Genomic DNA, 143,180 nt, shown 5'->3' on the forward strand with positions numbered 1-143,180 from the left:
TGAATATATATCATTAGTGTTGATGCAATCTTGACTGTTCTGGAACTGATTGCTGATACATGTTGAATCGTAAAACCGCGCTCTAAAGATATGCGAAATTACGCGGGATAAATCAATGATACATAGATGACATAGTTTGCTAAGTTGAAACAAAAGCAAGGGTGACACACCTTCTGAAATGGAGAACCCTTCCACTACCAAGATCCTATTACAGATACTCCTTGATGTTTGTCGTAAATTCTTATGATTTTCGTTTGGAGAATTGATTATTGGATCAACTCATAATTCCCTTATTGGTATTAGTATTTATTCGTATCATTTTCATATTGGAAAGAGAAATATTGTCTTAGTCACTCATGGGAGTTGAGAGTTAATTCTCACAGCGTTAAAAGAGGCTCTACCCACATATGCAAGAAAACGGCAGTAACACGAGTTCTCCATGACTTCATGATTTAGCCCGAAAAGATCAGTGGAATCACATGACATGTAGGACATAGAGAAGAACTGGAATGGGGAAAATTCATATTTTAAAAATGGTCAACATCTTACCATTATCAGTATCTGTTTTATCATTTGTTTAATTTATATCGTCAAGACCTGTTTCAGGTCTATGCAAATCAAGTCGAATTGGGTGACAAAACGATAAGACAAATTGATTTTTTTAATTGCCGAACGTGCTGAAATTTTTGCTATTCCTCTCCAGTCGGGCTAAATTTTCCAGGTGAACATATTAACGCAGTGGTATTAAAAAGCAAGGGCGTTTCCTGATAGTAGCAATGCATGGGAAAAAAGAAATAGAACGTTATGCATTTTGACCGTTGTATAATTCAAATAGATTAACACGCAACTAACGTAGTATTTTCGCTTTATTTTATTTTAAATTATGTTCTACAATCGTTTTTATAATCCACAGTGATAAATTATTATAAATTAAGACTTGCTTTGAGATTAAGTGAACTTAATGACTTACAGACGAACCTGGCCTCGATGGTGCAACAAAACATTAAAATTACCGAAAACTTAACTGATTGATCTAAATATCTGGCCTCGAAAACAAAAGTACCTCAACTCGTTTTCAGCGTTTTAATCATACTGCGTATAGTTCATATCGAGAACATTTGATGTTCCATTTTCTAGTTCTTTGACGCCGAAATCCAATGATTGCTTAATTTTGATAATGAGAGTCGAATTCATATAATCCTGGTCATGGCAGTATTTGTTTTATTTCACCTATGAAATAATTATAATTCACAAACGAATCAGTGCGTTAGCAATTATTTGCATTGAGATCGATTGTTTGAGGCAAATCCTTCATTTTGTTAATGAACATACAATCCTATTGGTCGATCTCAAATGAACAATATTGATTTTATTGCATAATATCTTTTGATCCGTTGACGTGTGAGATAATCTCGACTCAAAGTCACTTAGTTCCGACATTTTGTTCCATAGACTACCATATTTGAGGAAAACGCTGAAAACAGTATTGATTAAGCAAGAAATGAGGCAAAAATATTGAAAAGTAAAAACACACAATAATTGATTTCCCTCTTCTTCAAAATGGTTCATCCTTTCCCTTAGTTGACCACGTCTCTAATCATATTTGTTAACCACCTAAAACTGAATGACTCTTTGAGAAAAAAAATTAATCTCGATCAGATTTGAATGCTTATGAGAACATCTAATTTCAAAGAGAACATCACGTAGTTACAGTCAAAGCTTAGAGAAGAATCATGCCTTGGTAAGGCCAAAGTACATCATCCAAGATTCCTTGATTTTTTCCACTTCAGACCGGCCTTTTTCTTCGTTCTCCCAAGAATAATATTTCCTTATGTCTGTGCCTTTAGAAGGATCGAACTTTTCATCATTCATAGTTTTCTTCGTCAGCTCGTCAGGCGGGAAAAAGTCTGGAAGTATTTTGGAACCTTTGCGACGAAATACCTCCCGACGTTTCTGTGTGCGCTCAGAGCGACTTAATCTACGTTTACTGCGGCTGCTGTAAGACGAAACCAGAGGAACATAGGAGATCTTTTGTGTCACGGACGATTCCATGTCTTCTTTTCTCGATGTATGGCGTTGTGTTCTCTCTGGACTTCTACGCCACTCAAAAGATGTGTTTGAAAGAATTGCACTGAGGTGATGTGCAAAACTCTAGAGCCTTTGTGGCACGAACGAAGGCGATGCTCTTGAGACTCTTGAGCACAAACTTGTTATATCTGTTCTCTTATCTGATTGCTGTGAGTAGATTTACTGTGATTTGATCCCATTGGTTGAAACTGAGAAAACTCCGATGTAAATAAGCACAACTTTACATATTTCGTGCCGTTTTGACGATCAGCCAGACGGCTAGAGAAAATGAAATTGACAGAGGGTGCCACATTGACAGCTTTACCCTTTTAAAAAAAGGGCCAAATGCAGCGCTTAAAAACTGCTGCACATATTTTTTTAACAACTCTCTTCGAATTGGCGAGAAAACAAACCGTAGTTTTTCAACTAGAACAGCTATTTCTTAGACATTTTTTGGGAATTTTTCTTCGCAGCCTTTAAAAATGTTTTTTGACTTTGTCGTGATAATCTTCTGTCTGATTTTGGTGTTTTATAGTCATTCTGTTCTCTATCATTATCACTCACGGCATGTATAAAGTCTGAAGAATCATGTTAAGCTACAGAAAAGAACGAATGTGTTTTTCTGTTGCATTGACGCGCTTCTCAATCAACCCCAAAATATAGAACAGTGCCATCTGTGACTCGATAGTGCTGTGATGAAACTCCTGACGATCCTGTTTCTGTGGTGAAAATCCTTTTCACTCTGTTGATTAACAGGCAAGTGTTGAAGACAGGCCAAAGTAATTGATGAAATAACATTTAGTGAATAATTGACTAAGCCTCGATTGCGAGTTATTATAGTTACGCGTTAAAAACACATCAAAAAAACAGTCAAAAACACGTTTATCCTGCATTGCAAGCAAATTGGACAACTAAGACTTTTATTTCCCTTCCACTTTTTCTCATTTCCGCCATTTTTGGTGGTAGCAGCGCTACAAGTAAATTTTTTAACTGCCTTTCAATAGGGAGGAAATCTTGGGCTTTTCGGTCCTAACTTGTGTCGAGAAGCAGGTGGCTCACTTTGCCCAACAGAAACATGACTACAAGAAACAACCGAAGCGGCAAAAGTGATTTCTGTCGACACAATCTTGTTCTTTTATTTGAAAAGAACAACAGCATGAATCGTTTGTATTACGATTTAGTCGCTATCAGTTGTGTTGTGAAGTTATCCATTAAGGATGTCGAACAGATCGCCTGCTATACCATTGATATTCGCCAAGCGATGAGGTTGAGTGATTTACACGTTTCTGTTTAAGTGCCGTGATGGATCGCTGCAATTCGTGCGTTTTAGCACACTGCCATTAGTGCGTTTTAAAAGCACAACTGCCAGTTAGTAATAAAAGCGGATCTATGGGAGAAGGACATCAATTTTTTGACATAACAATAACGACTGAGTTTTGATTCTTCACTGCTTTTACGATAACAACTTCATATCATGAAACGATAGACGAGAAATTCATTAATCAGCATCTAAAACTTTAATCAATTTATCAAGTTATTTTTTTCCCTCACTGAAAATTTATGCGAGACTCTAACATCAAAGTTACCGAGTAATCCAGTCAACTTGGCCTATGTAGCCGGAAATAATGATCTTACAGACTTATTGGGATTCTAAAGGAAATGCATGCTGTAATTGATGTGCGTATTCAAACCCAGCTTTTGCGTATTTGAGGTTAGCGCTATCAAATATTTTGAGGTCGGGGAAAGGTTAGAAATCTCTGATACATTAAATCTCTTTGGCTTTAGAGCCACGCATCGCTTGAACCAGCGAACGACAGTTGTGATTTTGCAGTTGCCTCTCAGTCGTTTCTGCAATACTGTGAACATATTTGCATTTTTTTGAGTGGGAGATATTTTCCAATTTCGACAATCTATATAAGCGATTGGGAAGAAACTGCGAAAGTCAGAAGTAAGATTTGGCGATCACGTTTATTATATATTAAAATGGACTTAATCATGGTTTGACCATGATACGATAGGCCATTAGGTTTGGAAGACAATGTTATCAATCAAAGTTGTAGTCGATATTTTCAGATTCTATAATCGAAGCACGTATCTCTGATAAATTATAATAGGAAATAAGTACTGCTTTGCTTTTGAACATAGTTTACGCGGTAAAATCAAGGTATTGGTTCAGTCAGTCATCATTATGAATGGAAAAGCCTTCATGAAAAAATCCAAAGTATGGTAAATCAAAATCCTAAGTAACTTCATAAATTATTTGCATATATTCGTATTGATGCTGAATTATGGCGTTCAGTGACAACATACAACAACAGAGAAATCAGATTCATATCCGTTTTCTAGCTTACAAGAGTCAAACATAGAAATAGAATTGTATTAATGCATGTTTTTAACATCATAAACGGGCTGAAATTCTCACATCGAGGCCATCGAAACCATAATACATCAGCCACGATTCAGCAATGGTTTGGGCCTCAGAGAAACCGTTCTCTTCATTTTCCCACGAGTACTGCTTTATCACTGTAACTCTTTTGACAGCAGAAAGACTTGTTTGTTGTCTTAAACTTTTCTTTTGCGTGGTGTTTGGTGGGAAAAAATCTGGAAGTATTTTGGAACCCTTTTGCCAACTCATCTCGGCTAGACTTCTGCGTGGTGTCTTTTTATCAAATTGTAGTTTTTCTTTGGCGATGGTGGGTGATACCAAATGGGTTTGGAGAACGTTCTGCATTGCAGATATATCCATCACATCAAATTTTAACTTTTGACCTGAACTTTTCACTTTTCAGACCTATCAGGTTTTCGGCGATAAATCGATATTCGAAATAGTTTCTCCAAGCACGGGGACAACTGATGCTTTGCGAGTTACACTGTGATGGCTGTCGAGACTAGCTCTGCGGGCCAGTATCCTTAAAAACAAGCCAAGAGTGATAGAAGAATCGATGAGCGTACTCCAAAGAAGTGTGAACCAAACGGAGTTCTTTCCGTGTAAGTGTAGCCAAGGCGCTGCTTGTTTATAAGACAGCGCAGCACTGATAGCAGTAATTTAATTATGCTGTCAGGACCTCAAAGCGAGAACACGTCAAAGTGATATTTACATAATCATGTAATATGCTTGGCAGATATCAAACTTTTTTATTCGTAACAGTAGAACTTTTAGGAAAGCAAAAACAATTATAAACACTTTCCGTCTGAAATACGTCGACAAACTTTTCGCAAAAAATTATATGGTGATGGCTGAAGTTACGTGGTTTTAAGAGTAATTTTATCAAGATTTCATATTTGTTTCAATTTTTTTTAGCGATTGAAAGAACATAATTTTTTACGGTTGAAAACGTGACCAGAATTTTAATATCATAGTTTCTGATTAAACATCTGGACGTAAAAGGCAATGTCGACAAGCCGACAAAAAGCCGGTCCATGGATTGCTTTAATTGTCTTACCTAAGTAACAATAAAACTGGTGAAGAGCCTTTACCTTTTATGGTGATAAAATTCTCGGCGGCGGAGGCAGTGATTCTAATAGAATCTCAAGTGATTAAATGTGGAACAAATACTGATTACTCCACAAATAGAGCTTATCTCTGCTTTTTTTTTTTTTCTGAAAAATAAAGGTCACAACAGTTGAATAAATGTTCTAGAATCTGTTTGTGAAAAGTGTATTCTTTTCTAGACCATATTCCTTTCCTTTGTCGGCATTTCCTAACGTGAGGCCACCAGGAGTGTTAGCAGAGTCACTTTTATTACCTAAGCTTTGTGCGAACACTCCACCGCCGAAGTTTTTCATAAACATTGCAAGAGCATGAACTTAAAAAAGTGTTCGATCGTTTGAAAAAAAGTGAAGACCATTTTGAAATTGTTCAAATCCTTGAGTTTCTCTGGTAGCCACATTATAATGATAGCAAGGGCACTTGTATCATTGATAACGATCGCATTTAACTTAAGTTGAAATAAATGAAAATCTGACCTTGGGGAAAATAATTAGAGTCGTCTCTTATTATCATAATTCTAAAATTCAAATTTGAATTTCAATGCCCAATGTTTCATGCCTTGATAGAGTTTTACAAGCTCTGCTCCTCAGACGACATTGTAAAATAAGTGTAAGAGCACAAAATACTGAGTAGACCTTGAATCTTGACAATCTCAGGTATTTTGCGCCGCTCATGTTCCAGTAATAAAACTGATTGGGAAAGAAAATAGCTCAGGTAAAGTTTCGAAGCCGGTATTTCAAAATGTAAGGGTCTATGATCTTTTATTTTTCTTCATTACAGTCAGAGATGAAGAGAATCTCCCAAAATGGGAAAAAATAATTGAGCTCCAAACCCTCATCGAGTGAATTGGTCCAGATAAGTCACAAGAGACTAAGACTGAAATTACATCTACATGTAAAGCAAGCTACCTATTCATTTTCGTGCTCAAAGATTCTTATTACATCTGGCAATCACCACTCGTGCTATGATAGGTAACTTTAACGGACCTTAGTCTATTTCACGACTCGCGAAAACAGTACGGCGCTCGAACTCGGTTAGAAAGACGTATTTGTTCTTTGAATATTCATGTCTCGTAACTTGAGCCACCAATAAACACAGAATTCGGGAAGATTATTTTCCTATCTGTCATTTGATTCTTCAGGAGGAATGAGGTATTTTTCTATGTCCCGAGTTCTGATTGGCTACCAGAGCTGGCTGGATACACTCGCTGTACTCTTGCAAAAGGTGAAATGCAGTGCAACATTTTTCTCTTTGATATATCCTCCGTTGACTTAGCCTTATTTTGGTCAAAAGAGCTGGATAATAGCTCTGTTATTTCCCGTTTTCATAAAATAGTGACGTACAGATCTAGTACAATAAAATTTGTATAACGAGGAGATCCACTTTTCACCAGTCCCTGACTAGAATTTTGAATAGCTATGACACTTTTGCACGTCAAAGTCTTCATTTTTTGCGCGAACTTTTCAAATGGGGAGAAATCTGAAGTATCGCCCATCAAGATTTCTCACTGCTTTTCAATCTATACTCGAAAATTTTGGTGATATAACAGCATGCTAAGTGTCGGCAAATGATTTATTTTTAAACTTTCAGAAATTACGTAGGTTGAAACAGAGCAAAAAAGTCGTAAGATTGCTCTCCTCACGGCTGGAGATCTCGAACTGACTTAAAAACAAACTTGAGAAGACGTGTATTTGTTCACGACCTCTCTTGATTCTGCCACGTTAAAAAAACAAAAACAAATACAAGGTACTTACGTATTTGACACCTACTGAGAGAATTTTAATTTCCGATGCCGCAAATATTGTAGTTTTGAAGTAATCTCTACTTATGAACGTGGCAAACTGCACAATCGAATATCCCATCGTACAAAACATGCTCAAGGTTGAGAATTAAACTCTCAGAATTTTCCTCTCATTTTCTTATTAAAGGGAACAGCATTTTCAGCATTTGGCCTTTCCTGAAACTCCCTTGGGTTTTGCTTTTGCCGAGCTTGTTCTGATATTTTTTTTCGATTATCTGAAATTTTTCTGTTGTTTCCTCTTCATGTATATCTGGTTAATATTTCCTTTATCATGGAGGGAAATCACTTATTTACTCATATTAATTTACTCAATTTTTTTTCATTTCTCAAAAAAACAGCTTAATTTATTTTTTAAACCAGAACCCCTTTTAGCACAAATTGCTATCAGGTTTTTTTTTTTTATCGAGCTTCTTGGTGATCTCTGCTTTATATCGTAAGTGTCGTTCTATTTTTTCCTGCAGAATAAATAAAAGCGTGTAACATGTTACACCATCACAGAAAGACACTTAAAGAACAATTCTCAATTTTTAGAGATAAATTGATGACAAGACGCCCACAAATATATGACTCCCGCAAGGCTCTGTGAATAATTTGAATCACAAACCTACTTGACAACATGGGGGTTCACCTCATCTTAATAACAAAGAAGATCTCGACAGTAAACCACGCACCGCCAGTGCTACTAGAATTTATTCATCGGTTTTATCAGTTGAAAGTTCAGTACAATGGTCACTGTTTACAACCTGAATCTAGTTCCATCATTATATAGCAATATAAAGCATTCTAATATAAACATACATCATGCAGTTGTATAAAAAACTGTACGCTATAATCCTTTTGTGAAGAGGTTCTTTGTTATCAGAATAATACGTGGGAAATTGGCGACATTTTTAGATATGCGAAAAGAATTTACCAGAGGCCAAGATTTTGATACTTTGCGTTTTTATAGTGATTTGGTTTCATGCCATGATATTTCTAAGCTGCTGAAAGTTTGTGAAATGTGTTTCTTTTTCTAATCAAACTACTGAACAACAGAGCGATGAAAGTTGCTATTTCAAGAATAGTATTTTACAGTCGACAGAAAGGCATAAGAATATACAACCAGGACATGAAATACACAGCAGGAAAAAAGTATCGGTGGAACCTAAATCCGAATTCAAATCTGAAACCATTTGGACCGCCTCGATTATCAATGAATTATACCAACTGATACTTTTCTCAGGAAGAAGAGTTTAATGCGACTTCTGCCCTCATTGAATGATTTATTTCCACTGAAGCTCTGAAGGTATATTGCTGCCTTTGGCTCACCAGATTGAAAAAAATTTTTACATTTATGACTACTAGTAGATCTTTTGGCAGGGAGCGATCAAATATTTGAAAAATTTTAAATAAATACTTATTTCTCCTGTTTGTTAGCTGTTGTCTGTTTTTCCATCCTGCTAAATATATTACTAACCAAATCGTAACAACTTTACATTTCTTTTTTTTATCCAAACTGAAACTCAATCCAAGCAGCTATCTCGCTTAGCTTTGGTGCTTGAGTGTCTGTGCTTATCAGTTTTACTTGTGTCTTCTTGGTTGAAGGCAAAATTCGACTGTGTATAAAAGACGTGTTCGTGCTCTCTACTGGGCGAAAGTCGACATAGGGAGTTCTTAAAAAATTATTCCGTCCGTCTTGGATTTGCTGGTATGGAAGTGATGCCTGAGGTTTCATCAGCGACGGAATGATACCTCGCCCACGTCTTTCCGCCATCCTGAGCTTAGAAACTTTCATCGTAGTAAAAGAGGGTGATGAAACATTCTCTTCAGATCGGACTCCGTCGACCCCTTGCTGCTTTTCTTCACTTCAGTAAGACTTTTATTTGATTCCGTCTATTCAGTGACCTCGAGAACAATTGGAAGTCGACGCGAATGAGTGAAATTCACTGAACGAATCGGTGAATAACCTCTGTGTTTAGATCCCGTAAATCGGCACATTCTTACTTTAATAGCTACGTCAGATGATACCACAAAACCCAGTATCAGAATCTTTTTAAATCACTCTCTGTAGAAAGGGTTACAGACAACAGCCAAAGTTACTAACAACTCATATTAAAGTATCCGCTTATTTTTTCTTTAAAAAAATCCTAAAACATCCATGGCACACAACCAGCTAAATTGGAGCGATAGTAATAACAATTATTACGATGGTACGTGCGAATGAAACGGATAAATTAAACTTTTCTCGGTCAATTCAGTGATAAATATTGAATTTAAGATAAAGCTTTGTTATCTGCTGAAGACAAAAGATACAAATGAACTCAGTCTCTAAATGAACGACACCTTAGGAAGTCTTGACGAGTTGTTTCTCATTACGACGGTAAAAACATCTCTATAGACGTGCAATAAAACACAAAAAAATTAAAATTCCAAATAAACCTCAATTATACATGATGAGTTCCACACAGAGAAATGAACGCTCAAAAATGCTATTGTAATAGTCTTTTCATGATTTTTCTTCTTCCCATGTTTGCATTTATATGAACTTGTCAGTACCACAGACGGTATGGAGGGGCTTTTATCGGTGGCTAACCTACGTGCGTAATTGACAGATAGCTAAAACACAATTAACACAATTTTTAAAAAAAACGTGAATGAGGTGACGTAAACTAGTGAATCTCGCACTTAAAACTTAGCTTTCCTGATTTGTTGCACGAAAAAGAAATATTCCTCCAAATTAAGCGCTGGAATATATCTTTGATTTTTCTTTTTTTTCATTGTTCACTGTTCTTGTTGTTCTGTCTACACTCCTCAGTAAACGAGCAAAATGATAAGATGCTGACTTCAACAATAATAGCAAACAATGGAACATGAGCATTCATTATAATTCCTGTGAATATCTATATTCTTTTCCTAATTGAAACTAAGGTGAAACGTAAAGTAAATGTTTTAGACATGTAGCGGGAGAATTGTGACCTAACTCTAACGAAGCATCACGCAATGATTCACCAATATTTGTGCTCACCGTATTCTATATAGTTAAGTGTCTTTTTGCTACACGCACCAGTTGAAATTTTTATAGTTTTAACTCCTTCTCGGAGTGAGAGACGCCAATATTATTCATTGTTCCATCGTAAGAAAAAGGAAGTTAAAGAAACCATATCCACGATGGTTTTAAAGCCGCCTTCCACCACCCTAGAACAATGAATTCGCAATTCAACGACAAGTACCAATTTTAAAACTCCTTCGTTATACTGAATATTAATTGATTTTTATATATATACATATAATGATCCCACACTTGTGGTATCATCAAAGCCATGCTAAAGTACTCAAACTAGTAACCTTGTGAGCGTGCGCAAATAGATATATATATATATATGTATGTATATTTATAGTATATTTATATATATATATATATATATAGTGTTAATGAATATATATATATATAAATATATATATATATATATATATATATATATATATATATATTCTACATATCTTTAGGTGTATAACTTGTTTCTTTTGTAAGTCATTGCACTCAAGAAATAGTGCATGTTCCACTCCTAAGCTTCTAATTTCTGTCTTTATGACTAGTTCCGTAAATTTACTTTTGGACAAGTTTAAAAATTGTTATTACTTTGGACCTCGATATTCTTTACCCCCAAGAACAAAGAAATGTAATGAAAGAAATGGTTAGGTCAGAATGAAATTCTGGAAATTAGGCCAAAGGTCAGAGCTCACAAATATGTTGGTTCGGTGGATGAAAGTTGGAGAACCACGTGACTTAAAAAGCCTCATCTTCTGAGGCGTTAAAACTTCAGTTAATTGTTTCTAGTCTTTTTCACAATAAATTCTTACTAATTGTACATTGCACAACCTTATTGCGCTAAAACTTCAAGTGCGATTAGGGCGCACATTTGCATGTGCCGGTTTTAAGTCCGTTACTCAAGTTGAAATTCGTCCAGAAGGGAAATGGTCAATTCTTTGCACATTAGCGTGGTGCTCTTCGATAATTTTTTGTATTTGCTTTAAATTGAGAAAAAACTGAGTTCTCTCAGTTAAATAAATATAGACTAAGACCATTTAATGGTGCAAAGTAGAAATAATTGCCCCAAACGTGGTCAGACGCGTGGTAAATATGACCATGATGTTTCAATGATCTTTTGTAGACATTAGCTTAATTGTGCAACACTACTACTTCTAGATGAAAATGTGGACCTCTACTTTATTTTACAACGCTGAAATTCCCATGTGATTAAAAGTCAATGTTGAATAGCATAATGAAACATTTGTAGCTTCTTTTTTTCTATTTGATTTTTCGCAGATGCAATTTTTTGGTGTTTCCTGTGGGACAAGTAATGCTGCAGTTCGAGATGACTTTATTTTCTGATGGGAACCAAGACATTGTAGACTGTTTATAATCTCTTGTGGTAAATAAACTTAGCTTTTTTAAGCAGTAGAATTTAAACAGAAAAAAATTAATTTTCTGACTTGTCTCGCTATTTAGACGGGTACTGTATGGTAGAGCATTCGCAGATATATATTTGGAATGATTTCCAGCGTAAGGAATATGAATTTACATAAAATCCTCACGCAGAGAATTTCATTGGTTTGAAAGTTGTGGCGTTTTATTTCACAGATCTTTTTTATTTCTGCAGAAACTTTTTATGGTTCAGATCGAAGACCATCTACAGAATTTTCATGCTAGACAGCAAGCGACATGTAACAAAAACATCAGAGGGCTTTCTATATCTTTTTTTAGGTGAAAGAGGATTTCCCGTTCCACACTACCTAAAAATAGACATGAAGTTTTATTTCTTTACTAGAAATTTCTGATGACAGTTGTAAAAAGCCGTCTGCGACGGTAATGGACATATTGCTCAAAATGATGTACTATTAATAGCAGCAGTTTTAAGAGACACATTTACAAATTCATAACTAAAAATTGAAGAGCTTATGTAATGTTTTAACTCGTCATTTAAGAAAGCAATTCGAAACTACTTTTTTTCCACGTGAATTTGCTCATTGTAACAAAAAAAAATTGCAGATTTCGCAACTAAACAAGCCGGATTACTTGAATCTTCATAAGTATTGCGTTCCTCAAAAACATTGATATCTATATTTCATTCGTAGCCGAGATCAAAATTATATATATTCCTATGGTGACTGTTGAAATGCTAATCCTTCGAATATTTAGCAAGGCGCCGAATTATGTATGGACACTAAATTTTAAAAGCATTAGGGCGCATTAGCGTTCATACTCTGTGGGCTTTCTTAGAGTTTAAACGAAATATCACCTAACTAAGTTATCCTCTGGAATAGTCATAATTTGAAAGCTATTTGCGAACGAAAAGCAAATTTGTTAGTAAAAAGAATTCCCTAGAACGATCACTAAAAGATAACAATGTATTTTCCATAACATGACAACTGAGTTTATGAATAAAATTTCATTTTGTTTTCGAATAAACTTCGAAGTTATCATTGAGTCCTTGTTAAATTGTCTTTTCTTTGGGGAATTGTCCATAAAATGAAAGAAGCTTTTAAAAACAAACCAAACAGAATGATGTTTTTAATCAACATTAGAAAAGAACATTCAGCTGTCTGCACCCTGTTTCCTTAAAAGGGCAAACATGAATAACAGCTATTTTTGGACCAATTAGTCACCTTTAGTTGCTAAGCAATGAATAATATTTTAATTCCGCATGCAATTTGTACTTCGTGGAAGATATATATAGACATCAAAGAGTCTGCTTGGTTAGATAATCATTCAACAGTAGCCGCACAATTCGTGTACATTCTCCACATAGCTTGTTGTAAAGAGAATTGACAGAAATGAGGGAAATGCTGAAAAAATCAAACTATATTCGCTCCAGAAGGCTAAATACAATAATCGAAATAGCGGAGACACAGGACGAAAATGAGAATTCGTTAGCGGTCTCGATTCCAGTGAAAGAACAAATTTCAAGTGGTGCCTGTACTGCAGCAAGAACACTGAGTAAAATTCCTCTAGCAGAAAGATCTGTTGCACGTAGCCCCCGCGTAGAACAAGTCGTTTCCTCCCACGCAACGCCAGAAACACAGTTATCCACGACCTCACATTGGCGGGAAAAACCGAAAGTATCAACAAAACCCACGGGTATGGACAAAAACTCAAATACTGACGCTTTGACGCTGAAATCTCCGGCGGTCAGAAAAGATATTTCCGAAGTTGAGTTTTTTTTTCCTGAATTCTTTACAAACAGCGAGGCGCAATGCGTTCCCGAAAAGATTAAGAATGCTCACAAGGAAGCTAATCAATACATTAAGAGCCAGAGCGACGATCCGTTCGTCCAGTCCTGGCTGGATTTGTTTGGGCCGCAAGTTTATGGTTAGAGCCAGACCGGCGAGAGTTCTGCGAAAATACGAAAGGGAATTTCTATATTCTCGGAGCTGAGCAAGCTGAAACAACGTGAATAGGTCGGACTGGTGGATTTATTCCCACCTTAGCACTTATAATCACAAAAATAGATCGCATCCGAACAATTTCCGTGGAAAGTAGGTAGAGAGCAGTTTACGTCTGTGTATAAAGTTAGATTGGCAAGAGTTCTCTCAATGTGTCAGAGGTATTGTGAATTCTCGGAGTAGGTTGAAACAAAGAGAAATGGTCGACATGTTTTCTTTCGTACTCGTACACTATAATAACCAAAATAGATCTGAAACTAATCCAAACAATTAACGAGGAAAGAAAGCAAGGTACAGTTTTAGTTTTTGTGCAGCACAAGATTGGCGATAGTTCTATGAGTTTTTCAAATTCAAATTTGGAAAAATCCTCAAATTTGGCCGAGAGAAAGTTAATCTAAGTGGCGGAGTAGTTTCTTAAACGCCTCAGGCCACAAAAAAAAACATCAAAATATGAACCAATTCCCAAGGAAGCGAGAGAGAAACAGTTTCTGCGGCCTTCGCGGCATCGATGCTGTCATCTAACTATTTCACCTTGAGAGATGTAAATACTATTAAAGATTAAAACAATTCTGCCGGCTTCTTAGCAGGTCTTAGCGGGTGCAAAAACGATAGATACTAAAATATTGATTATCTAAGCGAGTTCTGCACGACTCCATCTGCACCGATTCAGCATGATGTGGTTTTTCTCTAAGTCGTGTATACAGCTTTCATTAAGTTATAACAGATCAAATAATTTATTTTTTGACAACCCATTTAGCCTCGGAAATAATTTTTTTCTACCATTTCGTTATTTCTTTATGTAATTTCACTCTGCAATTTGAGTGTATTTATAGCTTCCACGCACCTGATCAAATACAAATTTGCGTTTCAACAGTTTGTATTATCACACAAACTACGCTATTGAAGTTTTGATGAAGATCTAAAATAAATAGTCAAAGCAACTTGAATATGGGTTCTTTTTCCCTTAATTTTTCGTAAAGGCGCCCTATAAAGCTTGTGCCAGCTGAGCTAATGACACCGACTCAGAAAAAGCGGCCGCTGCGATATTCGCTTAATATCTTTCAGAAATGATTGCCTTATTGAATATTTGTTTTCAGGTGTAAAGTTTTTTTAGCGAAAGATAACACTTCTGCTGCAATACCAACCAATTATCTCCTGAATTTGCTCGGATATGAGACAGAGTCATTTTGCCCAGAAAGTCGTAACTCGAGATGGCATTTTCTAGAACCGTCGCAAATTAAAAATCCTACAATGCAACATTCTAGGAAAAAGGAGAACGATATGCTTTGAAATACTCGTTGCTATCGCGAGCTGTTTATTGTGATATTTATGGCAACGTTTTTTTTTTCTTTGAAAACAGCTTTATTTTTTATGGTTTTAACTTTTTTTAATTTAAAGGTTTATTGCATAGCTGTTTGATTCTTTTGTCTGCCATTTTTTTTTTTACATGCATTGATGTGTGCCGTCAAAAGTGTCGGACGACAAAACCCGACCAAACAACAAAAAAGACCCTCTACAAAGGAAATTATGATCCATGAAAAGATTTTATCCTGATGGATAACGAACAAAAATACAAAGATAAATAAATGAAAGGACATCTGAGTAAACAGAGAACGTGAATTCGAATACTTATTGATTTGTTTTATTTTCTGGCTTGTGTTCCGCTAAAAATGGACAAAAGTTTACGAGTCGGCTATAGTTACAGTGGAGGACAAAGATTATCAGATAATCACCATGACTTACAGCCAAGTATTTCAATTGCAATGGTGGTAGAGACTATCGGCTAACCCCATGACTTATAACCCATTATATTGTATATTTTCTGATTGGCTAATTTGTACCACGTGATTTTGGGCTGTGATAATATCGTGGTGAAATAGCCATGGTGTAAATTCAACACACCACTATCGTTACACCATGGCTTCGGTTGACTCAAAGTTTGACGATTTGTGAGATGTGGACATTGATTCTCTCACTTATTATTCAACTCATAAAAACACCAAGAAAACAACTGCTTGAGGAATATCTGTTTTAAAGGTTAGATTGCGAATTTTTAATTTTTAATTCAAGCTAGCTGAAGTGTTTTTGCATGTTGTCAACAGTTTAGCATTTGAATAATAAAAATGTTAACGCACTCATTGCTCGTGAATTATCGGGAATTTCCTGTGCTCGCTCACAAACAATAAACTCGAAAAGAATTTCCCATCATACAAATTGAATAAGAGGATGGAACATTCTTTCCAAATTCGATTGCTAGTAATAATTAAAATAATAAAAACAATACGAACAGACTCACTAATAACGTCGAGACTGTGAACTAAATAAATTGTCTACTTTTTTTAAGATACCAAAAAGTGGTCGGAAATCAAACTCTTATTGCGCGATTTTGTCTCATCGGCTGCTTGGAGGTGAATAGCACTTGCTCTTCACTCCCAAACTAGCCAATCAGCGTGCGCGAAAAGCATTATTCACTTCTTTGATATACACTAATGATTATAATGATAAAATCAATGATGATAATAATAAAAAGAGACGTAGCATCAAACAACAATGTAGTCAAATAAAGTTTTTTAAAAAGCGTGACCTGCTTCATGACCCTACATCTAACAATGTGACCTCGATCCCTACTAATGCGATTTAAATCCTCTTGTAATCAGGATTCTGATGTCAAGCAGTGAAAACAGTCAGTGAACCTGACCGTGGGAAGTAAGTAGGGAGTCATTATTCCCTTACTCTGTGCTAAACAACAGAGAACAAAAACGCATAACGTTTAATTTAATCGCATCAGAGAAAAACATCTCAGATAGACAATGAGAACTTACACCCTATTCACACCAAAGCATAAACATGTTTTGAAGAAGCTGGTTTTTTTTAACACGGTTCAAACTTGTTTTCTTCATAGAGGCTGTTTAGTCTGCTTCGGCCTTGATCTTGCAGAAGTTATCAAACAGGTTTCAAAGCACGAATTTTGATCGCTTTTTTCATCTCTTTTTCTTTTTCAAAGTTACGATTAGTTACCAACAGACTAAACAGATGATTTACTTGTAAAGAGGAAAAGTGTTGAAATTACGGTTGTTATCCCTCGTTTTTAAGCGAAATTTCTTGTTTAATGAAGATACATTAAAATTCAGCACTTTCTGAGTTTTTGCAGAACAGAAGATACCGGTAAAAGGAATATGTGAAAGATTATAGATCTTAATGGAAGTCCCTTTTCCATTCAAATCTTTTTGGCTGATTAAAAGAAACTCGATGCTAAATTTCTGTCGATTACAATTCAGTGTATTATATAGACTTAAACAAAACTTTTCAGAAATCCGTGTGTTTGGCCAATATCTTATTTACATCATTAAGAATATTAACTATTCTGTGTCAACAGTACACCTGTCAGGAGTTTTTTTTTCTTCTTCTTGGAAGCAACACGAATGTAGAGTCACTATTTACACTTTTTTATTTCTTTCAGTGGACTTTTTGGCACTTCAAAGAAACAAATTTAGACTTGAGAAGATAAGAAGTTTATTCTCCTTCAAGTGATAATCTGATTTACATGTAAAAGCGCAAATTCATTTCTTTATGTTCAAACTTTTAATTTTGAACGTATCGCAGGCCTTTCGTTGAAATGTTTACGACAATTGATATGTTGTTGACTTGTCATAACGGACTCATTTTATTATTTGATGCCCAAAAAGCTTCATCCAAGCGTTGAAAACCGGATCCGCTTGATATTTAAGCGGGAAGAAGCATTCTTGCTGATGATAATCCTTTATTTCTTCGTGAGGGAAGAAGTCGGGAAATAGACCTTTCGCGATAGAGAACGTTACAATTCTAACATCAGTTGGATCATGACAACTTTTTCGTCTCTCTCCGTAATCAGCTGATTTGGATTTTCCAGCCAAAGCTAATTTCCTTGGACGGCAAAGCTTCGTTAATTCTGTGGTTCCGTTAATTTTAAGCCTTGGGTGCCGCAATTGTGGTTTTTCGTATAACAGACCCAAACACTTTTCTTCGCAGACAATACACAATGTGTCGTCCTCGCAGGGCAATTTTGGGTGAAGGTAGCAAAATCTCCGGCGGGTAAGCGCTTGCATACTCAGTAACTTTCGTGCCAACAAACACTCCAAATAACATTCTCGAGTTTTTACAGAGGGTCTATATTATAGGGCGACACAACGACTCACGTTTTCCTTTGAAAAAATTAACTATCACTTTCGTCTGTCTATTGGTCTGTTTAGGCTGTGTAACCACACACATTTGCGCTGAAACGTGATTTCCACTCACGTGTACTGTTTACCGTGAATTGACTCATCGTATTAATCAACCCATGTCCAATGGTTTTATTTTTGACATACACCCAGGTATCGAGTTTATAAAATTTAAAATATCGTGATATCTTAATAGAGAGATAAATCCTTATGACAGAACAATTAACGCGGCCATTTCCTTAGATCTAAACATACCTCCTCGAGTACTTTCCTCCTGATGGTGACTGAATTGAATTGATAAAAATATGAGGAGCTACGTGATTTCTTCAAACTAGCGTATTACTCGCCTTAATTCATATATACATATATAGTTATATATAAATTAAGAAAACATGAATGTTGCAATTACAAATTACAGAGGATATTTACGGCTATCGTAACTCGCTAGACAACCTAAGTTTCCCCTATGAATACAATCATTTTCTCTAAAGTGACGACCATTTTTTAAAAAGTCTACACTATACCATTACGCTAATAAATGAAAATACAGGTGTCCTCATCTCTTAACTGATTTATAGGAAGACATTTTTTTTTACTTTTAGCTTGATCGAAATAGCCTGGCGTGAAGGAAATACCTGTGTTTTCCCGAAAGCTTGCGAGGAATAATCACAACAGATAAAGTTCGTTATCATTATTTAATCTCTCTGTGTTCTACGTACACCAAACGCATATTTTCAGACACTCGACAGTTTCGATAAGAAAATTCCAATTACGACTATTTATGGCAAATGTACTTAGCTCAGAAAGGCTTTTGCCGCTAGCAAATCAAAATGTTTATGGCCAAACTGGAATCGTATTTACAGGGGGCCCTCAAGACAGATGGTCTTCAACGTTGTCCTGTCGTTAGATCAATTTTCTTTTCCTTCTGCTTTTTTTAAAAAGAAATTCCCAAGCAAGAATATTATGAAATTCAGCGGTAAGATAAAAAGCATTTGAGGCAATCAACAACCATTCCAAGAACAGATTCAAAACCCCCAGAGTTCTCCCACGTCCTTTATTATGAGAATCGCGACTGATGACTAGTTAGGCATTACCTAAGGCATTACCTAAAATATTCAGGGCTATAAAAATCTACAAAACAACCCATTAACCCATTTATTGCATATAGAACAGAGCATTTATTCAGAAACTTTCTGGGGGGTCACTTGGGAAGAGTTTGCGGGAGGAAGGGAGAGGGAATGCCGTCGCGATCTTCAAACACAGCTCATCGGCTCAAAATACCGTTACCTCTTCATCTTCTACTTTCTCTATATATTCTGCATCTTTATAATGAATTTCCTTGACCGAGAACAGCTGTAATGTTTTGCTACTAACGCATTTCTTCGCTTCGGCAAACGACCCTTTCATAATAAGTCCCTTGATCTCGTACATGTCTTCGAAGTTCATGTTTCTTTCCGAAAAGTACTACTTTTCGTGCGCCTCACTTCCTGAGTTCCGCGCAGCATTCTATCATCAATTTTTTATTTGATTTATTTTTACCCGCGCGATGGACTTTGGTGAAAGTAACGACTGCCCGTGGTCTGCCGAAAGCAATGTCGTTTTGATGGCACGTACCCGAATAAGAGACTACCTTCTTCCTAAAAAGTGGACGTTTACTGAAACTAGTAGATATTTGATGTTTTTGAGGATCTTATTTGCCTCGTCAAACTTATCATTGCCACCTTCCTTCCTCCTCTGAAAAGGAGAAAAGGATGATTAACTGTCATTGTGAAATAAAATATACAAGATGGCTTGATGACACTGAAGTTTATGTACTGTAAATCTAAAAATAAATGCAAATTACATCCTCTGCACTGATGACAATCGTGGCGACTTTTTCACTTTTGCTTCCTTCTTCCCCATTTATGCGAAATAAAGTGCATATGCATGGGCATATGCATTTTATTTCGCAAGTGAGCTAGATAATCGATAAATATATTGACTCGAAACGAGAAAACTGTCAATAAAAACGGAATTCAAAGTCCAATATCATGAAGGAAATCACAGAAATCATGAAAATTTGATCAGTGCATCAAGTAAAGATAACGTCGTATCTTAGGTGTTGATAAGCTGTTAAGTAAATCTCCCTAAGAGTTTTCAAAGGGTTTGCGAGCGACGCGTGATTTGGAATAAAAATGAGTACGTAACGCGTGAAAGAAATGTAAAAGGAACGTGATTAAAGGCTCCACATGAAGCATGAAATCACCTCTCAGCGTGAAATCACCTCCCAGTGTGAGATCACCTATCAGATCTAGATTAGATCTAAATGAATGACTAGCCAGTAATCGGATCCTTGCGTTTGCGCAAAGATTTCTGGGATCACCGCAAAGCAAACAAAGTTGTTTCGACGTCCAAAAAAGATTGTAGAGAGAAATCAACGCTTTTCCGCTGCAGTTTATCATAGATGCATTAAATAAAGTTGAAACGAGGGAGGTGTGAGCTTTCGATAGAATTACCGCGAAATATATTATAAAATATACCGATAAACTTTCCTCCTTGCGTATGATACATTGTGAAATTTCAACAAATTACAAATTTAGCCAGAAATTGCTAGGAAATTACTCTTTTAAGTCTTGACAGTTGTATTTATGTAGGTACAACATGTTTCATACTTTTTCACGTATTGAAAGAACAAATTACGACGTCTGAAAATATTCCTCCTCAAAGGAGAGAAGTCGTTGTAAGCGGATATGGAAATTGTTTTTACCAAGCTGTTGCTCTTTGGAAGGATGAAATAAGCGATGAAAGACATGAGGAAATTCCTAGGTCAAGTGATAGTTTGTTTTGAATAGTTTTGTTTGAAGTATCCAGTGGCCTTGGCATGAGGTTTTTGAGCTACCGCTTTTCTCCTTGAAGGATCTTGTCAGGAAAGGCAAGATCACGGGAACTCCGACAGAAACTGTGGACATATCATCAGTTGTGCATCGCTCTTTAAGCGATCCATTTGTACCTACACTGTACTCATCGTCGCAGTATTGAGCCGATTACCAACGCCGGTTCGTTCTCACTGATCACAATGATATAGGAATGTAGGTGTTTAATCGCTTAAATGTATCACGATAATATTTAATGCTCGAACAAACCATTCTCCTGCTGTCCTGAGGTAGCTGTTGTAGCGCTCTCTTGTATTACCAAGCCAAGGAAAAAGCTAGAAGTAGACTTAACACTCGTCAAAAAAACTGAAAAGGCTCTAATGAGTTATTTATTTAGCGATTTATGGCCAATATTTCAAAATTTCAAAATAAAAGATCATTTCAAGATAAATCTTGCGCATGGATAAAAGATAATCGGCAGAGTTTACAAAAAAATGCATGGTTGTTCAAACAAAAACTTACGCTTCCCAAGTATCAACGTTACTCAAATCCATTTGTGATAAAAGAGCTGCGAAAAAGCGATAAGCTCTCTCCAAAATCGTTTTTATGGACGTCGAAACAACCTTTCGCCATACATTTTTTTCTAGCGAGTTGCAATGTTTGCCCCGTGGCGATCCCAGAAATCTCTGCGCAAACACAAGGATCCGATCACTGGCAACTCATTCATTCCGTGCCGGAAAACCCAAGGACCGCTGACATACAAAGAGTGAGGGTGAGCCGACTTTTATCTGAAACCCATCGTCAATACGTGACGGGTGAAACTTTCTAAAACAGGAACGTGATTCGTGAATTTAGAAATGCGTGTAAAGCGTGAATTGACTCCTGCGAGTTTCGTGACCTAGATCTAATTTTCTGTAGTTTCGTGAAAACCGCCAGATTCTCCAGTGATAACTGCTCACATTTATTACTCTGAATGATTTGCTCAGAAAAATCGCTTCTAAATACGGTTCTAAACAATTAAGAACGTGATTAGTAATGAGATGATCTTTTTTTTTGTGACCTTATCGTGGTCTTTTTTAGCTCGTGCAAACGAGTTTTTATCGGGGACTCCGATATGTAAATGAGTCACTCCCACCACTCACAAAGCCACTAAGATGTGGACACTGTGGTAATTGGTCGTCCCAAACTGAATTCACCCGTGCATGAAACCAAATTGGAGTAGTATTTGCGCTGAAAACGATACAGGCTTTGTTACAGTTTTTGCTTAGCATCGTTGCTTAAAATGTCACTTTCCAAATGAACAAAAATTTAATGAGTTCAGCCACAAACCTAGTACAGAGAATCGCTTCGATTGTTTATGATCTGATGTAAAACGAGAACCGTGATTAAGTTCAATTATCTTATGTGAACATAGGCGACTTGATCGCTCAGAAGCGGACAAAAATAATCATGTTCTTTTTCCTCATGCTTTTCGGCCTTTCTTGTGAAATTTATTGTCGCGTATCTTTAATTTCTATAAGTCAAAAAAACTTGCGGTCACAAAAAAATGCGTTCTGAGGTATTTTCGTTCCGAGACAGACAACTTAAGGTTTATTATCAGAAGCAAGCAGGAGAAAACCCTGTTTTTAAAGATCATTCAATGAGAAATTGTGAGGCAAAACGTGTCATTAGAATGGAAAATAGTGGAATTTGACATGTGCAGGCGAAGGAAGATTTGGATTGTAGCTTCTAAATTTTTATATGCGTTTACAATTATTGTGCAGAGTTGGATGATTACCATAATTGTGGAAATTTCCGTGATTTTCTGGAAGCTAGGATTTTGAGGCTGTAGCAACCTTGCATTGCTGCAAGACCAATCATGACAAGTTCACAACCAAACGTCATCTATAGATTAAGCACTTTATGTTCGAGTTGGCCATAGGAATTCTTTGAATTGATCTGGCTAGTAACAGCTGCTAAGACACTCGAAAACGTTTCGTGTTCTTTCCTCTGCTTGGTTTAGAGCAGATCAAGCACCAACAAGGCCTCTCTAATTGTTGATTCTTGCACAGGATAATTTTATTTCAATGGAATCTTATAAATTGGGGCTCAAGGACAATACGCACACTCCACGGCAGATAAAACGTGCAAATTTTTAAAGCTGAAATTAATGATAAATGAAACTTATCATATTTCCTTTTCACAGAGAAGCAATTACTGATGGAAACTGAAAAAACCTGACAAACCCAGGGAATAGTATACTTAGGGTACAGGGTAAATGTGTCCCAGGGTCAACTTGCTATCGGCCAGCATGGTTACGCCTTACCCTATAGGGCATATAGTATATTTAGGGTACAGGGTAAACGTTTCCCAGTGTCAACTTTCTAACGGCCAGCAATGAACAAACTATAACGTTCACATGGTTACGCCTTACCCTATAGGGTATATACAGTACATTTAGGGTACAGGGTAAACGTGTCCCAGCGTCAACTTGCTAACGGCCAGCAATGAACAAACTAGAACGTTCGCATGGTAACGCCTTACCCTATAGGGTATATAGTACTTTTAGGGTACCGGGTAAATCTCCCAGTTTCAACTTGCTATTGGCCAATAATGAACAAATAATAACGTTGGCATGGTTACGCTTTACCCTATAGGATATATGGTATATTTAGGGTACAAGGTAAATCTCCCAGTATCAACTTGCTAACGGCCAACAATGAACAAACTATAACGTTCGCATGGTTACGCCTTACCCTATAGAGTTATAGTATATTTAGGGTACAGGGTAAATCTCTCAGTGTCAACTTGCTATCGGCCGATAATGAAAAAAGTATAACGTTGGCATGGTTACGCCTTACCCTATAGAATATTTAGTATATTTAAGGTATAAGGTAAATCTCTCAGTGTCAACTTGCTAACGGCCAACAATAAACAAACTATATCGTTGGTATGGTTACATCTTGATTACAATCCCTGGTTTTATGCGGCACGTGATATCTGAATGTCGTTTAGGCCATCTCCTTTTTTTCCTCCGTTCAGTGTGGTCCGACAGACCCAAATTTTTGGCATTTTCAGAAAGAAAAGAAAAAAGGCAACCACGTTATTAAACCTTTTTTTACTTTAAATAATCCTTTTGATCTGAACAAAGAGCATAGTAACAGCATAGAGAAAAACAGGAGCAAAAACAGGAACATTTTTTTACAGTATATTGTGTATTTTGTTAATCCAAATACGTAAATATCAACTTTTAACGTCATCCTCGTTGTTAATCCACTGAGATATAAATATTAACTTTAAACGTCTTCTTCATCGCCAACTTAAATTAAAAGTTCCAGTGTGTGTCCTTTTAAAGAAAAGGAACCATTGACATATAACCTGTCGTAGCTTCTACATATTTGGCAGAAATCGCTATAAGCTTTTCTTTCCCCTGCCATTTGACTCTTTTTGTAGTTTGAAATGATAGCCTTCAAGACTTGGTTGTAGAGGGCATCAAATGAATTCTTTTCGTGGACTTCATATGTGGAGGGAGTTCTTTCACGAGAGCGGCGGCCATCATCGCCTGAAACGCACTTCGTTTTGGTGGTGGCTGTTCTTCATGTTGTTCCTGCTCTTGATACAATATTCGATGAAGTTGGATCCAGTAACGCGACGTTTACCAATCGAATCATTCAGTCTAACGTCTACGAAGTCTGTAGGTAATTGCTCACCAACCCGGCACGAAGTTGTAATGATTGATATATCCAAAACTTCCTTTTCAAGCAGGTGCTGAAAATTTAGGGATACTGGTATGTCGCATAGGAGTTTCGGTGGTTGATCCTTTTACCCACGTTGTCTTAATTTTACAATAACATCAACCAACGTTTCCGCCATATTGATTTTGGGTTCATGTCTTGTTTCCAGGCTCCACAGCAATGATGCTGGGGTAACAGGCCTCCTATCCAGAGACTTTTTTTCTTTTTAGGTTTTTTTTTTTCAATCCGACTGACCCAATATCAGGAAACGCATTCGACGCTAAACGAAGGAAAAAAAGGGATGGCATAAGAAGGGTTCAAGCGGCAAGAAACTTGTATGCCCATTTAAGTTATCTTACTGTAGAATTAAACTTTAATTGACTTTTATTCCCCTTGTTAAGAAAATTTTAGTCGAATTGTTTTTTTCACCCTTCTAAATAAAAGACAAGCGAAAAATTTGTGTTTTTTAACCCGTACGCCAAGATAAAGCTTTCATAAATTCTAAAGTACCAAAAACTTGTATAACACTTTGGTCTTACTTATCTTTTTGGCGACGTGTGTCACAGGAGCGTCTTGTGTTTCCTCACGTTTTAAAACATAAAAGAGCAAATTCATTTAGAAAAGAGCCAACCACCTGCTTTTAGCGACAGATTTTAAACATACTAGACATGAGAAACTGTCAGTCGTGTTTTCACACGTCTATTAAGGCAGACTACCGTAGCACATCGGCCGTTCGAAGCACATCATTGGACTTCTCAAGGTAACTCCAGCCACTTCATAAACACGAGTTACCTCGTTTTCTTATGCCTTGCTTTCGGCACTAACATTTTTTCTACGACTTTTACTACTCTTTTTATTTTAATTATAAGGGATTACAGTTCGCGTTATAAACAAGTAGCGCTTCGATTGACCAGGAGTCAGCAGCCCGAACCATCGGGCTTTTGTAACAATTAGGTCAGAAGTATAGATTTCGGTTACCGACCGAAAATGAAGCGCAATCAAGGGGGAGTTGAAATACATCGTTGGTAACAATTTTACAGAAACAACAAGGTTTGAAGTTAATATAAATTAGTAGATTATTTGCGAAATGAAAAGAAAAAAAGACAAACCTACGAAGCGATCTTTTTTTTAGCGTGTTTTTCTAGGTGATAGTTACATTTTCAGTCTGAAATAAAAGAATTAAGTGCGCCTTACGATCTTTCCGTGACAATATTTCACACATTGAAATTACGATCTGAAGACAAAATATTGGTTCCTTTTTGTGCGACCGAAGCGACCAAATTACATGAATTACGCAGCTGTTTACGTAGTAAACTGTGATCATCGAGGGAAGAGAGATAAATTAGAAAAGGGGAACCTATTGTAAAGCTGGGGATCCAAATCATGCATGTCTGCTGCATTAATAATACATCACGCGGTTCAATGCGCTGCTTTCCGAAGGTTGAAGGTGTGCGTCAGAAATGGACGAATTTCATTCGTAGATATCAAAAAGATTACATTCTTCCGAAGAAGTCGGCTCTGCACTTCATTCAATTTCAAGACGGCTGTTGGCTGCAATTTCCTCTCTCCGAGTATCAGGAGAAAATTGCCAAGAAACCCTTGTTGAAGAGCAAGCTGATTATGGATTATCGTTTTCCTACGGAACAAGATTGTTCCACAATCATCTCTGTGGATTTCTCGCTAGTGTAGAGGCGTGTGTGGTGTAGTTGTTCCTTTTATGTGCACTTGGAATGTCTTCCTAGTCGTTGTCTTTCTTTAAAATTGCCTTTTCGCTTTTCTTGCTTTATGAATTGAATCTTACTAAATCTATTAGGGATCGTGAATAAATTAGAGATATGCTCGTGAAGAGTCTGAGATTTAATACAAAGCTATGTAAACACGGATATCCTCACTCTACAGATATAGACTGCTTTTTGATGGAGTGTTGTAAAACCAACACCAAAAGAAGAAAGACAAACATGACAAGTAGCCAATGAGAAGTCAAATAGGGACAAAGAAACTGCAGCGCGGGAAAACGCGGGTAACTAATTGGCAGTTGGTTTTAGCTTTAAATCTCATTGGCTGAGAAAGTGGCTCGAGTTTTCTAAGCCAATCCCAGCGAAGTGAAACAAAACCAAAGAAACAGTGGACTTTCGACACTAAATTGAAAATTACCGAGTGATTCATAGGAAATTCTGTTTCCACCAGGTCAAAAAACCTCAGTAAGATCATACGTGTCTTAGAGTTTGTAATTCGAATTATTGTTTTGACATCTTCAGGTGTTTTTAGCAATAAAACCTCAAAAAGAAAGAATAGATTCGTGGTGTTGCTGTCAGAATCTGATTTCCAAGTTAATAAAAATGTCTGTTCTTCGTTGCCATATATTACTAGCATATCACGTTAAGGCACATCACAAGTCATATGATATTATTCTGCAAGCCTTAAAAACCTCTCTAGCCCGCACTATGTTAAATTTGTTCGCAAATGGAATTCGATTAAAATCTCCAGCGAACTTTTAATACCCTTTGAGCTCTTTGATTTAAGAGTAACTATGAACTTTTGTGAATTACGCATTGATTCATTATATAGGAATTAATATGACTTGGAGAAATCCTGTCACGGAAAGCTCGTTAATTTCTTTCATCTCAGAATGGACTCGAGCTTTCGAAATGCATTTTTTTCATTACGGCAAACACTCTACACATGTTTTTGGCTCACCTTGTATTCAATTGCCTTTAATATAAAGAGGTTCTGTGCCTCTACATGAAAATTATGTTTGAAATATCCTTATTGTACCGAGATAAATTATGATAACAAAAGTTCCATGCTATGGTTTAGGTTAAAGGTTTTCCATTCTGTTTCAGTGGTGCTTAGCATGAGGTAAATTATTTACGAATTTACCTTTTTCCCGACTCATTTGTAATAAAGAACGTAATTTGCATAGTTTGGATATTTAAGGAGTGTTCGTGTCTTCTTTTTCTATTCCGAATTTTGATTGTTAAATATCAGTTAACCATTTTGTTACGGAACACCAGAGACCTTTCAGAGTATGTTCAGTTCTCGCGCATCTAAACCATATATTTCAGGCTTCATTCAAGTTTGGCAATTGCACTTGTTTTGACTGAAAATATGCCGTCAGTATTTGCTTTCAACTAATGAGATCAATACATTTGGCTCGGTTTTTCGTTGACTTTATTGGAAATGGCTTGCTAAGACAGGTGTGCTGTTCCTCTCACGTTGTCGTTCGTGAGCTCCACTCTTGACCACGTGTCTACGAGGTCGTTTTTTCGGTGTCACTATAACTTCACTCACAAGGCGTCAGTCTTGAAACACTTTTCGCGTTTGATAAACTACCTTCGTATAAAATATCTAGCGATACCTTAACTTTTAAACACGATTAAAATTAAACTATTCCGCACGATTTCGATATATTATCGTGCAAAGAACTGATGAACTCATCAGCCGGAGGGCATGCTTTATCTTGATGTGAAACCAAATTGTTCGGTCTAATTTACTTGGAAATGTAAAGCAGTCAGAGGTCAGAATTACCTCTCTAGTATTGGAAATTAGTTCATACCAAGAGATTATAATCTTTTGAATATATTAAAACAGTGGAGAGTAGGATTTGTGTCTGAATATATTGTAATCGTTGCAAGAAAAATGTGTTGAAACCCGACATCTTTTTGTGTTATATCATCTCCCTTTTTGAATTACTATTTACTAAAACACTTCAATGTTAGAAGCTAGTGGTGGATATTTACCGAGCTGCGGAGCATCGAGGTAAATATCCATCGTGCTCGAAAACCTTGGCCGATATGATGTGGTGATGAAATATCGGCCAAGGTTTTCGAGCACGATGTACCTTGCATTTTGAAAGAAACAAAAATTCCTTGCCTGAGTAGGAATACTGCCGGGGAAGACTCGGTTAGTGGTCGTGTGCTAAGCCAGTGAATGGGTAAACTAAATTAGCGAAAAAACACAGCAACTGAAGTCTTCTTTATCTTGTTATATAATGAATTTACAAGTTGGCATTTCAGAATCCTGAGTGAAATCCGACTTCGAATCTTCTTCTCTTAGTACAAAGTCCGAAAAAAAAGTTTATCGCTAACAGGGAGTTTTTGTTTACCCTTTTAACCCTAAAGATCTTCTTGTTAATTCTTATGATCTGCTGGGTTATGTATGGATATTAAAGGGAGAAGTAACATGTTAATCTCTTCAGGGGATTAAAGAGTTTAAAGTCTTGCTCACTCCTCTCTTTCACGCACACGTAGTACGCCCGCTCAATGTACAATTCACGTTTTGAATAATATTTTGGTCAAAAGATGTCTTGCATTCCACGTTGCGATGCCACCTGTTCTAAGCAATAATTTCGATTAATGTCTAGACAGGTCTCGCCTCTCTCTTCAGTAGTAATAAAAACGAAGTAATTTTGCGACGATTATTCCAGTTTTATCAAGACTCCGTCCCACTAAGCCGTGTTCTCAGTTCTCAAGAGTAGCTTTAGCCATTTGCTGCGGTAAGTTTTCTATGTACTTTCCCCCTGTAGGTTTTAAAATGGTTTCTTAGAAATTCCTTATAGTTGTTTGGGGGTGAATCTTTTTCCTTTGGATAGACACGAGTGATTGGAGAAGTTATGCATTCTCAATGTTTAAATCGTACATGGGTTTAACTCGTAATATTTGTATTTCCGGTACCGCTCACCCCAACTTAAGGAAAAGATTTAATCTTGGAGGTTCAACTCAAAAAAAACTATATCTTTTCCTACATTTCAGCTTTAAGCAGAATTAAGGCCATTTTACAAGACATCAGCACCCTGCAAGGAAACACAGACATCAACACGTGAAATGGAAAGGGCGCCGGTAACTTGTCACGTGCAAGTGGGCTTTACAGAACAGCTATCACAAAAAACCGATCAGCTTAAAAGTCACCAAAAAGCGAATAGTCAGCAGAGTCAAGTCGAAAGGCTTTTTCCAGAATTTTTCTCCGGTTGCAACGAACCACGTTTCAAAGAAATGTGCAAAGACAAGGCTCACACACATTTGAAGGCGGAACAAGGGTTCGACCCGCTGATTCAATCGTGGTTAAGCTTATATGGAGGAAGCGCATGCGTCCATTAGACATCACCTTTACTCGTTCTCACGAAGGAACAATTCTTATACTGCTAGTCTTTACTGGGGATAACATAGAGAGTGATGATATTAATGACAAAAAAGGAATACTCCAAAACTTCTTAGCTGACAAGAGTATAAAATCTGAGATCTTTATACTTAGGTTTCTTGGTAAGAGTCTATTTCATCACTACTTTGACTAAAAGCCTCAAGGACACTTATTCACAAAACAGAAAACAAGATCTTTTCAAACCTTTTAATGCACGCTATTTGTCAAGAAATGACACTAGATCTGCGCACAGTTATCGTTTTCTTAGAAATATTTTACCTTGTGTCTTTACTTTCGATCAGTTCAGAGAAATAGGATGGCTGAAGCCAGATATTGAAAATGTCGCCTTAGAGTTTGTCGGAAAATGTTTCACATTTAACGTCAGTGGGCTGCTGGTTGCAAAGTATTCTGTGGTTGTTTTCTCCCCTCAGCTTGTAGAACGGTAGTACAAACTAGTTTTCGAGTGGCAATTTATTGTTTTTACCGCAATTCTTAAAAATAGAAGTTTAAAAGCTAGCACTAGACTACTGTTTGTTGTTTTCGTGCAGGTTGGAAAGGTTTTATGTTAAATGAATAGCTGGAGGTGGTTTGGATCCGCGTCAAAATCAAATTTGAAATAATCACATTACCTGCAGGCAAAACCTGTCTGTTTTGATAAATCTAAGTTTAAAACGGTCGAGCTTGTTGTTTATGAATTTCACTGCAATTACACGACAAATTATCCTTCACCATTCGATGCTTTTTCTCGCAAAGTTGATGAAATACACGCGAGAAAATATGTCAGGATGCAAGAATAGAAAAAGAAACGTGATATTAGTGCTACTGATTTTAAATCCGCGTGAAGTCTGAAACCATCAGAAATGATATACAAGCATCCGGTGCCTAATTTCGCTCATGGCTGAAAGGTTAGAGTTGAATCGCAGCTTCATGATGGTGTAAATGAGAAGCGAAAGGACGGTTATTTTGGTCAGATTTAGTTTAAAAACATATATGTATTTCTAAACCGTGCGGAACGGAATTATCAGAAGCGGCCTTTGAGTTTCCGGCGGCTTTAAAAACCGCGGTCAGAGCGCAAAGGTGAGAGGGTGAATCTGTTTGTTGCTCACAACCTAGTGTGGAGAAACGTACAAGGTAATCTTTCAGCCACTAGATAACTTATCTAGAATCTGAATGATGAGTTTTCCCGCCCAACACCTTAGCCGAACAGCGGCCGTAGAGATAAGAAGTTCCTATGGTAAACTCATTACAAAATAGGCGAGGTTAGGTGAATATTCTGTTCAACTTATCAGCTGTTGAATTAAATTCTCTCCGGCTTCAGTTTCTAAACAATACGAGATGATAATGGACTGTCAAGCCATTGCACACATTGATCAATAATTACTTTTGGAACAAACATATTTTTCCAGTTTAACAATATTTTGGCTTCCTCTCTCATTCTGTCTTATTCTATCAAAGCAGACATCATGAATGGTCTGCGCCTTTGCAATCAAATACCGCTCTTTCACTCTTGATGATGTTGTTTTGTTCGTATAACGTGACCCCCAGGCTAAGATTAACTGTAACAGGAAATGTTCTAAAAAGTGTTCTGAAAATAGAAAACAATACATTTTGTGTAGGTGGAAAGTTCATTGATCAGTGCACGGAAATCTTGCTGTATCATTGAATTTGCGGATGTAAATTCAATGATACAGCACCCGATTTCGGGTTTGGCGGACTATTCCGCGAAAAGAACTTTCAATTTTCCACGAGAGCAGTTTTCAAATATGAGTGTCAAACGTAAATCAGGGTTGCTTTGGTTTTTCTATACTTCGCATTGTGATTGATAGAAAAAAAAAACTCGCATCACCCTGTCAACAAGTCAGACGCAAAATAAACCACTCGTAACCTAGTCTCACGCGTTTTCCGGCGCTTAAGGCAGTTACTTTGAGCTCCTGTTAGTTAATGATGATGTAAGCCTCTGCTCTAATTAAAGTCTGTGATCACTTTGGTTTGGTTTGTAAACACTCAACTGAAAACTGCTCTTGGCTAGCATATGTTATTGGTTCAAAGTTGTTCGATGATCTCCTGGCTCTAAACCTTTCTTATTTTAAAGTTAAGGTTGTATTTTCTTAGGTCAAACCAAACCGAAAGATGAATCCGATACCGAATCTTTCTAAAAAAGATCGAAAGTATTATTTGGATATTCACATTTAACAGGATCGGTACATTCGTTAAAATTGTTTCCGCTGGGAACGACAGCTGCACTTATGACTCAAAGGGGTACCTGCTCTTTAAATGATTCTACAGCAGAAAGTCCAAAAAAACTTTCGTTATTTGCTTTGCTTTAAACAAGTGCCAACCATGATTCATTTCATTGTATTGTAGACTCCGGCTCACACTAAAGACGTTTTTGGATATATTACGAATATTTATGTTTTAGTTCAGTTGTGTCTGTGATTCAAAGTTCTTAATTTGGAAAAATCGAACCATTTCTGAAATAGTATCGTGATTGAGTAGCGACGTGGCTGCACTCAACTAAAATTAGCTCATATGCATATTTCTGAAGTTATCTTAGATAGTCAACATTTTAATTGGCCTAAATCATGGCAGCATGTGCATAGTTACGAAAAAAAACCTTCTTACAACAACACTTCTCGAGCTCGCATAAGTATTCTGGTACTGCTAGTAAGTAGTGATTATCTTTATCTTTATTGCCTGTCTTAATGCGTCTTGAGTTCTAAAGCTATTTCACATGTATTTTCATTACGAAAAATCACACTTCCCTCAAGGTGTTTGTTAAATGAGGCAAACACTTGTTACTTATTTAGCAGTTTCTCCTTATATTCATTTTTTTTCTGTTTCTGAAATCAGTGCTTTTGCCGTTCAATTTCGAGCCACAATATTTGCCGATTAGGATCTGAAATAGATCAAAAAATATCTAAGTTTTTTTGTGTAATTTGCCATAAAACTCTTTCTCTGAATTTAAAATTGAGGTTCTAAATTTCTATTTTTGAGGCTTTTGCAACTGTTTGCTCTTTTCAAAGAAGAATGTCATAGGGCACCCACGCATATTAGAGGTGAACGCGGTTATTTGTGTATAGTATAGAAACAAAACAGCCAGACACTGACTATGTGCTCCAATTTAAATTTTTAAGACCACTTTCCGCAGTGTCTGCTGAGTATGGCAGATATAGGCAATTTTTTTTTTCCTTTCTTACCATACTGCATTACACGGCAGATGCGTCTTTGTACGCACAAGTTCTCGTCGTCTGCCAGTCTATGCAGACTGGCGTAGACCTGAAGTGGGCCCACAACACGAAAAACAGCTTCCATACTGCTGATGAGACGTGATTAGGGCGTCAATAAGTTTAGTACATGTTATTAGAGTGGTTTTAAATAAAAAATGACTCCAGTTTGCGGCTTTCTTACACCTACCTGTTTACGTTTAAGATATTTACGACGAGTTTTCAAGTAAAACGCTTTCGCTTTCTACTTTTTTTCCTTTGGCAAGGCAGAAATATCTCGCCGGCTGGTATTAATCCTGGGCCGCTTAAATCGAATTTAAAGCACATACAATTTCTTCATTTTTAATGTGGTTCCAAGCCACTCATATTCCTTGCAACAGTCCACCTACCAAATCACGTAGACGTTTTCCAACTGAAATACGTAAACATACATGATTTATTTTGTACCGCACAGATGACAAATATCACAACGAAAATATGAAGTATCTCGAAATGTTGAAAACGTGTTGTTTACGTTCAAATTCATGCTAAAATGATATCGCAATCGATTCCGAACTGACCGGGTTTCTAAACGGCTCTTGAGAAGTTGTGAATTAAAAGAGAGATAAAAGATAGGTACAGACTTGCGTCATGAGAACATTTCAATAAATGTTACTTTTGATAAACTTTGTTTTGACGTTCAAAGATGTTTTTTAAATTTAAGACTCAAATCAAATCTGTGCGATACAAATATATATATTGATATTACCTCACGGTTGAACTGAAAGTTACTAATACTAATCAGACTGTTAATTTGTTTAATGGTAAGAAACCTTTTCCGTTCTCAGTGCAAAAGGAAAGAGGATTTTTTATTTATCATCATGGCTATTTACGATTTGCAATATTTTCTTTTCAACAGTACTACACGACTTTAATTGGTCATGGCTTACACCGCTGAGTAAATATTGATGAGGTTTGTGACGCTACATGCTACCGTAAACATTCAAGCTATTGTAACGACTCAACTGTGTCACATCTGCGACGTTGAATCAGAGGCTATTTCAGTTTCTTTCGCATGATTATCATTTCCAGTCAGTATTCTAAATTTAAGCTTGAACAGCGTGGCAAACAAAATTATCAGCCACTGGTGTCTGCATGGGCATAAAAGAAAGCAAGCATAATCTTATCTTGGCATTCTCAGTTGAGCTGTGACAATCGACATCTTAGCAGACCGTGAATTCTTCACAAGACGAGAAAACTTTTATTCAAGACATACGCAATTAAATGGAAAGGATAACCAAAAGAGCTCCTCTCGTCCGACTCGACACGATCGAGGAAACATCAGAACCAGAAGAGAGCAGCAATTATTGTTTGGATTCAGCGCTGCCACGAAAACAATTTGGAAGATCCCTTGATTTTTCAACTCTAAGGAGAAAAAGAATTGGCTCTCATCACACCAGACGAGTACGCAATAAAACTGACATGGAACATGATCATTCGATTTCTCATGAATGTACTGGTGAACCTACAAAAACAATTAAGACTGGAGAAGGGACAAGATCTCACAAAGGAAAAAACCGCAATGTTAAAAAGAGACAAACAGACAACATTAATTCACCGGACATGACACAAGTTAAAATGCTTTTCCCAGACTTTTTCCCAAAGAGTTCCATTACTCAAATGAGATGGCAAAGTGAATTGGCTGGCACTAATTATCAAAACTACAGAAACCTTCGAAAGAGAAAGGAAGATGATCCTCTGATTCATTCTTGGCTAAACTTATTTGGCGCTCGTGCTATATTTTAGAATTTATCACTTTTTGTTTCCATAACCTATTTAAGCCATGGAAAAATTTTACCATCCAAGCGGTACCTCGGGAAATGGAAAGCAATATCAACTCTTTTTAAACATCATAAAAAATCGAATGTTCTATCCTAACTTTTATTTTCAGCAAGAAATCGGAAACATGAATTGCTTTTAAAATACAACAGCAGAACATCACATTAGCGGTAGCGTGCAGGCTACCAGCTGTAACGTGATTATATACATAAATGAGTAAAGTTTAGATTAACAAGATCCTGCGTGGCCTACTGTTTAAGATATCTATATTGCCAGTGGACAAAACGAACTCGAGAAAACTTAGAATTGGAAAAGTTTTAAGTCTTTCTTCGTTAGTTGAATTCCAAACACATTCTCCCACAACAGAGTCAACAGAGGGCCGACCATGAAGATCTGATACCCGCTTCAACGGCCTGCCGTCAACAAGGTTTTTATGAACCCCAGTGCAATTGGAAATAATTTGAATTAGCAGCATAAATGAAGTTTTTATGCAGTCAGGTGTAAAAGCGGAAAATAAAGCTGGATTGGTTTTAAAGCTGTTCCATCACACGGGAACCTCTCCTCGACACGAAGTACGACTAGTTCCGAGCCAAATGCAGTTAGGAAGACAGATAACCCCGGAAAATAAACTTCAGAAAAGATACCCAGGAATAAAAGAAGGAAATTTCTTAGAAGTACCTCAAGCACTTTTTAATCGCCAAAAACCCAATTTTAGCTCAATCCTCGCCTGCTTTATTCTAAATCCGAATTCATAACTTGACTCTAACTCGCTAGCATCGCATTTTTTAGTGCAACACGATAGTCCTCAACCGCAGTAGTGAAATGCATTGTCTTGCAATTTATTGTAATACTTACCATCTCAAGCTAGAAACAAGTGATGCTTATCAAACATACAACTCCAAATGTAGGAAGTGAGATGGTAGATCATTCGTCTTGACTAAATATTGATTTCGAGGCCTTTCCAATTTAGGCCAGGGTTATTGCTTGCCCAAAGCGGTTTAGTAGTTGAATGGAATGTAGATTGACCTTACTGACGCGAATGAAGTAAAAATCTGAACAAAAATTAGGAAAATATGAAAATATTGAACACGGTGAAACTGACTAATTCCTTAATAGTCATTTTATGTATGGCCTACAATTATTACACTAATTTTTATTTCGCCGGGAAAAAATTCGTCAGATTTAAGAGATGCGCCCGATGATTTACATTTTATTAGTTTTTTAAGATCTTTGATAAAATATAAAATTATTTATCCAAACCAGAGATCAGGCATCAAACGTTTTGGGTGAAACTGTTACAGTAAGACTTTTCTAGATTTGTCATTGAGAGTGATTTTAAGATAATATGGAAAAAGCTGATGTTATTGAGATAATAGATTCTTGTCAGTCCTGTACAAATAAGTGGGAGACGAACAAGACAGAAGGACGAACTGTATGCATTCGGCCTCCAGGTGTGAGTTTATTTTATTTTGCCCTCCAGTTGTAATGTATTTTTACGGGCATGGAAAGGTTCAAAACAGTCGAACAAAATGACCCCTCAAGAGAAAACATCTGCGGCAGAATTGTTTGGTTGCGTGAGAAATAATAATATTAAGAGTGCGAGAACTGACAATGGTACTACCAGCGATAATTTGCATGGAGCCAAAATAGCATTTTATGCGTGAAATAAGAGAAACAGTCGACATATTCCAAACAGTTTAGGGAAGAAATCCGAAGTTCGTACGATAGCGGTGGACTGCAGAGGCAGGGCGTGTTACAAAAACGTCAACGGAAATAAAGTCATCAGAGACAATAGCTCACAATGAAAACGTGATGTCGGAAGTAACTCCAGTACTAGACACGTGCTCGTATTTCTCAAGAAAAGGCTGCTTAAAATCTTACGCGATTGCTAATAGTTATCTTTTTTTAAGAAAAACATTCTCTTGGGTAAAAGAAAAAACCTCACAGAAATATGATCCATTTTTTAAAGAATGATTCTCGTTGGAACATTTTGTTTTTTAATTTGCTACTGCTGTGAAGAATTTTAACATGATCTCCTCCAGACCTCAACCTGAGCCGAGAAAGAAAAAAAAATCAATTAGTGTGGATTAATGCAAGGATTTCAATAACTTTTCCATAAACGGTTGTTGGTGGTGGAGTATGTGTCTGTGCCCGGAAAAGGGCCTGTTAGGCGAAACCCAAATGCGGGAGCTTGCTCGCTGGCGAAATAGACGGCGGTAACTGAGACCTTACGGCGACGGTAAACCGCTGATAACCGGCCTCTATCGAAACTCCTGTGAATACTTGGCCTAAATTTGCAAGCAGCAGGAGCCGCAAATGAATAGAGTTTCAAATTACCGACTCTCTGCCTTTGAAATTAAGTGCGATAACTAAAATTCATAAAATGCTCTCATAACGACGGAGTAGTGTTTTTCTTAACTGACGTAAATAACTTGCCGAAATGTTTGTCTGAAGCTTGCCGACTATTCGCACATTTTGTATCGACTGTATTATTTTGAACGCGACAGCAAAACAATTTAAAATTTATTCATTTGCAACGACATCAGACCTTAAGTAAACGAATCACCTGCGTTGAATGACAAATTCAACCAATTAAAAGAAAAACAATATTATACTCTAACTCGCATCAATTTAGACCTCATCTAAATAGACAGGCGGGACTCCAACTAAGTAGATCTGCGGCGACACGAATCAACTAGACACGAATTTGGGACAAGGTAATTCTTTATCTTTTAGTAGCTTGCTTTTGCAGCGTTTCATCTCCCATTATTACCAGCATCTAAAAGTAACGTGTACCTTTTAAGTGGATTTTTTCTCCATTTATTTTCAGTTTCGTTAGCGTGTTCTTCCGTTTTAAATGTGCAAATTCATCGAGGCTCACGCGAGCAGATAAATTCCATTTCAAGTAGGATTTAGAACTCTAGAAAAGAGGAAAAATTAGATTTTATTACAAAACAATTTCACTTCAATTTCAGAATGGATGTAGCTTTAAAAAGCCCCGAAAAATGCCATTTTTTTGGATCATTCGACGAAACACGTGGTAGTGAAGAACTTCCAACAACCTTCCATGTGAGTGTGACGTCACACCCGTTCCACGACGCCGAGGAGAGAGGTCAATTTGACAGAAGTGAACAGAACTTAGTAACGCAGCTCTTTCCAGAATTTTTCATCCGACATAGCTCATCGGATGGTGCCCCTGAAAGTTGGAAGATCGTAATGTGTGGTAACCGGAGACTGGACTACAGACGTAACGACCCACTTATCCAGTCCTGGCTCAACATGTACGGCTGTAACCATTAAGGAGGGTTTGCGACCCAACTGGCTGTTCAGTAAGACAATCATGAACTATGATAAACAATGACACGAAAAACTGATGACAAAAAATTTTTTTTTAGCAAATAAATGAGAGGTAAGATAAAGAACAAATATACCGTCAGCGGAGTGCTTTTTTGCATGGTAAAATGGAATTTCCGAAGAAAATTTGTAAGGAGATCTCCATAGGAAAACGTAGATTGCGATGTACTCGAACTGTTTAACGACCGAAACTTTCACTTTCCAGAACTTTCGGTTTTTATAGCAAGGCTTTTTTTTATAAACACAGCAGTCTGAATAATTAGCTCAAATTAAACTTGAAAGAAATGGAAGATAAAGGAGATATGGTGCATCTTTGGAAGTTGTAATATCAAATAATGTTGTAAATAAAAGGATTTGTGTGCTGGAGAATCGATTGTGTTATTTTTTAGAAACAAATGACTGAATTATTTGTCGATTGGCTTCCTTAATCTAGTGCTTTGTTTTTTTCTTGTCTCTTGCGAAGCCCGTCAGCCGTCTCGTGGCCAAAGCTGTGTTTCTGTTTTTCCCTTCGGCAACGCTGGAGCCAAAAGGTATAAGCCGAAGAAAATATTTATAACCAGGGAGGGTAAACTTATTTCAAGCGCAGTGATGCTTCTTCGGAGCTGTTATTTCATTATTTTTGCTGATTCAGAATCAAACGACTAGTCGTTTAAAACTGAGCTGTTTGTTTTCTGGGTCTATTGAATTCACAAATTACTGATTCTTTCGGACAAAGCTTAAACCTCTTTCCAATGCTTTTAACAAGTTTAGCAATTTACCAAGAGCAATCGAGAAATATCTTATAAATATAAACCAAACACTTTATTTAGTATCAGGGAAAAAAAGTAATTCCCTCGGTATAATATCTTATCCTTCTGAGCAACGGTAACAATTGAACCATACTGACTATCATGATTACTTTCGAACTTGAGATTTTCTAGAAACTATACCTTTGAAAGTTTCACTTGCTCTGGGCCAGTCTTTCAATAAATGCTTGCTAGAATTTCAAAGTTACTACAAAAAGCGTGACCCGAAGGTGAATCCCTTCCTTCTCACGTGCACAGGGTCTTTACATAAAACATAAGGTTTTTACGATATTTTTGGAACAATTTTGCTATTATAAGATGGAAAATTTCCTATTTCTAGTAGAGAGGGCCTTCACAGGATGTCTTCATTCCGGCCAGAAATCGTACTTCCCAAAATCAAGTTATACACTGTTTTATTCTTGCACTCCGATATTCACCTTAAAAATATCCTCAACTAGTTTTTAAAAAAACCTCGATTATACTTCAGAGCCCATTGCCTAAATTTTTACCACAGCGGCGCAATTTCATCACTTGATCTCACTCAAAGGTGTCAGTTTTGAAGGCAATTTTGAAGCATTATTGGTGACGGCTAAGCAAGATCGTATATCAATTCTGCTCTTACATAACGCAGCGGAAAGGTGGTCATTTGCAAGGCAAAAATGATTCACCAAGATGTAATTACAAGGTTGAGGTCTGGTTATTAGACTTACTATTAGGTCATCCGTCTTAGGGCGTTAGCGTTATTCATTTCTAACCAAGAAAACAGATCGTAATTTATCTCAGTCATCTTAAGGCAAGTTTCAATTTACATCAGAAGTCGAAAAGGATTTTTAGATAGCTAAAAAAGAAATCCGTCAATCATATGGCATAACTAATCTTTCGTGACGCTTCACTTTAACCGCGAAGATCTTGCTTAACCCTTTAACTCCCAAGATCTGATTGTTAATTCTCCCCTCAAGCTGCTACACATTTCCTTGTAAATTAGTTATGAGAACTTGGTGCTAGATCAAGATAGCAGTTTCTACCTGATAAGTTTAAATATTCTCATTACCTGTTTGCTGAATGGATATTATTGAGAGAAGTTTCATGTTAATCACTAATGGAAGTTAAAGGATTCATAATCTAGCTGTAACAGAATCTGAATAACATGAGAGTTGTCGACCCGGTCACTTCCATGGCATCGTTCATCACTTATGAAAAATAATAGTTTTCGAATTCAGCACAGCTTTTTCCGGTTTCAGCGCACCATAGAAAATCAGTTTCTTAATCTGTCAGTCTATAAGTAACAATGTTTCCTTATATATATTTAAAACCGGCAACGAATTACAACTTACCTTATCAAACACTTGATATGTAAACTCAAAATCAGCCTCAGGCCTTGCTTTAGTTATTTAGTCCCCGAACTCTTGACAAAGCATTATCCTTATTCTTTCGGCGTCGCCGGCAAACGAACGCCAAAAAATGAAAGGACAACAGTGAACTCTGAATTTATCTCAATTTTCTTTTACTGAATCCTTAAATCAAAATCAGTACTGATGGAAAAATCATTCGTTCACAGCAATTTGACATCAGTTTCACACAAGCGCTTCAACTGGGCCGAAAGTGAATGGCATAAACGGCATTTTTAGGCGTTCGACGAAAATTACTCCTTTGTACGTGCTGTTTTTCTCTTGGAGTCATCGGGTGCCTCCCACGTTAAGAACCTTTCTCATAGAGAGCTTCCGTAAAAACAAAGACAAGACAGGAAATTGGATGGAATAACACGCACGAAAGTCACCAACAAAGGGCGACATCACAATTGTAAATCAAGCATCTTAAGCTATAAAATAAGTGGTGGTTGAATGCCATGTAAAGTGGTCAACTGATGAAAAAATTAGACCTAGGATAGACGTCTACAAGAGAACAATACTGGAAAAACCTTATGTCTAACATTGCCCAAGATTTATTTTATATGCGTACGTCGTGGAACGACTGGAAATATCGCTACAAGTCAAGGAGCTCAAATCAAACAAGAATCAAATCTACAGGCGAACAGGGAAAATGTTGAAAGATTCCGATGGTTATATGGGCCTTGTACCTCGTATATCTTATTCAAGGCATTTTGGCGTCGGCGACTTCGCCTCAAATGAGAAAATTCAACAAAAAACAGAAAGGTCAGTTCCAAGCAAAATTATTTGTGCAGGAGAGAGTGTTCAGGGTCGCCAAAAGGTCACTCTGATGGGGAAAAAAGCATCCTCAGTTGAGCTGACGAGCAGAGGGATTCATTACGGAGCAAGAAAAGACGACAAAAGAGGAAAGGAATATTTATTACCGCCTTCACAAAAATTTAAAACACCTTTGAGTGCGACGTACTCTCCCCAAATAAAATTAATAACTGACAGCTCACAGAGCCTTTTGTCCAGCACTTGTACAGCGGGCAATGACTTATCATGCGAATTATCCAGAAGAGAAGCCTCCAGGGTTAAAGAACAGGTTTCTTTGAAATTTTACAGCGATAGCCAAGGAAAAAAATGGAAGTCATCAAAGGTGGAAAATATTAAAATCGGATCTTTCTCAGAAAAACCGAAGGACCAAAATCAACGAGAAAAAATTATTAACTCGTGGATGCAATTTTTCGGTTAAGAATTATAGCTGCCAGCCCCTTTTTGTAAATGAGACCAAACGACCTAACTTGAATAGAAAGAGGAAGAAACTTTTCCAACACGACGGATGTTGTCGCGCGTAAAGAAAACTCAACTTGAAAAACTGCGCTTCCTGAAGAACACTTGGTAACGGATTTGTAACTGCCATAGACTCAACTGAGAAGGACGGAAGAAGCGTATGAAATGATAATTGATCCGAAGAGAAATTTTCTGGTTGCGTGTCTAAAGTCAATTCAAGATTACGTAATACAGTAGCAGATAAGTTTCTAATGAAACTGTGGTGCTGCGTCGGTGGAAGTATTAAGGATAACTTGGTTTTATTAACTTTATTGGTAATGTAAATTGGCCACCATAAAGAGTTTCTGAAGCTGACGTTTCGAGCTTTAGCCCTTCGTCGGAGCTAATTTAGAAATATTGTGGGTTGTGCGTGGTTTACGAACAGAAAGACTGAGCTACGCTATTGTTTGGACCATGGCAACGTGAAAACACAAGAATAAATAAATTATTTAAATGAAAAGCGTTTGTTGAGATTGTATTAGTTTCACTTTACTTCACCCCGACTGTGAATGATACAGAACACTCGCACCGCTTTACAATCAATGTGGTGCAAGACTAAAACCAATCGCGACTTACGTCGCCCGCGGTGTTTTCACGCGCTTGTATCTGTAACATATGCATCTAACTGAAGTTCTTATTGGATCTATCTGTGTTGGTAGTCTCTACACTTCTCTACTCGAGATAGAAATTTCATATCTAATGTGACAAGGTAAAACGTCAAAAGAGCTTGAGTAGTCAAGTAATAAATGGGAAAAACATATCATGTAATAGTTCTGATTGGCCCTCAGTTAGGGTCTACATTCATTAAATCTGCAAACCAGAGTAGCGTCAAACTATGTCTGATTGTCCACCTGGTTGCCGTGTGAACTTTAATATAAGTTATTTCATGGATTTACTTTACGACAGTAAAGCGATAAATTTTTTGTACAGTGTCTTCTAGTTAGATCTTAATTTTTTTTTCATATGTGTCCTACCATTTCAGTTTTCGTATTTTTATAAGAAGTTTTAAAGTCGTCATTTGACCCAATGGCCAACCATTTCAAGTTTAGTTCTTCACTTCTTTAATAATAAAGTCTCATCTTCTGCAAATGCTAAGAATCTTGTAATTAGCGAAAGATACCTTCGCTTGTAATGGGGATTGAAAATAAGCGTAGAGGTGTTAATGGACCATATAGCACCCCTACCCTCCACGCCCAAACTTAGTAAATATAAAAAGAGTGCATCTAAAGGCTCGAAATACCATGTTATTAGGGGGACTGAGCCCCCTGTGCTAGTGTAATAATACTAAACCGCACGGAGTCCCAACAGCATTGAGGCCGAGTGTAGCTATTTGATACGGTTATCGAACATTTGAAATGATTTGCAACACAGATGAAATGGGCTTGACTAAAGTGATCGAGAGAAATGTTCCTTAGATACTGCGGTGTATAACTTTTTATCCTTAGGTTCCGTTTTCCTGATCTGTCTTTTTCTTTCTGTGCAATACTGCGTGATTTGATGAGTTTTCGAAACAGTCGATTCCTTTTCTCCACTGACGCGTAACGCGCCTCCTCATTACCCCTTTCACTCCCATCAGTGATCAAGACAAAATTTCTTCTTACGATATCAATACAATATCCAGCAGTCAAGTGGCGAGTATTAACAAAAATGTTAATTGGGGGTTATTATTTGATCCAATACCAAAAGCTGAACTATCATCACACGAGTTGCTTGGCAGACAGTAAGGAGATCGGAGAATTAGTGATGAGATCTTAGGAGTGAATAGGTTAAATTGGTGGAGGTCATCGAAGAAAGGCCACCCCAAAAAACCCTTACATCACTATAAACAACACAGTCGACGAGAGAAGAGCGAATGTGATTCATCTGATTGCCAGTAGAGCTTTTATCAAGTTTCAAAACAAAAAACAAATGAAAATGTAAATCAGAAGACATTGGAAACGAAATGAAGAAACACCTCTAATCCAGACCTTCACTGTCAACTTGCCTGGTTACTAAGCCAAGAAACAAGAACATGACGCGAGATCCCTAATTATAGGCCTTACTAAGAACGGGTTGGTGGAGTGTTCCCTACTGGTTTTGAAAGAGATTTTGGCTTCATATCTCCGCTTAAAGACTGTTTTCTTACCTTTTTAAGTAGTGAGATAATCAGCAGATCAAAATGTGGAAGATTTTTGGAGGAAAAAGTAAAGAGCAACCGCCAACAACTCAAGAGGCAATTCAGAAGTTACGGTCCACAGAGGAAATGTTGACGAAAAAAAGTGAATTTTTAGAAAAGAAAATCGACGGAGAAGTACAAACAGCTAGGAAATTTGCTTCAAAAAATAAGAGAGGTGAGCACAGAGTGTGTATCAGTGGCAAAGATTTTGTTTGCTTTTCTTCTTAGCGACTCGTAAGGCGTCGTCGCGTTAAATTTAAGGTTACTGACATGTTTGTATGTTTGATGACAAATTGTAGCTGCTCTGATGGCATTAAAGAGGAAGAAACGACTCGAAAAACAACTTCAGCAAATCGATGGAACGTTGTCTACGATTGAGTTTCAAAGAGAGGCGCTGGAGAACGCTAACACTAACACTGAAGTGCTTAAAAATATGTCGTATGCTGCAAAAGCATTGAAATCTGCTCATCAACAACTGTGAGTTTATTGGAAATTTACTCTCTGGGTTAAGGATGTGTTCATACCTTTTCACGTTCCAGATCTAAACAACAACTCTTCTCACTGTCTACCAAAAGTTTCTTGTGACATTTACTCGTACAATTTGGTGTATAATTGTACAATATCCTCTGAATGTTAGATTTCTTTCTCACTTAGTCGGCCCACTGCTTAATAGTGTCCATCTATTGGTAGGAGGAAATCCATTTTGGTCACTCCTGCCTGCAAGTGAGAAAATGATTCCCAGTTTTGAATTGTAGAACTGATTTGTTACCTAATTCTACTGTAAAACAACGCACAGTAATATTGCAGCCAAAATAACAAACTTAACCAAGAAAGTAGAAAGTACACCTACAAAGAGGGTTATTGGGTAAGAGAACAATCACTTCACAGCAGTATCATTACAATATGATAAGCATAGGTTGGTTAGAATGGCAGGCAGGTAGTTTTGAAAGTGTAGAGAGCCCCTTGTACTAATGAAGTCACAGGGCTATTTGAAAATTTATACTCTTGCAATCACATTTTCCTACATTGTGACTTCAATTGCAATTTATATTGCATTGTTTTTCCCCTAAGTCAACCAATTTGGAAAAGGTTGAAGAGAATTGCATATATGTTGGGAGCACAATGGCATTTGTACAACGGCTACGATTAGGTAGCCAACACCTTACCAGCAGGTAGATCATCTACCCATTTCCCAGCTGCTATTGAAACCCTTGCTTCAAGTTGTATTTATGTCAAGGGTTTGTTTTTTTGCCATCATGAGGTTTCAATAACCTTGGGCTATAACTGGATGTGATGAGAGTTTTTCACTGCCGATCAAATTTCTTTTAATGAAGTTTACAAAACTTGTCTGACCTGTACACTACTACACAAGACTTTCTGTTGAGAAAAAATGGGTCAAGGATTGAGGTATTGCTTTAATAGTCTGTGAATAACTACTCCTTGTGTTTAGATAAGGTTCTTGGAGTGTTGTTTTATTAACTGTACTCTTTATAAACCTGCCCAAAAACTATATATATTTTTCAATTTTCAAACATTTTTCCCATGGATTTTTCAATTAGTAGTAAGAAGTCAATTGTCATCAGAGATACTCTGCCACACAGTGCTTCCATGTGTGACCCCATTTTCTTCACCTTCCTTTTTTTATCATTGATATTTTCTCCACCTTGGTAGTGATGTTGACGATGTGCATGAAATGATGGATGACATTCAAGAACAGACAGAACTGGCAGATGAAATATCTAGAGCCATATCAGAACCAGCAGGCTTTGGAATGGACGTTGACGAGGTAAGTACCAAACATTATGCAGGTTGTAAGATGTACATTTCTAGAAATTTTCTAATTTCTAACTCTAGTTCAAAGGTGAATTCAGGTATTCAAAATCACCATTATTGGTTTTTTTTGTTGTGTTCAAGTATCAGTGCAGATTGTCCAATGGGAAAAATTGGATTAAAAAGTGAAATAATGCAAGAATTTCAATCTATTGCAAATTGTTAAATACTTACAATGCACATGTTTAAAATTATGAGATACTTTTGCAAAGTTTCAATATAATTCATGCTGTACTTGTTTGAAATTGCACATATTATCAGATTTTTGCATCTACAGCATTTTTACAAATTCAACCCAATTAAACAGTCTAAATGCCTGTGTAAAAAACATTTACTACTCCGAGACAGATACTTACTACAACAGCGTTTAAATTGTACTTGCGTAGCAAGTTTTTCCTGATTTTATATAACAGGGTAATCAAATACCAAAATGAACTATTGAAGGCTTTGATTAAAGGCACTTGATCTACTACAAAGGCAAAAATTTCATGTAAAACAATGACAAGAAACTCTAATTGAAGTTGCGCTGTCTGTATTAACATGTACGATGAAAAGATTGATTTTTGTGTAAATGTCCACTTTGAACTTATCTACTACTAGTACAGAAACACCTTTCTGTTGAATTGCAATATGAGGTCATATAAAGGAGGCTATTAAAATTTGCAAGAGAGGGGTGGGAAGAGGTCTCAGAAATAGTAGGAAATCATCAGTTAATTTTTGGTACAAAATAAAATGTAACAACAGATTGAGTCAATTATTACTGGTACCAGGCAGTACTGAAGGAAGTATTTTCCTGGCTTTGTAGATGAGTTGTAATTTTGACTTTACTCTGAATGTTTGTTGATGTATTTTCTCATGTAGGATGAATTACTGAATGAACTTGAAGAACTTGAACAAGAGGGACTGGATGAACAGTTGCTAGAGGTTGCTGGAACAAGTAGTCTGCCAGCAGTTCCTGAGACAGAACTACCAGCTGCCCCAGGTAGGTTCATAGCCTATGTTTTCTGTGTTCTCCATAATTATCCTCTTTGGAGAAACAGACTCGATTTTAAAGATTTTGTAATAGATCAGAGGTACATGGATACTTGATCTTGCACTATTTTAAAATTGACTCGAAAAACACAGCCCTCTTTATGGCTATGTTTCATTTTGAGTGAGAGTGCCACTGACACTATCTTAATTGTGTAGAGGTCATTTTATTGTTATTATTATTATTATTATTATTATTATTGTATTGAATTTGTTACCCTAGAGTATATTCAGTGTTCTCCTTTTCAGGGGGTAAAATTTTTACACCTTTTGTACTTCCTAAAATTGCTTGGAATTCTTGAAAATTTAACAGATAGGAGGATTGCTCCACCAGTTTGAAAGTTTCTTTTCCCTGTCGTGCTTAAATAAGAGAGAACACTGCAGATTACCATGCCTGATAAAGCAGAACATGTTCTTAGCAGAAGAGGGTGAAAGATGCAACACAGTGGCCTTCAGAATAACCCCTTCAATCGATAAGAGAAATAGTCAGATTTTATTTCCAGCAACTAAGATTGTCTTCTTTTACTATCAATTTCAGCCAAAGCCAAGACTAAAGCAGCAGCAGAAGAAGATGATTTAAGAGACCTTGAGGCATGGGCCTCTTAGATTCAATTGATCATTTAAACTTTTTTCATGTTTAGTCTAGGACAGTCTTGTAATCAACCCCTGCCAAAAACAACATACTGTTTGAGTTGTGGCCTCTTAGGACAGTCAGTTATTTCCTTAATCTTTTTCAGTTTGAGCACTAATTATTTAAAGCTCTTGAAATACAATTCCTGGTATGGATATAGCATGGTCAAAGTCAATATTCAATAAAATCCTCAGTACAGTGAATACTCTGTAACAAGGAACAGGTCAAAACTTGGTGAGGTATACCGAGAAAGGTCACTGATGTTAAAATATTGTGGATCAATATATGAAATGTAAATTTTTGCCACCCATTAGTAAAAATGGGTTGATACCATTCTTCAAGTTGATGGGAGAACAAGCATGTTTCTGATTTTTTTATTTGATATCAATAATGATTTTGATGGTGAGACATTTGTGATCTGTTTAACTAAATGTGAGGTTTCTTCCTCTATAAATGTTAATTGTTATTCAGTACTATGTTCTTGACTCAACAACACTGATAAACAGAATAGAAACTGACCATTATTCAGTGCCCTTTAACTACACTGGCCTCCACACATGAATGTACTCTTTACCTTTATGTGATGAGAAGAAGAATGCAAGCTTAGAAGGAGATAAAGAGTGGCTAGAACAATGATTAGGAGTATCAGTCCATCCTTATCCACAAGTGCACTGGAATAAACTACTGCTAGTTATGTTTTAGTTATTCTTAATTCCTGTATCAACTATTACTTTAAGGCTGTCCACATACTCATACATGTGGTAATGTTACACCTGTGGGAATGGAGGTGTACATCAGTTTTAAAGAGAAACAATTGTGAGGTTTTTTAGTTAGGGTGAGAAGATGGTATGAACCCAAATTAAATCATAATTTTATTTTACTAGGCAGTCTCTTAAGTTGATTATTCCAAAGAAATTGTCCTGTGCAACATGTACAGGAAACTTTTAGGTTGGTATTTTCTTCCATAATTTCTTCAATAACAACATCTGATTTTGTTGACTTAAAATGACAGCTGCATCATTTGATGCAAGTTTGTCTTATTTTGAAAACTTCTCCCTGAGAAAGTGGCAGGAATCTGGATATTAAGTTTAATTACAACAAAGTAAAGTGCCAAGTGGGATGTTAAAGTTGTGGATAATTGACGTTGTGAGGGTGTGGAGTTTCTTTAAAGTTTGTATTCTGGCCAAAAATACTTACATGCTTGATGCCAAAACAAACAAACAATTTACCAGACAAATATTGGGGAAAGTTTACTGAAAATAAATAACATTTTATTCAACAAGCTCTGAGACTTAAATAACAAACATTACTTAATTTATCAAGTAGGCAGTAATTAATTCCTAGGCCTAAAGTGTGTACCATCATTCTATCAAATACCAAAATGCTAAAAAAAGATGTTAGGCACATAAAGCAAAGTCTGATTGCCTTACCCCTTAAACTTGTATGAGTGACTGACATTTAATTTTCCCATCATTATCACCCCTGATTTAAATTTTAAGGTCATTGTCATATGCCAGCTAATGAATATCTTTAGAATATATTCTTAAGAATTTACATATCGATGGTTAATAATTAATCATTTATTTTATGCAATGATCCACATGTGCAATTTTACAGCATAATACAGATGCATAGGACCTTACATGATGAATCAGAATGTCTTTATCCTAAGAGTTAATCACTGAACTCCTAAAGACTTCCAGTATCAAACCTTGCTACTCAGTTGGCTATAACTCTGTATCCTTGTCTTTCTACAAACACAATTTGATTGTACTGAAAAAAATTGATCTACCAAAGTGAGAGGATGGGTGAGCAATAGAGGTGGAACAGGACACATTTGGGATATGATGACTCAAAGATGGAACTCGAGCAACTACAGTGTGAGGGAAAAGACCATTTTGACACTGAAATTAAGAGTTGGAAACTACCATCAGTTTTATCTAACTATATTTAAGAGATTGTCCTTAGGATTGGTAAAGTGTCTGCATATCAGATATCTCAAATCCTTGAGCTAAGGATGAAGAGAGCTAAATGTTTTTCATAAAGTGTTCTCAACAACAAGCTTTTGTGTCTCAATTTAGCCTAGGAGAAATTTTTGAGCAGAACAGTTTGGCCTCCCTGTCACGTTCCCTCTAACTAACCCTCTCAGACCCCACCCACCCGGTTCAGTTGGCGCAAGAACGTACCCACAGATAGGCTATCAGCTAACTACGTTACATAGATAAGAATTATTTTATTACCTAAATTAACACTAGAAACATTAGAAAAAATTAAAGAACCGATCATTGTTCAGGTCTTTTTCAAAAGACTAGCTGCAGCATCATCAACAAACCAGTGCAGTTCACCACAAGCTGGCTTCACCCTTGCAGCTGGAAGCAGCTCTGCGGTGTCGCCCTCCAACACTTGCTGAAGAACACTGGCCTTGCTAGCTCCTGTACTCACAAACACTGCACACTTGGTCGCATTTATGATTGGATACGTAAGCGTGATCCGACAGGGAGGCGGCTTAGGTGAATCAGAAATCGGTGCTACAAGGCGAGATGTTTCTTCAAGCAAAGCATGGGCAGGGAAGAGAGAACAGGTGTGCCCATCTGGCCCCATTCCCAACAGCAGCATGTCGAGGGACGGGAGGTCATTGCCAGAGTACCAGCTCTTCAGACGAGATTCATAGTCTTTCGCGGCCTCATCCAATGCAATATCAGGATTGATGATTAACACCTCTCCTACAGAAGCTTTATCTAAAAAGTGTTGCTTTACTGCTTGATAATTGCTGTCAGGGTCTGATATTGGCACGTACCGCTCGTCGCAAAAGAACACTCGCCACTTCGAGAAGTCGATCTTTTGCGATAACAGACCGGGGGAAACGATCTTCGGTAGACTTCCACCTGAAAAACCGACCGTAAAAAATCCATGATCTTTGATAGCTTCTGATGACTTTTGGGCGATCAGGGAACAAACCTCACGCCTCAAATCCGCTTCGTTTGCAAAGCAATGTCTAGCTGCCATGTTTGAGAGGAACTAGTGCATCACGGTCAGGGGAGGGGTGGAGTCACGAGTTGCGCGTGAGTGCTTCGCGACGCGGACACTGGAAGAGGAAAAAAACAAAAGCGGCGAGTGTATTGAAACACAAAATTTTGCATCAAGAAAAGGAAGCCTTAAATGTAGCTGAAAAAGCGAAGAGATCTTTCTCAAATTAGGAAATTCAGTTGGGCTCTAACTTACAAGCTGAATCAACCCGACTAAGGCCTCGAATGTATCAAGGAAAGGTACTTTTTTTCTTGGGGAGGGGGGAGGGGGGCTGGGGAATTTTGGTATTTTTTTTCCTCAAAAAGTGTTGGCCCTCCTTTGCGTTTTAATAAAAAACCCCTGACCCTGAAGATTTTGACTTCTATTGTGCAGGACAGTAAAAACAACATTCAGCAAGCCTCTGACTCAAATTCAGAGTCCGACAGTGACAGGCTAGAGCGCATTGTTGGATCTAGTAGTAACCGGTAACTCTTCAGAACTAAATGACTCAGGAGATCAGGCAGTGGATAGTCAACGGGTCTAAAAAGCTGAAGAAACGATACCTGAGTCTAGTACGTCTCGATACGGACGGATAAGGACACAAGTCCTCCGAGAAAACTATGTGCCATGGCATAATATACATGTAGAAATGTAACCTAGGACTTATAATAACACTCGAAATTAAATCAAAGTGGGTGAAGAGAAAAACTTAATCTGTAAGAAAAAGGAAAGCAACATAAAAAAATCCTCATTAACATATTCTGGGAAAGGTGTGCAACCCTCCCCTTGAATAACTTACAAAGAGGTATGACCCTCCTCTTTTGGTGCTCACTTTCAATGACCCTCTATGTATGACCCTCTCCGCTGAGGCCCCAGCCCTCCCCCCCCCCCAAAAAAAAAAACGTACCTTCCCTAAAAGGAGAATTTATTAAATTGGTTTTAGTCTGCTTTGCTCTCGAGTAGGGAAAACAAGTGCTTTCTCGACATGGATCGAAAATTTTGGTCAAAGATGGATTGAGACGAGACGCGGAAGAGATAGGGTGTGTCTCGGGTGTGTCACGCCCTAGCCCCTTCTCGTCCTGATAAATTCATTCACCATCCCAGGGGCGAAGCCAAAGGGGTCCTGGGGAGCCCACCAATTCCCCCTCCCCTTCACCCTAAATGAGATTTTGTCCTTTTTAAAGTCAGTATCATACAAATCTTATGATTTAGGCGCGCGAAAACTTGCACATCTTCGTGGCATTAATATTTTCCGAAGTAAGACACTGCATTAATTTAGAGGTCCGTATTTCCGCAGGAATACAAACCCGCTGATACACATTGTAGAGGGGAAGTATGAGCAATTTCACCTGGGGTACGTAAAGCGTCGAAGGCGAGACCCCCCCCCTTCCCTCCTCCCCTCCACCCCCCTTCCCCCTTTTTGTGTTCTCGTCGACTACTGGCAGTGTGGGAATTTCTCACCCGAATTCGCGTATATGCGTGCCGTGTATGATACCCCTGAATGCCATCTGCTACCATGTCTCCCCTGCCTTCTGTGTATGCGTTATCCTTAATCTGGCAGACGCTTCAGCATTTTTTTCCAACATAATCATAATGGTTACCAATGAATTGTTTTCTCAAAATCCTGGCGGAGGTTCAATGAACATGGGTAGTTTTATTCGGAAGTGAACGAAAGATGCTTTTGAGACCTTTTTCAGGAGCCAGTATTACCTTTGCCAATATTACCTTAGCGAATAAAATGGACTGATGAAATTATCAAATCCGAATTACTAGTTGCTTTGACACCGTTTACTGTGACAGACTGAATCAAATTGGTGAGTAATCCACGGTTTTTCAGGTATTGGGAAGGTTACCCTAAGATATAAAGATTTGTTGAGTAACATCTCCCGCATTTTACCGACTCGGTGTGGAAATTTGTTAATGATAGCCTCCACGCATAGTGGTAAGGGATGTATAGGGAGATTACACTCGAAAATGTGTAAGATTTCCGTGATAGTAGGCGAACATTTTAAGCCTCTTAGCTTTCAATATCAGAACGTTCCTTGCAGTGATGGTAATGGTACTATGGTAACCTTAGTAGCGAAGACATTGAAAATTTTACACTAGTTCCGCAAAACTGTCGGCATATATTCTGAAGATTATACCAGAGTAAACATCCCGTTAGTTTTGGTAAGTGATGTTCAATGTCCTTAAAAGTACTTGTTTTTGATGGCATTGGTTGCGAAGGATAAATTTATGTGTCTTCGAAACCGAGTCTTATTCCTAAATTTCTCCCAATGGTACACGCCGGGCAAAAAAAGAGATCAAAACAGCACTAGTTTCACTGAATCTGGAATATACAATTATTCAATAAGAATATGACGTCGATTTGGAGTCGCAACTGAACTAATGTTCGTTCCTTACAAGCGACTAGTTATGGTGGTTTAAAGGGAAAGCTTACACCAGTTTGGCCTAATGCCCACTTCTTTGAGAAAAACATCTGATCCGCTTTACTGATATTTCAAAAACAATTTTTAATCTAGTTACGTTTAGAAAGACTAAATATACTTTGTTTTCTTATTTTTAAGCTAAAAATGAATAATGTTTTCCCGTTTCCTTTTAACTTTTCTTTTTCATTTTTTTTCCTGCGCTTAGATTTTTATTTCACCCAATTCACCTCACGAAAAATCGTTTAGCGAGACAATTTTACGTTCTCGTGGAGTGAAGCTGTGAACTTTTGGAAAAATATTTTATTCTCTGTCATACAACCATAGGTCCAGCCGAAAATAATCGTTCACTTGTCAAGGACAAGAAAAAAAAAACCTTATCGAACGTGTCAGGTGAGCCGGAAATACAACAGTGCTTGTTAAGTTTTAAAGTCTATTTTCACTTTCCTATTTGTTTAGCTAAGATAATAAGTTTTTAGACCAGGTTGTCATGAACGTTTACCAATCCTAACAACATTATAGACCGTCCAGTCCTTTCCAAAGCGTTGCTAACCAACGCGGCCGGGCAGGATGGGTGCGAGAAATGATAATAGCTTGGGATAAAGTCCCTTCTCCTCCGACTAGAGAAATGAGAGGGTCATTCAAAGTGTTGGTGGAAATCATGTGCAACCAAGTACACTTCGTTATTCACGTTCACGAGTGATGTTGGAAAGTTTTCATAATAACTCGAGCCTTTCAAAACATCATGAGCCAACCATGGATTAAAAACTGCCCGAGCATTACGTGCAATTTTTGGTTTACATATTTACTATGAACAAAATCACTTCGATCGCAAATTTGTAGGTAGTCGAGGTACATTACTCGAAACAATGACTTTTAAAAATTTGGAAAATCATTTCTATCCTGTTGCAATAAAATAAAGTTAGAAGCTAATAGGCGTTTTAGGTTCGGTCAGACCTAGAACCTATTGTTATCTTTGACGTCACCGGGAGTGGCCGCAATGCCGAGGTCGAGAACACTTGCTACTGAGCACCTACCATTTCCCAGTGATGCTTAAGGGAATGTGGCGGACGGAGTGTCTTCATGCACGGCATGAAATTATAGATTTACGAATACGTAAAGATGCCGTAAAGTAAGCGTTAAGATCCTCTTTACGCGTCTTTACGAACTTCTCTACACTTTCGTAAAGAATGTCTTTACGCATATGGTGTACTCTAAGGACAATAGCTATCTACAACAGGATTTTAAAGCTCCCTCGCCTCCGTTTCACCTTGGGGGGGGGGGAGAGGGTGTGGCTACACGTAGATTTCTGTAGAGACTGAGAATAAACTAACTAGGTCACAAACCTGAGTATGAGAATTTACCAACATTCAAGTGCCAACTGACTGGAAAAAAAGTAACACAAGGAACAGAGAACAATTTCCTTCCCCTTGAATAAGAAGTCATCACATTATTATGACTGTTTTGTTAAGAGAGGTCTTTGATATCTTAAGACACGTTGGACACAGGGATAGTTTGGCTGGTTCGATCAGAAGGCAAATACGAGGACAATCAGCTGCGTTTTCTATCGAGTTTAGTCCTCATCAAACCCATAAGGGCATAAGTTGAGTGACAGGTGAAATACATCTGAGACATTGAAGAGGCGTTAGACTCCTATCCCAGCTAGATGTTACTAACAAACGACACCAAATTTGAATGCTCGATTTAATAAATAATTCAGCCTGAGGTCGCACAGTTTTGCAAGTTGAATATATCAAACACAGCCCATTTAAATGTTGTTGTAAGGAAATGGGGGTAGTCGGTGTATTTCTTGGAATGCACACGCTGGAGTAGTCTTCGTATTTAAGGAAACATCTGTTAACTAAATGTTTTTCATTTCAAAGTCACTTGGTACTAAAAGATTCCCAGGAGCATCCAGCCCGTATTTAAGCCAGGCAGCTAAATCTTTGACGATTAGATTTTCATTCGAACTTCCAATTTAGTTTTCAAAATAATAAAAATATAGACATTTTCACTCATTCTTGATTTACTAGAATATCCATTAAGACACATTTGTGCAGTTGGGTTGAGGTACTGATATTCTCAGAGTTCCTATCGTAACATCCATGCAGCTTATATAACTTTTGCTGTCTAGGTCGTCCTTGTCAAATTCGCCGGGCAGATAATACTCAAACGTGCTAAACCATCTTTAAAATTTAGCCTGCCAGTGATATGGAGGATCAATCTTTATGAATTCGTTCACATCAAACAACTCATTTGCAAAGAGACATCAAAGTCTAAATGGTCTAGAATCGCGGCCTCGGATAGACTTCTTTTTAACAATCTTTCTCTGAAATGTTTAAGCTCTCAAGAAAAACAATTACATTTTTTTTCAGGTTTTTTTCTTTCTTTTTAATCTTAATTTTGCTTCTACTTAGAATCAAAAAGTGATTGCTCAATGTTGGTTTTTACGTATTCTGGCCTCATTTTGTCACGCGCTGTTTCATTTTCAGGCGTTTTAACTTTCGGTTTCCTCTGATTAAACAAGTTCGTGACTCGATGGTTATTATTTTACATGTAACCCAGGTAACTGCCGAGAGTCTGCCGAAATGCTAATTTTACATAGCAACATCTACCTCTTGAGAAAGTCGATTAGAGAGCAAACAGAGCAAATTGAAAGTAATTAGCACACAGCGTAGTTAGCGGTTTGTTTCGTTGTTTTGGCTTTGATCTCGCCTGGCAAAGAGAAGTAAGAGGATAACTGTTTTGAATAGAAAAACACGTATCGAAAGAGAAGTGTGCTACCGCTTCCGGTCTGTCGCTTATTTAGATTAGGGGGGTTCGCCCCTGACGTATATCACAGCGGAAGCATGTAAGAAAGTGCTTGCGAAGCTGAAAGCAGTCATGTTTGTTACTACAGTTTAATACAATTTTTGTCGTCTTGCCACAGGGAAACAGACGCTAAAGGCTCAAAATTGACATGGTAGTGATCATTAAGATGAAGGGTCTTCCTTGGGAGGCTACGGCCCGAGAAATTAGGCAATTTTACCGAGGGTTGGAAATAAGCGAGGATGATATTCATTTAGCTCCAAGTCAAGAAGGGAAGGCATCTGGATTTGCATTTGCATGCTTCAAAAAGGATGATGAGGCGAGGAAGGCTATGTACAGGAATGGAAATTACGTTGGAAAACGATACATAGAGCTCGTTCTAAGCAGCCAATCGGAAATGGATAAGATTTTGAGTGAGGGCGTACGATTTCGCCGATTTGAAGGAGAGCGACCGCCTATGAAAGACATCAAATCCCAGACCGAAATTAAATTGAGGTCGAATGGTGTGAAAGAGAGTTCAAGGAGTAGCCGAGATACTCCTCGGCGATCAAGGAGTCGAAGTCCAATTCGAAAAAACAGTAGTGTTGATGGTTCTAAAAGTCAGAGGGACCATGGTGCTTCGAACCATGTGAATGAGCGACGCGAAGCCAAGAAGTTCAGTGAACGTAGTAGTTTGCGAATCGTAAACGGGAGAGGTGTTAATGGACTGTCAACAAAACGAGACGAACAAGACCGGAGGGGACGGGATAAGGAAAAGAGGAGGGATCTTGTCAAAAATGTTAATCGACGACGTTCACGAAGTTACAGCAGAGATAGGGAGGGAAAGGGAACCCGACGTGAGACCTCTTTTGCCAATGGAACGCGTGAAGTAACGAATGGTTTTATAAGTATTCCCATGAGCAGATTAAATCGAGGTCGCCATGACTCAACCAGTCGGGATGGTTTAAAATCCACGTGGGTTCATATTACTTCTCTACCTTACAGTGTTACTGAAGATGAAATCGTCCAGTTTTTCTCAGGGCTCAATGTGCTGCATGTTCATCTCATGTCCCACGCATCTGGACCATATGCTGGTAAAAATAATGGAGAGGCGTATGTGGAGTTTAGGACAGTTGGAGACCGTATTCAAGGAGAAGACAGAAACCGTCAGTTTATAAAAAGTAGATTTGTGGGTGTAAGACAATGCAGTGTGGAAGATGTGTTGGCTGCCTTGGAGAACAGAGATGCTTGGACACTCCAGGAACCAGCTGTAGCTAGGCCCAGCTTCTCTCCGGAGAGTACAATGTATTCTGTTGGGAACTTGAACAGGAAGAGTCAAAATCTTTCAGCTGCTGACATGGGTATGGCTAATGTTGTAATGAATTCTCCAGGAAAGATACCTGTTCCTACCAATGAAGTTGGTGGCATGGAGGGGCAAGTAAATCCTCTGAACCAGCTTGCTGCAGGGGCAAATATAAGTATGAATGATATCCAAGCAGGTTGTGTGATTGGTATGCGTAATTTGCCCTCCACTGTTTCTGCTGAGGAGATTTTGGATTTCTTTTATGGGTTTCCAATTATTCCAGACTCCATTCGTATTCATTACCTTGCTCCTGGGCGATCATCTGGGGATGCCATGGTTACATTACCAACAAGAGGGGAGGCTCACAGTGCGATTAAACAGCTGAACAACAAACCTGTTGGAAAGCGAAAAGTTCAACTATTTTTGGTCTAAAAGAGAGGACGATGTTTTGAAGGATATTTTAGGAGGGATCATGTACAGATGTATTTTCTTAAATTTCTAACATTTAGTATAGTTTGTAATTCATATAACACCTAGAGGGTTTTAAAAGCAGAAGTAGGAACATTTTCTCTGGATGCCTCTTAATATTGGTATGACTTTAAAAGTTTGGGTAGTATGAAATAATTTGATGTTGGTCATGATATGAATAGTCAGTATATTGTACCTGATTGGAATAGCTTGTCTAGGAAAGTTTATTTCTATGGAAAAAATCTTATATTATGAAATTTTGGTTGAGGTAGTTTTGAGATACTTTTTTTATTTTTAAGTGATATAAATAACCAAAAATCATTTTATCATCTAAATCTTGTACAACTGATCACTGGAACACATTCTAATGCATCTGGTAGTGGTACACAATTTGCATGATCAGGATCAGGGGCTTGTTTGCTACTCAAGTTCAAAATCTATTGGCTTGAAAATGAGCTTTGGGAGTTATTACATATGAAGTTGGATCAGACCTTACTCAGTCAATTATTTACCAAGTTCAAGTAATCTGGATTTTTTGGTAGTGTATAGGGCATGAATGTTTTTGGCAGCACTCTCATGGAAAGAGGATTTATTCAGGAACTCTTCATTTTTGTATTATGTGAGTTAACAATATGTTTATTGGGAACTGTATTTTACTTGGACATTTATCCAAGTTTGGTCAGTATTCTGCACAGTTTGGGTGGAATTTTTACTCTGACATGGGCAAGGGTTAGAGTTTTCTGGCTTTATGTGGAGACAAATTTTTTAGAAAGGCAAGCAATCCACATGGTTTCTCAAAATGTTACTCCATTTTTTAGGTTTGTGGAAAAGCAACCAGTTTAGGAGTTACGTGTTTGACCGTTTTGTAATGACCTTTTTTGTATCAAGGCGAAGTTTTTTATTAAAATTTCAACTAGCGACTGAATGATCTCTAGCCCGCTAGTAGTGATGCAAATCAAATCTACTTCGATAAGAATTTTCTCGAGAAAGTATGTACTCTTCTTGTTATGCATCAGTGAACTTTGCGATTTGTGATTGTTGTTTACATTTGCATTAGAAGATTTACTGACGGTTTCATTTGGTTGACAAAGCTCGAGGCAATTCAACAGTGCAGATTTTCTGCCAAATCATCTTACGAACAAAAGTGGTTGGCGACATTTTTCGCTGGCGACAGTGGTGGGTTTTGGCAGCAGGCATTGTTTTGGAGCTTATTCTGTCTATTTTTAACTCACATGAGTGTCACGCAAGGCAAGAGCAGCTGGCACGCAATTTTCACATTTGTTTTGAGTCATTGGGCATGGGTGCCTTTCAATTCAGAGATCGTTCGCCAAGCATGAAACGCCCGTGTGTTGGTGGGTTTTTCGATGGTTTGGTTTGTTTGTTTGTTTTTTGTAACACAATCCGCTTAAAAGCACAGGTAGGGAACATAAAGCAGCGCTTGAGAACTTACTTTAGTCATCTGTGGAATTCAGGTTAGACAACAAGGTGACAGGCAACAAATTCTAAAAGAGGTAATGCGCGTCTGACGGCATTCAAAATGTAAGAGCAAATGAATTCTGCTAAATAAACATCAGACTCGACTCCTCATAAATAAAGTTCAATGCTCAATGAACAATAATGCAAGTTTCAGAATTCAGACAAGGGATTTGGTTAGTGACTGAGCCTGTTCCAAAGTAGTGTCTTTCCTTAACCAATGACAACAAACAATTTTAGTTGAGTCTGAGCATGTTCCTCTCAACAACAAAGTAAAAAGATTTTCCTTAATGTTCGTTGTCTTAGGCCCTAAATGTAGTAAAACTTATTCGAACGAACGGAAGTGTAAGTAGTGGTGAACATTGCCATTTGTTCGGTAGATAAACATTCTGTAGAGCGAATTTCAGGCCTTTTAGAGCACTTCGAGGCCATGAACTAAATTTAGAAATTTATTTACTACTTCAAACACGGACAAATTGGATTCTGACAAATGGCCCTATTTGATTATAGAAGGGGGTTCCCCTTATTTCCATTTGGCCGGAAAGTGAATCTGTCGAAGCCGAAAGGTCTTGAACTTGTCATGTTACAGCTGTTAGCTTGTCTATGGTCTGACAATAATCATCACAAAACGGCAATATTTAAAAAGTTGAATCGAAATGAAACTGAAAGGAAACAAATAGAAAAAGAAAAGACAAACCGGTTTGGGCTAAGCATTGTATTAAGTCTCGCACTGCTGCAACCAACTAAAAATTTCTGACTTGTTTCAGTCCGAAATAACTCGGTTACTAATCTGGGCGGCTATTAATGCATTCAGATATGCTCTAAAAACTAGAAATAACCAGTGGATTTAAACTTATCCGCGCTCCTCTACGAATGGGATAAAAGACTTAAATAACCTCTGCATGTGGTTCGGTATGTTAAGCGAATAACGCCATGCGATCACAGATTGCATCATTTCGTATTATACTTGAGCTTACGTTTCATACCGAGACGTAAGGTCACATAAGCCTAGCAGACTTTAGTCCACTTTATTTCGATAGGATGCATATTTACAGCCAAAGACTATAGTCTCCCTTATGGTCCTGTGAAATAACACAGTAAAGATCACACGATTAAAAAAAGAATACCAAACTTTGAAGCAAATTAAATAACTTAAATATTCTATCAATTTCGAAGCTGTCAGGCGTGAATTTCCTCGAAACAAACTCAAAGTAACTTCGTTTAAACTTATTCACATAGGAAAAGCAGACTAACTCATTTACGTTGTTTCACAGTTTGACGGTATTGTATAAAAACATTCGCTTCATATTGGGTAAAACTAAAGGAGAGGAAAATAATGGTAGAACTGGCTGCAAAGTGAGACAATGAATGAAAAATTAATTTTAAGTTATATCGTGCGTTCACCAACAACCCGATCCGGAATTTTGGAACAAAAGAGTTGAAGAGATAAAAGCTCGATAAATTGAGTGAAACGAGTAGCGTCCGAGAGCCAACTATCACCCTTTTAAAAATTGTTATCATAAAATTGGTCATATACACTTCAATTAACATGACGATCTCACTTTTTCAGATTACCTCGCATGTTTGAGGAGAAGAGAAGAAGTTTTATATATTGTTTAATATACTGTAAAGTTTCCAAAACATCACAAAGATATCGTAGTTGAGTAGGCGGCCCATGCAATCTATATAAATCGATTAGGTAAAGAAGAAACATGCTCTGCATGTATAACAGGCTAAGTAGGGTATTTAAAAGTTTTCCACCGTCAATTATCAAAGCACTTACTTACTTCCGTGTGAGAGTGGACGAAGCGTAACAAAACTTCGATGTGAGGTTTAAATTAAGGTGACAATATCTTTTTTTTAATACAAAACTTTCGTGAAAACAAAAAATAAATACAAAAAAATATAAATTCATAAATAAATGATTCAAACAATGTTAATATGTTCATATGATAATATATGACCTTAGCAACCCCCTGGGTTTAGCCAAATGAGAGTGAAAAATATTGCGAAGTAGAATCAATCATCCAAGAGAAAAAAAAAAGTCTTGGAAGTTACCCATTCTTCGCGAGAAGACGTGACGGCGTAAGTTTTAACGTAATAGCATGCATTAAACTTTGTCCATGGCTGGTTCTTAATACATTTAAAAAATGAATAAATAAATATATATCTAATACCGAAATCACTCTAATAAGCCTCTCTTTCCTCAGTCATAAGCCTTATGTCTCTTCCTCCTATCTAATAGGAGCTGTTCATCTAGGCTAGGTTACGTTTTAGAATAAAGTTGTCTTGTCAGTTTCTGTTTTATTCAAAGTAGCTTTTCTTAACAGAGAAATGCAGTACTCGATATTAATCGAGGCTAACCATAGGTCAGAGGAAAAGTAACGACTCGCAGTTCGGCTCCATGAGTTAGTTCTTGGTGAGCCCTCCTTCTCTCTCTCTCTCTCCGTCACTCTGAAAAGCTCCCTATTTAAAAGCCCTGGAAATTAACAAGCCCTCAGCAGAGGTTTAGTAGAGCCTTAAAGACAAATACAGGGTTCAAAATTATGTCTCTCAAAGACTGATGCTTTGTTCTTGCTTTGTTTATTACATTGACAATCCTCTCTCAGCCAATGCACGTGCTTTTTTCTGTTCAGCCAATAGGAAGAGTCTGTCATTCGAAATCGCTAGTATCCTCGTCACCATCTACACCTCTGTCACTCCTCCCCGTTCTGTTTAAAGACTGTTGCGATCCCATCGAGCCTTGAGAGCTGAATCGGTTTAGCGAGGTCTGAGAACCACTTTTCGCCACATCCAGGGTAGAGGGAAATGATGCAGGATGAAGGTCATTCTGGAATGCCTATGGACAAGTGGAGACAACGAGAGTTTATCATAGCCAGTGGTGGATGTAGGAATTTTTGATAGGGGGGTCCTTAACTTTCATTTAATTATTTTTTCACTATGGCTTCAATAAAATATCATTTCAAAATAACTTACGATTTAAATACTTCATATCGAGTAGTAACATAAATCCTGTCACTGCACTACTTTGATGTCGGACAAGTGTTAAAAAACCCCAAAAGTCTGATGGTGCGGAGGATCAGACCCCCTTGCACCCTCCCCCCCCCCTGATTTACCTCTGATAACCAAGAGTTGAATACAAAAAGAACTTATCAGACTCTGCAAAGTGTAGAAATGCAAAAATCTAACAATCCACTTAAGAGCATGATGGGTAATCAGGACAAAAGAGAACAAAATTCAAAAAAGAAAAATTATATGAAATTCACTTTGTGTTTTTGTTTAATTCAATCATAATGTGACAATAATTCTGGGGACAGCTAATAAACAAGTAACAAAAAATTTCTTTAGGCAGGAAAATCTCCTTTGCCAGCAGGGCTCCTTTTTCTTCATTTTGGGTATTTTAAGCCTTGTAAACAGTTTTGTATGGGAACTTGAAGGTTATAAATAACCATTCCTTAAAGGAGAACCCTTCTCCCCTCAAAACACCATGATGGAACAATCAAGCAATGGGTAGTTGAGAAAAAAAGACAGGGAAAAAGTCCTGTTGACCATAACTTTTCAACATTCAATTTGTATGGTGAGTAACAATTGCCTTGTTGCTCCAAAAGTGTCAACCAATTTGATGGTTTTTGTAAAGAGAAACATGTATGAGAAAACAGCTTTGTTTCCCACTGGCCCACACAATGAGCCAATAGTCCACTTTACAGTTACATGCTTGGTTGCCAAGCCTTTGAACAAGAGTGAGGCTAAGGGTGACCTTGTTATGATACAAACTTTGCCGCTTTTCAAATGCAGGTGACTTTGTTATCATGCTAACAAGATACTGGTCTTTATCACAACATGGTCAACTTCAACCTCACTCCAAATCAAAGGCTTGGCAACTAAGAGCACAACTGTAAAATGGCCCATTCATTTTTTTCTCACACACATACATGCATGCTGAAGTACTGAATTAACAATACCTCTATGTCTTGCTCCTCATCCAGGGAACTCAACCTTTGAAATGCAGTTGTATAGAGCTCCAGTGCTTTTGCATGAAACAACATTTGACCATGAAAAAAATTGCTAAATACCAACTGTAAAAGTAAAGATACCATAATTTATCAAATTACATTTATTTCTTGAGTTTATCAGGCTTAATTGTTTATTCAGCTCATTAACCCTTTTACTCCTAAGATTTCTTTAGTAATTCTCTTTACTGTTAACGTTTGCGATACAATTCTCATGATGTTAATTTAAAAAATCTGGTATTATTTCAAGTAATAATCCTTAACTGATATTTTTTCTTTATTCTCAAAAGTTGTCCCCTTAATAATACATTAATATTGTAAGGAGAAGTTCTGTCTTGGTCACTCATGGGAGTGAAGAAGATATGATACTTTATTCTAGACCTAAAAATAGGCATTCACTTGATCTATGATTTTGACTAACTACCTTGTCCTTTGACACCATTACAACCAGCATACACTCTCACCCTGATATCTTCAATCTTCTTTCTTTCAAATTCCACCATTTGTTCTTCCAGTGTCTGTCTTGATCGGTTAGCATCAACAGTTAACTTTTGCAGGTCCTGCTCAGCCTGGAATGTAAAAATTTACAGATTATTTAAATGAAAAAAAAAACTGCTGTTTTTGTATCAGCAAGCATTATGAAGTCTACTCTTAATTCTTCAAGAGAGACATAAGAAATAGGACATTTTCCTTTGAAATACCACCATAAATGAAGCCTTCATCCCCTAGAATTGAAGTTGCCACCCACCTGTGACTGTTTAACAGTTAAGAATAATATTCTCACTGAACAATATGCAATAAAACTGCAGTATGTATTCAATAGGTAACAAATTTATGTCCCTAATAGGATCCATTCAAGTCTAGCTATTGAACAAGAATCCTTGAAATTGCCTTAAAGAGGATTCAAGGATACAATTTTTCCCTTGTTCTTTGGTTCTTTGACCCTAAGTTTATCCACTGCTTTGCGTTTTATTAATTCTTTTTCTCTAGTGACAGCCAGTTCCTTGACATATTCTCTGGCATGTTTGACATTTGTGGCATTCAAGGACAATGGGGGAGAAACCTTTGCTTGTATGAAGTCTACCTGTAAAAAGGAAATTTTTATCATTGAAATTTTTTGGAACAAGATGGGGAGGGGGGGCTGGGGGGAGGAATAAAAATTGTGGCAAGCATGAAATCTTAACATACAAACACCAACAGTTCTCTAAAATAAGTCCACCATAACTAACAATAAGGATAACAGAACATGAACAAATTATAAATGGAAACATTCTATAGTCCCACTCCACATTAGAGCAAAGATCCAGTCAAGTTGTCGGCAAACTACATTTAAGAGAGGCAAGGGAAGGACCACTTGGCAAACAAAAGACCATGATTGCAGGTATCCCTTTTGATCTTTTTTTTTTCAAGACTGGGAAGAGGATAACAAAGGGTTTATAAGCGATGCATGATTTAGCCCAAAATTAATGAGACATGTGAAGTTTTCAGAAACTAAGGCAAGGCAGTTTAAGAAATTATAGTTTTCCATTTAAAATTCATGATGCTTGAATTTTTCTAAACTTTGTGCATGAAGTAAGATCAGGACCCAGCCTGTGCAACCCTCTGTGAAGATAGACATTATTGGTGATTTTTAATCAATAAAAGGAACTATAAATTCCTTGTTACCTGGGCTCCCATATAGTCCTGCACTGCAGCTATACTTTCACTGATACCACCTAAACTTGCTTTCATTGATGGGTACTCATCATCAGCAAAGATATCTACACTCTTCGATAGTTTCATGCCTTTTTCTTGCAAGGATTGCAGTCCTGTAGCAAAAGCTGTAAAATCTTTTAGTAACATGCTGAAATGTCTCTCTGCAAGGTTGATCCTCTCTGTTATAACTTTGTTTTCATGGTCCCTGAAATGTAACACCAGTACATAGTTTAACCCTTTAATTCAGAAGTGAGAGATAATTAACATGAAATTTCTCAGCTTATGATGTCTATACATTATCCAGCAAACAGGTAACTCATCTGGTAGAAGTTTTTGTCTTGATCTAATACCAAATTCTTGTAACTAATCTACAAGGAAATGAGTAGCAGCTAGAGGGGAGAATTAACAAACAGATCCTGTGAGTGAAAGGGTTAACCCTTTCACTCTCAGGAGTGAATGAAAATAAATTTCTCTTTATAATGTCTATTCATTTTCATGCAAAAAGGTTACGAGAGGAAAGATAAGTATCAGTAGGGGATATTAATTGATTTGACAGAAAACTCTTATTCCTCAAATTCTAATGGGAAAGCATAACAGACTGTGTAAAGAATAGGCCATTTTACAGTTGTGTACTTAGTTGCCAAGCCTTTGATTTGGAGTGAGGCTGAAGGTGACCTTGTTGTGTTAGAGACCTGAATCTAGTTAGCATGATAACAAATTAATTTGCATTTCAAAAGCAGCAAGGTTTGTATCATAACATGGTCACCCTTAGCCTCACTCCTGTTCAAAGGCTTGGCAACCAAGCACACAACTGTAAAATGGACTATTGATATTTATATCTAGAGAGTGATCATAAGAGGGCTAACTTTGTTATGTGTTTTAATGAGGCCAGCTCTGATTGTCTGCTGACAAGCATGGCTCTCTGCCTTTTAGGGTCTGCCTCATACTGAAGGAAGGATGCTATTTCTCTCTCTCCCCCATCTGGTCACCCTTGATTTCCCAAGGATGTGTCCACCTCAGAGAAGTGCCGCCCCCCCCCCCTCCCCATCCCTTATGAAAAAACAACTGCCTTATTGAATAACCACCAGACGATTCTGATAATTGACTCGCAAAAAAAAGGGAATTATCCATTAATGGATGAATCAGAACCAAGCTCTGCGACCGTTTTATAACTTTGTAATTAATATGCGTAATCTATTTTTCAAATCTTTAGATCGTGAAACTATATAAATTATGTTTGCAAACCTTGCTTTCGTCTCGCTTCTCATCTCACTAGGAGTAGAAGCATTCAGATTTGATGAGGACTTCTTCATCTTTCACGGGAATTTCACGGATCGTATGTAGATTCTTTGCAGTCAAAGCTTTGATAAGCCACCTTCCTGCAGTGATCTGCTCGGTAAAATTATGGACGCGATCAAAACATCACCAAGCAACCATGTAACGATTGCTTTCCTCTAAAATTTCTCCGAGGAAGATGTAGCTTTTACTTCTTGCGCACTATGATCTATGTACAAGAGTCTTCAGGCACAAGCTCGCGGTAAATTCACTCAGCTAGATCTCGAGATTCTACAGCTTTAGACCACAACTACGATCGCCATTTCGTCCTGATACAACAATTTCCCTCCTTTGTCGGGAGGTAAAGGGCACTTTTTTTCTCCTGTTACACATGCGCACTTCTTGTCGTTTTCCGGTTCGCCATCTTGTGTTTCCAAGTGAACTAAATGAGCGAATCCAAAGGCGTCTGTATTCATTGCAACACATGGTTATTCGTTTCTCTGACCTCTGAGAAATATACTGGATTGTGCAGCTTACTCTGATGTGGTTTTAGCGCTGTTGTTTTCTGTATAAGTGGACAGACTGTAAGTTTTGTTGCATTCACGTGGTTTGATTAAGGAAGGAATTAAGGCTTAACGTTTGTAGTTTTGTGTTGTTGGTCGCTAAGAAAAGGGCTTGGTAACCTTAATTGTCGTTTTTCTATCTCTCTTTCGAATTTTAGACTCTGAAATGTTGCAGTCTAGATCTAAACCCAGTTGTCCGTGTGTTTGAAGCTATAGAACTTCCACATTAGTAGTTCCAAATTGTACTGACAATAACAACCAGACCTATTTGCACCACTTGCCAAGTATCCAAAAGGAAGAAAAGTATACTATTGTATGTTAACCTTTATAACAGTTTCCACATCAAAGTGTTGCTTGTAATGACAGGATATTTAAAGCTCCAAGACTTTTGACATTTTAACCCCCAAGGTGTGGCTGGGTTTTAATTTCTCCTCGTAGCACAAATATTAAATCAAACATTAAGGTCACAAGGACAGAGGTAATGATCATCAATTTAAGGAGCTGCTGGTTGTCAAATGAATTCAACCTGTCAGTACCAGAGGGGATGTAAAGAGAACCTTGTAGTGAATATGAATAATAACGCCAGAGTGTAAGAGGTTAAACAAAAGAGTGAATAGTCTTCTGTTTACAAGCAATTGATGAGGTTTTGGAAATGTTTATAAATGATTCCACCACTTGACTGGATCTTAAAAATTAGATAATAATGATCCAGTCAAGAATATAACCAGTAGCTTGGGCTGCAGTTCTTTTCTGTTTCATTTCATATTTGCTGTGCAAACATACAAACAGTTCCATATTGCACTACACCCATGTGGAACTCTTGTTCAGCTCACACTTTTCAAATGTGGCTGAAAGGAAAAGGATGAGATTGTTCTACAATCTAAGGAAACGTTTTGTAATTTAATTTTATATCTTTTGATTTCAAAATTACCATGACTAGTAATTTGTATCTGTAATTACTCCACTTTGTCTAGATATTCTCCAAATATACACCAAATTGAAATATGGCATCTAATTTGAATTGTAATTGTTCTGGAGTGACTAGCTTCATCTTCAGGTGGAAACACAAAAGGATGATCACATGTTTGAGAGGCTAGTCAGTCCAGAACAATGGCATTCAAATTACACACCATATTTTGATTCAGTGTATTGTCTTTGTTATAATAGTTGTTGTCTGTCAAGACCTCTATGGAATTTTAGATTGTTTTTTTTTCTCTTGTAGAGACACCCTCTGACATCCTGGAACTTTAATGCGAAGAAGGGGAGGTCCTCCCCAATGGGGATCACGCAACAGGTCGCATCCTCCCTCACCACAACCACCACCTGAATATTATGACAGGATTGATCACCCACCACCTCCTCCCTCAGGAAGGGCACCACCTAGATTTCGGGATGATCCACATTTATCAAGACCTCCTCCTTGGATAAGAGACAAGTTTGATGGTCCACCCAGACATCCACCATGGGCAGATGATTACTCTCCTCCACAACGCTGCCCGCCACCTGGTTGGTCAGCTCCTCAGGACCCACGTCCTCCTTCATTTATTGATGATGGTCCATCCAGAACCCTCCCATGGAAAAGTGACTCGCCCCCACATCATCCACCCTTTCCTCCATTCAATGATGATGATCCTCAAAGAACCCCACCGTGGAAAAGTGACTCTCCACCTCGTCCTGCTCCACAATCTTCATTTGCTGATGATGACTTTGATATTCCTCCTCCCCCTCCTCCTCCTTATCTTCCAAATAGACCACCTAGAGGAAGAAGGAGAGCTGGACGTGGTGGCATTCCTGGTAGAGGATCACTCAGTGGAAGGGGTGAGGCTCCTAAAAGAAGAGCTATGATTACAAGAGGTACAAATCAAGCAAAGGGTGCCATGATGAGGGGTGTAAATAATAGAAGAGGGTCTTCTCCAGCCCCAAGGGGTAGGGGTGCAGCCATTACAACTAGGGGAGCTCAAAGTGCAGCAAGGGGTATGCCTATCACACGAGGACAGACTAGGGGCAGAACCAATGGATTTAGAGGAGCAGCAAGGGGTACTCTTACATATAGAGGAGGAATATGTGTCTCCAATATTAATGGTAATGCAGACAGTAAAGAGGATATATCAGGACTGTCAGATGATACTAGCAAAGGATTGGCCAAATGGCTGAATGCTATCAGGAATGGGAAGTTAGATACAGAATGCCAAACCTCAACAGAGGCTGCTGGAAACAACATTAATGCAGCATTGCCACAGAAACAAGATTTTCAATCAACAAATACAGATGCAAAGACTGGAAAAGGGAATAATGTGAATAACTATGGTGCAAAGGACAAGCAAAAGACACAGCCTAGTGTTGTCAAAGGTACTTGAACAATAATTAGTGCAAAAACACACAGAACACCACAGAATTAATGTGCTGATCATTAAGAAGCTTCAATTTCCCCCCCTCCCTCCACCCCCAGGCAACCCACAGGCATTTTTCCTTTGTCTGTGCCCTGGTGGTGGGAAATTTGAACCTTACCTGGCTGGGGTGGGGAATTTAAAACAGAATTATCAAGTCTTTCCAACAGAATACAAGTGTTACATCTCATTGAATATGAAAGAGTTTAAAAGTAGATAGTTCACTTTTGCCAGCAAACAGCTCAGAATGAAAGGTGTACAAAGTCAAGGTGAAAAAGCTTGTATCCTGTAGAAAGTCATGATCACTGTTTTGCCTTTTCCATTTGAACTCAATTTTTTTCTCTTGGGGGCATGATAACACTGAAGCTTGCTAGTCAGCTGAATGAAGGTGCTCTTACCTCCTCTTTTTTTTTAAAGCACAATCTGTGAGGAAGGCATGACATTACTTGGAATTACGTTTTTCAGTGAAATACTTCAGTCATAAAATATTAATTATGAGTTGGTTTGTGCAATGTGACTAGCAGAGTTCTCTTAAAATGCTATCAACCTGCTATAAATGGTTTCTGTTGATTTTTCAACTGAATATCTTATGACGATACACTTGATGTTTGGGAAGGTATGTGAGCTTGAGTGCTAGTAAGATTAATTTCATGTATAGTTTATTGCACAAGAGCACAATAACACTACCTCTGAGGGCAGATAGTGATGAGAACGAATACAGCTGTTTTGAAAAGGGTTGACAGGGTTTAAGGTAAAAGTGCCCATGACAACCCCAAAAGGTATTGTTGGCAGTTTCCAGGTCACAGTTCCTTGACCTCAGAATTTCAGGGAAATCTGAGAAAATGTCTCTGAAAGGACCAGGCATTGCGGGTTTGATGAATATTTGTTTATTTCACTCGTTGAAACTCACCTATTATCAGATTGTTATTACCTTCCGAGATTGCAGCTTGCAATTTTGTCCTTTTTTTCTGACAACATTTCTCAAAAAAGCTGTATATCTTTTCCACCTGGATAAGTGGTCAGGTTTTAGGTAAAATCCTGTCCAGTTATCCCTTTTTTTTAACCTTGTCTTGTCACTTTTTATTTACCTGTTGCTGGGTTTGTCTTGTTGCTGCAGTACCTGGGAATCCTGACTTCATTTCATTCAAGAACAGTTTACAAGAATGTTGCCAGAAGCAGCAGTTACCAGTCCCTTCCTACACAACTTGGAAAAATAGCTTTGGTTACTCAGGAAAAGTTGAGGTTGCAAACAGTACTTTCAAAAGTACTGGTGTTCAAGGAGAGCGTAAGGAGGCCGAGCAAGGGGCTGCATATTCTGCTTTAATGGCTCTGGGCCTAATTGATGCCTCTGTCAAGTTTGATGTTAAAACTGCTGCAGGTATACATGTAGTTTCTTTTTTAAGTTGAGTTTTGGCTATAATTACAGTTATATGTGTCTTATCTCAGAGGGCTTCAGCCTGTGAACACCTTTGACAGTTCCATGAGGATTGTAGTTATTAACAATTTTCCTGTGAGTGTGCGTTGGATGTGAGATGGTAAATAGGCAACAAGGTGCATATTGCTGAGTTTGCTGTAACCAATCTTGCACCTGAAAAGCATTAATGGAGTAATTGTTTGTTTGTGTTTTTTTAATTTTATTAGTACATTCTTGGATGTTTGAATATTTTCAGCCTCCAAACATAGCAATGCATTTCCTTATAGGGTGACTCAGAATATGAGTTGATAACCAGAGTTGAGTGAACCAATTAGAACATTATTTAATGCAATGTCTAGGTTTGAAAATTTGATAATGATTGTTGTTGTTGTTGTTATTATTATTATTATTATTAAATTATTATTATTATTATTATTATTATTATTATTATTATTATTATTATTATTATTATTATTACAACAGTTATCTGTAAGGGGGTGAGGGGCTAATCATTCTTCACTCCACATGAATATCCTTCATATGGTTCTTGGAAAACTGTAGTTTCATGAAATTTTTCAGTATCTTTTTCCAGGGCTAGAAAGACGTGGGTCATAGATAGTTATGTTAAAAGAATTAAATCTATTAGTTTTTATTAGTCTAAAAGACTTTCATGGTCATTTTCTATTAGACAAGAGGAAAACAAGAAACATGAATGATTGCATTCACATTATTTCTACTGGAAAGGTAGTTATAAGGAAGTTTTGGGTTCAAAATGGCTCAAAGCTGGTGTAAAGTACCTTGTGCCTGTTTTGGTGGATCTGAAATGTCATGAATTATTCTGCCCTATATTTTAATACATCTTGCGTGGTCTGCTTTCTTTGCAGTCATCAAGCGGCCTGCCGTAGACAACAGCATTGTGCTTGATCCAGCTGGAAAGAGATTAAAACTTGAGGCAACTTCCACTGTGGCTACTTCCTACAAGAGCAGACTGAATGAATTTTGCCAAAAGTTTCGTCTTTCAATTCCATCTTATGACACTGATAAAGTGGAAAACGGAAAGGGCTTCCTTACCACTGTCGTTTTCAACAAAAAAGTTTATAAAAGCAATGGACCACAGCCCACAAAAAAACAATCGGAACAGAATGCTGCACAAGTTGTTTTACACTTTCTGAACCAGTGTCCTCCTCCGGCACCCAGTTATCAGGATTATATGGAACAATGCAAGAAGCTCACCTCAGGACAGGATCAACCGTCAGAATCCATTGCTACAGAGGCATCTACCACTGCAGTTACTACTACAAGTAAGAATTCCTCGATTTTAGATTACGAAACAACAGTATGACTTGGTTTTAAACTCTTAAGTAAAGCAATGATTCTCACAGGTGATCTGTAATTTCAACAATTGCAGAAAGAAATCCTGAAAAATTCCAGTATTTGATGTGATTCAAACCCATGCTTCCCCCCAATTACCTGTTGTGTGGTAGAATCAACTGAGCTACCAAGCCTCACGTTGGGAGTGAGGCAAATTTTTAGAGGGTTCTTTTTTCCCGTGAAGGAATCTGGTTTAAACCTTTTTATTTTCATAAAACCAATTCGACCCACAGCTTGATTTGTTACTACATAACTTTGATATCACATCCTTCTATGTAATTGACGACAAGCTGTCAATGAACAACAGTCACGAGAAATGTTTACTCCATGGTTGCAGTACATCTGAAAAAGCTGCAGGTATTGATGCTATTTGATAGCTTGCCACCATGCATGCTCAGGTCTCCTCGTTCGTTGAAAATTCCCATTATTTGGAGTCAATAAATGTTAAAAGTAGGGGCAGTCGAGAGTAGGCAAATACCATATGGGCAGGAGTAAACTAAATGTCAAAAAGGATGAAGAAGACTATCACGGATTTCGACTAGCCATGTTGGAAAATTTAAGTCGAATCTATACAAACCATACCGAAGCTCTTCTGTGGTATGCACACAAGAGACTCACGTAACCAACGCACCTGTCATTTGTTGCCTTGGTGTCCTCATGTGTCAAACACATGCAAAGGACGTAACAGAAAGTAGTCACTTGCGACACGTCTCTAGTCTTGCTGTGTTTTTCTTTTTTTTTTTCTTTTGCAAATGCAAAATTTTCCTGGGGTTAAATTGACTTGTTGATGGTGTTTCTCTATTCATGCTACGAAAAGCACTGCATGTCTCCATACTCCACTTGCGCTGTATTTTTAAGTCCTTTTCCTCTTTTCCCGTTGCCGCCTTTACCTTGAGTTATAATTATGATGAAATCTTGTCCCAGCGACGTGAGAAATTGGGACCAAGCCATATTGATCTTCGACTGGTAACCAAAATTGTTTTCTAACCTTTTCCCAGTAGTTTGTAAATGTGACTGTTTCATCCCTGTCATATGTCCCGCCTCACGTCTCTGTTGCGCGTCTCCTCAGTGTGCTCTACACGTGGTGTTGTCTCTGTCACGTCCGTCACGTCTGTCACGTGTCTATGCATCATGGCCTCTTTCCGTTCAGCCTTAGGAAAACATTTTGCGTCCACTCCCCATTGCCCAAGGCTATAGCGTAGTGTTATGGGCCAGGTACTTTGTCTTCATGGTATCCCATTCCATATATACATGGATACCGGCAAACTGTGAAAGTTACCTGTCGGAATGCTTCGGGGTAACCTGCATCAGACTTCTCATTACAAGGGGAGTGGCATAAATCTTGCTATAACCCCGCACAATGGGCCACCTGGTGCAAGTGACGACATTTATTCTCACCTTCAGGTCTTCGCTGTTATGTCACTGCGAACGAGTGGAAACGTATTGCGCGTGTCTTGACAATGAGACAAATGCAATGCTCTCCTTCGCTTGCATGAGGAAATTTGATCGAGTGGAGACGTAGGGTGTGTGTCTAGACAACGAGACAAAAGCGATGCTTTCCTTCGCTTTTATGAGGAGATTTGATTGAGTGGAGACGTAGGGCGCGTGTCTAGACAATTAGGCAGATGCAATGCTCTCCATCGCTTGCAAGAGAAGATTTGATTGAGTGGAAAGGTAGGGCGCGTATCTTGATAATTAAACAAATGCAATGCTCTCCTTGCTCGCAGGAGGCAGGTGGACTTGTTGTTCATTCGCTTCACCCCGCTGAGTTCAGCGGTATATCTTCGCACGTGACTTGCAACCAGTGGGCGTGTATTGTCAAGAGTGACATTTTAGCAATTTCTTCGATGACTGGTTAATCAAGTTTGTATCAAAACGATTTGAGCTCGCCTTAATCTGATCCCCCCTCACCTTAAATACCTCCTAGACGTGAAAGCAATGCCTCAACAGTAATTAAATGCCGGTGTTGAGTGCCTTTCGTTTGTATGTGAATTGACAAATGTTGTGTCGAAGTCAGGAGTTAATCCCAGACAACAGTAGTAACACATTTTTTCAAAAAGCGTGAATTGCTGGAAATAGAAAATGCTGCTATCTTGAAATGTCTAAGAAAAGAAATTGAACCGAGGTAATACGGAAGGTTTGAAAGATGAAATTGAGACTTATAGTTCATTTATCATCCCTGAAGTCGTTTTGTTGTGTTCAAAGTTTTTCTTACCTGGTGTGGCGTATCTTCTTAATCCTTCCAACCTTGTTTATTAACTTGTAATTCCAAACGGTATTTCAGAATACGGAGATTTGCGACATAAATCGAGGACCATAGCCAATTTTTTGCACAGCCTAGATTTAGATTCTTATCTTTGTCAGACAATTGTAAAGGTGCAAGTAAACTTGACCCCCAGACAGGCTTCTTCAGCTTATCGCGTGGCCATAATACTTATTGTCTAAAACCTTGTCTGACCTAAGCAGGGTTCGCGACGATTTATCTTATTTGAGACGGAAGCGTTAAACACCCACAAATCAAAGTTACTATCAAGCAAACTTTGTAGCAAGATACTCCAGTTAAATTTTACCTTGTTTGAGATTTATCCGTGGGTACAGAGTTCATAATTGTATTGCCAACGTATTCAGTTGTTTTAAGAAGTGTTTTAACAAAGGAAGCTTTCATTTGTCCGATCCATGGCTACTTCAATGACACGCTTCCGACTGCGAGGTGTCGGGTTACCTTGCGGTGCTCATTTGCAACAGCACATTTTAATCCACTCTTATCTTCAATCCAGGAGAGCATATCTTGGAATATCTACTTAAAGTTGTTAGTTTTGCAGTACGAAAGCCTCGGTACGAGCCCTTTACATTAGTTTCTAGACATTAACATTTGACCTTCTCTACTTTTCGCGCGTCTCTTATGTCTGTCTGATGGATGAAGTAGACGTTAATGAGATGTACTAATTCAACTGCCATTATGTGGATTTGGAATTTCCGGTATTGGTCGCAAAAATATCACGTTTTTACGCTAATAGCCGGATGTTCTTGTTAATCAAGGGGCGTTTGTAATTTCCGATCCAGAGTCAATTGGAAAATTGAAGCAAAATTATTTGCCCTGGTTAAGTTGCAGTCGTTCATTATTGCTGACAAGGTCTATTATGGGATATGAGCAGGGTACCCAACCCAACAAACGCATACTCACAGGAATCTCAACCCCAATTTCCGAGCACAACTTGTTATATTCCAGCTTAAAAAGCGCGGATTATTGGCTCTTGCAGAGTTATTTTAAGATTTTCTTGATTTTTATCCTAAATTGACGCATAAAAGAAGGTGGTCTGACGGAAATTTTTCGATCTCTCATATTTGTGTCGTAACTTTGAAACAATCTCTGAGTCGTTTCTTACGGTGTTCATTGTCGAAACACCTGTTGCAACGAAAATAGTTAATCCAATTTGGACCTCAAGACGAGGTAATTTTCCGGTTGCACCAAGGTCCAATTTCATGCGGTTTTAAGGCTCTTTGCCCTATCGCTTTTTAAGTGCCAAAAGCATTAAAAGTGGCTACTTATGATTTTTTCTTTATTATAATTGTTTTTATTAATGATCTTGTTATTATTAAAATTGATGCTGTCCTTGTTATTACTATTATTGTTGTTGTTATTATTATTATTATTATTATTATTATTATTATTATTATTATTATTATTATTATTATTATTATTATTTTAACACTAGTTGACCGATTTTAACGAGTGGTTTAGACGCCTTACAACAAGCATGCGCAGTACATGAAGTCATGGCAAGATCTGCTTGGCTTTGATCTCAAGTTTAATCTCCAGTGAAAAACAACCATCCTCAACTGACAACCCGATCACCTCGGAAATCTCAGCCATCGGAGCTGACATATCTGATCGAAATTCGTGAGCCAGTGGGGACAAACCACTTTGGTTCATCCAAATAAAAAAAATCGGCACTGAGAACTGAATGTAGCTTTACGTGTTAATCCTCCGTACACATAGCAAATGGACTGCGAAACAAGAAACAGAGCCACAAATTAAACCATTTGAAGGCGTGTTATTCGTTGAGTTTTGTCCTTCGCGTTTTTTTTTTCTTTTTCAACGAAAAATCACCACTACCCAACTCTCCGTGTTATTCTTGATTCTGCTCTATTCCACTCATACGTCCAAGTATAAAGTCTTGCATTTTCACCACAGTAGTTTTCCTCTTAACATTTCTTTGCCTTTTCGATTTTCAGTAAACGCAGCAGTAGTGCAACCGATCTCTACATCCACAGCGCCCAACCCTTTCGTACCTACAGACCAGAACAATTCCGACCCTACAGCCTCAGAGACTCTTAATGCAGACGTAGCCAAACCAACCATTACTTTCACGTCGCACAAAAACAAACTGCAAGAATACTGCCAGAAGTCCAAGATAGAACTACCTGTTTACTCCTGTCAAAGGGAAAATGGCGTCTTTACTTGTACGGTTCATGTCGCTGGACGATCGTTTTCCAGTAACGGCTGTAACACTAAGAAAGGCTCAGAGCAGACTGCGGCCAACATAGCGCTGAAAGCTTTGGGACTTATTTAACACGGTTTGTACGCAGTTTTGACACATTTCTATTGCGGGCGTAGTCGAGGTTTGGGCACAGGAATGCACAAGGTATGAAAAATAATTTAAGACCATGATGGAAATTTATTTTATATCCATTACCTTGGTGTCAATGGGACGCAAGAGACGTTGGTCAGGTTTTTACCTCCATGGAGTGTTCGGCTAAGAAAAGTCTATGAAATGACAAGCGCTTTGTTCGGGCGACATGTTGGACAGAGCGGGTGCCCCCTGCAGGAGTCTTCCAAGGACTTTCGGCACAGCACCCGGAGCGATGTCGGGTTCGCTCGGGTTTACGGTCGGTAACCAACATGGTGCCCGAACGAGATGTTATCATCGCATTAAGTATTAGTTTGTCGTTATTTGCAACGTCGAACCTTAACTAATGACTCAGTTTCTTGTAGAATTTTATTTGATTAGACAGAAGCACTCGTGATTGAACGTTTGCGAGACTATGATCGGACTCATTAGCATTTTAATGAGAAACTCTCATTAAACGAACTGGATTAAAAACTAGGCTGCCACAGTTACATCTGTCGTGTTGTACTATGTGACGGAATACATAAGGAGAAACTGTTATACAACATTATTTTATTGGTTATAGTTTTTTTTTATTCACTTTGTCTTTGAAATTATAACACCTGGGACGGTCAACTGTAAGGTACCAGAAAGATTCTTCTTGTCCTACAACATGTTGTTTTAGCCGTCGCGCTAAAAAATTTAAGGGTTTTACAACATCGTCGACAGATATCTTGACTTGCCTAAAATATTCTCTTATCGTTCGTTTCGTGAAACTAATGTTAGAATCGGGTGTTTAAAGGCTTTTAAATTGTCTCAAAGTTAAATGTATGAAAAGGAAAATCAAATGAAGTAGTTTTCTAGAGGAATCGGCGAAGCTGGACCTACGTTTTGGTCGAGAGTTGTAACTATACTAGTTGTTGTAAATAAATGCGTTAAGTGTTTGAAAGTGTAGCGGTTGACCTCGCGAGTGACTTCGGATCTGGGAGCTTTGTGCGTGCATTCTGGCGCCTATTCGCGCGTGTCGCGTGTCGCGCGTGGCACGCGGAGCACTAGAAACGAGTCGATTACTACGAATCCTTACTGTTGCCCAGAAACAATATGATCTCGAACAAAATTAACTCAGATTTGTTTCTCTTTGTGCCATGCTCGTGACAAGTGTGTTGAAGGAAATTTTCCTTTCTTTCACAATCAAGGGTAAATTGCATTCATCGTCTTTTATCGTTTCTTAATATAATTTTCTTTTCTAGTCTTTAACTTTCGAGTAAAAATTTGTTTTTCACCTTTATTGAGTACATGCTGTAGAAAGTGCTTGATCCTAACATAAAGCGAATGCGTGACAACTACAATTGGAAATAAGTTTTCGTTCGCGTTAAGCTTATATTTTACCATGCCAATCTTCGCGTCAATTTATATCGTGAAACGTTTTTTTTATTATAAATGACTCTGACTGGGTCAAAATAAAAATATTTATTCACCTACTGTTTCACAAAGAAAACCGAATGTCGTCAACCGAGGAGAAGTGACGCACTTTTGAAACAATGAGGAAAAAACGCACCATTTTCAAATGCATTTTGGTTTTTTTGTTTGACTGAGTTGCATTGTATGCCAAAAATACAAACTTCGTGACGACAAGGTATCACGGCGTGCATTGCCCACGCTGTTTTGATCCATTTTTTTTTTTTTTTTTTTTTTTTTAAGTTGTGAACTTCGTTTTTCCTTCTTACTGAAATAGTCAAGTTCCATCTCTCCTACATATTGCAAGAGTTATTTCAAGAATAAGAACGAAACATTGAATTGGACTCAGATCAATTCTTACAGAATAGCCCTTTTCACAGAAATCATTTCGACACTTTGTTCACTTGCTCCGACTGTCAGGTGAACCGTTTACACTGTCAAAACTCGACGAGTTAACTTTTCATCCGTCACTTTCTGCCATTAAAATCTCGCTATATGTTTATTCATTTGTTACCATTCTCAGGAACACACTGGTTGAATCGAGTCAACACTGACATATGTAAACTTCCATCCGGCGGATTTTTTCTCCGTTTGTCGCAAAGGATGAAGATAATTCTCCTTTTTCGACTCCTCTTATGATTTTATTTACTTTCCTTTGTTACCTTTCTAAATCCTCCCTTTAATCTCCGAAATTTCTTTACGAATTTCTATTTTCCTATCGTTTGTTTTTATTAATGGTAATCTTTTTCTAGCCTTGACTTTTTGAGCGCTTAGGATCACATGCCACAGGGGTCAAATTGAAAGAATTTTGAAAAATGGTCGTGTATATATCATTACCATTTCTCTCGAAAATTCATGAAAAATACAGACAATAAATAAAAACACTCAGTCCATAGCTTTATTATATGAATTGCTCTGAACATAAACAACGAAAAAACTTCATTTAAAAATTTACATTCTTAAACAAACTTTTTTGTAACGAGGCGCAACCTTTGTTCTCGGCCAAACAGTTTAATGTTTTTCTTTTAATTTAACCTATAGATTGCAGCAGTTGTTTGCTATTTTTGTACCAATCTTGTTAACTTGTAGACTCGTGGACATTTTCAATCAGTTCTTGCCATTGTTCCGCCCACGGAAAAGGTGGAAACTTTAACAGTTTCCACTTAACCATACTTTTGGCCATCATCTGGAGCTGAGGACAAAATTATCGAGTTTGTCTAATTACATATTTATGATGTCGCTTTCAAAGGTGAAAGAGTCAAAATTAAAAACTAATTATTTCAAAACATGTCTCAAGGAGATTTCAATTTCACAGAAAGAATTTAAAAGAATTGAAGAAAATATGTAGCCGTAAAATCTTCGCAACAGGAGGCGAAGCAATAACTTTTCATAACCTAACGATGGCGCGCGCCCGTGAGACCAGACGCGTGGGGCGTTTGCCCATGCTCTTTGGTCATGTTTGGCACACGTCTTGCATACTATCAGGATCACAAGACCAAGTGCGCTGCGTGCAAAGAGAGACGACAAAAAAACATTCTTTTTTCGAGACTTGACATAAAGTTTGATTCTTGTGGGCGACCAAGTTGCTTCCCTAAGGTGGTACAGATACTTATTTGCGTCTGTATTTAAACGAGTCAAGGGTATTTGCCTAAAATGGTTTTAGATGAGCTTGATACCTTAGGAGGACATTTTTCGTGTGATTTTTAGAGACAACCTTTTCAGTAGCCAAGTACATGTGTGTAGATCGTGTATAGACCGTGTATTACACATGAAGATCTACGTTATTCCTTTGTCCCTTTCATGCCAAATGTGTGTTAGTGGGGAGGGGAGGGGAAGTTCAGCACACTTTTCGCCACCCCACCAGCCCACTCAACCAGTAAAGTAAATGGAAGCGTTATTTTCAGTTCGTCTTTCCGCGTGACTTTAATACTTTGAAATGCCAGGTACGTTCAGTGTATTCAAGTGTGTTCATTGTGTCATGCGAAGTCTTGTATACGAGGAGGTTATAATTAGCACAGCTTGTCTCCTGCACTTCTCGAGGTCGACCCGCTCAGTTTTTTTTTTTTTTTCCCCCTCAAAAAAACCGAAAAATAGGGCGCAGTTCAGTCGCAACTCTCCGAGGAAACATTTTTTCAACACAGAAAAGATACCAAAGTTGAAACAACAACCACAACATCGCGCATGTTGTTTTGTAGTTCGCCTTTATAGGGCATTTTCCTTTCAGGTAGATCTCGTTTATCATTTGTGAAACATGAAACTCTGTTAGAATTTTACTAAGAATGTCGTTGAAATTGATATCACTCGTTTTATTTCCTCTGGATTTCAATGCAAAAATGTGAATGACTTGGTTTGTTTTCATTAAGACAGACGATGTGTGATAGTCTCTTTTTTTATTTAACTTATGTAGTTTTTTCGGTGGAAGACGAAGTCCAGTTTAGTTTCGTTTCAGTTGTTGATATCACAAGCATTTATACCACGGGTGTATATGTCATGTGTTTCGTGAGGAATTCGTTTTGAGGGGAGGAACCCTCGTCAATTCTTCTTGAAATGCTCAGGATATGTCGCTTTATGTTCAAATATCGGGAATTCCACGAAACTTTCCGAACAATAATTCTTACGGCAATGGCAACGCGTCGTCATTCTCGTAAAGGAAGACTCCATTCCCTTTTTTTTCCCACCGCCTCCGCGCCGGATTAAAGAGCGTAAAGTGCTGCCGATGAAAATTAGGTTTTGTATAATTAGTTGGAAGCTACGCGTGGGTGATAGATCGATAGTTTCGACAAGAAACTATCGATCTCTCGCCTAGCATACTACCTTGGAAACAGAAGAACTTGGAGTAACCAAGTGAATTTACTGCATTCTGAGAATGAATGAACCGACTTGGGCAACAGAAAAAAAAAATCGTTTCCAGTTATGTAAGTTGCTAGTGAGTTGTTGCTAAAATAGTGAGCGCTCACCTATACATGTTTTGTGTGGTAGCTGCATAAAACAATAATGAAAACATGTTTAGAGACAGGCAAAATCTGAACAAAGTTTAAAATGTCAGTGTCCGAAAAGTAGCCCGAAGTTAGTGTTTATCGAGTAAAGTCGGTGACATTCGGCCTTCCTTTGAAAGTGTTCTCTTAAGTACTCACTATTTTCCTTTGAACTGTTGCGTGTCACCTCAGAACAAACCGGTTTTGTTTTTTCCCCCGTAGGTAAACAGAGCACTTAATTTATTCAAGAGCTGTGTTCCTGAAGGAAGTTAAATCCCTAACGACCCGATCTCGCAAGGAAAAATCCGCGCTATTGTTAACTTCTTGCAAATAATCTTCGCATCTTTAGTTTCCAGCCAGGCCAAAGTTATCTGTCTCCAAAGCACACAGTGTGCAGTATACCACTGTTTTTTTTTTCTTCTCAGCCACGCTAACTGATTTTATGTCGTACTACAGGAAGGCAGTACTGTCACATAAGATTTATATTTCCTTCTTAATCGTAGTGTTTGGTCCTAATTTCTGAAGCTCATAGGAGTTAAATGGGTTCTTAATCATAATAAGGAGGGTCTTTTTTTGCAATTCCTTTTGAAATTAACCTTAGTTGACATTCTGTTCCCTGGTCGTTAGCGTAGAAAAGAAAAGTTTCTAATGAATCTTCTTTGTTTTTTGAGTAGTCTCCTAAGACTCCCATCGCTTGTATCGACAGCTCACGTGTGAAACATAAATAATTATTTCGTGTACTCCTTTTTAGCAGTTTTTTTTTTATATCAAACGTCCTTGACTAAAAGTGCAAAAAGTCTTTTTTTTTTTGCGGCGCGTTCTATAAAGGCTGTGGTAGATGTAAAAAAGAATTATTTCATACGAATCACAACTCACTTCTCATATTTGTTTAGCTTTACAGGCGGATTTATTGAGCTAATAGTAACTCGAGGTTACGAACTTGCTTGTGAAACATTCTGCATTGGTTATTCGTTTAAGGGTAAAAGAAAGATTTAGTTGATATCTCCGAATTTTTTAGCGCTCCAGAAAACTATATTCAAAGAAGAATTCTTAACAGGGTTCTATTGTCGCAAATTTTTAAGAGGATATTCGATCAAATAGTTCATTCAGTTTGATTTTTTATGCCCAAGTCTTGTCTGGTTTAATGAATGTTCATAAGTTTTTCTTGTCCTTTAAGGCATCTCGCATGTAAATTGGCGTGGGAGTTTTAAGACACTGAACTTTCGGTTTTGTTTTCGCGAAAAAACCGAATCTTCGAAGTAGAGTTGATTTGGAGGGTTTTAACCTCGATCAGAGCTGTACTGAGATGTAATATCGGTGTACACTGATGTATCGCACCACAGCTTAAAGTGCCTTTCTAATAATTTAATCTTTAAAAGCACTATTGAATATCGTTGTTGTTTCAAGGGGGAATTTAGAGATCGTAAACACCCTCATCGCGGGGAATATCAGAAACTGTAGTATTTAATCTTACAAGAAAAATAATACGATGATCCAGATGAAGACAATTCCGGCAGCTAGTTATTTCCGTTCGTCATCAGTGGTGAGAAGTTAGTTTTGAAATTGTAATTAATCAGTGTATTTCTTGAATATTGCTATATTTCGCCCGTAACTCGGAAGTGCGTGTTAAGGGTTGGAGAGATTGCGTGCGTGAAATTTTATGGAAATTTTCTCGTAAAGCTAATATAGCAGCCATAAAGTTCGCGTGAATTCAGGGAATGTTTCCTTCATTAAGGATCTATATTTGCGCGCTTTTTTTGTTTAGAAGGATTATTGAATGAAAAGCTTTCAAGGTATCATCGTACCGGCTTTCTGCTAGATCTTGAGTCCTGATAATGTGAAATCCGTGAGTTTCGTGTTTATGTTTCACCTTGGGTTGTACTACATGCGTTGTAGTTGGTCAAAATGTTCGAGTATTGGGCCAATGACGCGAAGTTATGCTTCGGCTTACAAAGAAAGCTTTTCTAGAAAGTACCGTTTCAATTTATTTTCCCGATCGGAAATAGCTCTTCAAGTATTAGTTTATTTCACTTACTTTCCTTACAAATCACCAACGCAGCGTGTCTCGCCTTGCGCTTGAAGAGATGTTGTATTCGAATCAATATTCATTCCCAATTCCTGGTCGCTGCAAGTGTTATGACAGAAATTTTGGGTTTTTCGCTTATTTATCAAGTAACGTTCTTAAAACCTGTGATAACAGGTGTTACCTACCATTGCACTTAATCTTCTCGAAAAACTGTGGACAAAAGCATTACAAAACAACAATAAGAGGAAGGACTGTACCACTGGCGAATTCTTTAGCAACGGCAATTTACTCTGGGCACGAAACACGTCCTCTGCGATTTTAGAGCAACTAAGGCAAACAGAAATTAAGAGTAATAGTCATGCCTGGTTAGAAATTTCAAGGTGAGAATGCGATAGAAAAAGAGCACAAGTGACTGTTGTACGTGTTTTTAAAAAAAACCGTGGTTGTATTTATGCAAGATTAAGGTGGATATGTGCCTATTCTGGCATCGGACCAGTTTTAGGCCAGTTCAGGTAAATGATGTGATAAACAGAGACACTCGCCCTTCTCCTATCTGTCAAATTTTACTAACATCATCAGTGCCAGAAAGGCCAATTAAAATTTAAAAGCGTCGTTTGTGAGAAAACAGCTCGAGCTCGTCATTAAGCGTTCTTTTCGTAGACGCGCCAACGTTGTTTATTCTCAAATAGCGGAGAGGGTAACTTCGTTGCCCGGGTTAAAACTTGTCTCTAGCGAGAAAACTGTTTTAGTCAGAATTCACTCAAGCGTGGTAATTATTCCAAAGCCACGTGGCATGTGGGCCAGCCCCCGTTTCTTCTTTCAGCCAATCAGCTACCAGTATTTGCCGGTATCTTTAGTGACATGTGACTAGACCCGGCTGGTTTTCTGCTCCCACTCACACTTACTCAAGAACAACATTTCATTGATTCGTTCCCTATGCAAGGGAAAACATGGGCTCTCCCGAGCATTTGGTGTGTTTTCACTGCACTGTCACAAGATTGCCGTCAGGGGAATCGGACGCCGAGGAGGAAACCATCTCAGAGATTTCGTGGGTTGTCGTCGACGTGAAATCCAATCAGGTAAAAAAAATTTTCTTGCGGTAACTTGTTATGGATTGTGTAAGCTACGTTGGGGTTTCCCTTGTCGGACGCGAGAAAAATTTTCTCAAGGGCTCTGGGGGCGATACGGAGTTGGAACAATATATTGTTGATTTTTATCCTAACGCTGTGTTCATTTATGCCGAATTAGCCTGGTTCCGTGCATAGATGTGTTGTGAAATCGGGCCTGTCTGGAGCGAACGAAGCGTTAAAACAACCCACCAACAAATCGCTTGTGACCAGTGAAGCTCAACAGCTCGGGGACGCGTTAGAAAAGGTAACGTTACCAGTAGTGTGTATTTAATCCATCATTTCCGTTCACCCTTTGTTCGATCAACAACAAGACACGAAAAATGTCGATGTTAAAATACTCCGTTCTCTATTGCTGCTGACGTTATCCCGTCTTCGGAAGAGCGCTTTATGGCTGAGGAACAGAGGAGGCGAATTTTCAAGACGTATATGTCATGTAAAATTCATACATGTTTCATTGGCGTGTTGTGATCGCTTGAACAGTCCTCAATCACATAGACACAATGACAACCAGCAAAGGCCGAAGAAGTTTCACCAAATTTATGTTTTGATCGCTCGACGGGGTAGGAGAATACATGCTTTTTGTACATTCGGCATTTCAAATGTGATCTCCCTGGTAAACAGGGGAGACGGGTCACACGACAGGAATTGGCCGCGAGTTTAATTCAAGACGGTGCCGTTCGAAATTTAATTCTCGAAAGAAGTAGAAATAAAATATCTATATAACCGCGCTGAAATGAAATATTAAAAAGGCAAACAGTTAATTCTAACAAGCTTTTATTCTTGAGGTTTTTGCGAAGTAAATATGTCCAAGATCAGAGATTGTATCGTTGGTTGCGGCACTAGGGCAAGTGGGAATGCGACGCAAGTGATGTACGTAAGGGGCCTACTTTCTCTCGCCCAAGACAACACTGTGTGTATCGGATATTCCAAAAAATTTTGTAAATATTCTTATCTGGTCTTTTGTTGAACTTTCGTATACTTGTGTGGCCATGCATATTCCCATAGTTTCCGAGTCGCCAGGCGTCTGTTTGTTATAAATCTCGGTTTTTATTTTACATTCTCTCTCTAAAACCCCCCTACGCAAGAGATATTATTTTCTCTACCGCTTTCGTATACAATATTCATGATCCTTATCGGCAGTTTAGAAAGAAAGTGTTAATACAGGTCTCTCTTTGGGCCAATGAAATATTTGCTCGTACAAATTCGTGTTTGGATGATTTTTTTGTCGTTTCCCCGGAAATGTAGGGAAACCCAAGATTTAAAAGTGCTCACAAGGTTGGATAGAAATGGTTCCCAAGGTTAAAAACTGAAGATTCGCATCGGGTCAAGAACTGAAGAACACCTCCACCGATCGTTCGATATCATGTGTTTCCCTCGCGATCGCGTCTAATCTCGTCCCAAAATAAATCTCAAGTCTTAACTGATTGTTTCTGGAGTGTCACGTAAATGCCCGTCCGCCTATTAGCCCAAAACAACACTTTCCTCTCGCACGCGTGTGCTTACGTTAAGTCTTAATTGACTAAATTCTCGTTAGGAAAATTCAATCAAGTTATCTATGAGGATTTTTTAATCGCTTGGTTGCCGCGTGCTAAAAAATTTGCATCGGACCGAAACATTAGTGATCTCAAATGCTTGAAGGGGCGGCTGTATTGTTTTGTGAACAAAACCTAGACACTTCTATTTCCCTTTGGTATTCTTTAAAGAACAACAAGAATGTGCGGACATCCAGGTTCTTCTGTAAATAGCGCACTGCGTGAAATTTCTTTGTCCCGCCATTGTTTTGTGACTGCAATTGTGCCTAACAGGAAACCCCTTAAAATATGTCAACATGGAGTGATTGGCAGCTAGTCTTGTCAGGGAGAAGAGGCTATTGGTTGCTTGTGTTGATATATCAGTGTTTCTTCGTTGTGTTTCTTTTGTCCCAAAATATGCTGAAGAACTTTGTGTGATGTGATTAATTTTCACCAGCTCATTCTAATTTGGCACAGGTTTTATCTTCTCAGAATGACTAAACCTAAATTTTATTGCTATAAGACCTAATTTATAATTAATTTTTAGGAAATTGTTTTACTTTATCTATTTTTTATTGCTTTACATTTCTATATTTTGACATCTGCAAAACGTTTCTTCTGTTAATGATTGAAAACTCTGATAGTGATATCCTTTACCAAATGAATGATAGTCAGCTGTAAATGAAAAGCCTTGGCTTATTTCCATAATATGTAGACACCTCGTCTGTGGAAATAATTTTACACCTCTGAATAGTTGAAGGCCCAGTTTGTTTCACAAATGCATTTAAATGCAGACTAGTATCTCTTTTGGGTCCATTTACAACATCTCTATCCACATTTTGTTGTCTAGTATTCATTGCAAATGAAATTCTCTTGTCTTGGCTGACCAGCTAAAGTTGCTGCCATATTCCTTCTTAAATTATCACCATAGTAATCTTCGCATAATATTTGAAATATGTGAATATCTAAAAAAAAAAAAAAATCCAGAAAGAGGTTATAGTTCTCACCTTATTGAAGTCCACTCATAATGAACTATTGTAGTTTGTGTAACAATGTGATTGCTGGTGATGTAAATTTTTATGTTCAAATGAAGACTCCTTGTTGCTTGGTTTTCCATTGGCTCCTTGTTCAAAAGGATACTGTGGTGCAATTTGTTTCTTTTTTACAGCTGTGTTTGGGGCATTTTAATCCAGACTGTTTCAGAAAGCTGTTCCCTTTCCACAGTTCTAATTGGAGCATTTTGATTTGGGATGGTTTAGGGAGCTGTTCACTTTGTGATCTTTTGTTCAAATGTTTCCTGCTCGTGGCTACAATTATTAAGAAATTTCAGCACCACTGTCTTTGATGATGTTGTTAGGGAAAAGCCTATGGTGAATAGTTTCTTTGACCCAGTCTGTTTTGTTGTGAGGATTGCATTCAATAAACTTCACTTCATTCCAAAAAGGGAGGAATCCTGTGTAATGAGCATGCTCTGAAGTGGGTAAGCTTTAGGCAGATCTGATACCCCAGTCTTCCTCTCTGATTTGATCATGAGTCCATGTAAATCTTGTGGTATTACCAATGTCACCTTTACCAGGCTCACAAATTTATTAATTGCACAATCTAGGTTAACCAAGTCACTAGCATCTTTTGGATTTTAACTGTGATCTTATTGTGGTCCCCAAGTTGTAAACAGCAGTGTGTGTTGTTGGCAACCATAAGGTTGCTCAGACAGACCTCTGACATAGAATAAAACTGTAAAGGTTTTGAACACAATTATAGGCTTGAATTTATTGTTCATTGTGTTTTCCTCAGGAGTTATCTGAAATAGAAAGGGATGATAACATTGATCTTTTGTAGGATCCTTTTGACATTGGTCCAGAACATAGATGACTTGCTTAGCCATGTGCATTATTTGATCTAAAGTCTATATGAACTTGCAATAACTCATAGTTTTACTTACAAAATTGAATCAAAAGAAAAGAGTAAGAGTTAATCAAACTGGTAAATTTTCTTATGGATATCAAAACCCCACAAAGAAAGCTCCCAAATGTAGATCTAAATACAAAGCCACAACCAAGTACATCGGCAGACCACAATACAATAAATTATGAGGCTTCAACCTTCTTCACATGTTGAAAAAAAAAATTCATTTTGTTTTTCTATAGTTTGACAACTTTGTTGAGAAGACAGTGACATGTTCTGGGGAAAGATGGAATCTTGTGACAGATGGACAATTTCCATTAAGACATTACCTCCATTTGGAAGCTAGTAGAAAGAAAACCAAATTGTCTCAACATTTCTACAGCTTTTATGATCTTAGGAAGGAAGTCAGAAAGGCACTGAAGCATGATTCAGACTATAAAAGCCTTGAGGAAGTGGCCTCACGTATCCTTATCTTACATTTAACCCAGTGTGTTTTTGTTATAACCTTATTTGTCATTATGATATTTTTCCATGAACCAAAAAGAGGGGGGGGGGAGGGGGGAATAAAGTGAAAAGTTCCAAATTATCAATCCCTCTCTTCATGCCTAGGACAAGGCAGCCTTTGCCCCAACAGCTGTTCAAAGGAGTGGTGGTGGTTTGACAGTAATCTTTTAAGTTTTTTATTATAAGCAAAGGAGGCCATCTTAAAAATCCTACTTTATTTTATTCAGAGTGATTTTAATGAAGGGCGTAATTACAGGATAAATGCAGCCTAGTGAACCTTTGGAGTTGACCCTTCTGAGATCCATGTATGTAAAAAAAGGAATTAGGAAGGGCGAAACAGTAATTATCAATCAGCTTTAACTAAAGACAGCAGGCAACATAAGCTAAATGGAAAACTGTCTTATAAATGACTAAAACAAAGAAGGCTTGTTATCTTAAGGGAATAATAAGGAAGGTCAAGCCCTCTACTACAAGGAGTCATTGTGACTCATTAAGACAATTAATCATTCAAAGTGTTGTAGCATTTACACAGGAATGCTTTCAAGCTGGTATTCCCTTAATCACTTAAAGTTGGATATTTTCAGTGTTTGTTTTAATCTGCATTTCAACTGGTGTCAAAAAATTGATATCAAGCTTAAATGGCTGTTTTCCTAGGTCAAATGAAACTGTGCAAAGACATAGTTTTTTGTCAAACATTTGCATGGGTAATTGATTATTTTATGCAATTTGGAATAAATTAGCAAAAGTTAATTATCTTAAGACAAGGTAAAATGAAAGGCTGAAAATGAGAAATCATGTAAATTCTTGATACTGATTTACATTTTGTTTCAACATTCTGCACTCAATTTCAACTTGCTTTGAATTTTAACTTTCTATACTGCTCTGATTAATTGAAATGCTCTCAGTCTATAAGAAAGCCATAATTTGATCAGCTCTGAAATTACATTATTTGGCCAAGTTTCCTTTACGTTGATCTCAGATTGTAGAATCGATGCTAATAACAACAGTCCAGCGGGTCTGGAACACTGTAAACTCATGGCAAGTGTGGTTCAGTATCTTGTTACAGAAGGTAAGCTCACAAAATCTTTTGATTAGATGCAATAAAGTGTGTCAGTAGAAATTCTTGCTCCTATAGGAGGTTTTACATTTCCACTTTTATTGCAATATTCTGTTGTTCTGTGAGTTTCATATTTTAGTTTTTAATTATATTGGAATGCTTGATTTAATATTTTGGGAATTTGGGTTCTAACTTAGATGAGTATTATATTTTGCCCTTAAGACTTGAAAACTATATTTTAGTACAAAGCAGAATATACTTTTTGTAATTTTAGATGTACATGCAGGTTGAGAAAAATGTGTCTACTTTTAATTCTTTTTAAAAAAGAATAACAATTAAAAAACGGTTTGTGAGGACTAGAACCTTCACGAGGTTGTAAGTTGTGGATCATCTTTAATCCCAATAATAAAAATAACTTTTCAAGCAAGAGGTAAAAAGTTATCTTGAAAATATTTGAACTGTGTCATGGAGACAAAAAAATGCCATGCACATATCAGCTAAATTTTTAGGACGCATGCAACAGTATATCTTTGTGGTCTAAGTCCATCACTTTGCAGTTAATGGTTATCCTGCGTAACTTTTGTTATCATTCCTTTTGGACTAGCAGTAAGAAAAATTTGCATCACTTTGAAAAAGAAAAATTTCACTATATTGTTGTTTAAGCCTATGGTTGGCTAAGATTGGCCCTCTCTTTTGTTTGAGAACTGAGTAATTTATTTGTCATTTAAAACACAAACCCAACCCCGCATTATTTTAAGAACTTTGGAGACAATTACCAGAATTCCTGTTCAATTTCTTTGATAAAGTTTGTCCAAACTCTTGATTTCTTCACACACATTAATTATCAGAACAATTTTGTGTCATGGTAACACTAAATAAAACAGACTTTACTTTACTGAAGAGAGCTATGTTCACATTATTTTAGGTCACAAATTTAAGGATCCAGAAAAGATCAGTTCCAAGTATGAGCCAGGAGCATGGTATGGTGCTTCTTTACGAACAAAAAAGTTGGTACCTCAACAACATTTTTAATCTTGCCTTTAGTAACATTTTAATAATGTTGACATATGAAACCATTCCAGTCAAATCTATTTACAATTCTGTATGGCAATATAACAGTTCATTGTGCGACTGTAATTCCTACCAAATAACACTTTAAAAAAGAGCAGCCCCTACAAAGTCAATTATTCACAGTCTTCCCAATGTCAAGGATTTATTAATTATAGGAATTTTATGATTCAATCTTTACATTTTTAAGGACTTTCATAAACAAAATGTTAGGAAAATAATCAAAAAAGATTACTGGAGGACTATTGTAAGCAAATCTTAACAAGGTTTTTTTTTCTTTGATACATTAAAAACCTTGTGCATTATGTGAATGATATAACATGAGGCAGTTAGAAGCTATAGGTGTTAGGTTAATTGCATCTATCCACTAACATTTGGCTTGCAAACATAGCTGATTTTGTGGTTCCTTTTCTCTGCCCTCAAAATGAGGAAGAATGGGAGCTATAGTTCCATGGTACAATCACCTTAGTCAATCTTTAGGATTCTGTGTCACAATTTATTTTACCACCTGTGGTTGCAAATGTTATTTATTGAGCCTAGAGAGGCAACAGCCACAAATACCACTGTGTTTGCAAGGTAGCTCACATGGTAACTTTTATTGTTCTTTTCTATCATCTTTATTGCTGTGCAACCTTAAATTTAAAAATTATCAGAAAAGAAGTTTTATATGAGGAGTGATATCCTTTTGTCAATCTTTAGAAACCTCTCACCAGAATCAGTAATGTTATTGAAATCATTTTTTATCTAGTATAAATACCAATGTGACTTAAGTTATAACACTGTTGTCCATTCATGGAGATTTATCTCTAACTGAGTTTTGAATCTAACATCAGCTAGCAGTAAAATTGGCTGCCAAAAAGTTCAGAAAGTGTGTAACTTTCCATTAATAATAGAGGCTTAACCACTGAAAATTCTACTTACAGTCTTGGGCCTGTACTTGATGATACAATCATAAGAGCAAGGGGGCTTCCCTGGCAAGCATCTGATCAGGATGTTGCAAATTTCTTTAAAGGACTTAATATTGTAAGGTATGTGGTGTTGCCATTGAACAGGGAAACAAACCATTGATAACCATTTCTTAGTACAATAATTCTTGATAAATCAATTAATATTTACCAAATATTCATTATTTACTTTATTGAAATTAACTCTCTAAATTTCTGAAAACGATAAGTATTGCCTTTTTTCCATGGGCACCACAAGAAATCTTGAATTAAGTGTAGAAAGAGTGATCAATAATACAAGCATGTTACCATTTCAGCATGTGAACTCACACAACCTCAACTTATCCCTATTCCTTATCTTGACAAGGAGTCAAGTTGCTCCCCAGGTTGGGAAGTTAGTTGCACTTTAAGATACACAGGCACTGTTAAAAGATAATTATGACTTAGTTTTTCTAGGAACACATTCTGCAACCAGATGTAAAATTGATTTCTTGGAGTGTTTTTGTTGTTGATAGAGGTGGGATAGCATTTTGTTTAAATGCACAAGGAAGAAGAAATGGTGAAGCATTCATCAGGTTTGAGAAAGGGGAACACAGAGAATTTGCATTGAAAAGACACAAACATCACCTTGGTACAAGATACATTGAGGTGAGAGGTGACAGACATGAATTGTTTCCTTTACATCCTTCATGTGTTTACATAATTTTAAAAAAACATGCTCATTGACCTTGCTTAAAGAGACCACACATTTAGATAAACTTGGAATCTTCCTTGGGGATTGATTTTGGAGTTATTTCACAACACCATTAGTTCATGGTAAATAAAGTACTGAAGATCAAGCAAAATAAAGCATTGAGAAAAAATTTGAAAATTTTCAGTATATTTGAATAACAAATAATTTTGAAATCTGACTCACAAGATTGAAGGAGTATTTCCTAATACACAAACCAAACGGTAAAATACATCAAACTTGTGAGCCATCCTGTTTTAACTTGATCTTTATCAATGTCAATGTCATTGCATTGGTTCATGCAATTGGGCCCCTTTTTATACCTTATTTTTCTGTTTCACTCTTTGGAAGAGCATATTTTAACTAAGATTTTTATTCAGGTCTACAGAGCAACTGCACAAGATTTCCTTAAGATAGTGAAAGGTAATCTACTTTCATATGACCTTTCAATACCAGATTACTCAAATTGAAATATAATTCATATTGTGATTGTGGCTACACTAAGTTGAACAACCAAAATTCTTGTAAAATGCCCAGAAACTGCTTACCAATATATTTCGAGAATAATGGAGGTAAGCCTTGACAGACTAGCACCCTATCCCAGTAAAATTAAAATGTTCCTAGTCACTTCATGCTACAGAAATAGGGATGCAGTCAGGTGTTGATTGAGCCATAAGGATTAGGAGCAGATTTTACCTTTTTCACCACCTTTTTCAAAAATATTTTGGAGTACATAAAAAGCTTTTAATTCAGGGCTATTCTACTCATTCTGTTGAAAGGTTATATTTTACCGATTTCCTTGTTTTGTTTATTCTCATTAACTGACTTATTTATATATATAGGTCCTGTTGATGTCACCCAGATTGCTGCTAACTTTGTATCAAACAAAGCTGAGGTGATCATTAGAATGAGAGGACTTCCATTCAACTCAAAAGAGAGTGATGTGGTGAGTGTTCAGGAGTGAATTATTGACATCTGATACATGTAGTCTCACTTTCTTGTATGTGTTATGACTATGTATTGATATATTTTGCATTTCTTTTTCCTATTTTTTCCCTTGTGTAGATTGAATTTTTTGAGGAGGATGCACCAGTATTCAAAAGTGATGAAGGAATTCTCATTGTTAGGAACAACTTTGGGAAGGCTACTGGAGATGCATTTGTTCTTTTTGAGACAGAGGAACATGGCCATGCAGCATTGAGGAAGCACAGATGCATGCTTGGCTCCCGTTATGTTGAGCTGTTCCGAAGTTCACAAAGTGAGGTTCAGCAAGTTCTAAACTCTTACAGCAATCTCATGCACAATTTTCCACCAATCATGTTTCCACCCTTGCCACATCATCCTCCCTTTCACCCACCCTTCTTAATTCCTGGGCTGGGTGTAAATGGTATGAATACCAAAGACTGTCTGCGCTTACGAGGGTTGCCGTTCTCTGCAACAGTGCAAGATGTATTAGACTTCCTAAAGGAACATGCTGCATTTGTAGTTCCTGGTGGAGTTCACATGGTGTACAACACTCAGGTGAGATGGGTTGTGTAATGCTTTAAAAAGAAATTAGTCTCATTTTCTGATTACTGTAGTTGCTGAAACAAGTAGCTGTCAAAAGTCTTTTTCTATCTTACATATCAAGAGCTGGTGAAGCAGATTCAAAACTGCTTTTTTAGAAACATCATGAATATTTCCTACCCTTGTTCCTCTTCTCCATGGCTCCTCCATAGTTATCCCTCTAATCTTCAGAAATGAGAATAAATTCTTGTAGTGAGGGGCTTGAGCACAAGTAAAAATTTCACCTCTCAGTATGACTGGTAAATTTTCTGTTATGATTATTTAAAGGGTCGCCCCTCTGGAGATGCATATGTCCAGTTAGTATCACCTGAATGTGCAAAATCTGCCACCACAGACTTGCACAGACAACACATGGGAGAGCGATACATTGAAGTGTTTCCCTGCTCAGGAGTAGATATTGCTGCAATTATAACCAGCAGTACAATGAACCAAAACAAGATGACCTCACCCAATAACACTCCCTACAGCCATCCATGTTCATACCCCATGACCAATGGTGTGGTCACCAGCCCTAATGGGACACATATGAATGGACACACAGACACTGTTGGAGCTGCTACATCAGCTTGTCGCAGTCCCACAGGATTGTATGTACCTCATTCACCCACATACTTCAACTGCATTATACCTCAAAATGGCATTGGTGGAGGGAATGTGAGTTATTATCCACCTGCCAGTGCAAATTTTAGGATGCGCATGTCACCATATTTGCCACAGCCCTATGAAGTGATGCCTCTCTTTCAAGGATATCAGGTAGGCTAGGCTTTAATTTTGATTCCTATCATTTTTTCAACATTAAGTTTGTTAAAATAAGTCATTATTGAGTGAGAATGGTTTCCTGAGTCTTGTGTGGTTGTTTTGGTTCTGGATCTACCTTGGATTAAGTCTGTATATCTTGTGAAAATCTGTTTGGAAAATTTACTTTACCAAAACAGTATTCTATGCCAGCCAACATGTCTAGAATCAGAGCCAACAGATTTTTCGTTAAAGAACAGATCAAATCAAAAGATGTCGAATAACATCCCCACATCTTTTGAAGACATTTGGAAGACTTCTGAGACTACCCCTCTCCCTTGCTGTGGAGTAGCATTGGAAAGGAGTTTTTGGGAAGGATAGTCATATACCAAAACTTTTCTCTTCTTGGACTAGTATGAGCCTTTTTACCCCATTTATTTTTTGGAAAATGGGTTTTTTTTTAACCCTTTGACCCTGAGAGTGACTAGCATCAAATTTCTCCTTTCAATAACACCCCTAAATCACACATTAAGGTCACGAGAATAAAGGAAATGATCACCAACTAAAAAAGCTCTTAACTGTTCGACAAATTCTCCTTGTTAGCATCTTAGGAAATGTATGGAGAACAGTATGGAAAATATGTATACCAATGTAAGGCTGTGAAGGGTTAAGTTTTAAGAGTAAGAAACTGATCAGCAGACTGGAGTTGAGAAAACTTTTTTCTGCAAAAGTGAGAATCCTGCTCAGAGTGTGGGGGGTTGGCAGGTGTGTTGTTACCTAAGCTTCTTTGGTAACAGCAATAGTTTTGAACAGAGACTAATAATACCCTTAACTGAACATCTTTCATTCGTAGATTGCAGACTATGGCAGGTAGTTCAAGCAGATCACCTCTCTGGGATCCTGCACAAAATCAAAGCAATCCTTAATAGAAAAGACTGGTCCTGCTATATGAAATGCTACTTGCAAAAGATTAAATTAGAGACAAGTTCTCAGAGCGAAACAGCTTTTGCTGCTGCTACTACTGCTGCTGAAGCATTTGCAATGTTTTTAGATGCCTTCCTCTTAGTCAACAAGAAAAAAAAGTATGACTTTATCATTCAGTACATCTGAGTGAGGAATCCATAATTATTTTAGATGTAATGTACCTGTAATTATGCTGCTAACATTCAAAACTGATACATTGAGTGAAATTCAGTATAAGAATGTTCTAGACATTTTTGATGTGTCACCCTGAAAGACAGTGGTAGAAATTTTCATTCGACTATGTGACCTGTGTACTACTTATTAACAATCAGAATCAGGTGACTTGATAAACACGAGTCAAATCTTCTAAGAAACTTAGTTCAAAGGTCTGTTACTTAAACGGTAACACACCAAAAATAAACAGAGATAAAAAAATTATGTAGTTCATAAAAATGCAAGCAAAAATTTGTCAAGGAGAAGTAGATGCCTTCAAAATTTTTATCATCAGATTGGATGAAAAAGGATAATTTCTGACACCAGGTAGTTTTTAAATAAGCCCAGCGTTTAATTGCTGCAACATGGATTTCGTGCGAAGATACCTTGACAAATAGGAAAAAAAAATACAAAGGAGAAAACATACAATACTAATTGAATTATGAGAGTGATATTGTATAATTACAATGAATTGTAGAAATATGTTCAGATACAAATTTTATTTATTTTTTGCTGGATACCCAGACTCCAGCTCAAAATACAATCTTTTTAGCCTCGATACATGGGAGATAATACTCCTTAACCTCTGATGCACACAAAATCCCAACGTCAGTGGTAAACAGTGCAATATCTTTTTGCATTGTGTAATGATTCTGACAAAATTGTCAATGCATCAAGTCACTGAAAGATGTCAGAAGAATTAAATACTGAGGCAGAAAGGCTTATTTGGCTGTCAGTGAAATGCTGTAAATTAGAGCATGATGTACCCTGACTGTACATTAATGTAATTAGTATCAATTTATGCTTGATAGATAATCTCGTTCAATTTAGTTTTTAGAACTTTTTATACTAGTAACCAGTCTTAGTCAATGAAACATGAATTTGCCATGGGCTTGTTGTAAATTGTAATTGAAAAGTTTGATTGACTGAATATTTATGTTAATTCCACAATCTAACTTGTGGAGGACTTTAACCATTCACACTTTGAAACAAATGTTCAAAATCTTCAACATGAGCTGAAAGTTTGTTTCAGAACAAGTTGGTAGATATCATCATTGTTTTAATGTATTGAAATTTGATTATTAGTATGTATTTGTCATAGTAACCGTCCAATCAAGTGTGTATTTTCAGGAAAAAACATAATTTAGTTCTCAGCGCTTAAAATGTAAATGGTTGAATCCTATAATTAACATCAGTTGAAAGTGGATAGTGTTATAATCAGTGATGACAAAGGGCAAAGTTGCTGGTTAAAATTAATCATTCTGATACAAGGCTGGATCAAATTTGCAAACCAATTTTTTCAACATTTATTTGTCTCTAAACGTGCAATATTTATGGGCATAGTGTTCAAAACTAGCCATATTGTTTTTATTTACATGACAACTAATTATGTATGACAAATAATTGTTAATAGCCAGTCAATGCAAGAGACGCTGCTCTAAAAAGAGTCTTACAACCAGTACTTGTCACTCAGAGCACATCTAAAAATATATGAATTACAAATAAAAATATTATTTTAACCAAGAGAAGCTTAACTAAGCCAGGATAGACCACTTAATAAATGACATTTATAACACATAAGGCAAAGCCAGAGCATAATTAAATTATCACCATTAATAAAGTTGCTCTAATTATATTTTCCGAATGTGTTAGTGGTATGTGTGAATACATGCCACTGTCGGTAAAATTATTTCTTGAATGTTTATGAATTGTCATCATGTTGTTACCAATAATATCTCATTTAACAATCTGGACTTGTTAGACAGTGAAATATGCCATAACTTGAAAACGTTCTGATCCATTTACCTTATTTATCCTTGATAGAACAAGAATTATTTATGGCAGTGCCATGAATAAGTGCAAGACACTAACACTCATTATAACAATCTTTGTCTTGTTTTTTTTTTTAGACTGGTTATTCTTAATGTGATATTTTTGGTAACAGAGAGACTAAAATACAGATAATTATTTTAGCTATATTTTTAAACATACTAAAATAAATAACCGAACTCCAGTGTAAAATAGAAGAAAACTTGTTGGTGTTTTTCTTACAGATACAGTCATTTTAGTCACATATCTTTTCATGTTCTTTTTTCTATGTATGATTTTTACCTTAATCAAAAACATGCATAGCTCAGTAAATTGTACTTGTAACCTGGAAATGACTGTACTTTCTTGAAAATAAAAAAGTGAATCTTGTTACATGGCAAGATTCTGATTTGAAATGATTTTTTTCAGTGTAGCAATATGGAAAATCCTTTGTTTGTGTGTTGTTGAGCCCAACAGCAGGAGGTAATGTCCTAGTCAAAAGTGGGTTCTTTACACTAGTGTTTTACCATCATGAATGGGTCCCCAGTTAGTTTTCTTATTCTGAAATTTAACTTTTACCATTGATAGAGAAAGTAAGTGAAGTGAACCTCAACACCCCCCTTTTTTTACCCCTGCTTTTAGCCAAGCCCTTAGAGGTGATCAATGCATCAGATACAAAGCCTAGAAAAAGACATAGGGTTTGAGTCACCACTGGCAGATTGGATTCATGGTAGTTCTAAGTACTACTTTGGCAGCTTGAAGATAGCTTTATAGATTGCCTCATTAATGGAACGATGAAACACTGCCACTAAATTTATACAAACACTTGGAGAGACTAATTAAAGTCTGTCTCTGTTAGCCTTCGATACAGACTTCCTAAGGCTTGTCATGCAATCATTCCTCCCCAAGAAGATCATTGGGTTATGAGCCTAATAATGTTAGCATAAAAGGCTATTTTTGGGTCAATATGTGAGTGTCATGTACCTGTAATTCTCTTTTCTGTAAGAGGCCATTTTACAGTTGTGTACTTAGTTGCCAAGCCTTTGATCTGGATGGAGAAGGGCTGATGTTGACCCTGTTGTGATAGCGACCAATATCTAGTTAGCATGATAACAACATCATTTATATCTGAAAAGCAGCAAGGTTTGTATAATAACAAGATCACCCTCACTCCTGTTCAAAGGCTTGGCAACCTAGCATGCAACTGTGAAATAGACTATCTACCCAGGGCCCTCTTATTTATCTGAAGCACAGGGACTTAGGCAGTAAAAAAATCTTCCCCACTTAAACAAGTCAAGCTTCTTTTAGAAATAAACCAACCTATCAATAAATAGTATCAAATAGCTTACTATGGAAACTCTGCCGAGTCTCACTTCTCTGCAAGTAAAGGAGGAAGAGTTTCACCAGCTGGACCCTGAAAATGGAACCTGAGAAAAAGCAAGAGTAGATAATTCTTAGCAGCCTTGTACAATTGGGATTTACTGTAAGTTATAGACTAAAATTATGGGATCATCAGTTGATCCAAAACTGAATTCTCAGAACAAAAATTAGAAGCAATGTATGGCAGACAGTGAGGAGAATTATTAAAGAGATCTTGGGAGTGAAAGGTTTTAAGTTAACTAGCTAAAAATGTCAGCCCAATCAAAGTTCTAGGAATTTGTGTGGAAGGAGTTCTTTTCCATCCATTGCAATTTGGTAAGATTTTTCTTGTGTCTGACCTGAAATGGCATAGTGACATAAGATATATGAACAAATTTATGCACCTGAATTCTCCAGTGCATGTTGTCTCTTCCATGTTGAATTCTGCAACTGGGACTCCTCTGGCGGCCAACATTGGCGCAAATCCTGCAGCTGGGTACACCACAGATGATGTACCAACCTGAAAATAGGATTATTGAATCCACATGGCTACATATGACTTTCTGGTAAAATAGGATTTTAATACTGGTCAAAATGGGTCAAGGGAAGGGGGGGGGGGGGGAATGCAGAATTAAATGTACAAATATACAATTTTGGGTCCCTCTGGTCATCAGGAAATTTAGGGTCTACCTGGAAATTGGCTTTATTGTTGTTGTTCCATTTGCGGGGGGGAGGAGAGGAGAGGTACTTTGGAAGTAGGGGAGAGAAGGAAAAGGGACTTTTGGGGGAGAGGGGAAAGGGAAGGACAGAATAATAACAGCAACTGAGAGGAGCCTGGAAATAGGGAATTTATCTTCAATATTTCAGAAATCCATACCAAAAGACACATATCACACTTTTCCAAGGCATTGTTTATAGCTTTCAATACATTGTAGTCTAGATTTTCTCCAAACCACACAACATGAGGACGGGCCAATTGTCCACAATTGGGCTGGACACACCTGAATTAAAATTTATAATTAATCAAAAAGATACATTAGGAATGGAGTACCTATTTTAATAATACAGCAGAGTACCATAAACACCATTGTATAAGCTTCACTTGCAGATGAGCCACACCTCAAGTTTAGCAACTCAAATATTGGAAAGAAATCAAAACTACTTTAAAACTTTCTGGCCACCCTGAAGGTGTTTGTGTATAGCAGAGTCTCAATAATAAAAAAACCCGAAATGTATGTTTGACTATATTTAGACACGTTATCTCAAGTTTCTTACCTGGGTAGATCTTTCTTCGGAATCTTTGCATCCTGGGCATCAGGATCAGGTGCTCTGAAATCATGAACAGTATATAATTTATAAAGTCAAAATCTGTGAAAAGTGACATGAACAGTCAAAGGCACCAGTTGGAAAAGAATCAAAAATTCATTTTTTTTTTCAATTTACATTTTGAGAACATGATCTACTTTTGGCAAGGAAAATTTTCCATTCTACATGAGTGCACCATTTTGTCAATGTGAAATGTGTGGATAATTTTGCCAAAGAACAAAGGACCCTATTTAAACTCTCCTTTTCTCTAAACTTATGAAAACTTTATGAAATGAAATAATGATTGTTTATTGTCTTCTTAAGCTTTTATGATATGTATACAGGTAGTTTAAATAACACTTCACACCCTAATGTCAGTATCCATACTCTCCACACCCTTCTCTTAACATTTCATTTGGTACTGGCAAGGAGAATTTGTTTAAATATCAAAGCCTCTTAGTTTAGTGATCAATTCTAATAGATGACTCAGCAGTATTACTGTAAGGAGAGATTAATGTATGATGGTTTCTCCTAGGATCTAAAGGCTGGAGACATTCATTCTGTGACTGAGAAGTTTCATCTGCTAAAAGTTGCCTGAAATTAGATGTCCTACCCTTTCCCAGCTAAAGCGGGTACAATTGGACTGTTCCTATTTTCTGTTACATGTCCACATACAGTACATCTTGTCTTAAACAGTGCCCCTGGAAATAAGAAATGGCAATGCTAGTTGCAGTTTCTGGTGGGCGGTATTAATAAATCCCCGACCCTCCCATTCCTTACCCCAAAATATTCTTCCAAAAGTCAGTTACACACTTGTTTATTTACTTCCATAAAAAAACCTTTGCATTTCTATCGCACTTGATATCAGGTTTGGTCATTATATATTTCACATTGAACAATCCAACCCATCAAACTACATCTAAATAAGGGGGAAAATCCTAATTAAATTCACTATGATTTATCTGATTTTCTCAGTCTTGGTTCCTTTTTGTATCAATCTTATTAATCTTCTACTTAATTACTTTCCAATGAAGAAAAAAGAGCAACGAGAAAATTATCAAGCAATAATCAAGGCACTTAATAGTGATTCATTGAAAGGCAAATTTATTACATAGAGGTATTTTCTGTGACTTTACCAGAAAAAAGAGAGAAGACCCCTACCATGAAGTTCTATTACTTCTTTTGTCCCAGCAGCCTGATGTAATCCATCAATATTCTGTGTTATCACGGCGACATTTCTACCTTGTTCTCCAAACTTTTTCTGCAACTCTGCAATAGCATAATGCGCCTTGTTTGGTTGTTTCGTGAGGACAACTTCTCGCCTGTAACTATAAAACTCCCATACTAATGACGGATTTCTACGAAATGCTTCGAGAGTCGCAAGATCTTGAGCTCTGAAAGTTCTCCAAAGACCACCGGAGCCTCGAAATGTTGGAATCCCACTCTCAGCACTAGCACCTGCTCCAGTTAGAACAACAACGTTCTTTGCCTTTTGGAGTAGATCGCGAAACTCTGCTTTGTTACAGCTAGTTGTGTGAAAAGAGCTTTCAGCCATAATAATGTTTCGGGAGATTTTAAACGCTCTGGAGCATTGACCTGCACCTGTTCTAAGGTTCCTAACTACAATCATCTGTGTTTCTTCAAATCAAGGAAGTGTCTGGAATTACCCAAAATATTAGAGTGAGACTGGAACTACTATTTCTAGTCTCTCTCTGTTAAACGTGGTAAAATCAAAATGGCAGGTCACTTTTCAGGTAAGTCGAAGAGTTTCAGGTAACAACAGGGTTGTTGTGTGCAGTATAACCCCTTGGACTCTAAAATTACGGGCTCTCTTTGTAAACACCATACTTTTGTTTGTCGAAATAGAAGTTTTGCGATGGTATACATTCATTTGATTTGTTTTGGAACACGTGTAACTTGTTTGCAACTGGGCCATCATGTGAGCCATACAAGAAAATTCTCGTAAAAATTATTGGATTATCAGTGATCTAGACGTCTTCATTCATAGCCATGAATAATTCAATCCGCTCTATATTTAAGGCTTCACTTCGTGGATGGAGAAAAGGGGTGACCCTTTGTCCGCCACATTTTCATAAATTTCTGTTCCAACATAATGAGTATATATCATATATATGCCATTTATTGCAAAATTAAACAGACCGGTGTCCTAGATTATCTTTACTCGTTTGGAATTGTTTTTTTTTTTGTTTTTTTTTTATTATTATTTTTCAAGCTGACACACATTTCATGTCGCAGTGTCAGCTTTAAATGCCAAAAACTTTTAAATAAGAATGGGGGTGTTTCATGCTTTCCAATCGTTTTAAGCAAGGGTATCTCAGTCATAGCTCGCTGGAGTGTTTCCCCACCATGTCAACAGGCATCATTTATTTTCCTTTTTTTGTAGAGTTTGGCTTACTGCCTGAAATTTGCAAGGCAGTTGAGGACATGGAATGGCTGTAAGTATACAATAATCTCATGATTTCATGAGAATTTTGAACTTGAGATATTCTGCAAGTTTTCATTCACATCATGGTTAACTTTGTACTGATATAATAAAACTTTTCTTTACTGTCTAGTCTTCCAACAGATGTACAGGCTGAAGCCATTCCTCTCATTCTTGGAGGTGGAGATGTTCTTATGGTGAGAAGAACAACGCTTAACTCTATTGTCTGATTTTTGTGTGTGTGATTTACTGATTTTAACCAACCTGTCAAAATACTTGACAAAAATTAATATCCAGGGGTGTAGACTTCTCTATTTCTTGCAGAGTAATTATTAGCTCCATATCAAACTGGTCTTGAATCTCTAAAGGCTGTTGCTGTTTTTATTTATTTAAATTGCTCAATGTATTGTTCAATGTGGACCTCCATATACACTTTGCTTTCTTTGCAGGCAGCAGAAACTGGACGTGGAAAAACTGGAGTATGAGTTCACTTTTTCTAATAAAGCTTTTTAGATATTCATCAGAAAATGCTTGGTATAAAATTTCAAATGAGCTTTGAAAGGGTTATTGATTTCCTTGCTGAACAATATACTTAAGAGCCAGCTTCTTTTACTTGAACAAAATGGGTTTGGTGAGAATATTGTCATCATTTCTCACCAGTGTCAGTTTGTGTATCTTGAAAAATTGTGGCCAGATTTTCAAAGTTGATTTTTTTGTTTTTGATCCTTCTTGGTATTTCCAATTTTAAGCCATTCTGATCACATCTAAGCATATTAAGCTTCTCTTATGTTTTTCTTTTTAAACTGACAAATTTCTTTTTCAGTTCAGTGGTTAAGACAAAGGCTACTTTTTATGTCATAATTAATTACTTGAAATAGTGGATGCATGAAAGTTATACACCTCTGATTTTCTTCTAGGCATTTTCTTTACCTGTGATTCAGATTGTACATGAGACAATAAGAGAGGCACTAACTGGCCGGAAGAGCTCCAGACCCACATCTACTGCGCCATCAGATGGTATGGACTCAACACTCAGCAAACATCTAACAAGGATAAGCCAACATTATTTAGACTAAGAATAACAAACAGTGGCTATTTTGTGGTATATTTTGTAGAGACACTAGAATAACCAATCACAGTTATGAAATTTTCTAATTAAGCGGAAGAATTTTTTACTTGATTCTTCACCTCACAGTAAACAAATAGATCATTCTTTAAAAGATGACAGGGAGCCAAATACATGTGGATATGATCTAATGCACCAACATGAAGCTAAAATTGACAAAATTCTCAAAATTGTTAAAACGCTAAAATACTATTTTCAATCTTATGACCTACCATAATTGCTATGACTGGCAATATGTGTATATACATACTGACTGAGATTTTCTGACTTCACATGTTATTTTGCGAGTAATTTGTTTTTCCATCTTTAACAGTGCCAACTAAGTTCAAAATGAATGTATTTGATCGAGATCAGGACTTTGGTGAGTACCCATCAACCTGATGAATTTGTGCCAGGGAATATCTGAAGCTTTACCTGATGAATTTGTTCCAGGGAATATCCCAAGCTTTTATGTTTAGTTCATAGAGACTTCAGACATTGCTTAATTACATACACTCCTAAGATCTCATTAATAATTCTCCTTGCTGTCTGCCATATAGTTCTTTTAATGTTAGATAGAAGAATTTTTATTGGATCATCTACCACTGATGTAATCCCCAAATTGATATTTTTCCTAAAGTTTATTCTCATCTTTTTTTCTGCTTGATATTGTGTTCATATGGTAAAGAGAATTTTTGTCTTAGAAACTCATGGGTGTTAAAGGGTTAAGTGCTTACAACACATTTAAGATTAATTTACTTAATGTTTTGAAATAAATGTTAATCCTTTAACCCCTAAGAGTGACTAGGATCTAATTTCTCCTTACAATATTACCCTTGAATCACACATCAAGGTCACAAGAATAAAGGAAATGATCACCAGCTAAAGAAGCTCTTGATTGTAAGACAAACTCTCATTGTTACCATCTTAGGAAACGTATAAAGAATGATATGGAGAAAATGCATTCTGAAACTAGGTTGTAAAATGTTAAAGAGCAGTCATTAGATAGAGGTAATGATACTTAATATTAATTTACTTAAGTGAAGTATAATCTTGATTTAAAGGGCTGCTGTCAGGCTGTATAAACTGGCAAGAAAAACAATTTCTTTTTCTGTTTGAAGTTCAGGAAGGTTGACTAAGTGTCATCTGATGGCAACTTTTGAAGTCCATTGTGGTCACCTGATACTAAACAAAGTTAACCAATTTCAAGACCTTTTCCTAACTCCTGTAGTTTGATTTTTTTGTAGCGATTGATGCCAAAGGTTATCTGTGTCAGAGTCGCAATCATTATAAGTGGCAAGGGTGCCGTTCTACTTTGGGAGTGAACAAGGGTTTGTAGGGAAGCTGATAATTTGATAAAGATGAGCTGATTTTTTTCTCAAATAAAAGCTGTTTAAACAAATTAGGAAGTTACAAACAAATAAAACTTTTCCTGTTTTTAGTGACCCTTTTCAGTTATTTAAGGAAAGTTGCAAACATACATGTATGTAAGGTTTTTGAGATACTTCAAGAAATGATCTTTCAGTTCTTTCTTGTGATAGTTGGCATTTATCTTTAAATGTGTTAATTTGAATTGGAGGATGATTTTCTGAAAATCTGCCATCTCATGAAATTAACTGTTGCAGTTTTCTATCTTCTCAGGAATGTATTATTATGAAGCAATTGTCACAGATGAAGGACTCTGTCGAGTGGGATGGGCAACAGACTTGGCTTCACTAGATCTTGGTACGATGACTGTTAATTGAATGAGTTATTAAGTTATTATAATGATATTGTTAGAATGAATGAAGTACATTTTGGAGCTTCATATCATCATGGAAATGGGTAGAAGGGTTATAAAGTGATATGATCACTTGATTCCCATCTCTGAGGCCTGGTTTTCATTTCCAGATTTGATTTTACTTGAGTGTGGGATAATGTTTGATGTTTTTCCTTGCTCTTGTATCTGGGGTTTTACTTCAAATTCTCTGTTTTTTTTCTATTCCTCAACAAAAACCAACACTATAAAGTAATCTTCCACTTGGAATGAGTGGACTAAGAACTAATATGTGGGTGCGCCACTTTTAAATCAGGTGCTTATTTTATTTTAGTTAATATTACAGTTGGGGATTTCTTCAATGTAAGTTGACCTCACATGTAGATAGTTAACAGCTCACATTTTTCCAAAATCTTGCTCACTTAGTATTTCAACCTTTTCTAGAAATGAAGTTGTAAATTCCTTCTCATCTTTTTTTCTCTTTTTTTGGTATCCAGGGACTGACAAACAGGGGTATGGATTTGGAGGCACTGGGAAGAAGTCATTTGGAAGGCAATTTGACACTTATGGGGAACCATTTGGAATTGAGGACACAATTGGATGCTATATTAATCTTGACAGTGGTTTTGTGAAATTTAGCAAAAATGGTACTTTTTTATTCTTTTTTCATTTTTTATTAAATGAGAGTTAAGAGGTGGTTAAAAGTGGAACAGTTGATGAGTTAATAACTCCCCTGAGTCGCCAAGACATAATTTCTCCTTACTATATCTATATAATATCATGCATGCAAGTTATGAGAATAGGGAAAAATGTAAATTATGGGATGACCAATTGATCCGATACCAAATTCTCCAAACTAGCAAAAGGAGAATTGTTTGGCAGACAGTAAGGAGAATTACTTATGAGATCTTGGGAGGTACAGGCTGGGTTAACTGCCAAGTGTTGAGTACACTTTTGGGCAGCACTGTATAAATTATGACTTGTTTCAAGAGAGTGTTGCTAAACAAATTCTGCCTGCAGCTTAGCTGCGAGTTTTCCAAGTTATTCATTGTGTTTACAATATATTGATTCTTAAGCATATGATTTAGTTGCAATTTATTTTAATCCGTTATTAATTTTTATTTATTTTTTTTATTCTGGCAGGTGTGGATTTTGGCAAGGCATTTGAAATTAGTCAAAATCTTCAAGGAAGCACATTCTTTGCTGCAGTTGTGTTAAAGGTAACTGAATAAATGAAACTCTACTCCTCATGAATATCAAGATCATATGACTGGTCATTCTTAACCCTTTGACTCCCAGAAGTGATGAACATGGCACTTCTCCCTACAACATCCATACATTTTTCAGCAAACAAGTAATGGGAATATTCAAACTTATCAGGTAGAAGTACCATCTTGATCTAGCACCATGTTCTCATAACTAATTTACAAGGAAATGTGTAGCAGCTAGACAGAAGAATTAACAATCAGATCTTGGGAGTTATGGGGTTAATATATTGTTTGTGCTTTATATTTAACTGAACAAGAACATACAAGATTGGTGTCCGTATGAAAGTGTTCACTGGATATCTTTAATTTTATCGATCTGATAACCTCTCAATTCCTGCATTCAATTCTACCTGTAAGTGTGAGTATTCTCTCATACTTTCCCACCTTCCCAATGTTACTTATTAACTCACTGTGTTCTTATTGTCACATATTTATGAAAAGACCCTTTTTTATTAGATTTTGACCTGGACTTGCCTACCTAGACTAACAATGACTTTCTTTTGGTCAGACCAGTTGAAAAAAAGTGTATGTCAAGAAAAAAATATTGTTGTTGTTGGATTTGTTGTTGAACCATAAAAACATTTTCTTTGCTTTGCAGAATGCAGAGCTCTTATTCAACTTTGGTGATTCTCCATTTAAATTCCCTCCCAGAGTAAGTCCCTTTTACATTAGCTTTAACTTGTTAAGAAGAATTTCAATGCCAAACTGTTAGGCCATAATAGAGAGAAATGTCAGATTTAAACTGACAAGTATCCAGACAGGAATCTTTTATCTACAACAATAGTCTGTTACTCTGACATTTATTCCAGGGTGGATATGTAGGACTGTCCAAGGCATCACCTAGTGCTGTGAGTGCCTCAAACATCAATGGAGGTATGTGGTCTTAAGTTTTTGAAAAGAGAGGGAGACTTCAGACAAAAAGGCATTTTTGTCTCCACCATTTTAATAGTATGTATGTAAAATTGCTTCTTTCCATGAGTCAAGATACTAAAGAATTTCATAACCCTTCCGAAAACTCAAAATTCAACAATAGATGCTGTATAGTAACCTGGAGACAAATACGAGACGTGCCCAGAGTCATAATTCTATGTAATTACTACTTAATTAAAGATATTAAAATTATGTGGCCTTAGAGAAATCTTACACAATCCTGTGGGATTCTGTTTTGGATTTTAACTGGAAATTTGGCTGAAAAGGCTTGTTGAACTCTGAAAACCATTAATACCTGAAATATATCCAGTATGTACATTGGGAATCAGGAAATGAAATAAAGAACAGAAACAAGGAAAAATTAGCATGATTGCATACAGTTAAACTTTTTCCTGGCTAATCAGCTTGTTTTGAATTTCAAGAACAATTAAGTCACATTCCAGAAACATTTTTGATGCTCAGGCTTTTCTAGATTTCACAGTTTATTTGCAGAATAAATTCTGTTTGGAATACAAGGCTCAGGGTTAGCTTGCTGGCTGGTGTTCAATTGCAGTTTCTAAACTTGAAAAATATTTGATTTGTACACATTTTTGTTTTTGATAAAAGGTGCATCAGCCTCAGGAAAGACCAAACCTGGCAAGTTTAATAACAAGTGTAGTCCATCAGCTATTATAATGGAGGTAACTGTACTCACTGCTGTCCTTGTTTGCCTCCACCTTGATTAGTGAACACTGAGAACATGTGCAAGAGGACCACTTGAAACCTCTCCCAATCTCCCTCAAAGACACTACATTGTGACATGTAATAATCTTTATGATAGCATTAAGCAAACCATGGGATTTTAGTTTGATGAGAAAGAAAAAACAAAAAAATGGAAAGGATGAACCAAATAAGAATTGGGATGATTGGGGTGGGAGCAGGTTGGATTGCAATTATTGGCAAATTTGGACAATCACAGATAAATTTCTTAAAATATGATTTAATAATCTCTCTGAAGCAAAGTCAAAAGAAGTGATGCAAAAAGGTTCCTTTAGCCTGCCCTATTTCTTGCTCTTCCTTAATTTATTCCTCTTTCATTATCAATTAATATGGATAATTATTTATGACTAATAATGCAAAGAATATGAGTAATGGTACATCAGCTTGGAACAAGTTGTCTTTCTTTAAATCTTTGCTTGGTTTGCAAATGCTATCCATGCCAGAAAAACATGTAGAATTAATAAACTTGGCTGCAAAGCAACAGAATCAAATCTAAGAATTCTTAGAGAGAACACAATTATTATCATGGACTTATCCTTTTTTCAAGTTAATTGTCTTCTCTTCCTTCTCCTCATTAGCCATCAAGAGAATTAGCTCAGCAGGTGTGTATAGTTGATCATGGTCATTCATTTCCTTTAAAAGAAGTTTTGTTCCAATAAAGTTTTTATTCAATGATAATTATAACATTAGAAATGTTCAGGGAAAACTATTCACCTTGAATGAGGGTTAAGTTCATCTCACTTCATCAGTGTGTGCATTCATGATTTACTATCAGAGTAATTAAAAGGATTGTAAACTTTTGTCTCTGTGCATTGTTAAGGAGCATAGATTCTTGCAGATGGAAACTCATAATTAATACATTTGTGTTATCTGTTTAGACCCATGATCAGATATCACTTTTCAGGAAGCACTTACCAACACCACAAGTCAAGTAGGCTTCCCTGTTAATTTTTATATATCTGTTTTGATGAAATGCCTTGTGATGTTGTATTACTGCTGGAAAAACTAGCAATTCTTGTAACTTTTAGTTATTCTGACCACGAATAGTACTGCAGTCAGACACTATTGGACTATCTGACTGATATATCAAACTATTTGCAGAGAGGTGCTTTTAATTGGAGGAGAGAATATAAAGATGCAAATTCAGACACTGAATGAGGGGGTAAGAGTGCACCGATTACTTTGTAAAGTAAAACCAAATTACCACAACAGCCAAGAGTAGTGGTCATTCTTTCTTTCAACAGCCAATCAAAACAAAGGAAAAAATATCACATGGAGCCAATGAGAATTCAAGCAAATACATGTGAATGGGAAAAGATTAATGACAAAGTCATGTGGACATAGTTTTGTATCTGATTGGTTGAAAGTGCAGCACAAGGTCTCTGGATCAATCATGTAGCAAAGTAAAACAAAAGCAATATCAAAGCATTCTAGGATTACTTTTGCAAATTTAAAGTCTTCTCCTGAGAAGGAGCACTTTTAGTAACCCTTGTAAGGTATTTTCACCTGCCTTATGCCATCTTCTTGTTTTATTTCTTACTTGAACTGAAGGTGGACATCTTGACTGGAACACCAGGAAAGCTTGATGATTTTATTTCAACTAATAAAGTTAGCCTTTCTCAGGTAAACATACCCACCTCTTTACTGGAGAAATATTTTGTTTTTACCTTTTACATCTACTGCATTATATAGTCCTCTTCAGGAGTAACCTATGGAAAGAATCTTTTTACTTTTTCTGATGAAAAACTTCCTTGGCTATACACCAATTCTGTAATTAGGGTGGCACGATAAAACTTGTGAGAATCAATTACAATTCTTCACGTTAAATCTTAGCCGATCCTTATCCCTTGTACTTCGTTCGACTAAAAGGTATTTTTCCAATGTGTGAGTTGTTAACAATATCTGTTTAAATTCCTTTTCAGGTTCGCTTTTTCATTTTAGATGAGGCGGTAAGCATATATGTATATAGTCACTCATTCCTTCATTATTTCTTTCTTTCTCTCTATTTTGTTTTCCTCTAGACTCAATCATTCATTTCCCTTTTGCCCCTTTCTTTTCTTTTTTTATCTTTCATCTCTTTTCTTTTTTCCTTTAATCGCTCTTCATTCATTTATTCATTACCTTGTTCAGAATCTTCCAAACTTTCGCCTGTTCTTGATTTGAGTCTACATCCATTGGTTCTTTTGTTTATTAAAATATTTTTTTTAAAATGATACTTCAAATGGTGTTCACCCTTTCACTCCCAAGTTTTCACTGGTAATACTCCTTTCTGTCTCCCACACAATTCTTATGATGTTACTGTAGAGAACTTGATATTGGATCAACTAATATTCCCCCTTTTGATATTTCTCCTTTTTTCTGATCACCTGTGTGCTTGATATTGTACTGATATTGTAAGGAGAAATTCTGTCTTGGACACTTATGGGAGTTAAATAGACTAAAAAGGAATAAAAGTCTTGCTTAATGACGCGTGGCCTCGTAATGTCGGTTTCCCTTTATTTTGATCAGGATGGTTTACTAGCACAGGGAAATCAAGAGCTAATCATGAGAATCTTTAACAAGATTCCTAAAAGAAGCCCTGACGGTAAACGATTACAGGTACATTATCTACTCCTCTGCCTACTTTCAGTTCTTATTTTGACAGAAGTGAGAATTGTAGAAGGAAAAAAAAACATTTGCTGGCTGATGAATGTATGATGGATTCAATTACTACACGAGGCTCAGCCTATTGCAGTAAGAAGAACTGCAACTCCATTCTGAAAAGAGCGAGTTTATTTATATGTGACTCAATGAAAAAATGAGAGGCTTTTTCTTTTTTCAACACGGTAACAAAACTGATTGCTGTCCATTAAAATAGGGGGATTTTTTAATAAGAAACAAGGACAGCATCGGCGAAAAGTTTTCGTTTATCAATAGCTGCTGTTTAAACAGCGATGGATTCCAAGTTGGAATAAGCGTTCAAAGTAAATATAAGATTGTCTAAACATAACATTATCCTTCAAAGAGCATGGAATGTACGAAAAGAGAGGTAAAAGTATTGTAAGTAATTAACGCATTGAAATCGTACGTCATAGGTCATAAACGCACTCTGGTCAGCCAATGAGGAATTAAAAATTTCTTTCGTAGAAATTTTATTTCTATCTCAGGGGTTGTTTTCCGCTGCGTGCTAAAATGATAGTACTTGTTCCATTTTGTTTGACAGATGATCGTGTGTTCGGCAACCCTTCATTCTATAGAGGTGAAAAAGTTAGCTGTAAGTACTTTTCTCTTCTTTTCATTCAATTTACCTCTCAGTTTTACGTGGAAGTTTTTCCTCATTTAATTTTCCAGCTATCGTAGTTATAACTTTAGGTTGATGAAAAAATTGATTTTTTCACTTATCCTCACCTCGATAACAAGCCGCTGAATATAAAATGCACCCGCGCTCCTCCCCTGACGGCATTCTTTGGCAGATACTGAGCGTCTATATTTCCTAAATGCCTCCACCTGAGTACCAGTTCTTGAAGGTTCTAAAATGTCCTAAGTACAATTGAATTTAAAATGATGCAATGACAGCTTGCTGAAGTCGATCAAGTTATGTCGTAATTGGTGGCTCGTATGAAAAGCTACGCTTACCGTCATGTTTGCTCTTCATACTGAAATATAATTTTCTCCCTCAGGATAAAATTATGCATTTTCCAACCTGGGTGGACCTCAAAGGAAAGGATGCTGTTCCAGAGACTGTTCATCATGTGGTAAATAACTAAGAACAGGGCTCATTTAATAACAATGCTCTTTATTTTGGGAAATTTCTCATTCTTGTTCGTTTTTTGGATGTCACGCAAGTTCACCCCGCTCTTGGAGTGAGCGTTACGTGACATCCCAGAGAACGGCTGCAAAGGAGAATGGTCTACGTGACGGTGTTCACGAAACGCAAGTGGAATAGAGGTAATTTTTGGAAATTAAGGGATGAAGAGGCTCAGATCTTCTGTTATTTTCCTGCTTTTTTTTTCAGTTCTGTCGTGTGGATCCAAGGGTGGACACTTCATGGCAACAACTCAAATCTGCGGTTAAGGTTTGTTATGTAAGATTTTTACTGAGACCTTATCCACTAGTGCTGACTTGTAGCTTCTATTTCTTAGCAAAAGTTATAATTCTACGTCTGTCCGTGTGCATGTCTAAAGTCTGTACTGAAATTTCAGAGGAAAACAATTTAAGTTGTCAAAAGTGTCTTTACTCTGTTTCATTCATTTTTGCTAGAAGTTTAAATTAGGTCCGACCTATGGCCACGTGGGCTGTACGGTCCACCACACACACGTATACAAAACTTAAGTTCCCACGCGCCTAGAAATGAGGTGTTTCTCCTGCTTTCATATTTACTTTATACTTAAACTGTCTTGCTCTTACAGACTGATGGAGTTCATGCAGAGGACAAAACAAAGTCAGGCAGTCAGAGCCAAGGCAAGAGCATTATAAAATTTCCGTGTAGGAATTGAACGATGTAACTTTGTAAATTATGAGCAATTTTCTTCTTTCAGAATCCTTGTCTGAAGCAGTGAAGATTTTGAAGGTTGGTTACCTCGTTAAAGCTATCCAGGAACATAAAATGGACCAGGCCATTATTTTCTGTCGCACAAAACTGGATTGTGATAATGTGGAAAGATATTTGATAGACTTGGGCGGAGGTGAGTGAATTCCTTTTATTTATTTCAAACTCTCGTGCATGCGTAGAGTTTGACCGCTGTGTTACCTATTTTACTCCTTACCTCCGTCTGTCGGGTTATGCCTTAAGCCCCCCCCCCCCCTCAGTTTTTGCACGCACAGCTGCCTATTAACTCTTTAACTCTCAAGATCTCATTAGTAATTCTCCTTACTGTCTGCCGTACGACTCTTGTGATGTTAATTTGGAGAATTTGGTATTGGATCAACTTGTAATCCCCTTATTGATATTTTTCTTCATTCTCTTCACTTGTCTGCTTGATATTGTAAGGAGAAATTCTATCTTGGTCACTCATGGGAGTTAGAGGGTTAAACAATTGACAGCAGCCTATGGAAAAAGTTATTGAAACCCCAGCTTTTTACGTATCGTTGTTGTGTAGACATTGACAGCGTGGTAACTAATTATTTTGCTATGATTTTAGAGTTACTGTGGTTTTTTCCTTGAAAGCTCAAGTTTTGATTCGTTTTTCTGTGAAGCCTGTTCCAGGCGTTTAGTCAGCACAGGGGGTATAACTGCAACACAAAGTGAAATAGGAGGGAGATAATCACGACCCGTTCCCAATCCCCTTCTCTTTTCTCGACTCTTCGACTCTTTCTTCGCCTGAAAAAGGCTTGTTGTTGATGTTATTTTTAAGCACAAAAAAGTTGTTGTTGTTGTTGTTTGACAAGAGGTTGTTTCAGCGTCTTGCTTACCGAGTCTCTCCATTCTTACTCAGGTCCAAATGCCATGGTCAACGAGTATTCATGTGTGTGTCTCCATAGTGACCGACCTCCAAAGGAAAGAAAGGCAAACTTAGAGTCGTTCAAGGTAACAGAAGCCGATTAGAAAAGATGAAATACAGAGTTGATTTTTTGGATTCCTCAATTAAAGGGCCATTGGGTATGGCGTATTTGAATTTTTAATTACTTTTTACGCGTAGGATGGCGAGGCAAGATTCCTTATCTGCACTGACGTGGCAGCGAGGGGTATCGATGTATCTGGTGTACCTTTTGGTAAGAATATAATGTCCCATCAATTCTAAATACCTCTATTTTGTTGTTTTTGTCATGTTGTTCTTGGTTTGTTTATTTGTTTGTTTTTGTCTCTTCTGTCAGTCGTGAATGTGACATTTCCAGACGATAAACAAAACTACGTGCATAGAATTGGAAGAGTAGGAAGAGCACAAAGGTAAGTTAAAACTAAGTAAGTTAAGACTAACAATCGGTTGGAAACATCTCTTGCATTCGATATCAGGCTTCGTGCCTATTACCTCCCAGTTAGAGACGAACTGGGAAAGAAGGGGATAGTGCTGATGGAATTAGAGCGCTCAGAACAGTTAAGATGAATCTGTTATGAACAGATATGGTGTGAAGGCGGTACAGCTTTGTGGTTCAAGGGGTTTAATCGCAGTCTAAGGTTCAAATCCGTACTGTTTCCAGTTTATCTCCGCTGCTTGTTTTCCTCCCACTAGTGAAGACTTGTCCATCCTTACATGAGCCGATCAGTCAGTAAGTCAGCTAATTAGGTAAGTAGTCAGGCAGTCAGTCGGGCACGAAGGCCGACAGTCAGGCAGGTAGTCAGGTACGAAGGCCGACAGTCAGGCAGGTAGTCAGGTACGAAGGCCGACAGTCAGGCAGGTAGTCAGGTACGAAGGCCGACAGTCAGGCAGGTAGTCAGGTACGAAGGCCGACAGTCAGGCAGGTAGTCAGGTACGAAGGCCAACAGTCAGGCAGGTAGTCAGGTACGAAGGCCGACAGTCAGGCAGGTAGTCGGGTACGAAGGCCGACAGTCAGGCAGGTAGTCGGGCACGAAGGCCGACAGTCAGGCAGTCAGTCGGGCACGAAGGCCGACAGTCAGGCAGGTAGTCAGGTACTAAGGCCGACAGTCAGGCAGGTAGTCAGGTACGAAGGCCGACAGTCAGGCAGGTAGTCAGGTACGAAGGCCGACAGTCAGGCAGGTAGTCAGGTACGAAGGCCGACAGTCAGGCAGGTAGTCGGGCACGAAGGCCGACAGTCAGGCAGTCAGTCAGGCACGAAGGCCGACAGTCAGGCAGGTAGTCGGGCACGAAGGCCAACAGTCAGGCAGGTAGTCGGGCACGAAGGCCAACAGTCAGGCAGGTAGTCGGGTACGAAGGCCGACAGTCAGGCAGGTAGTCAGGTACGAAGGCCGACAGTCAGGCAGGTAGTCAGGTACGAAGGCCGACAGTCAGGCAGGTAGTCAGGTACTAAGGCCGACAGTCAGGCAGGTAGTCAGGTACGAAGGCCGACAGTCAGGCAGGTAGTCAGGTACGAAGGCCGACAGTCAGGCAGGTAGTCAGGTACGAAGGCCGACAGTCAGGCAGATAGTCAGGTACGAAGGCCGACAGTCAGGCAGGTAGTCAGGTACGAAGGCCGACAGTCAGGCAGGTAGTCGGGTACGAAGGCCGACAGTCAGGCAGGTAGTCGGGCACGAAGGCCGACAGTCAGGCAGTCAGTCGGGCACGAAGGCCGACAGTCAGGCAGGTAGTCGGGCACGAAGGCCGACAGTCAGGCAGGTAGTCGGGCACGAAGGCCGACAGTCAGGCAGGTAGTCGGGCACGAAGGCCGACAGTCAGGCAGGTAGTTGGGTACGAAGGCCGACAGTCAGGCAGGTAGTCAGGTACGAAGGCCGACAGTCAGGCAGGTAGTCAGGTACGAAGGCCGACAGTCAGGCAGGTAGTCAGGTACGAAGGCCGACAGTCAGGCAGGTAGTCGGGTACGAAGGCCGACAGTCAGGCAGGTAGTCGGGTACGAAGGCCGACAGTCAGGCAGGTAGTTGGGCATGAAGGCCGACAGTCAGGCAGTCAGTCGGGCATGAAGGCCGACAGTCAGGCAGGTAGTCGGGCACGAAGGCCGACAGTCAGGCAGGTAGTCGGGCATGAAGGCCGACAGTCAGGCAGGTAGTCGGGTACAAAGGCCGACAGTCAAGCAGGTAGTCGGGTACGAAGGCCGACAGTCAGGCAGGTAGTTGGGTACGAAGGCCGACAGTCAGGCAGGTAGTCGGGTACGAAGGCCGACAGTCAGGCAGGTAGTCCGGTACGAAGGCCGACAGTCAGGCAGGTAGTCAGGTACGAAGGCCGACAGTCAGGCAGGTAGTCAGGTACGAAGGCCGACAGTCAGGCAGGTAGTCAGGTACGAAGGCCGACAGTCAGGCAGGTAGTCAGGTACGAAGGCCGGCAGTCAGGCAGGCAGTCGAGCAGACAGTCAGTTACCTTTGAGCCAACTGTTTTGACGTACTGTGTAAACCTTTTTTCCTTGATTCTGCTACTTCTAACATGGAGACTTGAACCTAGCCTTTTTTTTTTGTCTTGTAGGATGGGTCTGGCTATTTCACTAGTCTCAGAAGTTAAAGAAAAGGTAGTAATATGCTTGCTACTGAATTATTCATGTAACATGGGAATTAGTTTTTAAAAATGTGCGCCATCGGCAGACAGTTTATGTCATATTTTTCTACTAATAGTAGCAAAAAATTTGGGCACGATCGGGTTGGTGACTGTGACCAGGTTATTTGTTGAATCCTTGTTCGCGTGCTCTCCAGGTATGGTATCACACTTGTCCCAATCGTGGTAAAGGATGCTCTGACACACGGCTTAGGGATCATGGGGGCTGTGCAATATGGTACGACGAGAAAGAGGTAAATATTAATACAGTCTTTTCGCACATCTCAACTTGGTTTTACACCATTTCCGCTTAGAGGGTGACGCCTTTGACCTCTTCACTTGTACAGGACGACGTAGTGCACTTATCAATGATCTCAAAGACGGAACGCTAGCTAGGAGGCCAACTACATGTCACTTCGATTGAGAAATTTGCAGAGCATAGAGTATCTAACCTCTCATACTATGAGGCGAGCGGCTAGCCACTGGCTAAATTTTGGTTGTGAGAATCCGGACAAACCCCGGCCCATAATGCAATTGTGTCTGTTGTCTTCTCTTATTTTCGTAGGGGTCTTCTCTGTCACTCTTTCGCCCATCCTGTTCTCTTTCCTAAGACCGTGAGCAAACCCATCCCCGTGGGTCTCTCTGCACTAGTTCCTTATTCAACATACTGCTCCTCCATTTGTAATTAAGTCAAGCGCTATACAATTGTAATTCTGTGTACCTATAATTTTTTACCATTGATTACCGGAAGTCAGTAAAACTTTCACAGCAGGAATCTGGAGCCCTGCTCAGTGAACCGAAACTCTGGTCCGAAAGCAGTTGGTATTAGGTCAATAAGTTTGAAAAAATGTAGAAGAACGAATAAGAAAATATATGCGCATTTCTCGGTCGCTCTTACTAACGAGGCAATTCTCTTTCTGAACAGTCTGGTATCGACACGAGTGTCAGTTTTGAGTGTTCGTTTAGGTATTTGTGAGACAGAAATTTACTTAAGGGTGGGATAGCGTTCTATCTTTGCCACAGCTGAGATGATTGCCTTAGGGTGGCTAGCAGGGGTAAACCCTTCACTTGGATGGCGTAATATTTCATTTGGGGGTGATAATCTCTTTTTTTTTTAGTTTTAATAGACACTTTTATTTTTCTTCGGCATAGTATCTCGCGGACGTGGAGGATCATCTAAAAGAGACGATCTCTTGTATTGAACCCAACATGAAAGTTCCTCATAACGAGTTTGATGGTAAAGTAACTTACGGCAAGAAACGCCGTGCAGCGGGTAAGTGTCATCTTTAATAATTTCTTTTGTAATACACGTTCTTAAATTTCAACGTGCTTATAGGGTGAGAGCAGATCAGTTTATTCTCACCGCGGGCTCAGAGCGATTTTTCTTAGTTAAAAAAAATTCCAAGTGGTTCCCTTGGTACCGCAAACTATAGGCCATTACTGCGATGTCTAAAGCTTCTTGTCTTAAAACGAAGCAAGAGCGAAGCTTTTGATTTGGATATTAATTTTCATCCCTACACACGTGAAACTAATTTTCCGCAAGAAATATGCAGAAAGATGTCATTTGTTGCTATTCGTTTGCTAGGATTCATCTTTGAGTCGCACACCGCTGAACTTGCGCCCTCAGTTAGGGAACTGGCAGAAATGGAGTACAAGGCGCAGACGTCCTTTTTAACTTTACAGCACAAACAGTGGATGAAACACTAAGATACTCTGATGATTAGTCTACGAAACACTGCCTGAGATACACTGTGTTTGCCTTGAAGTACTCCCCACTTCAGTTGTACTTAAAAATACATGGAGTGTTCAAGTTGGGGAAAGTTTGAATCGCACAGCTCGAAATTAACCAGAGGAAAATAGAGACATTTCATACAAAGCTTGAAATACTTAAAAAAAATTAAAATACTTCAAATACACCACAGTTTATCTGGAAACCTACCCCCCTTTATCGATAGAGCTTAAAATATTTCTTTGGGAAGTCTGATTTGAGATCACAGCGGAGAAACTGTTGACATTGGCCTTGTGATATAGCGTAGTGTTGAATCTCGCAAAGCAGGTTTTACTGGTCAAAAAAAACTTGCCAGACTGACTCTTTCTCTTCCTATGGAAATGTTTCGATTAGAATCAAGATGATATGAAGAACTGCCTTCTTCCTCTAAGAAAAATTATATATTTAAGGGTTGAATGAGGTTTCGTTTCCGTATCATTCGTACGAAAACAAAATTCAAATAAAGTTATTGTCGGATGATGCTGTCATTTGCCTTCATTCATGTTTTCAAATGAGCAAAAAAACTCTGAATGTTCAACTAAAAAAGCTTTACTGCGAATGTGTCAACATGAAGTCCCTTTCCCTTTCCCAACGTACCATGATCTCTCAAGGGCGTAGCCAGGATTTTTTAGAAGGGGGAGGGCCTCACTATGTCAAACGGAGGTACTCACCAGTTTCGCCACTTGAGTGTTGAAAGTTTGTTTCTTAAAAAAAAGGCTAAAAGAGGGCGGGTTGAGGGGACCCCAGGATCCCCTCCCCCAGCTACGCCTCTGTCTTCGAATGATAACTTTACTCCACATTTACCTGAATAACTTTTATTTGAGTCAGCGTCCCACCGAGGGCTTGTTTTGACTTTTTAATGTCACAATTTGAATGATTAGGGACCTTACACAGTTATGACGACGACTCTGAGGAAAACATCGATTCAGAAATTCGCTTACATTTGTGCTAAGATTTCCCGCTGGTTTGATACCTTGACTGCCTTTTTGGGCATCCAGTGTAACATGATAGTGTCGTGGAGTTCCGGGCAGAAACGATGACAATTTCCTTTCGGAGTTCCTGCCCTCGGACTACGCATTGTTATCGAGTGATTTCACATTAATTTTTCGCGGAGGACAGCTGAGGAATTTAAATAAGTTATACGCAACGGCCAAGCAGTAATTCTACCCTTTTACAGTCTTGTTTCTTATTTTAACCATGTTCTGAACGCAGCTGTCGTACTAGTTTGCGTAAGGCCCCTAGAATAACGATTTTGTGGCCGCCTGCAATTTTCTGTATAGAAAACTTAGAAGTGTTAGAGGCCTATAATGCGTGATCCTAATTCACATATTAAGGCGATTAAACACACGTTCCGCTGGCTGTGAATGAATTGGAAATACATTATACTGTACTTAGCAACGCTTGGTACAATATTTAAATTTCTCGTTCATTCTGCAGCGCGCCTGTGCCCACATTTATCTCTCAAACACTCTCACCGGTCTCTAACCTAATTAATTCTTTTTTACGTAAATGCCCAATATAACCAAACCACAAAATGTTTATTTTGTTCGAGAGTTCTGCTCACTAGGACTAAACAATGTTTAAATTTTGCAATCCTGTTGTGTCTCCCTCTATGTGGGAGAATAGATAAATGCAAATTTTCCGTTTACCATCACTACATTATCGAAAACAATGTTTATACAGAGTTTTTACTTCACCGTTGATTATTTGCATAATTTTTATCGGCACAAATACCCAGGTTAGCTCATTACGCGTTTTAAGTCCGCACGATGTTGTTTAAAATGCTAAACTGACCACCTAACAGTCGATACATTGGCGTCAAAGTGCGCCAGAGTTAGTTTTATTCTTCTTCCGGTTGTAGTCCGCGCCTCAAAAACGAACCGCTCAAGTTCTCTAGCCACGAAACTAATATTCTCAATACTGTGAAACACTGCATTTTGCTGTGAAAATATTGCTAAGCGATCCTAGTTATGTAGGCGAAGGAAAAAGTGATTATAAAGTTTTGAAAGCCGTATAATACAGTCCTCCCACCAAAATTTCCCACGAAAGCGCTCGATAAAGACCGTCCATGGAAGTGAAGTATGTCACGCAATTGACTATTAGTCTTGTTCTACAAGTGCAATTCTCGCCATTCTTTTCTAATTTTTCTTCTCTGTCCACTAATTTCTTCTTTTTTTTCCCGTATTGAACTAAATTTGGGTATCTTTTGAACTAAAAGTGATGCCAAGGGAGCTTGAATGAAACGTGACACTGAAACGTGAATGTACCGTGACATAGATTGATATTTACATAAACATATTCTGGCGTGGCGTTACGCAATGATAAAGACTTTCGACTTCCGCAAATACCTTTCACATTCAAATTAGGTTCGCACCGAAATGGACGCGAGAAGCAGAGCGGCGGCTGCTTTACTGTTAGATTTCCTTGAACGATCCGAGAACGACGAGGGAGACTTTGAAGGAGACTTTGATCAGGAATTAAGCGACGATCTCGATGATCGTAGCAGCGACGAAGAAGAACAAGCCCGGCCAACGTTTGGAGGCTATGAATACGAATTTATAGATAACGTTTTGGACAATCAAATATGTCCGGTGTGCCTTTTGCCTATGAGAGACGCTGTCCAAACTAAAGAGTGCGGCCATCGATTCTGTAAAGATTGCTTACACGGGATTCTAAGGTTTGTCTTCAGCAGGATGGTTCGCACCTTTAAGTAACGACAACCTTCTTCGACAGAGAATCGTTAAGACTCGTTACAAGGAAGTACAGCGCTGCGATTTTTGTATCAACTTTCATGGCGGACAAAACAATAAGTGATTTTACTTTCTTTCCTTTTCTGTACATTTTAGGCAAGTAGGCTTTGAATAACATGGCGAGTGCTGTGTTTGTTCATTTAAAAAAAAATTGTTGGCAAGCTGTTTACGTTTTCGTGCAAGGACCAATTCTTTGACGCAATATTTTCATTCGCGAAAAGTTTCAATGCAGAAGTGCGGCGCGGGCTGATGAGGAGATGTGAATTTCCGCACACAAATTTATGTCGTTGAGGTAAATCCACTCGAGGTCGAGAACTCAATTAATGGCCTAGTTTAGCGCTATACACTTGAAAAACATAGCAAAAAAATCCTTTCTTCCATTTTAATGAGATTCATTCCATGTGTTTTTGTGTCGGCGATGCCACAAAGCATCGATTTACGTACTTCCGGTAAGGAAAACCGCTTACCTGGCTCTTTCTCTATCATGTTTAAACGTAACACGGAAAAGTCCAGATAAGAAATCGCTGAGAATGTTTTTCGTAATATAACATTATTTCGCTAAAACTTGACAATGTGATATCCTTTAGATTTTTTCAGAAAAGGCTATGAAAACCTTTTAGAAAACGCGTTCTAAAATATATTTACTCTTTCGTAAACGGCCAAAGGATGCAAGATGTTTAAGAGAATGGTTCGAGATCGAAATACGTCATTGTACCCAGGTTTACCCACTTATAAATATGATTTTATTGCGTTCACAAAATATGTTTTACACCGTTAAGTGACACATTTCTCTGCACTGTTTTCTCCCTCGGTTTCATAAAACGTGCACGAGAAATTGACGAAAATGCATTGATTATACTGCGCCTTTTCCCACAACAAGTAATACCTTGTCCACGACCTTAAGTTTCATGATAAAATAGTTTCTATTAAATTATTTTATTCACAATATATTTAATAACTGTGTAATCACTCTAATATCACACGTAAACAAAAGCGATTTCAAGGACATGTTCAGCAATATCTTCAGCATATTCAATAATTTCGTGAGAGTTTCGTAATAAGTTTATTCACATGCCCCAGTGTCTTATTCCGGTGTGTTTCTGTTCTCGCTCCACAGAAGTAACCATCCAGTTTGTCCGAATGACAGGCAGAACATCAAACGAAAGGGCGGGGTAAGTGAAATTATTTTGAGCTATTCTCCGACTGATGGCTACACAAAATGTCAGCTTTCTTTTCTACATTATTCAACAACGGTTAGAGTACATTCATGAATCCTATTCTTACGGAAAGTTAAACTCAAGAGAGTAAATACATAGATTTAAGTTTAAGTGTTCAGCTAGGGTATACTTTTTATTCATAATTATTTTATCATAGCTCTATGAAAAAGGTAAACCTTCTGATTTTAGTAACACGAGTTTGTATGAGGAAACCTTTTTTTATTTTACGAAAACAGGCAAAACTGATGGGGAATTACTTTATTATACCGAAAAGGAATTTAGACCACTTATGTCCAGCAGTGTACACAATGACAAAAATGGCAGATTTGAAGAAATTTCGTCAAAGTGAGGGAATGTTCATGGATTCGACGATTTTGGCGAGTTTTAGTCAAATTCATCAAAACGAAATCAGCTTGGCGGATCAGACGATTTTGACAAATTTTCGCCATTTTCGTTACTGCATGTATTTCCGGACATATCTCATTTAGACAAGGGAACTTTTTAACCTCAAGGAAAATGTTTAATCCCGAGGGAAAATGAAACCGCCAGCGGGAACTTTTTAATCCCTATGCAAACAAAACCAATTGGGGGAAATGTACCACCCTAACCAAAAACGAAACTGCCAGGGACAGGGAAAGGGGAATTTTTATTTCTGAGAACAAAATGACACTGAAAGGAAGACTTATGTGTCCTAACGGAAAATGAAACCACAGGGAAAATTGTTTACCTCAACGTAAAGAAAAACTGTGGGAGGAAATGATTAATCTCTACAACAAGGGAGACTGTTGAAGTAAAACTTATCACAGCATGATACTGAAGTGTAAACTCAAAGGTAAGTAATCATTATTTATCGACTGAAGGGGTGGGGGTATTTTGGTTGTCACACTTACTATTTACGTTATCCCCCGCAAGGCTCTGTAGTATGCTAAAAACCTTCTAATGATTCCGCCTCATTGGCAGTCAATTTTAACAAAAAAAACCTCCGACCCCAGCCCCTCTCCCACTCCGGCGATAAATGACGACTGGTTATTAATTCTTCTCGGTTTTTTTTTTAGTTTTTTTCAGACAAAGCCTGGGCCAGGGATATTTTGTGCCTCCGAGTAAAATGCAAACAGAGCGCCACAGGATGTGGCTGGATTGGTCAACTGCGACACGCGGAGGTGAGCGGACTTTTTTTTTAACTGGCATATAATACTGTACTTTCTTGTTTTGTTTATACCTCTTGTTAGTTTTTTTTCTCTGGACAAAACATTTCCAGTAGAGGATGAATCCTCACCCGGGAAACCTCACAAAAACTTGGGGCTCTTTTTGACTGAGTGTCGTAAAACCAACGTGTAATAATCATCACTACCAATCACAATATAAATCACATGGAACTAATCAAAACTAAAAGTGAGAACAAACTAACCGCCCAAAGAGGGGGAAACGCGAAAGACCAAACCGCGATCAACTGCAGTCTTATATCTGATTGGTAGAGCAGGATGCTTCAGTTTCGTGGACCAATCACAGAGCATATTGTAGCAAAGCCAATCCAATCCCGAACTTTGTGACACGCAGTTGGGCACACTGTCCTGTTTTTGCATTTTTGACTTTTCTTAGGACCACCAAAAGACCTGCCCCTATGTAGAAGAGCAGTGCCGCGATTGTGAAGCAAACATACAGAGAAGACACCTTAATACTCATTACAAGGAGGAGTGCCCAAAGAGATTAGTGGAATGTGTGCACTGTCAAAAAAAGTACCGTTTCATGGAAAAAACTGTAAGTATCATAGTGAAGGCTCATTTTTTAGAACAATCCACAATGGATCACATACACTTTTCACAGACAACTTAGAGACTGAATGAAAATTCTTTGTCTTTCTTTGTAATAAATCGCATTTTATACCGTCACACGATAGAACGTTGAGAACGGACAGGTTGGAAAAAACCCAACGTAAGCAAATAACAAAGAAATAAGTGACTCATAAGTTTTCTTATGAGTCACCTTTCGAAAATACACTTCCTCTCACTAACTCGTATTCGTGATTTCAAATACCTTTTTTTTCTATGATTGCTTTTTTTGGCGGACAGTTTTGAGCTGTGTTACTTTTATTCTCTCAATCCAGGTACACGAGGACTTTTATTGTAGCCGTTACCCTCTCAGCTGCACCAATAATTGTGGAGCCTTGCAAATACCACGAGAAGAGGTACAGTGAGAAAACTTTTTACCTCTCAACACATCGTATCTTTGTAAAAGGAAAACTAAAAAGGCGTTTATGGTGTAGTTCATAGCCATTCTATTCTGATAAAATAAGTCTACTGAGATCAAAGTTTTGCTGTGGTTGGTTATTTCCCACGCCCAAAAATGTAAATCTATGAATCACTGAGAAACAACACTGGCACTGTAGTGCTCCGTGTTGTGCTGTACGTCTCTCTCACATCCCCCGAAAAAGATTTGCTGGTGGACTCCAGCTTTACCAAATTCTGCTTGATACAAAGCTATCTCTCCGAACAAAAACCAAACAATGCTTCAAATATCTTAACATCAACCATTTTTTCAGCTTTTTTCTCCTTACTTCCTCAGCTGGAAAGGCACATTTCCGAACAATGCCCGTTGACTGAAGTGACCTGCCCCTATGCCAAGGCCGGGTGTCCTTATAAGGTACATGATATGTACGAAGTGTTGTCATTAGTACTATAAACTGTAATGTTTCGATGGAAAGCGGCTGCTTGCGAATTTTACTTAACTGACATTTCGTCCTCCTTTTCACTAACAAAGCAATTCAGAGCAAACCAACCTTTGCGGGTAACAGTTTTACCTTGCCTGATTTATCTTTCGGGTTTTAACAATGAAATAGAGACGTGTTGGCATATCTATCACATCTCCTCAAAGCTTCAGCTATAAAAGTCGCTATGGCAGTTAAGTTCCTTTTAACAAACTTACTTGTTACTTTTCAACAAGCCACTAAAGATAAGAATATTTCACGGTTTACCTCGATGCAAGAACCTGTCAAGATTTTCTTTTTTTTTTGTTGTCATTATCAATTCCTAAGCTCCTTTTGTTTTGTTTTCTTTGTTTTGCTTCACTCCAAAACGTAAAAGGTTCTTACACCGAGAATGATACACATCTCTTTAGCCACGCCCAGAGAACACTAGAAATTCGTGTTACACTTGATCATATTTCGGCTAATCTTAATAATCTTTCCTAAAGATGGGATTTAAAGGTATTTTTTTGGCCCCATCGCTGCCCTATTACATAAAGGTGATTTCCAAGTAAGACAACGACAGTGTCAAACAACTTGGGATAAACTCTTCTAACCCTTTAATTCCCACGATCTCATTAGTAATTCTCCTTACTGTCTGCAAATGATTCTTATAATGTTAGTTTGGAGAATTTGGTATCGGATCAATTAGCAATCCCATAATTGATATTTTTCTTTATTCTCATCGCTTGTCCGCATGATACTGTATACATGTAGTAAGGAGAAATCCTATCCTGGTCACTCACGGGAGTTCAAGAGATAAAGCAATCCGTTTTCAAGTTTATTTTAATTCTGGGCATCCTCGTCTCTCTTCGGCTTTCCTTTCTTCCTTCTGTAAAATTCCATCGATGTACAATTCAGCCTTTAAAAAAATCCCTCAAAACGAGACTAGGGGGAATAAACTATTGTGTTTGACAGGCTCGTTCCCATGGCTGCGGAACGATGTATCATGTTTTATGATAATTTCTAAAATCACGAAATTGGAGTATTCTACGATCCAGGGTAATTTAATATTATCAAATGAGTTGATAAAGTACCGTCATTCGCTCTGACGAAGGGCTAACGCTCGAAACGTCGGCTTTCAAACTCTTTACGGAGGCCAATTTACGTTATCAACTCAGTTGATAATACTAAATTACCCTGTTATACTCTTCCACCGACGCAGCACCGCAGTTTCTTTAGAAACGTACCCCCCTGTAGTCTTCAGCCGTATGACCTCACCCCTCAAGTGATATCGCTATCACCATGGCAGTTGTGGATATCACTTGCTTATTCATTGACAGGATAAGAGAGTTCACCTGAGCAGACACATGGAGACCAGCGTGGATAATCACTTGTGGCTGACATGGTACTCGCTCGTGGAAACAAAACAAGAGCTTGGCAATCTGAAAGATCTGCGGCAGAAATATATCAAGGTTCAGTTTGTGAACGAGAGGCTGACACAGTCCTCTGCTGAGTTCGTTGGAGAGATCCGCGATTTATCGGCAGCTGTTAAACGATTGGAAGCACAAAACGCCAAACAAGTGAAGCAGATCGAAGACTTGACCAGAAAGCTTGAAAAAGTTCAAAAGCCTGGCAAATCTTACTCATCAAGGAAAAGCGCGCTTAATAATTCCTACTGAATTTAGTAACAAAAAATAACGAAGCAATCTCAAAGACCGATTAGATCAAAGGAGAAGTCACAATTGGGAGCATATCAGTGATAACTCGGGGTTTCAGTTACTTTACATACTATGAGAGGTTGAAACACTCACCCCTTACTCCCGCCTTGTATTTGAAAAAAAATTTCAAGATATGGTCTTGAGCGCTTTTCCCGCTGACGAAAAGTAGCTTCCATTTAAACTGTTTACACTACGCTGCAAGTTGAAGTCAGCGATGGCAGTCAAACTGTTTCCGCTTTCAAACCCCTGGGGAAAATCATTTTAGTACGTCATACTGTTCTATAGAGGGCCCAGCAGGGCGAGAGACCTTCAGGCGCTAAAAAATATTAACGGAGTTTGTCGTTTAAAGTTTTCATTACATATCACTGACCGACCTGGATTTCTCTTCAATTGGGAAAACTTCCTACCCTCCCCACCCAGACTTTGATGTAGTTTAATATGGTGTGATGTTTTCCTTGGGGTGATATAGTCAATTGGATGTACGAAGACATCAACTGAGTTCTCGAAAATAGTGAAATATTGCGTGTAAATGTTCCACTTCAAAGGTCATAGTAACCTAGCATTAATATAGCTTGTAATGCAAATGTTCAAAGACTAGTTCTGATTCGTAACGAGCGAGTATCATTGAGGTTAATTTGACAGGATGGATCAGCCATTCTGGCTGGTTTTAATGCGAGAAGGAAAATTTTCTACTGGCTCTTTATAGCAATTATTCATTTTTTCTCAAGTTTTTCTTGCTTGTAAACATGAAGTTATGATTAAAACTTTGCTTTAATTTCTCAGTCATCAGAATATTGGTGTCTAAACACTTGATCAAACTCTGTTTTCACTGTTCCGTTGGGTCTTGAGCTGTTAGGACCAACGGTTTCAACGGCAACCAGTTTAGGTGGAGGCAATTGAATTTTTGCCATTAGAACACTTTTCCAGCCATCTGTAAACGATAAACGATCGCGAGCTTGTAACGTCTGTGAACTCACCCTAATTATACGCATGCTTTGCAGGCCAACTACATAAATTTTTTTCAACTTTTTTTTTCACTCATAGGAAACCTGGCATTGATCTTAAAGATGTACATGATTTTTCTACATCGCCAAAATTTCCCCCTTCTGAATTTTATTAAGTCTTACATCTTGCTGGCTTTCCAGCACTGGTAGACTGAGCACAAATCCCTTTTCTCGCGGTCCTGAAACTCACATCCCATGTCTTTGTGTATGTCTTTGTGTATGTATAATCCTACACATGATTTATTCCATAGTCTGCTCCAGGCTCTCAGTCGGTGTAGACGGGCAAAGAGCAGACACGTGAAAAATGGCAATTCAAACAGGACGCAAAAATGAAGATAATAATATCTTTTGAGATATTTCCGCGATAAAGTGATCACTTTGAAAAGAAACTTAATCCGACAGGCGTTGACAGAAAAGGTCGATTGAACCAAAGATGATTATTCTGACAGAATTAGTGATTAACCTCGCGCAAAAATTGCAAACATTTTCCAGGATCTAAGAATTTTGATAAAAAATGGGACTCCGTTTACCCAAAACCGGATTTCTCTCCGAAAAAAAAACTTTTATGACTATATTAATGTGAGCTTATAAAGGCCTCTGTTACTTAGGTTCTTTATAGGATTACGCACTCCTGACGAAAACGGACCATTTAGATAACAAATATGAATAACTCACCATTAGGATGATTTCATAAAAATTCAAAAGCTTTATTTACTTGGTGAAAAAGATAAACAGTCATCATTGGATGACCTTGACATTCACCCGCTTACGTGTTTGTTGATATTCCTTACAAAAACTTTGCGTAGAAATGATTATTCCATTAGGATAAACGAATGTTCCATCATTTGGTTAACAATGTTCCAGATATAAATGATAAGCAATTACATCTCTGGTAATAAATCTATCTCTGCGGGATCGAATGAAATCGTTGAAAATTTTGTATTTCCATCACACAATTCTCATACGAGTTGTGGCAAACAGCATCAAGACAAATCTATTAACTATAGGAAGTGGTTATGGTGAGAATCTCGTCATGATATTGGATAGGCTGTTAAAACACCGACAGGCAGTTAGAAATAAATCTACATCCTGACATCGATTCGAATGTTTAAAATTTTTCTACATCTGTACTTCCGTCTTAAAAACTAAATGATGTTTTGAAAAGTGTTCTGAATTCGTCTTCTTTTAGGTAAAAGACCACAAGACAGAGCGGTCAGATATGAAAATCTTTTACAGTTTACCAAACCTTGCACAGACCTGACATAGTTTGTTAACTTCTAAGCAGGCAAGGTCATGATAATTCTATCCAAAAAACTGACGCCAAAAAGCGACAATCTCCGTCTCTTTGTCAGTTCTTTGAATTTTTTTTCCAGGACGCTTCCCATAGAGAGCTTCTTCCCATGGTGTTCCTTGAAGAGTTGATTCCCCGCTTAGCGGGAATGAAGCAGTAAATGACTGATTATCGGTTCGCGCAATGCAATGATGTTTTATCTTTAGTTGGCTTCTTGTTGTCGTGACCTTATTTTCTTCAGAGGAGACAGAAATCGACGCCGGTGAAAGCGCGCGAGACATTCGCTGAACTGATTCAAATGGTTCACTTGCTGTCTGAATTTCTGAGCCTTGTTCTTCGCCTGACTCCGAAGCTGTGCTTGGGCTAACACTTCTCTGTGATTCCAAAATGTTCCTTGGAACGTCAAGTCGTTCCATTCCGGAAGTCCACATTGACCAAAAATATCAGTGACAGTCCAGATGACACTTCTTGAAACTGGATAAAATCTGAAAAGAGAAGAAAACTCCTTACCCAGGAACGAAGACTGCACAGTTTATAAACAGTATGTTTGTCGGAAAAACTCGTACGTGCTCTGAATTTCAATGCTTACTTAGGTGAAAAGCACTAAAAGCTATTTAATTAAGTCAGAGAAATTAATTTAGCACCTCTTTGTAGTGATCGGCCAGGAATCGGCATGCTTGATTAAATTAAGCCTGTTTTGTCTCAGAAGACCGAACAAGACTGAATGAAACAACTCATCCTCTTTCCTTTCTATTGTTTTTGGCAGTTATTACTAACAAAGAAAACCTAAAAACTCAGGGATTACTTATGAAAACAGCACTTTGATCCCGAATATTCTAGCTGTCTAAAATGGTTCGCTACCAAGCTAATGACGCAACTGCATTGCACAACTGTCTTCGCTTATGCTGAGAAGGTTCATGTGAATGGACGAATTTATAACAACCCAGTGCAAAGCTTACCGATTCTAAGAGTCCTGTGTTCGGCCACCGTTAGAACAGATTTAATTTATCATGAGTATGCATTGAGTTTCACCGTTGACTGAGTACGTGATTCGCGGCGGAACATAAACCCACACTTATACCTCTTACATTCAGCGGTTACATTTTTAATTAGCTCAAAATGAGTTGGTAAAAAATTGCTTTCACTAATTGAGCTTTTCTTTCAGTTTGTTTCCCCTGAGATGCGTTTCTCTTTCGAACACCTCCACATAAAACACCGACATTGTTACATTGTGAGTTCATAATCCGTTCATCAGTCATTTTGTTGTAAATAAATCTTCTTTGAAGAATGAAAAGTTTGTTCACAGCTATACTGTTTTCTCTTAGATCACCGCCTAAAGTATTAGCGTAATAAGAAAGATTTGACGAAGGAAAACACAAACAAACAAAAAACGAAAAGGTCGATGGTCAGACGAAGATAAGGAATCAGATAACTAAGAAAGACTTTAATTTTATTAGAGTATTAAGAGTTTTCTTCAAGTCTCCGCTTTTGACGTAATGGAAAATCATATTTTTTTGCGAGAACGACAAATATTAAAACACCAGATAGCTTAAGGTGAACAGAAAATCCTTTCGTGCGACGCATAAGAACAGCAGCAGATTGCCACAAACTTCATGGATTCCGTGCAGAAATGCTTCCATTTTTTGATTGTGAAGAGCCAAAAATTAAACCATCCTAAACAGTTAATTGTAATAGAAATTGAAATACATGACAAAAAGTATCATTAACTGATGTTAAAACCCTCTCGCGGTTTTATCAATTTTACTATCAAAAACTAAAAGCTATCGTCAAATTTTCGAAGTATAAAGAATCGGAAAAACAAAATTTTGAAAAAGGAAATTGCTGCATGAAATCCTTCAAATCCTCCTTATCTTCTAAAGCAAAGAATAATTAAAGAAGGCGAAGTAATTTCATTGAAAAAGTAAAAACAAAGTATGTTGATGTTTCATACAAAGAAAAATTCTTCCTTATCACTTCGTTAACACATTTTTGAGGAGTTTATGAACTCTACGCTATCATTTTATAAATTCCAATCCGGTACCTTTTTACTTCGTGTGCCGAAAGCCCTAATTTTCACTGAGAAAAGTAGACTTATTTCTTTTCAAAACTCAGTCTCTCCTGATTACGAACGGATCATTAATGCTTTCGTCTTTTGGTCTGACGGTCAGACAAAAGTGAAACCATTTCAGACAGTTTATTCAGACGTTCACAATTATTCGCTAAGTCTCTCTAGCCAGAATTGATTATTATGTATCAATAAATTTCCCTCACGAGCGAGGTTATTCGGCAAGACGGCCGTAAAAACTATTGTCAGAACTTAATTGTGAGTTTATTAATTTCCCTATCGAATTCTTTGGAAGAAGAAGAAACTATTAGTTAATTTTACCAGCTTCTAGGATCGGGTGCATGCACTAAACTAGTTTTGGTAGCTTTGAATTTACAGTCTTCAACTGGAATTCCATCTTAATTTCAGTTTTTGTTCTCCTCGCCTTTGAGGTATATTTCTGGTTGTTAAGCCAATTTTTTCGACGGAGTACACAAACTAAAGCTTCTCGTGAGAGAATGTCATAACTCACATCGTCATTTCCCTAAGACTCTCGACGATTCCCGACGAATTCGAGAACGATGTACGACGTGACCGAGGGTTGTAAAGACAAGAACGTGCTGAAAAGAAAAACCTAAGTCGTAAATTAAAAAGTCTCACAAAGTCCTCTCTTCTACCCCGTTTCGCGAAAAGTGATGACAGTTAAAAAAAAGTTGAAAAAAAAATTCGTATTATTTCCTTCAGCATGAAACAAGCTGACAGCCCGGCATCACATGAAATAAGTTTTCACTCCGGCCCGTGAAATGTCACATGTTCATTAATATTTGACAGTAATGTCATCAACCTCCGGAGATGAAAATCTTGCGGTAAGTTTTCGCAAAACATTAATTTTGGATGAGAACGCGAGGAGATAAAATAAGGTTGTACCATAACAATTTACAAGAGGATGATATTTGTGCTGACAACTACACGAAATATGCACGTCACTTGGCGTAACTAAATTACAATACTAGATTGGGAGAAGTAAAATAGATTAAGCGAAGGAAACGACGCGAAGATTTCGTGAGTCTACGATATCTTGATGACACGGAAAAATAAACCAAAAATAACTAACGGTACCGTCGCAGAGCTAAGCGGAAATACATACGACATCAAATTTTTGCGCTAATTCGAAACGTCAAGTGACTGAGACATAGGTGCGAAGATAATCAACGAAACATATATAGGGGTACGAGTAGAGGAAGACCATACGAAATCGGGCTTTGTGTTAATATTGCATCTTCACCGACGAAACATCCTGTTCACGATTTTTAGTTGAGGGTTAGATATATATGGAAGAAAATAAACCAGTTTAAGTTTGATTTTAAAAGATTATAGATTACACGCTTTTCAGGCAATAAACATGAGCGACTTTTGGTTTAAATGTTTGTAAACCTACCTTCAGATCAAGCACGAAGTCTACAGCTAGCGGTAGTAAAGTATACCGAGTAAACACAAAAAACTGGTAGGGCCATACTCTTTATATTCAGGCACGCAAGAAGATTGACAACCGAGTAGTTATTTTTAGCGACAATTGTTAAATAGAGATATAAACAATCCGATAATCAACAGATAAAGCTATTTGGAAAACGGCTGAATCATAATAAGGTGTTTATTATCACCATCCCTGCTTATTGGCTATCAAACACGTCAAACACATCCATTTACTCCTAAGAGTGACAGCCCTCTCAGTTCCCTTTAAATTGTCGCCATCGAATCAAATTTAAAAAGTCATGATTAATACCACAGGAAATTAAAAGAAAACAGCGTGGAGTATATGAATACTTAAGTTCGCGTGCAAACGGTCCTCTTGTAATTCAAAATTGCAGCCGATGTACACGCAAAACACCAAATCGCGCAAATAAAAAAAAATTTCACAACTTATTTCATCGTTGGTTCCGTCTAATACGTATATCAATCAAATAAACTTTACACCCGCATTGCTATTTCCTTCTTCCTTTCAAATGATCTTATAAATTCATGATAGAAAAGCCTAGTAAGAGGTAAAAGTGCTTTTCAAATATCTCGATGCACACCAAGAGTTTAACCGGTATTTACACGAAATGACAAACAGCTAAGAAATAACTTGATAAAACCACCGACTAAGTGTACAGTGGGAATAAGATATCTTTGATTTTTTTGTGAGGAAGGAGAGCCTCATTCTTTCCACCAATATCTGAAAATTAACTAAACGAAGTAGTGTTGTTTATCTCTCTCTGAGCTATCCCTGGGAATTTTTTATTATATCGAGACTAAACCGACTGGTTAAAAATTTCTTTTTTATCAATTCCTACCTGCTTGACAGAATGTGACGAGAATTTACCACCCGATTACTCCTTTGGTGAAAAGAATAAGTTCTGGAAATGGACCTGATGTTCAGACACACGCGGTGCTCGGATGTGAATCAACGTTTCATTCGAGCTTCGATCTTTTAATTTGGACTCTCGTTTGCATTTCTTGTAGCATTACAGCTGTTGCTGTCCATCATTGGATCATTATTGGCAGCTGGTTAAATTTCTATTTGTTTTCAATTCTTCCTTTATCCCAAAATAGTAACGGGTATAAGAAAAACGTGTTCCAGACGATTCTCGGTGCACAGTTTAGATACTGACTATACTTGTCGATAGAATTATCGGCTGCACTCAGCCCCTAGTGTACAGTTACAGGAGTAGCCGGCAATTTGCTCTAGATTCCCCAACTCAAAAGACATTGTTTATTACGTAATATATATATATATCTAGCTTTCATTTGGTTTTGAATGACATAAGAAAAACTAAAAGAAATAAAATACAAGACGAGAAATAAATTAAACTAAGGAACAGAAAGCAAAAAAATGACATCATGTCGATTTTAAGGAAAAACTTCCGTTTATCTTTGGATGACTGGTCGATCGCGCAACTTCCAAATTTCGTGGACTCGAACTCAATTTCACATCTTTCGCAAATTTGATACCGACAAAAGTTAGTGCAAATCATCACGAGTAAACCAAGAAGCCTAGATACGGTTACAATAACTCTAAATGACTCTTCTAATGTCTGAAAATGACCATTGTACTGGTCTTCTGGCGACTCCGAAAAGCCACACTCATTAACGTCACGTTTTATCCTATATCAAAATATAATTAGCTGGGTTGTCCATCACTTCATTAATCACCCTCATGAATTTTTACACGCCTTAGGTGATTTAGATCAGTCGAGAAAAAAACTCACCATGCTATTTTTAGTGCAGAGTATTTGTATGATGTTGCATTATACCGCAAGCTGGTTATTGTGAAGAGGGTGGCCGACAAGCTGGTTTGTTTTAGCAGAGGATGCAAATTTATTTTTTTTACGGATAAGGACTTTAGCATACTTGAAAGTGAAATTAACAATGAACCTGGAAAAGTACATCTTTGGCTATCGGCAAATAAGCTTTCAGTAAATATTGAAAAGTCACATTTTGTTCTTTTTCATCCAGTGCAAAAACAAGTTTCCAAAAAGGTTATGCTATTGATAAACAATCAATCATCAACTGGAGATATCTTGGAGTTTATATAGATTCAAATATTATTTGGAAGAGCCACACTAACTACAGTGGTTGGAAAAAAACCAAAAGATGTATAGGTATTCTCCCTAAGCTCTGTTATTTCCTAAACACAAAAACGCTACTAAGCCTGTATTATACCTCAGTAGAGCCATTCTTCAGTCAACTTTGCAACATTTATTTGCATTACAAAAGAAGGCTAGATAATAACCTTTTCTGTAAAAGGGAAAAAAAGGAAAACAACAAGAATTATAAATTAACTTTCATATATCTTTTTCAAAATGTTAACAGTCCTTAAACAAATCCTTTTACAGATATCAGATATGAGCACATCAAAATGATAATAATTCAGATCGTCTCACTCATTTACAGTAGCTCGGATGAACAGAAAAAATATAAATATGCCAATATAAGATGACTTTTCTCCTTTTTAAATTTTGCGTTACGTTTTTTCTTTTTTTTTTTTTTACAAGATCCACGCAGTATTTCACTGAAAGCGAAAATTTGTCGCAGGAGTACAGGGTGTTGAATGCCTTGTAGATTATTTGGAGTTGCGTTGTTTCACCATCTGAATAACAAAGTTTAAATTATTTTGACTTCAAGGAAAAAAAAATCATCTCAAAAAGGGCGGGGAAGGGGGGGTTTAGGAACGTCGTGGTAACTCAAAGACCTACCACCCTCCCATCCCCAACCTTCACATCTGTCCCTGATAACTTGCGTAGAAATAAATTGGTTTGTCGCGCACACGCTTCACAATAACCAGCTTGCGGTATAATGCGACGTCATCCAAATACTCTGCTCTGAAAACCCTAGGTAAGAAATTACAAGTAGCATTTCTCACAAACAAGATTTGGTTGTCATGTATGTTTCTGCACCCTACTTTAGGGATAAAGTGGAATAATGGAATGAAATTTAAAGGTGTGTTTATGTAGTGATAAGAGATGACGCCATAAACTGAGGTAATCAATATTTTTTCTCTCGACTTATCTAAATCACCTAAGGCGTGTAAAATTAATGGGGGTGATCAATGAAGTGACGGACAACCAAGCTAATTATATTTTGATATAGGATAAAATTTGATGTTAATGAGTCTGGCTTTTCGGAGTCACCAGAAGATGTACAATGGTCATTTTCAGACATTAGAAGAGTCATTTAGAGTTATTGTAACCGTATTTAGGCTTCCTGGGTTTACTTGTGGTGATCTGCATTAATTTTTATCGTTATCAAATATGCGAAAGATGTGAAATTGATTTTTCAAGTCCACGAAATTTGGAAGTTGCACGATCGATCAGTCATCCAAAGATAAACGGAAGTTTTTCCTTAAAATCGACATGATGTCATTTTTTCGCTTTCTGTCCCTTAGTTTAATTTATTTCTCGTCTTGTATTTTATTTCTTTTAGTTTTTCTTATGTCATTCAAAACCAAATGAAAGCTAGATATATATATATATTACGTAATAAACAATGTCTTTTGAGTTGGGGAATCTAGAGCAAATTGCCGGCTACTCCTGTAACTGTACACTATGGGCTGAGTGCAGCCGATAATCCTATCGACAAGTATAGTCAGTATCTAAACTGTGCACCGAGAATCGTATGGAACACGTTTTTCTTATACCCGTTACTATTTTGGGATATTGGAAGAATTGAAAACGAATGGCAATTTAACCAGCTGCCAATAATGATCCAATGATGGACAGCAACAGCTGTAATGCTACAAGAAATGCAAACGAGAGTCCAAATTAAAAGATCGAAGCTCGAATGAAACGTTGACTCACATCCGAGCACCACGTGTGTCTGAACATCAGGTTCATTTCCAGAACTTATTCTTTTCACCAAAGGAGTAATCGGGTGGTAAATTCTCGTCACATTCTGTCAAGCAGGTAGAAATTGATAAAAAAGAAATTTTTAACCAGTCGGTTTAGTCTCGATGTAATAGCAAATTCCCAGGGATAGCTGAGATGCAGATATACAATTCTACTTCGTTTAGTTAATTTTCAGATATTGGTGGAAAGAATGAGACTCCTCTATCACTAGAAATCAAAGATATCTTACTCCCACTGTACACTTGGTCAGTGGTTTTATCAAGTTATTAGGGACCTTACGATCCGACAACGGCGACGGCGACGTGGGACTTTTTTACTTCCGGTTACGTACTGCGCATGAGTAGATTTCTGAGACGGCGGTGTCCCTTCACGCGCGGACGTCTAGAAGCCTTGTTTGATGTTGTGCGAAAACGTGGAAATTAAAACCCAACTATGGCAAATGAATCAAGGTAAAAACGAGACTTTGCGACTAAATTTAACGAATACTAGTTTGTTTGAAATATCCGAAACGAACAGAGCGTGGAGTCTTTTGTATACGACCACAAACTGAATGGAGAGAGATTTGACTTATTTTGCTTTGTATTTGTTTGTGATTGTACTTCACTCGCTATCACTGAGCTTTCTTATCACTTACTTTCCAACTTTTTTCTCGATCAAAAAAAGAGAACAATTAAGCTTAATTTTATTTTGGGTTTACTAGGAAATAGTAGAGAGATTTTGTCGGCAGCGGTATTAGATTCGACCGATGCAAAGTGTATAAATACTTTCATTGAGCTAATTTTCATTTATAATCATAGATTAACCTTATTTTACAAGGAACTCACTGGCTGGGTTGAAGAGTTATATCGACGAATTCCGATACCGCAAATATTGCTATATTAATAACTGAATCAAAAACAAATACAAAACAGAGAATCGTAGAGAAGCACGAATTCTTCAGCGTTAATCAAACGGGAAGCATGAGCCAGGAGAATAGTGTCACGGAACTTTGGCATGGCTTTCTAAAAAACTTTCGTTGACTTAAACACGATAAACATCAATGACCGTCGTCAACGTTCTCGCTCGTAAAATTCGTAATCTCAATTTTGGCGGGAACGCCAACACGACGTGGCCCCGCTCGACCCAGACTTCTCACGTTGCCGTCGCCGTCGCCGTTGTCGGATCGTAAGGTCCCTATAACTGAGCAAGCACCGTAATGTCATTTCGAGTTTTTTAATATCGGTTAAACTCTTGGCGTGCATCGAGATATTCGAAAATCACTATAACCTCTTGCTAGACTTTTCTATCGTGAATTTATATAATAAGCTCAGTTATGCACGCATTCTGATTGGTTCTCACTTATGATCTATCGGAGGACAGACGTATAGATGACGTCATCGTTAAAAATTTTTTTAATTCTTTATTATATAAAACAAATAGATTCCAAGTTGCCGTGCGTCTGTTCAGTAATAGATCACAGAGGACGTCAAAATGTGGTAAGAACATCAGTGACACACTCGGCTGCGCCGCCTCGTGTGCCACTTTTTTGTTCCTACCACATTTTGACGTCATCTATGATCTATTACTGAACAGACGCACGGCAGCTTGAAATCTATTTGTTAATTAGAAGATCATTTGAAAGGAAGCTTGATAGACGTGTTAGATGGAACCAACGATGAAACAAGTTTCAACTCCTCTTTTGTTAGCGCGATTTTGTGTTTGGCGTGTACATCGGCTGCAATTTTGAGCTACAAGAACTCTGCACGGTTTTCAATTCCTTCAGCTTCTTCTACTCCATCTTCGCGTATTTCTTTGCCTTTCACTGATCCTTTTTCTCCAATTTCTCTTCCACAAGCAGAACGTACACCACAAAGAATGCAAATCACTGCATCTTCAGCACAGAACGACTCCATATATCTCTGCAGTGAAGAATCTCTGCGAACTCTGTTTTCTTTTTTCTGTAATACGCTATCGACATCATGTTGTTATTGTGGAAAACCCCTCGATTGCGAGTCACTTGTCTTCAATCGACAGAGTCATGTCGTGTCAGTGACAATTTCATGCGTTGGTGGAGATTCTTTCAAGTGGCTCTCCTCCCCCATCATGGGAGGATCTCCTCCAAAGTACTATGTAAATTTGAAGTGAGCACTCTTCTATTTTTTGCTCGAAATTTACTGAAATTTATCATCTCGGTGTTTTAGAGTTTTTGTTTTTTGTAACTGGTCACTTATCTGTCTCTCTTATCTATCTCTTTTTCATAGATTGATTCATGGAGTATTGTCCTGTGGCTTGACAGAGACACAATACACAAGTTTCTGTCAAGCAGCCAACATCGGGTCCCCCCTCTACTAACTATGGTCAGAGGGAGAAAAGACCTTCGACACAGGTTAGCAATGCACATTCTCAGATGCTCTGAAAATCATGTTGTCTTTCTCCTTGCAAGGAGAAGGCAGTCAACAGCAGTTTGCAGGTTGTTAAATCATGAATGTTCTACCAAGATAGCTCAAACCGACTGAACTGTTCCTTCTTTGGTTTCTGCCCTACCAGATGCATTCTAAAATACTTCTATTTTTAATCACTTCAACAGTCTTGAAAAAGCTTGGTTACTTGACAGTGGTGAAGAGGGTCTCCAATGAGTCGATGTTGGCTGCTCAAGAACAAGTGAAGAGTAACCCTGCATATGCTGTGAATGGAGAGGTACAAGTAGTCATTTTAATTTCATTTTGTCTTTGGCCACATACTTATACACCTGCCATACTCGGAGTATATTATGTAGACTGGCAAGTACAAAGATAAAAAATCCTGCAGTGTGTTATAACAGATGCAAGGTATGATTCCAGTCGATCAGAAGCACACACAACAGTGTCAGCCCTTTCTTTCTCATAAGATGCTTTCTACTCGATTTCTTTCTTATGAGAGTCATCGAAAGCTATATTCTCTCCACAATTATCTGCAGATGTCAAATTCCTTCTTGATATGAGATGAATACAATGGAATATAATAATTGTGAATATTTTACAGTGAAAAGTACAAGGACTCATGTTTACTTCTGCATGAAGAACAGTCCACCCAATGAAGAAGAATTTCAGGGTACACTGTTGAATGAAGTTGACCATTACCAGGTAATTTGAATGACTGTTTATTGAGAAAATAGTATTTTGTTTTCATTTTTGTAAGTACCTTTTGTTGTGTTATTCTAGCAAGATATGACATGATCATTACCTCAAAGATTGCACATATTTCTTTAATAATGGTGAACAAGAGATGGTGAACAAGAGACATTATACTTACTATAATAATTACTACTGATTTATTAATCTATTTTTCTATAATTTGGTGTATTTATTACTCAGGGTAATCATGTCAGATGCCATGCAGAGTCACAGTGCAAGCAGAATGGCTATGTGATGAGCAAAAGACTGTTAACTAAACCTGAAGCAGTAGCTGCATACAGGAAAGCCATTATGAGCACTTCAATTATAGGCATGCATCAGACTACATGCGGGTAAATAATTGACACATGCTGTATGTTTATGTTTCTTTGCATGAAGAAGTTTATCTCTTCTTCCAAATTAATGATGTTGAGGTAAGGGCCATAAATGAGTTGAACAAATTCATTTTCCAGTTAAAGAAAAATCACCCATTTTGTTGCCTTCTTTAGTGCAGGGAAACATATTGGATCGAGTCTCTCCATTCAGTGATGCTCATTTATGCTGCAAAGCAGATTCATTATGGAGATGACTCATACAACATGCGCATGGGGTTAGCCGTTCTTGATTGGGTAAGAAACTTATGTTGTTAATTCGTTAAAATAACTTTGGCACTTTTTGGATTCACTGCTTTCTCGTGCTTATTGACTCATTTGTCTTACAGAATGAAAATGTGAATCGAGAAGCATCGTCTCTACAGATATACCAACATGCCAGGCATCCAAATCGCTTGGCAGAGACCAAGGTGCTTACTTCAAAGACATTTCATTTCAGAGAAACTATCTGGTCTACCTCAATCAATATAAACAAATGATGTCTCATCTGTTTTCCATCGCACCACAGTTTCTGTGATAATTACAACTAGGAGCCCAAATGTCCTGTAAAATATGTGAGGTCATTAGGGAGGACCAATTCTACCAACTGCTGGTACTAAGTGATGAAAACATGAGTATTAGGTTTGACACTAGGTATTTTCCAAGCAGACTCATTATCTGTTTCCTCTTGTTACTTTTCTCTGCACTGTATATCTTTTCCTAACTTATAGGAAAGTCACTATAATTTGCTGTGTGGACATTGTAAAATGGACCATAAACAATTTGGTACTTGGGCTCTCTTTGACGTGGGCATTTGAATGAGAATTGTATTATTCCCTTTTATGCCCCATATATGGAATACCATGAGGGTTAGGAAACCTTGACCTCACATCTTTTATAACACAATTGGGCATCCTTTCCCGCACAGCATAAACGTGGTCCCCCAGTTCGACTTTTCTAGCCTGATAAATAGGGTCTTTCCAGAGCCCACATTTGTTCAATGCTCTCCAGTATGTCTTGTAATCTTTTCTTCGTCGCACGTGATTTTGAATATGTGCTTCGCGATAGCCAAGGTATTCGCGACTGTCGGTCGTTACACATGGCGTTTGCCGACAGTAAATACACATTTCGAACTCGTCCCCTCTTGCATCAGCTATTGTGGAGACAAAGTAAAACAACTGTTAGAGCGAAAGCGTAACTGAACAGTCATGAAGTCTGATATGATCGAACAACTGGTCTTCCCACCTGCATTTTATTTTGGACAATTTTTATAAATATTTTTCATGTTTCATTGACACGTTTGCCCAAGGTGTAGTATAAAATATTGCAATAAATACAACCTGTAGTTCTAAAGAAATAACTCCTTTCAAAACATTCTTAGGCAGGACAAAACGTTTTGTAGGTGTCACGCAAGGCTGCATTTCGGAAAATGAAGGCATGAAAAGGAAGCAGTCTAAGACATGAACTGTCGCATCATACGAAAAAATCTGTGGTTTGCAAGTATATTCTAACTAGTGTTTCCTAGTTTGTAAAAACTCTGCGATTAGTTACTTCTGAGAAATTATAGCGTCACGCGAGTGTTTCAATCTTGGTGATACATTATCACAGTGATTGTTAGTGACGAACTGTAGTCCTAAGTTACCTTTCTAATATATTGTTCCAAAGGTCAAGGATCATCCAGTTTTGTTGTAATCATATTATACTTAGATTAAAGAAAAAGAAATCGCACCATTTGTGGAGGAAGCCTGTACAGATGATTCGTTTGGCGACATCGACGCCTGGACATGTTGAAGTGAATCGGTGGTCGGCGACGGTTCACTCGCGCGCTCCAGAACTTCGCCTGCAACAGTCGCTCTGCTTCTATTTTTCTTCCGCTGGGTTGACAGCACTTCCCCTTCGCATTGTTGAAGAAATGCCTTGAACATTTCTTCATCTTTTCTTTTTATTCTTACAGTCATCTACATCCAGTATTTGGAAACAGACATGAAATTACGCCATGGCAATTTTAGGCGATGGCGAAGCGAATCATTTCGAATTTCAAATTTACCGCCACAAATGAAGACGGTTTCGTTCGGAGGAAGGTAATACAAACCTCAACAAATTCTTCCATTTTGATGAAAACGGAGAAATTTACCGAAAAATGCGCCTCTGGTCAGTGCCTTGCATTGTCTGCAGCTCAAGCTGTTTTGGAGTTCTGTATGCCACGACGGTTGATTGACAAATGATCCAGAGGTACCTAAGGCACCGCGTTTTATAGCGCGCCTTCGTGTTTAAGAGAGGACCGCCATGGAAAAGACATTCACGAGTGTTTTTGGATTAGATTTACTCACAAAATTTCGACACTCATAGAGGTTTTAAACGCTTTTACTGTCGGTGTTTCAGTGAAAGCCATCGCTCTTATTCTCGCTGTCACACTCATTTTCGTATCAACCGAATGTACCACAGTCGATTGAGCGCATCATCTGTAATTTGAATATCACTTCCTTAACCCTAGGCCATTACACGCTAACTTAAGTGTTCATATACTCCACGCTGTTTTCTTTTCATTTCCTGTGGTACTGATAATGACTTTTAAATTTGATTCAATGGCGACAATGTAAAGAGATATTAGAAGCCAGTCACTCTTAGAAGTAAAAGGATCAACCACATGTTTGATAGCCAATAGGTAGGGATAGTGATAATAAACGCCTTATTATGATTCAGCCGTTTTCCAAAGAGCTTTTATCTGTTGATTATCGGATTGCTTCTATCTCTATTTAACAATTGTCGCTAAAATAACTTCACGTTTGTCAATCTTCTTGCGTGTCTGAATGTAAGGAGTATTATCCTACCAGTTTTTGTATTTATTCAATATATTTTTTTATTGTTAGCTGTAGACTTCGCAGCTTGATCTGAAGGTAAGTTTACAAACATTTAAACCAAAAGTCGCCCTTTTTAATTGCCTGAAAAGCATGTAATCTATAATCTTTTTACATCAAATGTCAATTGGTTTATATTCTTCTGTGTTTCTAACCCTCAGCTAAAAAAAATGTTTACATGATGTTTTGTGAAGATGCACTATTAACACAAAGCCCGATTTCGTACGGTCTTCCACTACGTGCATTCCTATATATATGTGTGTGTCGTTAATTATCTAGGCGTTTACCTTTCAGTCACTTAATGTTTCAAATTAGCGCACAAATTTTATCTCGATTATATTTCCGCTTAGTTCTGCGACATTTGGTTATTTTATGGTCCGTTTTCCGTGTCATCAAGACATCGTAGAGTCATGAATCTTCGCCTCGTTTCTTTTTCTTCAATTCTCTTTTTTTTCATGTCTCATTTTCGTATTGTAATTTAGTTCCGCCAAGTGACGTGCATATTTCGTGTAGTTATCAGCACAACATTCTCCTCTTGTAAATTATTATTCTACATCCTTATTTTATCCCCTCGTGTTCCCATCCAAAATAAATATTTTGCGAAAAATAACCGCAAGATTTTCATTTCCGGAGGTTCATGACATTTCCATCAAATGTTAATGAATATTTGGCATTTCTAAGGTCGGACTGAAGATTTATTCCATGTGACGCTAGAGTTGTGGGCTTGTTTCATGTTGAAAGAAATAATATGAATTTATTTTTCATATTAATTTAATTTTTACTTTCATAAATTGTCGCAAAACGGGACATGAGAGAGGAATGGGTGAGACTTCTTAATTTCCGGCTTAGGTTTTTCTTTTCAGCATGTTCTTGTCTTTACAACTCTCTGTCACGTCGTACATCGTTCTCGAACTCGCCGGGAATCGTCGAGAGTCTTAGGGAAATGACGATATGAGTTATGACATTCTTTCACAAGAAGCTTTAGTGTTGTATACTCCGTCAAAAAAATTGTGTCTTAAAATCAGAAATATGCCTTAAACGAGACGAGAACAAAAACTGAAATTAAAATGGAATTTCAGTCGAAGACTGAAAATTCAAAGCTACTATAACTACTGTTAAGCTAGAGTTTGAGTATCTTGAAGTAAACTCAACGATGACGGAGTTTTGGTTGAATCAAAATCCCCTTTTTTGTGGAAATCAGGACTTTGGCGCAGCACCAGTGGAGACTGGATTGGAGTGAAAATTATGATATAGTAGACTCAACTTAAATCCTCAAAAGTGACTGCGAACTGGGAAGTAAAATGTTCCCTTTGCGTGAATCATTGCTCAAGACAAACTTTTACAATAAGGCTAGGTCTCTTCCCTTATTACTG

General features: G+C 37.7%; 9 protein-coding genes and 2 long non-coding RNA genes across 18 annotated transcripts; 6 read left to right on the forward strand and 5 right to left on the reverse strand.

Annotated features, from left to right (window-relative positions):
* The first annotated feature begins 43,568 nt into the window (after positions 1–43,568).
* On the forward strand, positions 43,569–48,086 carry LOC131772317 (charged multivesicular body protein 4b). The gene is made up of 5 exons (XM_059088213.2): positions 43,569–43,891; positions 44,016–44,193; positions 45,388–45,502; positions 46,408–46,528; positions 47,114–48,086. The coding sequence occupies exons 1-5, from the start codon at positions 43,720–43,722 to the stop codon at positions 47,179–47,181; spliced, it is 654 nt and encodes a 217-aa protein (XP_058944196.1). The 5' UTR covers positions 43,569–43,719; the 3' UTR covers positions 47,182–48,086.
* Positions 48,087–48,455: 369 nt separating this feature from the next.
* LOC131772316 (6-phosphogluconolactonase-like) lies at positions 48,456–50,225 on the reverse strand. Its single transcript, XM_059088212.2, has one exon. The coding sequence runs from the start codon at positions 50,210–50,212 to the stop codon at positions 49,496–49,498; it is 717 nt and encodes a 238-aa protein (XP_058944195.1). The 5' UTR covers positions 50,213–50,225; the 3' UTR covers positions 48,456–49,495.
* Positions 50,226–55,469: 5,244 nt separating this feature from the next.
* LOC131772319 (heterogeneous nuclear ribonucleoprotein F-like) lies at positions 55,470–58,704 on the forward strand. The gene has a single exon (XM_059088215.2). It carries the CDS (start codon positions 55,598–55,600, stop codon positions 57,158–57,160), a length of 1,563 nt encoding a protein of 520 aa, XP_058944198.2. The 5' UTR covers positions 55,470–55,597; the 3' UTR covers positions 57,161–58,704.
* A 1,568-nt stretch (positions 58,705–60,272) lies between these two features.
* LOC131772297 (CBY1-interacting BAR domain-containing protein 1) lies at positions 60,273–65,990 on the reverse strand. The gene is made up of 7 exons (XM_059088184.2): positions 65,620–65,990; positions 64,345–64,579; positions 63,593–63,763; positions 63,428–63,433; positions 63,144–63,248; positions 62,632–62,745; positions 60,273–61,508 (listed from the first exon to the last, which is right to left on the reverse strand). Exons 1-7 carry the CDS (start codon positions 65,685–65,687, stop codon positions 61,323–61,325), a joined length of 885 nt encoding a protein of 294 aa, XP_058944167.2. The 5' UTR covers positions 65,688–65,990; the 3' UTR covers positions 60,273–61,322.
* Positions 65,991–66,041: 51 nt separating this feature from the next.
* Positions 66,042–81,098, forward strand: LOC131772295 (uncharacterized). Its single transcript, XM_059088183.2, has 6 exons — positions 66,042–66,233; positions 67,435–68,561; positions 69,717–69,977; positions 70,898–71,314; positions 75,621–79,395; positions 80,650–81,098. The coding sequence occupies exons 2-5, from the start codon at positions 67,463–67,465 to the stop codon at positions 75,956–75,958; spliced, it is 2,115 nt and encodes a 704-aa protein (XP_058944166.2). The 5' UTR covers positions 66,042–66,233; positions 67,435–67,462; the 3' UTR covers positions 75,959–79,395; positions 80,650–81,098.
* LOC136279738 (uncharacterized) lies at positions 67,866–71,081 on the reverse strand. Its single transcript, XR_010716941.1, has 3 exons — positions 70,811–71,081; positions 69,688–70,187; positions 67,866–68,039 (listed from the first exon to the last, which is right to left on the reverse strand). It is a non-coding gene; the product is annotated as an uncharacterized lncRNA (long non-coding RNA).
* Positions 81,099–83,259: 2,161 nt separating the features above from the next.
* Positions 83,260–97,007, forward strand: LOC131772324 (epithelial splicing regulatory protein 1-like). Of its 2 annotated transcripts, none has more exons than XM_059088221.2 (12): positions 83,260–83,532; positions 83,702–83,827; positions 87,242–87,461; positions 88,483–88,572; positions 89,486–89,567; positions 90,552–90,656; positions 91,088–91,220; positions 91,683–91,725; positions 92,145–92,248; positions 92,368–92,823; positions 93,136–93,621; positions 94,457–97,007. In XM_059088221.2, the coding sequence occupies exons 1-12, from the start codon at positions 83,404–83,406 to the stop codon at positions 94,475–94,477; spliced, it is 1,995 nt and encodes a 664-aa protein (XP_058944204.1). In that variant the 5' UTR covers positions 83,260–83,403; the 3' UTR covers positions 94,478–97,007. The 2 variants fall into 2 exon arrangements, with proteins under 2 accessions (XP_058944204.1, XP_058944205.1); XM_059088222.2 differs by having other exon boundaries at positions 89,486–89,540.
* On the reverse strand, positions 96,073–100,921 carry LOC131772325 (NAD-dependent protein deacylase sirtuin-5, mitochondrial-like). 7 transcript variants are annotated; one of them, XM_066163771.1, is made up of 7 exons: positions 100,414–100,920; positions 99,866–99,953; positions 99,223–99,276; positions 98,352–98,467; positions 97,938–98,015; positions 97,573–97,663; positions 96,073–96,260 (listed from the first exon to the last, which is right to left on the reverse strand). In XM_066163771.1, exons 1-6 carry the CDS (start codon positions 100,880–100,882, stop codon positions 97,617–97,619), a joined length of 852 nt encoding a protein of 283 aa, XP_066019868.1. In that variant the 5' UTR covers positions 100,883–100,920; the 3' UTR covers positions 96,073–96,260; positions 97,573–97,616. The 7 variants fall into 7 exon arrangements, with proteins under 7 accessions (XP_066019868.1, XP_058944206.2, XP_058944207.2 ...); XM_059088223.2 differs by lacking the exon at positions 97,573–97,663 and adding an exon at positions 98,825–98,948 and having other exon boundaries at positions 100,414–100,919; XM_059088224.2 differs by lacking the exon at positions 97,573–97,663 and adding an exon at positions 98,825–98,948 and having other exon boundaries at positions 96,073–97,269; positions 100,414–100,919.
* Positions 100,922–100,981: 60 nt separating this feature from the next.
* On the forward strand, positions 100,982–117,836 carry LOC131772326 (ATP-dependent RNA helicase DDX1-like). The gene is made up of 31 exons (XM_059088225.2): positions 100,982–101,006; positions 101,657–101,708; positions 101,829–101,892; positions 102,145–102,174; positions 102,613–102,712; positions 103,135–103,182; positions 104,048–104,131; positions 104,442–104,525; positions 105,054–105,203; positions 105,700–105,776; positions 106,423–106,476; positions 106,634–106,697; positions 107,361–107,434; positions 108,092–108,115; positions 108,392–108,444; positions 108,615–108,675; positions 109,065–109,136; positions 109,436–109,462; positions 110,022–110,111; positions 110,716–110,766; positions 111,173–111,247; positions 111,508–111,567; positions 111,902–111,953; positions 112,031–112,177; positions 112,928–113,019; positions 113,132–113,204; positions 113,307–113,379; positions 115,523–115,565; positions 115,747–115,842; positions 116,741–116,861; positions 117,174–117,836. Exons 1-31 carry the CDS (start codon positions 100,988–100,990, stop codon positions 117,293–117,295), a joined length of 2,232 nt encoding a protein of 743 aa, XP_058944208.2. The 5' UTR covers positions 100,982–100,987; the 3' UTR covers positions 117,296–117,836.
* Positions 117,837–119,723: 1,887 nt separating this feature from the next.
* Positions 119,724–126,500, forward strand: LOC131772321 (TNF receptor-associated factor 6-like). The gene is made up of 7 exons (XM_059088216.2): positions 119,724–120,033; positions 121,224–121,278; positions 122,379–122,483; positions 122,923–123,081; positions 123,428–123,508; positions 123,886–123,963; positions 125,347–126,500. Exons 1-7 carry the CDS (start codon positions 119,735–119,737, stop codon positions 125,683–125,685), a joined length of 1,116 nt encoding a protein of 371 aa, XP_058944199.1. The 5' UTR covers positions 119,724–119,734; the 3' UTR covers positions 125,686–126,500.
* Positions 126,501–127,414: 914 nt separating this feature from the next.
* On the reverse strand, positions 127,415–132,524 carry LOC131772351 (uncharacterized). The gene is made up of 2 exons (XR_009339253.2): positions 132,397–132,524; positions 127,415–128,504 (listed from the first exon to the last, which is right to left on the reverse strand). It is a non-coding gene; the product is annotated as an uncharacterized lncRNA (long non-coding RNA).
* Positions 132,525–143,180: the final 10,656 nt, after the last annotated feature.

The sequence above is a fragment of the Pocillopora verrucosa genome, chromosome 3 (assembly GCF_036669915.1).
Source record: "Pocillopora verrucosa isolate sample1 chromosome 3, ASM3666991v2, whole genome shotgun sequence".
NCBI classification, from domain to species: Eukaryota; Metazoa; Cnidaria; class Anthozoa; order Scleractinia; family Pocilloporidae; genus Pocillopora; species Pocillopora verrucosa.

Excerpts from the sequence above, each read along its gene's own strand:
- LOC131772317 (XM_059088213.2), top strand. The coding sequence starts at position 43,720 with ATGTGGAAGATTTTTGGAGGAAAAAGTAAAGAGCAACCGCCAACAACT. Across the intron at positions 44,194-45,387 it reads AAATCTGCTCATCAACAACT|TGATGTTGACGATGTGCATG; the intron begins GTGAGTTTATTG and ends CCACCTTGGTAG. Across the intron at positions 46,529-47,113 it reads AGAACTACCAGCTGCCCCAG|CCAAAGCCAAGACTAAAGCA; the intron begins GTAGGTTCATAG and ends TATCAATTTCAG.
- LOC131772316 (XM_059088212.2), bottom strand. The coding sequence starts at position 50,212 with ATGGCAGCTAGACATTGCTTTGCAAACGAAGCGGATTTGAGGCGTGAG.
- LOC131772319 (XM_059088215.2), top strand. The coding sequence starts at position 55,598 with ATGGTAGTGATCATTAAGATGAAGGGTCTTCCTTGGGAGGCTACGGCC.
- LOC131772297 (XM_059088184.2), bottom strand. The coding sequence starts at position 65,687 with ATGAAGAAGTCCTCATCAAATCTGAATGCTTCTACTCCTAGTGAGATG. Across the intron at positions 63,764-64,344 it reads AGGACTATATGGGAGCCCAG|GTAGACTTCATACAAGCAAA; the intron begins GTAACAAGGAAT and ends TCCTTTTTACAG. Across the intron at positions 62,746-63,143 it reads AGAAGATTGAAGATATCAGG|TTGGTATTTAGCAATTTTTT; the intron begins GTGAGAGTGTAT and ends TTACTTTTACAG.
- LOC131772295 (XM_059088183.2), top strand. The coding sequence starts at position 67,463 with ATGCGAAGAAGGGGAGGTCCTCCCCAATGGGGATCACGCAACAGGTCG. Across the intron at positions 68,562-69,716 it reads ACAGCCTAGTGTTGTCAAAG|TACCTGGGAATCCTGACTTC; the intron begins GTACTTGAACAA and ends TTGTTGCTGCAG. Across the intron at positions 69,978-70,897 it reads TGATGTTAAAACTGCTGCAG|TCATCAAGCGGCCTGCCGTA; the intron begins GTATACATGTAG and ends CTTTCTTTGCAG.
- LOC131772324 (XM_059088221.2), top strand. The coding sequence starts at position 83,404 with ATGGGCTCTCCCGAGCATTTGGTGTGTTTTCACTGCACTGTCACAAGA. Across the intron at positions 83,828-87,241 it reads TCGGGGACGCGTTAGAAAAG|TTTGACAACTTTGTTGAGAA; the intron begins GTAACGTTACCA and ends GTTTTTCTATAG. Across the intron at positions 93,622-94,456 it reads CTCTCTTTCAAGGATATCAG|ATTGCAGACTATGGCAGGTA; the intron begins GTAGGCTAGGCT and ends TTTCATTCGTAG.
- LOC131772325 (XM_066163769.1), bottom strand. The coding sequence starts at position 100,882 with ATGATTGTAGTTAGGAACCTTAGAACAGGTGCAGGTCAATGCTCCAGA. Across the intron at positions 99,277-99,865 it reads CCCGCTTTAGCTGGGAAAGG|AGCACCTGATCCTGATGCCC; the intron begins GTAGGACATCTA and ends TCATGATTTCAG. Across the intron at positions 97,270-97,937 it reads GACTCGGCAGAGTTTCCATA|GCTTTGTATCTGATGCATTG; the intron begins GTAAGCTATTTG and ends GTCTTTTTCTAG.
- LOC131772326 (XM_059088225.2), top strand. Across the intron at positions 108,445-108,614 it reads TTACCAACACCACAAGTCAA|AGAGGTGCTTTTAATTGGAG; the intron begins GTAGGCTTCCCT and ends AACTATTTGCAG. Across the intron at positions 111,568-111,901 it reads AACTCAAATCTGCGGTTAAG|ACTGATGGAGTTCATGCAGA; the intron begins GTTTGTTATGTA and ends TTGCTCTTACAG.
- LOC131772321 (XM_059088216.2), top strand. The coding sequence starts at position 119,735 with ATGGACGCGAGAAGCAGAGCGGCGGCTGCTTTACTGTTAGATTTCCTT. Across the intron at positions 123,509-123,885 it reads TGCAAATACCACGAGAAGAG|CTGGAAAGGCACATTTCCGA; the intron begins GTACAGTGAGAA and ends TTACTTCCTCAG. Across the intron at positions 123,964-125,346 it reads AGGCCGGGTGTCCTTATAAG|GATAAGAGAGTTCACCTGAG; the intron begins GTACATGATATG and ends ATTCATTGACAG.